The 144179-nt window shown below is 41.6% G+C and overlaps 1 protein-coding gene across 2 annotated transcripts; it reads left to right on the forward strand.

Annotated features, from left to right (window-relative positions):
- Positions 1-4167: 4167 nt before the first annotated feature.
- Positions 4168-121688, forward strand: ATP10A (ATPase phospholipid transporting 10A (putative)). Of its 2 annotated transcripts, XM_075737565.1 has the most exons (21): positions 4168-4746; positions 50093-50297; positions 70732-70817; positions 77376-77482; positions 77576-77707; positions 80223-80356; positions 81990-82242; positions 92513-92730; positions 94230-94424; positions 95833-96394; positions 101834-101937; positions 102109-102235; positions 104413-104597; positions 105930-106251; positions 108128-108204; positions 111992-112117; positions 116422-116622; positions 118893-118973; positions 119064-119168; positions 119503-119690; positions 120379-121688. In XM_075737565.1, the coding sequence occupies exons 1-21, from the start codon at positions 4304-4306 to the stop codon at positions 121082-121084; spliced, it is 4557 nt and encodes a 1518-aa protein (XP_075593680.1). In that variant the 5' UTR covers positions 4168-4303; the 3' UTR covers positions 121085-121688. The 2 variants fall into 2 exon arrangements, with proteins under 2 accessions (XP_075593680.1, XP_075593686.1); XM_075737571.1 differs by lacking the exons at positions 4168-4746; positions 50093-50297; positions 70732-70817 and adding an exon at positions 74665-74776.
- Positions 121689-144179: the final 22491 nt, after the last annotated feature.

Below are 144179 nucleotides of genomic sequence, written 5' to 3' on the forward strand. Positions count from 1 at the left end.
AATTCTCACATACCCAAATAACCCCAAACCATAGAAAAGACTTCAAATATAATCAGAGTTGATGACTCTGAGAAGAGGAAAAAAATGGATATCTCATCTCTAAGCAACCAGCCTGCTCACATAGTAAGAACTCGATAATGATTTCAAGCTGTAGGGTGTGTGGCATCTACAAGGCCAAGTTAATACAGTATTTGGGCCAGACAATCCTGTAGTTCCTTCTAACCTTAAAAGCAGTGTCATACCTGAAGACTCAGCTTTTAATGGCCTAGGCTATCAAAGATGAGCTCATTAGGCATATTATCAGCATAACCGCTGCTTAGAACCTCTCTTTGAATTTTATCTTGATCTGAAGAAAATCTGCACAGTCAAAAAAGAGTCAGTATTGGGAAAGACTTTGGGGAAAGCTTGAAATTCAAGAGATACTGGGCAGCAGAGGCTAGATTCAGTTTAATAGCAGGAGAAATCAGAGAGCAGATACCCAGCAAAAGGCAGAGAGGTCTGGCCAGTGAGATGGAGGACAGTCAGAAGCAGCTATGTGAAAACGAAGGAAGAGCTCTGCACAGGAAAAAGACATCTACAGATGGCAGGGATTGCTTCATCGGAGCATGGAGTAATTCTCAGGCTTTCCCCAGTTCTAGTGCTTTGCTCCAATGACCCTGAGAAATAGCAAAGGGCCCACATTTTAGTTTAGTAGATCTAGTCCTTGGCTCTTGGCTCCTGAGGCTTTTCCAGTGAGCTCACGTTTCTCGAGAGTGATACCTTGTAAGGACCATGCACCATATGGACTGATTTAAAGCCAAATTCCTTCTGGCCCCTTTCCTCCAGAAGACCACATAAAAAGGAGATGCAGGTATATCCCAATTAACAAAACCAACATACTTGTCATTTTGCAACCCAAAAGCTAGGGCCAGACTTGTGCATGTGTATTTTGTACAGGTTAAAGGCTGAATTTGCAACCTGTCTCTTATTTGCAACCTCACATACTTGGACCTGTGTAGGCAGGGAGAGCTCGAATATGAGTTCAGATACAAACATTTATGCTTTCTCAAACCTTAAGAGCACAGTTTTACTTAAAAAAAGGAAAGGAGAGACTAAATTCATGGGAGTGTCTACACTGCCAAAGTCTTTGGCTAGCAAAGCCTAGCAAACACTTTATTTTATAGGCTTTTTAAAATAAGACTAACTCTTGGTTTTATTTATCGTGGATTATATATCCTCAGGTTTTAATATAAATATCCAGGACTTTGGACTCCTTAGGTGACTGAGAGGTTGCTATAGTCAATGGAAAAATCTTCACTGCCTAGTGATATTCTAGGTTGATAATAATAATAATAATAATAAACCAGTTTATTAGCAATGAAGAGTGTCCCAGTCAATGATGCAAGAACAAGAGTTTTTCAGCTTTTCATGAGTGGGGTGTTCCATACTTTCTACTCTTTTTTTAGAGTGAAGCTTTGCAAGGGTGGCCCTTGACTGCCATGCTCAAATACAAAGGCTTTAAACTGTTTTGAAATTAAGGATTTAGCAAACAAACATAGGAGTCTTCAGAGGCTCCCACCCAATTGTTTATCTTTCTGCTGCTGTATGTATTTGTAAAACTCAGCTATGTGAGCTGGGGATTACATAAGAACTTTCAGCTTCTATTTAATACCTTTAAACTAAGTTTCTTTCCTGTTGATCCTTTATTTGTGGAAGAAAGCTTGTTAACGTGAACCCTGAGTGGTCCAATACAAAATGCAAGTAAACCAGGTTTTAAAATATGGCCCACTGACTTATAGACCATTTCTCATAGTTGTGGGGTTCTAACTGACAATTTTGGGATCTCTGGTGTCAAGTATTCAGCCAATATCACTAAGTCTAAGCACAATTCATCCCAGGTTAGGTTCTCCAAACTTGCCAATACACAGGTGTTTTCCCTAAACAAGTAGCTTAAGGGGTATGTCAGTATTTTTCTTTTCCTTCCGTGACGTGAGCACTGTGATTGAAAGTTTAATGTTACTACATATTAAAGCTAGAGGGACGTCCAGAGAAAAGATGAAGCCTGAATTGGGCTTGAGCTTCTGGGGGTGAACCAGAGCCCCACAAAACAGTGGGTTGCAGAGGTCAGCAGGTAAGCGGCCGAAAGGCCCAGGAACCTGCTTTTTGAAGTATCTGCAGGTGCCTGCCAGGAGCCCTCAAGTGGGTGAAGCTCAGTTTCTGGGAATATCGCAGAGTGATGCTGTGACCTCCTTATCCCATTTCAGCACTTCTGAAGAACAGGAAAAGGATTTTTGTTCACCCCAGCTTACCCATGAATTTAACTCCAAGTGTAAGCAAGTTGGGAACTGGTTAATCAAGGCAAAAAACGGACATAAAAAATTAAAATTGGGAGGTTTTTTGTCTCCTTTTTCTGTATGGGATAAGTAGTTTTCCCCTTATCAACAAAGGAACAGACTAAGGAAAGAAACCCAGGCCAATTCTCCCTTTTCCCCTTGCACAAACTAAAACCTTATTGTTTTCATATTCCAAGAGCTGGGGAACCCAGGATATCCCCGCTAGGTTTGCTCTATCATCAGAAGAGATGACAGCAGGACTGGTAAAGTGGCTTCACACAGTACCACTATGAGGCCATGTGCTGAATTAGCACTCACCTTGTGCCTCAGGGCCTGAAAGAAGTTCATAATTATCCACAAATATTTAAAGGCAATTGCAAACATATTGCAAATGGGGGAAGGGAGGAGGAAGATATAGCAGTGTGTTATAGCTACAGGCTGTGAGATTCAGAGGTAATGGCTTTCACTTGTTGGTTTTCAGGGATTTCCTCATGGCAGCATCTGAGCTGTGGGACTAGGCAGTCTCCCCAGAAGACGCCCCAGTCCTGTCCTGACCTCATATCAAGACTAGATGTGTAATACTTTATGCCTATTTTCCATGATAACAAGAAACCCACTGACACATATCAGGGGCTTGCTATTGTACTCCATATGATCCCACCTTGGGATATCACAGGATCAGGACCAAGGGTGTCACCATGCATCTGCGCTACAGTTCAGAAACAGCCTGAAGTGACCTGTGGTAGCCTTTTATGTTGCCTGAAGAATCCCACATTCAAAGGGTCTGCTCTTAAATCCCAACCTAAAATGATGCTGCAAAGTCTTATGTCAAGTCCAGTAGCAATAATGTTCATTATTCTCACATTATTTGGTCTTTAAACATCTATTTGCTTGTGACGCTAGGCTAAGTCTTTCTATCCGAATTATTCTCTTTTCTGTATTTGAAGTCTATCTATGAAGCTTTCCGCCTTCACCAGTAACTGCAACTCTCTCCAGAAAGTGCGGAGCGCAAACCTCAGAGCAAGAGGTAGGCGTTTTCCTTCCCTCACTTGAAAGGTCTACCGCAAGGGAATCGAAAAATACACACAAAACGGAACGCACGACACAGCACACGGCCGCCTGGACGGGCGGGCCGGCACTTTCCATCAGAATCTCAATTTTGGTTGCCACCTTGGGGGTCGTCCCAAGCGCCGCGTCGGCCGCTGACTGAACTGAACCGCCGCAGGGAGTCAGGAGGCGTCGCGCTGTGTCGTCCGTGTTAAAGGCGGCGACGGCTGCGGTCGTGGCACACGGTTTCAGTCAGAGCGGGGTACTTTGAAATGAGTCAGCTGATAAAAACTCCCGCCGGCCGCTGGACCTTGGATAAAGGCCGGTGCAGAGCCGCGAACGCTTCTCTGGAAATTTTTTTATTTCTTACCCCCAAACCTCCTGTCCCCACATGTAACGGAAAGTCAAAAGCAGACCATAAAATGTCACCCGCGGGTCTGCATCGTGGGGCCGAGGCCCCGTAGCCGAGGGTGCCGGCTGCCCGGCGGGGGCGGGGGGGGAGCGGCGCGGCGGCGCGGCCGTTGGGGCAGGCTGCGCGCGGAAGCGCCGCTCTCCGTTTCCCGCCGGCGGCCCCCGCGCGCCCCCTCCCCCGCGCGCCCCGCCAGCGGCCGCGCCATGGCGTACGGGACAGCGGCCGCCGCATCCCCCGCGCCCTGCGCCGGCCCGGGACCCGGCCAGCCAGCGGGACGGGGCGAGGCCCGCGGGAGGAGGGCTCGGCTCGCCGCCTGCCCACGTCTCCTCCCCGGCCGGGGAGGAGGAGGAGGAGAAAGCAAGGTCCCGGCTGAGCGGTTAAGAGAGGGTTTGAGAGAGCCCTCCTCCCCCCCCCGGAGGGGAAGAGGAAAGGAGAGCCGTGGCGGGCGGTGGAGGATGATAACTTAGGGCCGTGCCTGGCGGTGGGAGCTGCCCGCGCTGCTCGGGCGAGGGCGGCTGGGAGGGCAGCAGCGATGTCCCAGGGCACGGCAGGAGGAGAGGGAGCGCCCCAGGTGCTGCCGGAGGGGAAGGAGAGGCAGAGGAAGAGGAGGCGGAGGAAGAAGAAGGAGAGTAAGACGCGGCTGGTGCGCTCCAACTTGCTGTTACCTGAGGCCGAGGTGGAGAAGTCCAAGAGGACGGTCCTGGCCAGCAACCGCCTCAAGACCACCAAGTACACGGTGCTCTCCTTCCTGCCCAAGAACCTCTTCGAGCAGTTCCACCGCCTGGCCAACGTCTACTTTGTGTTCATCGCGCTGCTCAACTTCGTGCCGGCTGTCAACGCCTTCCAGCCAGAGCTGGCCTTGGCCCCCGTCCTCTTCATCTTGGCGGTCACTGCCATCAAGGACCTGTGGGAGGATTACAGCCGCTACCGCTCCGACAAGGAGATCAACCACATGGAGTGCCTGGTGTACAGCAGGTGAGGTGGGGTGGGTGGGTACCGGAGACAGGGAGCGCCGCCGCGGCAGCCGGTGGTGGGGGCTTGGGCGAGTCAAGGTGTGGAAGCCGGGCAGCGAGCAGGTCCATTGTGGAGGGCTTTCCTTTCCACTCCAAGCGCAAAGAAACTTCCAGTTGTCCCTGGAGCTAATGTCTCCCATCTCTTTACTCAGAGCTGCGGGAGTTCCTACAGTCCTGTACCTTCAGGTGAAAGCGAATCCGCTCTGATCGGTGGGGTCCTGCAGTAAATCACTGATTTATGAGTAAGCAACATTTTTTATAGGTCTACACATATGATCCGGGCTTGATAGTGTTCATGTTTTAAAGGAATGACAGTGCATGGCCAAGTGAATGTAAGCGGCACAAGCAGTGTTTGATTTGCAGGCGTTTATGTGAACACTTCCCAGTGTGCGCGGTCAATTATACCAGTGTATAGTTTCAGGCATTAATTTGGTTTTAGCAATATGAGACCTCACTCATGTAATCTGCTATTAAATCTTCACTGAGCAAAGGAAGGATAGAGGCCAGAGGCTTCTGCATTTGAGTTAGGACTGTGAGGTTTCATGACATGTGAATTAGCGAGCCTGAGCTATGTTTGCTTTTCTAAAGAATGAGGCAGTCTTTCCATTGAATGTTTACTTTTAAGTGAATGCTTTTTATTTATTGTCTGAAGTGTCATCACTCCCTGTGACTTCACTATTTCCCAGAGCTTGTGGATGGAGCGTTAGGTCATTTATCTCCTGTATATTTATTATTATTTTTTTAAATTATCTGGGCTATACATTTAGACCACGGCCTTGGTATCTGGAAATCAGACTGAAATTACTTTTGCGCCAACATTTTTGTGCTCAGAATCCAGCTTTACTGAATTTTTCGTTTGCTTTTCTCTCAGTACCAGAGAGTCATCTCATAGTAGCTAAGGCTAAGGTTTTCTGGGGACTGAGAGAAGAATGTATTTTCCAAGAGAGCAGATTTTAGTTCTCTTTCCGATGCTTCTAAGTCTTAACAGAAACGAAACACGTGCCAAGAAGCTTACGCTCTGATTCCACAGGCTGTCTGGGAGGGGTCCTCTAGGCTGACGCAAGCACTGAGACAGAGAGCAACTCTCCTATTGCAAGAAAGGCATGTGAAAAAAAAAATACAAAATGCTAAAAAGAACTCAGAGTAGGCTGCATTTTCAACATCAGCAGACTCATCTTGTTATTTCATATCACACAAGAAATCTCACCCTGGGATATCCCCCCACCAGGAGATATGTATGCATGGGAACACAAGTAAAATGGCCTTATTTCTGTAAACTAAATGGAAAATAACCTAGCCAAATCACACACGTAGGCATTGCTAACCTGAGGCTGTGCCTACCGCCTTGCTTGTCTGTAGTTGTCCCTAACTCTGAACACTTCTGGCATTGAGGGAGATGGGTGGCAGGAGGGCTGCTAAGGGCCTGTTCTTCCAGTTAGGTAAAACAGTGCTAATAAGGATGGTTAATCTAGCCTTTACCAAACAAAATCAGTTGATCAATAAGCTCCTGTGTCTCCTATGTTGAAGAGAAGCAAAAAGTACCTGTTGCACAAGCTCCTCAAAATACTAACAAATACTGGTACTGGGATATTAATTCTGGAATGTTTCTATCCCCTGCAATTTTCCATATCCCTCTCTGCTGCCAAAAAAGTAGATGTGACTATGAGAAAGGGTGTATCTTTGGTGTTAATATAACTTGTGGTCTTTTGGGAGTCCCTGCAATGTGCACTATTTGTACTGCTTTGTACCATTTGTATGCTGTGCCAGAGTAAAAGTCAGAATGGTTCCTTTTACTGCAGTTTGGATTACCATTGAGTGACACTTACACAGATTAATTTGGGAGTAGTTTGCCTTTGCATTTGCATCAAAGCCTAATCCCTGTGGGGCAGCGAACATGGAAGTTCAGGAACTCGGTCACCTGTTGCAGCACAGCTTTGTGGCTAGGAGCAGAACTGAACGATGCGCCCTTACAGCCCTCTGCAGAAGCCTAGTCCCCAGTAGCGGCTTACCCATCTTCCACCTTCCAGCAGTCCTAGGAAAAACTCCCCTCCCACAGATAAAAAAGAAAAAACAGGAGGCTAAAATAATTTGCTTATATGTTTTTAATCTGCCCAATTTTTCTTCTTTTTTAGCCTTTTTTAAACTTCAGCAAGTCACCTTTTTGAACATCCCCCAGCCCCAGTGAGTGAGATGAGACTACAAACTTGCTATTTTTGGAGATAAAAACTAAGATTCTCACGAACTTGAGTGACAGGGAACCAAGATTGAGAGATTTGTATTGAGGTCATGAAAGTCACTGGGCGTGAGTTCAGAAAAGCTGTTTTCTCAGAAAGGTGTCATGCCAGGAGAAACACAAGTGATTGGATGTGACTTTGTTTCCTTAGACTCTTTGTTTCTGGAAAAATATTGAAGTATATATGTCACATAAGGAAGTAATAATTGGCAGCTTTTCTCCCCACATCCGTTTCTGATCACTTTATCAGTTTTACTACTTTTTAACCAAGCTAGAGTGTCTCGCTCTCTTACCCGCTCTGCCACTTCCTTGTGGTGTCGTGGAGGCAGACTTTGATGTAAATGCTGTCCTCGATAGAGATGCTTCTGTAGGCAGGGCAGGTTAATGAACATAACTACAGTCGTGTGCTCCCCTAGGGCTGCCAGAGAGCAGTGACTCTTCTCTTGCTGGTCAGTATTTTGTAGCTCTGAAAGAGGCCTTCTGCAAGACGGGATGTATCCTAGTGCCAGGGTGGTCCTCTGTGCTGTGGTGGGCTTCCTTTCCTGCCAGCCTCCCACACAGCTGCAAGACAGCCACCTCAAACGTGGTCTACAGCATTCAAACACAGGCTACAGCAAATGAAAGCGAATTACATCAGTCAGCAACTTGAGACAGGGACTTTTGCTTCACAGGATCAGAGAAAAGCCCTTTATCGCATGTTATATACTGTTTAGTGACCAAGTAAAGATTCACATCAGGCCCTGTGTGTTCTGTCTTATGTCCTCCATGTGCTGCTTTCCTGGCTGCTGAAGAACATGTCCCCTGGTAGATACAGGCCACAATTAATGATGCAAGATCTACAGGACAGCAATAAAGCAGGGGTAGGCCAGCTCATCAGGAGAAGGTTCAAAAGCACGCAAGCACTGTCCACTGTGAGGTTCTCTGGAACAGCCTACACAGGCAGATCATGTTAGTAATCTGATGTGGGGGAAAATACTGTTCTGCTATGCTGACTGCTTGACAGCTGGTGCGCAGACTAGGCCTTCTTCCTCCTGCCTGCCCAGTGGTGTGGACTCAGATGACCCATTCCCATACAGCCACTGCTGAATCAATGACTCAGTGGCTCATAGTTGGCAACACTTATTGGATGATAGAACAGCAAAGGATGATGCAAACTAAAGTAAAAAGCTGAAGAGAGATGCAGCTTGTTTTTGCAGAAAGAAGACAGCTTTCATTTAGAAATTCTGGATGTTCTGGAGAGTTCCTCAAAAGATACTGCTTTCTAGAGTCAGATGGTAGAAAGGGAAAAGACCCAATTCTTTGAATAAATTGAAAGAAGTTGTTGAGTTTGAATTGGCAGTGTGTGTCGCAGAGTAAAACACACTGGAGAATTGCAGACTTGTGTTGCTCTGTGATGGAGTTTGCAGGTCCGCCTGTAAGAGCAGTCAGGGTCTTCATAGGTAAAGAGGGAAGGTTTCTTAGCAAAGAGAAGTTAATAGGGCGCCTCTCTGGAGGCCTTTAAGGGCATCTCTCCTGTTTCACAATACCGAGGAAATTAGGCACTTACTTTATGAGGACAGTTTCACAGGTCACCTAGAATTTAGATTCAGTGCAGGTGCTTATGTTAGGAATGCTGGATCACAGCCAAAACTGGTTCTTAGCTGGTTTAAATGCAGGAAAGTTACAAAGGCATTAGAGTCCTGCCTGCAGAAAATTGTTCAGTGTGCATAACCTTTGCAAACCTGTGATCATCTTAGTCTCCTTTCTTTGTTCCTCTTCCTCATTTCCATCACCCAGGGATGGAGGTTGAAGACTGGAGATTACAAATTCGCAATCTTAACGATGAAATCTTGTTTGGCTAGTTACTTTTCTGAGTTACTATCTTGGACTTAGAGGATGGGAGGGTGATTTTTTCTTTGCAGTTACTGTCCTCCAGTGCTCACTAGCTCTGGCTGGAGTTGTGGGTGCACATGTAAATGCTTGCTCCAGATAATTCCAGGATGCACACATTGCTGCCACTGTTAAATATTTGATAGAACTAAATTTGTCACTGGAGCAGATGTGTTAAAACTCTTCTAAGCAGGGTCTTTGTTTTCAGTGTGCTGTTACAAAGTATGGTATACATTTACATGGTATGTAAATAGAAGATGAATAGTGATAACTACAATCACAACAAATAATGGCACTCGTCCAGCGGGGAATTACATTTTGTTACTGACTCAGTGCTGCGTTGGTGAAATAATCTCTGCTAACATTTTTCTGGGAGCCTTATATTCAAAACCAAAGGGCTTTGCTTTTTAATTCCACTCTCTAACTCTTGCTGTGTCCATTGAAGAGTATTGCTAAAGAGTGTAATGGTCTCGCATACTGATCAGAGAGTGATAACAGCTTCTTCTGTCAACCTGTGACTTAGAAAATCCATGACAAATTGGTATTTACGACCAGATATTTGCCTATCCTGAGGTGTGGAAAATGTTTAATGGGGTACTCAGACAGCTATCAAAGCAGGCTGTTTTACATTAAATGTTAATTTCTTTCTGCAAAACCCAAGAGGAGGAGAGAAGAGAATTTGATGTGGGCAATGTGTTTCATACAATTTCCAAAATATGCTCCTTTCTTCCTCTCCTCTGTCAACCCGTCAGTGAAAGCAATTCCAGCCTTGGAGAAAAAAAGATACAGCAGCATTACCAAATCCTCACAAGGGCACAGCAGATCCCACTCATGGCCTCTAAAATAGCCACATGATGACTTGCCCTGCAACCACTTCACTTCCTAGGTGCCTTATTTTGCTGGCAACACCAGTCTTTGGGGAGTTTGACTGGGATTATCTCCCACTGCTACCCAAATAGACCGTAGTAGCTTCTTGTCCCAAAACATGCTGGCAGGCTAAGACACTTCTCACCAGAAGAAATAAGCTTGTCTCATCCCTTCCAGAACACAAATGTCACTAGATGTGACTCAAAAGGAAACTACCTGGGATTACTCAGTTTCCTCTGTGAGTGAGCTTGGTGCAAAGAAAGCCGAAAGCAAAAAGTAGCGGTCTGAATCTGTTGGTGAAGTCAGTGTTCCCTCCTTGAGTTTCAGAGAGGTGTGCCTCTGATCATGTTACTGTGTCTTTGTCCTTTGCTTCAGTTTGGGCCAGGCTGGCAGTGAGTAAAACTCACTGGGAGATGTAATAGAGGCTCTTCTGTTACACTGATAGGGAGCAATTTCATTCGGTAGTAGAGTTTATCATAGTAGCGAAGATTGTCTGTGCTAATCTTCTGAGATGTGGCCAGCTGCAATGAACAGGAGAACCCATCTGTCCAACTATACGTATGCAGTTTATTTGCTATTCAGTGCAGGGCAAATTTTCTAAGTGCCTGAGCTTCACTACTGGAAAAGAAAAATGCTCGCCTCTTATTACTAAGCTCTTTCATTTGTATAGGATGTCATGAGAGCAGTTGTAGGCTGTTTCACATGCCTCTGGCTAACTGCCAAAGAAGATACGGTTAATCACCATTGAAAGACCTAGCGATGTCTCCAAATTAATTTTTGCAGACACATGCTGCACTCTGGAGAGACCGCTCGTGTTAAGCAGACCCCAGCCCAGAACCATAGGGGGCCACCTTGTGCACAGATCTGTTTGCTCTCCTGTCTTGGTACTGAGACCAGGATTACTTCTACAAGTGGCCAAAAGAGGAATAATAGATCTTCTTGATTCTGTCAGAGTACATTTTCAAAGAAACTATACAAGAGGAAAGAATAGCATGTATTATTCAACTCTGCCTGATACTGTGATTCCAGATTCCACCTTCCACGTGTCATCTAGTCAGCAGAACTGAAAAGCAGAATTGAAAACCCTGACAACCGTGCTATAGGTGAATGTTTTATAGAACTGCTTATTAGCTAGCATGGCGTAACTTAGCCAGGACATTCCTCCCGCTAGCAGACCAGTGCTAGAGAAGTACTTATTAGAGTAGTGCTCTCAAGCTCTGTCTGGGAGGCCTTCATTTTACTATAGGAATGTCAGAGGACTCCAGGGAATGAAGAAGACTTAAACGGCTTCTTGTGGTTTTTCCTCCTCCTTCTGACTAATGTTGGCTGATAAGGAAGATGAAAATAGAGAAAGAAGGAGGCTCCCTGCCACTGGCCAGGACTTACTCTGATGCCTCATCCAGGTTTACAAAACCCTTATGGATGGGCAGGCTTCCTACCTCGATGCAGCAGTAGGAGAAGTCCAAGTGCCAGATCTCCCCTTGCTATGTAATTCAGCATGCTCACCATTTGCAGGTAGTTGCTCTGCCCAAGAGCAGTTTAAGAGGTGCCTCTCCACTCCTCCTGCAACACTAGGCCTTGTGGGTGTGTGGAGCCTTTGTGTATATACACAGTAAGGGCCATGCAGCTGGCAAGCCAAATGCACAGCATCAGGGTTATGCTCAATTTGCAGGATTTACGCTGTGCAGGCTTGGTTTTAGCAACCACATATATTGGGAGCAATTAAGTACATGAAAAGCAGAACAATTTGCTTCACTTCACATAGTTGGGGAGGCAAACTAGCTTCCACGGCTTACCTTCAGCCTCAGTGTTTTCACTTGGTAGTTGGCACTAATGCAACTATGTTAGTGGCCAGTTATGTTTGTTACTCAGAAAAGATCCACAGCAGAAACACGTTCCAAACCCTGCTGCTACCCTGCAGTAATACACTCTGCCTGACCTTGTCTTACCAGGATGTGGAGGCAAGACAGTGGGAGTCTCCACGCACTGGGCTAGGGAGACTGCATTTCAGTGAATGGCATAGCCATAAAGTGAGAAGTCAAGTCAATGCTAAAAGCCAGGACACTGACCTCTTACTGGTAAATTTGCGTAGGTATGGGCAGCAGCTTCCTATGATGTATGTCAAGTACAAAAGTTGGCCCACACGCAAAATACAGCCACAACACAAATGTGTGAAAGACACTAACTTACAGTTTTTCCTAGGTGCTTGTGGTGGTGCAGAGGGAAGAGGAGGTGCAAAGGGTGTGACAGTGACATCCTGTCCCAGGAGCTTGAATGGCGCTAATATTGAACTCAACTGAGGAAATGTACATTTACAAATATATCTTTGATTCTGAAGGATTTGATAAAGCAATCCTTAGATTTAGTTTGAGGAAGATGACCTGCATGTTTCGGAATGAGTTGGTTTAATCTTTACTGTGTGTCCGGGAAGTGGGAAGGATTTCAGACTAAGAGCTTACAGTGCCTGCGAGATGTGAACTGAGAGGAACAACTTTCTCTCTTTTACTATTTCTAGGATATAGCTACATAGCCTGTCCATAGAAAGCTGCTAGCCACCCACCTAATAGGGTGTTCTCTCCTGTGGACTGCTGAGCATATCTAATCCTTATGAGCTGGCAAACCACCACCTAGTTCTTTTCTGCAACAGGAGCAATGTTTTATTCAGTTTTGAGACTGTTGCAGGTAAAGATCTCTGCCATGGTCAGCCTACGTTGTTAAAGCCATGTTGGTCAAAGGACAGTCTTGAGCTGGCAAGGCATGCATTTTAGGGGTGAGAAACATCTGCCATCTCCTCTGCTATTTTATTACAATTTTATTCTTGTCTGATTACAATTTCTCTGGAGTGACAAATAGGCCAGTCTCTCTGGTGCAGCAGCCAACATTTGCATCATGCCCAGTCATTTCATAAACCCAGACTCTGCTGGAGATTTGTTACAATAGGCATGGAGGTCACTTGTTTTGTTTTTATGTTCTGGTTGCCTGGAAATACTGACCTACTTCAAGGAAGAGTTTAAATGTTTGACTGACAACTGCACTCCAGTTCTTATATATCTGTGCTATTATATTAACACTGAGGGTGTGAACACTGTTGCAGAATATTTGGTATTTCTGTAGTTTTGATGGACCTTTTGGAGAGAAAGTCTGTTATGAAGTGACAGCATTTGTAACCATAGCTCTTTACCTTTGTATGTTATCTTATGCGTCCTAGACTTTTCCTAGGTTGCACAGCTGTATGCCTATATGTTTGCCCCTTGTCTGTTCACCTTCCCACCTTCCAGTAACAACTTGAATATGCCTGTTTCGGCTAGGTTAGCCGATTTTGCTTGTTCACTAACAAGTTGTTGGGCAAGTTGTGAAATCTCCCAAAATACTGAGGCTAACACATAAAGTGCTGAACAGCAGTCACCTAAATACAACTGTGAGCATGTTCAGAATCTCTCACAATCCAGACATGGAGTAAGATGCCTCAGAAGAGATGCCAATGGACAAATTTTAGCAGGCAGATTTAGTAGCCAAACTTTGAAAGATGCACAAAGTTCAGTAAGTGCATTAGAAAGATGTAATCTATTTTGAGCAAAAGTAGATTATAAGAAATCAAATGTAATACACTTAAGTCTGATCTTGCAGTTGTAGTGCATTATTTTTGTGGGGGGCCATACTTATTTGGGGATTCAGATGCTTTCTGTATTTTCACCCTTTTTAGAATTCCCATGTTCTCATTGTCATTTCCCCTTGCTATACTTCCCTCTTTGCTGTCCACCTGCAAAACTGTGAAGCAAAAGCCTGATCTTACACAATTTACCAGAATAAAAATATATATTGTTTTTATCTACACTCTTGAGAGCATTTTGATCTTCCTTCCATCACTATCATATGTTCATATTTTATCAGACGCTTGGATAGCGGTGCCAGTCTCCTGATAGACAAGTTGATTTGCATCTTAACTTTTCTGCATATGCTATTAGTTATCTTCCCTGTGAACAGTAGTGAGCCGCTGATAGTAGCTGGCTGGCAGGAAGCCCTCTCAAGTGCTAATTAGGTTCTCTCTGACCTGACAAGCCTATTTCCTGAAGGAGTTTATCAAGTTTTTTTCTGGGACATGAGGTGAGATTGCTTTTAGCTAAAAGGTATGTATCTAGTCATCTATACTGCTGCCACAATCAGTGGAGAGCATTGAATGGTTTGTGCAGTTTATTTCAGACACTTAACCTTAGCTTAGTTTGAATCAGGAGTACCTCTCTCCAGTGATGATACAGGTGAAGCAGAACTAGATGACTTGCTTATACAGCTAAGTTCAGGTAAGATGAATCCCGTTAGTAAACTCAGAGGGGATAGATTTTAACTCCTGTCAATGCTTCATATGATTTTGGGGCTGTAGAAGAGTAGCCTGTCCTGCTCAATATATTTAATGACTTATTTAAGAACTACGCTTTGAAAATCACAGATGCAAGTATGTTCACCTATCGGGTGAAGGGGATAACCCAGGATTCACTGTTTCATCTCCTGCCACATTCTGCCTTCAGCATTAGCCATTAACATGTTGTTCATACTTGTGGAATTATTTATATCATTTATCTCAGTGTTGAGAAACAATGTAAGAGATGAGTTCTTCTCAATAAATAATTTTCCTCTTTGAATAACTGATTACATTTGCATTTCTGTGGAGTTTTTCAGGCTGCCCACATAATGTGAGGAATCTTGGTATTTTGAGATGTTATTTCCTCTTTAACCTCAGATGCAGCTTTTGGGGAGGAGTGTTGAAATATAAGGTAGGAGGTTCCTAATTCTGCTTTCTTCTGTTTGTCTGGATGTACCTAAATATTAAGTCAACTAAAACTACTTTTCAAGCTGTGTCTCTTAAAATGCAGACAGCAGTTGTGTGTTTGACATAATCATGGCTGTCACAAGAGTGAAAGCGCGGCTTCACTGTCAGGTGTCTCACAAATATCACATATAGCTATTGGGCTTATGTTTTATGTCCAGTAGGATAGATGTTAAAACCTGCAAGGGATATTGCTAGGTGATCAGGGATTGAATCAGAGGGATCAATGGTGAAATTATTCTGCTGATTTTGAGTATCATTGATTTACTCTTGGTTGCCAATTTCTATGCTGAAATTTTAGTTCCTGTCCGTACGGGACCACGGGCACTGCAGACGTACCATGTAGCCGTATAAGAGGTGCAGCACTGTAAGATGTCATGCCTCTGTTTGCTATCTGGAAAGTCCTGAGTTCTGTTCATCTGATTGCAGCATTTGACACTCTGCTCTTTCTGATTGTTTAGGCTTAAATATACTGTCTCCTATTGGGTTTTTCTTACATATGTGTCTCATTTATTTTCAGTGCAGTTCCCTGTGTCTGTCTGCTTTTTGTGACAGGATCATGGTTGTGTGTGGGACCTCCTATTTCTGTCAGATCCTGTGGGAGCTTTCCAAAATGCAAGTTCAACAGAAAAGCGGTACCATAGCTGAGCCAACCGTCAGTCTAGCGGTGCTGATGTTTAATCTGCCGCACCCATTTTCCAGGAGTTCAGTTGAAAGTCTGTTACAGCCCTTCTTATGGACTGAACAATCCATGATATCCCCTCAGTTTGAGGAATACCACAGTGGACTCCATTTTTTAAGTTCTACCATGTTATACAACTTGACTTATTAGCAGTGAATTAGCTTTTCTTCCTGGAGTGGGACATCTACCAGCTCATGCCAGAAAAATATGTGTAAAACCTGTAAGACCCATCTACCAAAGAATATTGCAGCACAGGATCCCCAGCCTGACAGTGTATTGCTATATGTAGAGCTAACAAAGCTAGCACTGAAATGTAGTCTAGGATGAAAAGTCAACAACCAGTGGATTTTGTGTATTTGCCAAGTGTTTGGTTGTTGATGTGTTTTTTTATTTTGGGGGTTTTTTGTGTTTGTTTTTTCTTCCAGTTAATAAGCCAGGTAGAAATTATCAGTTATTACTCCAGTTTCAAAACTGTTAAAGAATCAGTCTGATCATTACCGATCTCCCTAAAGATAAAACTTAGGAGAAAAATTAAGTCCAAAACATTTATTCCTTTTTCAGACAGAAGTACTGAAGAAGAATCTAGCATGATAAAGACAGACATAGTGTCTTTTAAGCACATACAGTGTCTCTACCTTTTATAGCCTTTGTTCAGCATTTTAGTTAAGATTTCTCTAAAATTCCCCATGGCTATTCTAAATTCAATCCTCCTTGGAATGCAGGGAGCAGAAGAGAAGGAGGAGAGTTCCTGAGTTTATTTTCAATGGCATTTGGTTTGGCTTGGAGGATTTTTATAATGCTAATTTGGTCCTTGCATATTAATTCATGTTCTTCCTCTGCTGCTCCTAAATTGGAAACTTTCCATTTTACATCTGGCAATCTTGTCCTCAGTTGTTTAACCTTTATGCTTTATCACTAGAAATAGCTGTTTTGTGCAATGAATCCAGCCTCCTAGTCATAATAACATTCCCTTCAGCAACTTCTAGAAAGGTTTTTGGGTTTGTTTTTTTTGTTTCGTTTTTTAACCACTATTCACATTTACAGAAAGCATGCCTGAGTTGACGGTGCTGCAGCTTACCAAAAAGTTTTAAGCAAGAAAAATACATGTTCTTTACTCTTTACCACTGGAAGAAAGTTTAGAAACACAACCACATCTACAGAAGTATTTTAAGACCAGTGGTGCATTGCCCCAGCTAGTTAAGTAGCATCCAAACTACATGCAAACCCAATTGCTGATCATTTGTGAGCAGAGTTCTTAGTTTTCCAGCTACTGAATATACATCCAGATGTCCAGCACTTCTGTGGGATGTCTCTTCATCCATGTCTAACTCTTTTCTGACCTGCTTTTGTAACTCATTAGTTCCAGTTAGATTCCACAGCCGTTCATTCCACAGAGGTCACACACAACAGGAAAATATCATCTGTAAAGGAAGGGTCCCTAGTCAGTGTTCCCTGTAACTTTATTACTGTGCTACACACCTGTACATATTTAGTGGGAGCTCTAAGGTGGAATGCAGTACACAGTGGGAAACTATGAGCCATGTGTTTAGACAGCTTAGTCTGTTCATCTTTTTACTCAAGTATAACTCAAATAAGAGGCAAAGCCCAGAAAAAGATTATTTTTTTTAAGTGTGACTTCCTATGCAGTTGGTTACATGAATGCCAGTCCTTAAAACTCTCTAGTTGTAAAAAGTGTGTTTGTACAGCACACATTCAGCATGAAGCAGGGCAATCCCAACTGGTGTATCTAAACACCTTCCGAGCACCACACAGAGGTGCTTGCTACTCTGGGAGCGATATGGGCCGTTACTGCTGTGCAGTCTCTTAGCATGGCTTTGTCGGTTCAAACACATCCACGTCCACATGACTAACAGTTTTCTGTTTGTGGATGGGGCACAGCTGGTGGGAGCTTGGGACCCTGCACCCTGCTCTAATTTATTGTCCTTAGACTGAAAAAAGCCAGTAAGAATGTTCAGTAAATGCAGATGCAAATTGCATGACTACGCTTGATTTTGGGGGGTTATTTATGTTTAACTGCGACCAAATGGATGGTAAACCATGATTCTCATTACTGGCAGTTAATGCAGCAGTGTTTCCTCAGTAATTTTGGATAAGGAAGTAAATTGTAAAAACTAGAACCCTGTCAAAACACTTTTTTTATTTTTTTTGAGACATGTATATAATAGGTGTGATTTACCACATCAGCACAGATCAAATTACCAGAAGACTCATGATTCAGGATTGAAAAGCAAATTAAACAAGCTGGATTTAGGCTTAAGATATTCAAGTGAAGCAGATGTAAACAAGTGCTACTGCAAGCTGTTATCCTTCTACCATATTTCTGCCATCTGAACCCATTTTTACTGAGAACTGAAATGTAGTGAAAAAGCTGATTTTTAGTTCTTAGGAAGGGAGCACAACATTCTTAGAAGTTTTCCAAAGCTTCGAAAAAGTAACCTGTCAGTGCCACAGCAACGCAGGCAGTTCATGTTTCAGAGTAATGTTTATCTTGCTTAAAGTCAGCAGGAGAACTCTCTCAGAGCCATGAGTTTTCCCCTGGCTCTCTAAAGCAAGACCCTTTTTGCAAGTGGGACCTTCCTTTGGTCAATCTGACACCCTCCATATGATGTACAGGATCACCTCCCATGGCCCTAAACTTCACTGGCTTTCATACTTGATGTCTGCCTGCATCTGTCCCTGTCGTAAGGGCAATCCCTAGTGATTTGTGTAGGGAACTCAAAAGCACATTTATGCCACCCAGCAAGGAGGTTTGTGTTGGCACTGCGGCAGGCTGGTTGGTGTGTCGGTATGAGCAGAGCCCAAGGCAGCATTACTCAGATTAGCGTCTCTGAGCTACTCAGCAAGGCATGTTAGCTGGTCTGCGTGAGGCACGTAGTGCTTCTCTGCAGTCATACTGCTTTGAGAGGAAAGCTGGCTGTACAGCAGTTGGTTCAAATGTCTCCAACTTGAGTTTCAAGATTATTTTGCGCCCCAGAGGACTCTGTGAGCCTTTTTTACATATGCATTCTAATGAAGAAGAAATACTGAGGTTAAAATGTTTACAGCTGTAGATAGCACCATCAAATGTTCAGTCCTTAGACTGGGAAAGTATTAAAAAGATGTTTGGGAGTTTAATAAGCCTTAAAATGTATACGAGTGGAGTCATAGCTGTTCCTCTGTAAGGAAGCAGAGGACATTTGTAAAGGTCAGTAAAAAGAGTGGGTACAAGGACAGTATGGTCAAGGGTGACAGTTTTGCTGTCTTGTCAAGAGAAGGTGTGACTTCACACTTAGCAAGTTAGTTTGTATGCAAGGACAGCTGTCTATTTTGTATAGCTGTGCTGTTTATCAATAAACCTCTGCATAATGGCCAGTGAACAGCCACGGAATGGGTAGCCATTCCAAAAGCAGAGGTAGGTCTTTTTCCACTGGCCTCTGAAGAGTCCATAAACTGATGGCCAGAACAACCACGGTGTTTTCATGGTACTGAAAGCACGTAACACACAATAGCCGAGAATGTGGAAATCCAGTCTTTTCACCATGATCTGGGATTATGCTTTGGCCAGCTCAAACTTTTGGTCCTGGTTTTACATTTTTGGGGGAGGTGCTTTACATCTGAAGTTGTGCTTTGAACTCTCGGGGCACAGAGAGGGCTGATGGTTGACAGGGATCAGACTGCAACGGTAGTACAGGCAGTCCTTAATTCAGCCTGCTAGGAGAGGGAAGAACAGAGACAGACTTCATGGATCAGTAGCGCTGACTCTGTCTCTTGTTTCAAGTTATTAAAATAACACTTCAGTGGTTTTTTAAAAGACATTTTTGTAAATGCTCTCTAATGCCCATAATAATTTTAGATGCTTGGAAGTAAATATTTTTCTTCTGCCACTGTGTTTTGGGTTTTTTTCCCACTTGGCAAGCAGTGATATTTGGGGGTTTTATGTTTTGTTCTCATTATTCTTCTACAATATTTAGGATCAAGTAGAAATTAGCTTTGCAACCAACACCTTGCAGATATACACAAAATACTTTAACTTGCCAAAACAAGTTATTTTTTGCATCAGCATTCTTAAGTTTATTTTCTGCTTGCATGTTTTCAGAAAAAGTGCTTCTTACCAGCTGCTGTGGACAAAACATTGTGTTTGCAAGATCAACAAACTGATGGTTTTTTAGTTAGTATTGTAGAGGTCAGCTATGGGAGAGACAGTTGGAGAAAAATAGGCAAAATTTTTTTGTTAGAAGGCCACTTAAGATAAGACCAATGTTAAGATAAATTAAAAAAATAGGGCAAAGGACGAATGTGGTACTGACCTCTAATGCCAGAAAAATGAACTGTTAGTGCTTGTAACTGGTCCTCGAAATGAGCCCTGGGAGGAGACTGGGGCTCTGTGATTGTTTTGATTTACATCCAGCCCTTGATTTCTTTTTTTTCATGGACAGTTTTCTATATCAGGACAGACTAATTTTGCTTCACAAGCACATGAAATCTCCCTGCAGCAAGATGGGAGCATCACCTGTAAGAGAAAGTCAGCAGTTCCAAGGGCTTTAAGGGTGCCAGTGAATGAAAAAGTGCTTACCGTATCCTTCCTGTTCATCCTGAGCACTGTTATATATCCCATCTACTCTAGATCCATGTTCCCTCCTCCCCCCTTTTTTCTTTTCTTGTTTGGTCTAGTGTCTTGTTGAATTGCTGAAAGGCCTTCAAGCATTTTGGGAAAAAGGACGGTGTTGCATCTTAAACATACTTATGCGGTGTCACTAGGGTCTTCAACAGGATCTTGAGCAAATGGCGTGGCCAGCAAGACTAGGGAAGTGATTGTCCCCCTGTACTCAGTGCTGGTAAGGCCACACCTTGAGTGCTGTGTTCAGGTTTGGGCCCTGCACTACAAGAAGAACATTAAGGTGCTGGAGCGTGTCCAGAGAAGGGCAATGAAGCTGGTGAAGGGTCTGGAGCACAAGTCTGATGAGGAGTGGCTGGGGTTGTTTAGCCTGGAGGAAAGAAGGCTGAGGGGAGACCTTATCGCTCTCTACAACTATCTGAAAGGAGGTTGTAGCCAGGTGGGTGTTGGTCTTTTCTTCCAAGTAACAAGTGATAGGACAGGAGGAAATGGCCTCAAGTTGTGCCAGGGGAGGTTTGGATTGGATATTAGGAAAAATTTCTTCACTGGCAGGGTTGTCAAGCATTGGAACGGGCTGCCCAGGGAAGCGGTTGAGTCACCATCCCTGGAAGTATTTAAAAGACGTGTAGACGTGGTGCTTAGGGACATGGTTTAGTGGTTGGAGTTGGCAGTCATAGGTTAATGGTTGGACTTGATGATCTAAAAGGTCTTTTCCAACCAAAACAATTTTATGATTCTATGATTCTTAAGTTGCATAACCCTTTCTGTGCGTCAAAGTCATAGTCTACAAAATGGGACCAGCATGATTTATCTCACAGAGTTTTTGAGGTTTGAACTGGGACTTTTAAAAGAGGTCTTTGTTGTGATTTGCTTCCCCTTAAAACTGAATGGGAGTTCAGTGTCTTGGCTTTCGCATTTCAGGGATTTTCAAACCAGCTATCTTACATGGAAAAGCTTGTTTGTTTGTTTTTTTCCCTAGGATTTTTGGGTTATTAGTGATCTGATTTCAAAATCTATTTAAATGAAGTAAAAAAAATAGGTTATGGAAAAACTACAGTCCCAGTTAGAAAGAAAACTGTATCTACCATCCGTAAGGACCTGATTAGTCCCAACACTACGGTGGTAAATGGTTTATAATTACTCTACTTGTCCCACGATTCTCAGGGAAACTCTGAAAAAAGGTCGACATTTAGTTAAGACAAAACAAAACCTTTGGAGGTACCATGTGCAGAAAAAAACACCTTCAGAAATGCCTCTTCACTGAAAAAATGTTACTGCATGATAACAGTTGCCAACTGGTAGAGGTGGAAAAATTTAGAAGTAAAGGAACAACGCATAATAAAAATGTATGTATGGTTACAAATTATGGGCAGAAAGAATATTCCAAGTTCTCCATTGTGTTCCTTAGCTACAAATAATCCTGTGAAATATTTGTTCCAAAGGTCAAATAAAAAAAGACTTCAAAGCAAAAATGGGTAATACTGAAACTGTCTCTAGCAGGTTTATTCTGAAAATATTTCAGAAGGTGAGAAACTTCTCTCATGCAACAGTCTCGTGGGTTTTTACTATAGGTAATGTTCTGCAAACACTAGGATCCTAATGTTCTGCAAACATTAGGATCACTTATGTCATCAGACTAAAAACAGGGTATGTGGTTTTGGAAAACTTGTTTGGAGGAAGTGCTGATAAGCGATGGAAACATTAAGCCCAATCTATGTTCACTTACTTTCCCTAGGACTGGACTGTACAACAGCTTTAAACTGAAAGAGGGCAGATTTAGATTGCATATTAAGAAGAAATTTGTTATGATGAGGGTGGTGAGGCAGTGGAACAGATTGCCCGGAGAAGTTGTAGATGCCCCATCCCTGGAAACGTTCAGTGTCAGGTTGGATGGGGCTTTGAGCAGCCTGATCTAATGAAAGATGTCCCTGCCAATGGCAGAGTGGGTTCAACTAGGTGATCTTTGAAGATCCTTTCCAACCTAAACCATCCTGTGATTCTGTAATTCTATTCAGCAGAATAAAGGACGTCCACATGAATATCTGATCAGAGGGAAAGCTGAGATTCCCAGAAACAATGAGCGTAAGGCATTAATTACCCTCTGTATCCACCAGTCAAACATCCTTTAAACTGCAGAAGTAGCTTGGTGTTCTCTGAAATCATCTAGAGCAGCATGAGATTTGTCTGGCTTGGCTTCAGCTATTTGGCTATTAGGCATTCAGTCCCACCAAACTCTTAGACCTCCTCACTAGCCTGGGCAGAAAGACAGGCATCTCCAGAGAGCTGTTTGTCCCATCCACCTTCTGCTGGGAAGAATCTCCCACCAGAAGTGCCCTCACCCCCCTTGTGATCTGCTGTGAAGACATCTAGGGGAGTAGAGCAGATGAGGTCCCTCGCATGAGGACAGCTGAAATGAGGTGAAATGAAAACGCTGTCTCACCAGGAGGGTGGATGTGCATAAAGGTGGTCTTTACAGGAAAGTATTTTACCTTGGTACTGTGGTGTGAAAATTGAATCATACTACCAGACCCCTCACCTGCTTGGTTGACTTTGTTGTAAATATGAAACTTTATTATGAATTTCAGCCTAAATGTTGTGGAGTTTTAGGCCTAATCACTGCTATTCTATTGCTTTATACAAACCAGGGATGTGCTCTCTCAGAAGCAGCTCTTCTCATCATGCTGTGGGTACCACCAGCTGCTCATCAGCACCAAATCCCGTGCTCTGTTATAAGCCAAATTTTGTCAAAACTCCTGTAATTTTTTTAGTGCATCTGCTGTTTTTCTAACAATTGTCATGCTTCATTTCTCACCGGAAAGACTTTGCTTTTCCTGTCAAGTGTGATTGAAGCTAGCAAACCCAGCAGCAAGCCAGAAGTCCAGACCCAGGCTGTCCTCAGCCCTGCACCAGCATGGTGCCAGGACAGCCTTCTAATGTCAACCTCGCGTTGCCAGTGGATGGAGCCTTTCTGCCCGTCTGCCTCTGCCACCACTCTCAACCAAGAGACGCAGGCTTTCAAAAGCTGTGCGCATATCTGAGTCCACTCAGATCTACTACGAAGAAAAAGATGTTAGATTAATGCTTTATGTTATCCTTTTTAAAAATTACTTTGGGAAAACTTCTTACATTTCCTGAACAGTGCTCGTGTTTTCTTATATAAAGTGGGATACTAAAATGCTATTTGTGGTCATCCATACTTAAGAAGTTGAAATTTATAAATAGTCAGTGCTAAAGTCTTTCTGGCAAAGACTGTGGTGATGCTACAGGAAGCATTCCCCTATCAGATATATAGGCATTTTAAATGCTTTTCCATTTTCCATAGCATTGACATCTCTGCAGAATGGTATCCTCCATAAGACGGGGGGAATGTCTGAAAATGTCACGTACTTCTAAGAGTCTGCCCATTGCCCATGCTGTCTTCTGTACCTCTATAATTTGTAAACATTAGGCCATTTCAAGCAATACAGATCTTCTGCTTTATGTAGAAGGGAAAGAGAAATTGCTGAAGAGCTGATAGAGATTTACTGTTTTGTGAAGAAATATAGAAATGGAAAATTTACATCCAGTATGACTTTCTCTAGATTCTTCTGGTGGTAATGGCACATCTTTTTGCCTCTCTCCAAGCCTTCAGTTTTCTTGTTCTGTTTTGCTGTTCACATGGTGGGGTCGGGCGGGGGGAAGGAGGGCAAGTTTATAAATAAGATGGGAAAAGAAGGAGCAGGGTGTGGGTTTTTTTAAGAACAGAACATGCATGTTACTCACTGACCCAGAAAAATGTGCCACATATACAAGATTTACACTTTAAAAATGAAGGAAATCTCTCCTGCCAGGCCTGTAGAAGAGCTTTGGACTATAGCAGTTCGGATATAGGAGTGAATGCTGGGACTCAGCAGTGTTGGAGTCTGTTCTCTTTCCCAGCTCTGACAATCTGCCTATGTGCTCTTGGACATTTTTTCCTGAAATGCACCCAGCAGTAGTTTTCCACCTGCATCAACAAATCCCAGGAGATGCGGGAGGCATTACGCATTGATTCTGTGAAAGGTAAAAACAAGCTTATTGTCAGTAGGCTTAAAATGCTGGATCTGTACTTCACTAGAAAAATGCTTGCATGTAAAAAACAAGACAAACCTCAACAACCTCTGCTATCACTTATGCAAAGTGAAATGATACATTTTCTGGTATCTAGAGTTTGGAACTGAAGCCTGCTTTAAGCTGCAAAGCCTATGAAACAGGCTGCTTATTTGAACCTATCCACTTCAGCTATTTTGATCCCTCCCAGCTGAGTTGTTGCCCCAGCACCTTTTTGTGCAATTTTGGAGTATTGCAAGTATAACAAGTGGACAAAATCTAAGTTAGTGTACTTTATTGAAAAAAAAAAAAGTACTCATTCTATTATGACACCTACTGCTGTCACCGCATTGTTTGTTTCCAGAGCGTGTGATGATGAACAAAAAAGGTTTTTGGTGTTTCTTCAGAGTGAGAAGCTGTAAGTTTATTCTATAAATACAACCTGAGTAGGCTTGTAAGAAGGGCTGAGGTGCGTGTTTTCTTTAAGGAGGGCTGTGCAACATGCCTCAAATAGAGAAAACCTTACTCATCAGGTAAGGATGATGAGTAAAGCTTCTTTCCTCCAGAGTACTTAATTGCTTTCTCTTGGGGGAAAAAAAAGACAACAAACAAACAGAAAATGGACGTGTTCCAGCTACCTGTAGAAGTTTTGTTTTCATACAGTGCTTCAATCTCATTACAGCTTTTGAGGAACAACAGTGATAGTCAGGCATTCCTCAGATGGGAAGTGATTAGGGTGTGAGTTGCTGTAGAAAAGCACTATTTCCAGTAATAACACGGCAGGTATTTTGAAAGAAAGCTACTGTAACCTTTCAGATTGCAGAGGCATCTCAGTAATTCTAAGAATCACAATCTACAAATGTGTATTTTCACTATTGCATTCCTAATTAAGAGGGGAAGAAAGGTGTGAGGAAGCTGAATCTTCTACAGATTAGCGGCTTCCAACTTCCGATATGTCACTAAGAAATAAGAAGGTCATCACATGTAGTTTCAGGACCTCCATGCCTGGACATATTGTTCCTAACATTGACGGGCACTCCAGTTACAAAATTTGTGCTTTGATCAAAGCCTACAAAATTTAAAGGCATTGCACCGTGGGAAATAGATTATGGTTGGTGATACCAAGGTAATTGTTGTCTGATAATTATGTTGTCTTAATGCCACAGGACACAACTTCTTTAAAAGAGTTCTGCATCAAATTGCTGTTCAATGCACAAAATCTTGTCTTAAAGATTTCATCTGAATACAAATCCACCACATCCCTTTTGAAATCATCCTGATGCTACAGTGAAAAACCTGAACATCATTTTTCATCTGAACTTTGTTTAGATTTAGTTCTTAGCCAGTGAATCTTGTTCTTTCCTTGACTGATCACCTCTCCCAGCCTTCCCTGAGCAGCCATTAACAAATTTTGATCAGGTCACTTCTCTTTCTTAACTAATTAAATCAACCCATGTTATAGAAACCCAGTATTATCCTTGTTATTCATGGTATACCACGAGCTCAAGATACATAGCTGTACATTACCTATTCAGTTTACCAGGCAAAGTTCTTCATTTAAATGTTAATCCATTTTTGACAACCCTAATTATGAATAGCATTAAAAGACTCTAGGGTCTTCTCCTACTAAAATAGCACAAGTCCCATTATTTCTAATGGATGCAAAATTAGTTCCCTCTTTTTGCATGGTAAAAGTGTAAGAATCAGAAGTGATGTGGACAGTTAGAGTAAATAAAATTAATGTATTTGTCATATTTTCAGACCATAGATTACATGTTGCTTTATTACTTCAGCACAGTATTCTGTTTTTCACTGCTCACTAAGGACTATATTTTGCCCTTAGTTTTCATGCAAATGATCTATTAATATAGGAGGAAATTTGCAGTATTTAACATTGTGCAAGATATTCTGAGCACAGTGAGAATCAAACCCATTCCTACCCATTTCACATAGGAGCGTAGGGGTTAGTCCAGAGCCTCTTGCTTGGCGGAAATCTGAATGCACCAGAGACCTGTTCCAAAGCACACGGAAATGACTGCAAAAAAACCTCTCAGTGACTTCAGTGAGTTTAGGATAAAGCTCTGGGACTTTCCTGAAAAGAAAAAAAATACAAATATTTCTAATTGTAAGTAATTTTAAAGCAGATCGCTTTGTTCTCCAAAATCACTTTTAAGGAGCTGCTAGAGACCAAAAACATGTATAATTTGATTATTTTGATGTCTAGGATATTTTTTTTCCTGCTTACTCCTTTTAGCTGATGGGAAAAAAAAAAAAAGTATTTTCTTACAAGCTTACCCTAGATTGATCACAGATAAATTAAAGAGCTTTGATGTGGCCAGCAAAGCATAGTTACTGATCTAATAACAAATACAAGTGTTCTTGGAAGAAAACTCTGGGGCGTATACTGAAATTTCATGTTTGTTTTTCTCCCCTTTTTCGAATAATAAAAAAATGAAACAAACACATTTATTATTTTTTTTAAGAATGTTTCCTCAAGCTGATTGTTCTGCTTCAACTAAGCACACACTCTATGGCAGAAAGGATAAACAAGTACAGCTTTGTACTTGGTCCAGAACAAGAAACCCTACATTCAAAACTGTCACCATGAAAGCCGCTGAGAACTTAACCTGACTTGTGTTGCTGTTGCTTGGCTTTTGTTGCATGTAAGGCTTACTGATACCAGGCCTATTTGCTCTTAGAGTTACCAACATGAAGAAAGAATATATAGAGATTAGAAAATTCTCTTGTTTGCGCTAAAATTCAAGGGGAAAAGGTCAACTTTCCATTCCTCTGTTTGTTGTTAGCCTTTCTGCTTTAGAGGGGGGAGCTGTGAATTACAGCAATGCATGATGATAAGCTCCTATGTGCTCTTTTAACTGACTGTGTATGATGGCGCATTTTCAAATCGCTGGTGATTAGCATATTGAAAATATGGACACTTAGGCACTGGAAAGACATAGGTGTCAGTGCCTTACTGAGCTCAGTGGGGACAGAAACTTGCCTGCCAGTAGAAGCACAGGGCTGCATGGGGTTCACAGTAGTGCCAGGGTCTTCGTTTTCAGAAACTGTGTTATTGCATGGCTGAGGTGGAACTGGCCCGTGATGCCCTGTCCCTGCTACCTGTTGAATAGTCTCCTTTGTGAGTGCATCACACTCTGCCTGAAAGTGCCTGCGCTGCTGGTCCAGGCTGCTGCTGAGAAGGCTGCCCTACTGTACCTGTCTCTGATCCTTCGGCATCCAATTCTTTCCAGCCTTAGTTTTTCATGGACAGTTTTATACCTACTTGGTGTTGTCCAAGGATTTCCCTGGTGATTAAATAGCCATTCTCTTCCTCTCATGTTTGCTGTCATGGAAGCAATCAAGCCACTCTTTGGGCTTTGTTTTGTATGTCAAGAAAACTAAGCAGAGCTAGGTGGAAAGGAGTTTTCCTTTGATTTACCTTTAGATCATTTTAAAAGCTCAAAATGAAATTAAAAGCTTTTTGATGGACACAGCATGATCTTTTTTTTTTTTTTCCCCACAGTTTGATCACTGAAAAGCTTGAAGCTGTTCTTCATTCTGGATGAAACAATTTTAAATTCTAAAGTCATTAGGAAATAACAGTTTGAAACAAAAGTTGTTCTAAACCAGAAAAACATCACACTTCTGAAAATGGCAATCTATCTGCCATCAGGCGTCTTTAAGATTCACTGCTTGCTGTGGGACAGCCCTCCCTTTAATTTTTCCTTCGAAGTTAATCCCTGTTGCCTGTCTCTAATAGTTTGACATCTGTTCTCTGGCCTCTGTCCTTGTGCCCTGGAAATAACGCTTCTCATCCTGCCTTTGACACACCAGTCTTTTGGAGCCCTGGGCTTTGGAAAGATAAGGCCTCTCTAATATTAAATTTCTAATAAATTATCAGTTGTTTTTGAAAATGCAAACTCCTGCCTTCCAGTGGTTAAGTTCATTTGGAGATTCTTGGTTTTAGTTTGTCCCAGTGGTTATTTTTGTTGGGGAAATAACTTACCTTAAACTGTGTGTTGTGCCTAGCTGCTGAGTTAACAGAGGCTGCTTCTACTGAAAACTAGAAGCCCAGGAGTTTTTTGGTTTGGTTTGGTTTTTTTTTTATTTTATTCTTTTGGTGTTTCTATCTTTTTAATCCACTGAAGCTATCTAGTAGATATCGGTCATGGCTGTCTCCAGAATTCCTAATGAAAAACAGAACAGAACAAAGTTGTTGGGAGACCCATAAACCTAATATTAGTTTGGAAGGAGTAAATATTTATCCAGGGAGAAGGAGATGACTTATTTAAAGACTTGCCTAATTTATTATTTAGGAAAACCACCTGTCAGTATCCACCCTGCAGGCAAGAATTGTCCTTCTTTTTCCTAGGGAATATTATAGTTTAAGAAATGAACCACACAACCCAGAATATGCTGTCTCCCAGAATGGAACTACTCATTAAACTAATTTGTCTTCCTAAGAGACCATTCTGAAGGTATTGCATCGCATTAGGGACAAAGCTGGATCTCTGAAAGGTCAGAGACAGTAGCTGTAGTGGGAGGCACTCCAGTCAGGTTTGCGTTTGTACTAGCAGTTTCACAGGATGCTTGTCCATGACAGACAGCTTCACTCAGCAGTTCTGTTTAATGCCTTGTTTTTAAGCCAAGTAAACCACCAGAAAAATAAGTCTTGGAGAGTGTGAAGGGGGCAGGGAAGTTCTTTTTGTTTTCCTGGTTTCATACTCCATTAAGGTAAAATACTGGATGAGGCAGGAGATCATAAACATGGTATTTTCTTATTTGAGTTTGATTCTTTATTTCTTTTTTTCTTAATCCTGTGCAGACTAGTAACAATAGGGAACACTTCATATTTGCTGATAGCGATTGGTGTCAGATAGTTTGTGGTCCTAGCTTAACGGACAGTGGACAGGCCACCACAATTATTGGCAACAGTGATACTTTCTCAGCTGAGAGGTCTTGAACAGGCTTGGAGAAAGATCTGCTTTTCTTCAGCAGAAACATCCTCTCCAACACAGAGCAGGGGACAGCAGTGTGGTTACACATCCTGTTCTAGCTGCAGCTGAGCCCTGCTGATGTGGTTACTCCAGGACCCTCTTCCACCCCCTCAGCTGCTCAGCTTAACTGCTTTTAAGGGCACTTCCTAGCTCAGTTTAGTCAAAATGATCCAGATGAGCTCCAGCACTTCTAATAGTAGGATGGGGGTTTTTGTTTGGTTTTGTTTGTTTGTTTTATTGGTTTGGTTTTTTGTTTAACTGACCTGACCTAAGAAGCAACCACCCCAGCAGTCGTGCCAGCAATTGCAGTGGTCAGTCACCTGCTACAGGAAGGCAGTGGTGAGCAGTCTGCGGTGAGCTGCCGAGGATAACCATTCAACTTGACCCAGCAGTACTGGGACGAAGCCATTGCAGTATCTTCCTAGAGCAGCACGAGGAAAACATGAAGTACCACTGCCTCTGCTGTGGTAGTGCTCGGGATGAGCCATGGGGCTCTCTAGCCTTTGCTTTCCTCGGATGTGAATAAAATACAAGTTTCTATCAACATGTGTTGATATTGTGCTGCTTGGGCACAACAGTAGTCCTGGTCTCATAGTCCCAGTCTAGTAGTCTACATTAGTGTATTTGCTGCCTGGATGTAAAACACTTGATGGATTTTCATTCTTTTGCTCTGTCTGTGCCCCTTTGTACCACACTAAATATGCTTTCCCTCTTTCACATAATAGCTCCCAGTATTTGTAAGGTTATCACATCTCTGCAGATGATTCGAATGCACTGTACAACATATTTAGTTATTTTTATGTTTCCTCATAAAGACCTTTCCATGTTTGTGTTCTCTGAACTCTGCCCAGATTCTCATCCCTTTCATTCCACTGTTGAGGTCCCTGGCAATATTTCAAACTGCAGAGCGGTAAGAGTAGTAGAAATCCCTGCTAGATGGTGGGATCATCTGTGTTTAGCTACAAATTGTGCTGACCTTCAACCGTTGTGTTTCAAGATAGCATTACCATGCCCACCCTCATCTAGCGTGAGTGGGACTTGTGTGCTTCAGTGTGTTCTCACGTCCTAATCTCTATGCCATCTAGACCTGTGACTTGACCAGAGGATATCACAGCCCTCTTCCACTCACAGTCTGCAAGCCCATGCTTATGTGCTGTATTTAGTAGTTCACTTTGTTTCTTTTTCATACACATAATTTCCAGAGGGTTTTCAGGAGAGGAGTTCTTCAGTGCTGCTTACAGTGATAAGAAGTCTGATACTTGAGTTTCTTGCGTCTTTCCGCAACCACTCAATTAGGAATCCCTCTCTGAAATGAGGAGCTGTCTTAAAAACTGACTGAATACAGCCTAGTGCTAATAAAACTACCAGTTTAACATGGCTATGCCTGTGTAATAAAGCAGATAGGAGATAACTTACCTCAGTAGGTCCTGTACTCTGTGCATTAGCTGTGTCTAGTTTACCATGGTGCATACCACTGCGTACAGATCATTAGCTTTGATGGTGACTAAAACTGGAGTTAATCAAGCACTCCTCTGTGTCTCTCTCTCTTGCTACTCCATATGCTGTCATTTATTATTAACCTATGTCAACAGCCCTTCCAGTAATTTATAAGCCATATTACATTGCTCTTTACACCTGATACTATTAAAAGTAACATTTCCAGAAAGCTTTTGTGAAATACTATATTGATGACAGCACTTACAGTCAGACTTTTATGTAGTCTCTTTTCTTCTTGTACTTTCAAGCTTTTGGAACTGTAATCACATTTAGAATTATGTCCTCGTAGGTGTTTTTCTGCAGCTGTTTATTGCCAGAGAGGCCAGCCAAAAATCTGCAATTGTCATCAGTGAAAATTTTGATACGTAACTCTTTGAGAGGTCTGTGATTCGTCATTGTTATTCATTCTGGCGCTTAATGTATTTCTTCATGTATTATACCATCACCCTAAAAATTTGATTGCAAGTTTTGAAACTCATAGTACCCAATTCTTTTTTAAAGTTAAAAAAACCCAAACAACTGAGAATTTTGAGTGTATCTGTATAATCCCCAGTTACACGGGTGGCAAAATCCAGAGTTATGTCTTTCATCATGTCACTTCAATTAAGAAACCACCGTAATAGTCCATATTTCCATAAACTCCAGAGTTTCTCATAGATTGCAAGAGAGTATTATTTTTAGTTAAAAATTGGCTAAATACTTTCAAATAATAATCAGTACAATACAATCAGTAGTTTTATTTACAGAGAGTTATTCCTCCATACAAAAAGGTATACAGTGGCCTTGGTAACTGATCTACTTTAGACATAGAGTTGAATGAGGCACATTAGCAGTTAAAATAGTCATGGTCCCCAGACAGTTATATATTTTCTCATTTTTCCACTAAGCTATTTTAGAAAAATATAAAATCATATGATTCTGCTTGAAGAAAGGAGTGCCTGTCTTTGTATAAAAAGGAGCCATAGGTTTTTACCATAAAGGAATTGGAGAATTCACCTCCATAGGTTGTAGGCAGTATTATTGGACTTTAACTTTGGCTAATTTCTTAGGTTTGAACAAAGTAATTGATTATTCTTAGAGAAACACCTTTTTGTATTTTCTGATCTATATGCAATAGGTTATGTAAGGCCAGAAATAATAGATTTAGTGATACGTATAGATGGTATTCCATCTGCTATTGAAATATGAGTATTCTTTCTATCCTGAGGCCTTAAGACAAGTTTCTGTTGAAAGCAAAATCACAGCAACATCATTAAAATATCCCAGCTTTTTTGAGATAGGGAGGTCTGACACTTGGGGAGAATATGCAAACCAACTACCTACTTCTGCAGATTTCTTAGAAGTGAAATTACATGATTTTAAATACTTTATTTCAGTGTTTTATGATCTGGGAACTTTGAATGTTTTGTACTATTTTATATTTTTTCCTTTTAGAAAACAAGGAGTCATCTTTGTTCGCTTTCTCTGGATTTCAGATGATGATGGTGTTGACCTCATGCCAAACACAACTTGCCTTGGTTTAGGCTGACTGGTCAGTTCTAACCAGCAGTCTGTCACTAGTTTGACACTTAGCATTTGTGTAAATTTGTAGCTCGTAGGTGCTGGAATTTGGCTAAGGCTTTCTCAGTTCCAGTGCCTTGCTGGACAGATTCAGAGTCTGTGGTAAACCTAGGATTGCCTAACTCCCACACCCGTATTTAAAACCTTTCATTTTGAAGCTGTACTGTGCATGCTAGCTCAAATAAATAATGTCTTGATATAAACAGGTTTTGAAGTCCAATCAGGGCTTCCGTGGCTTGAAATGTCTTGTAATGTTTTGCTGGGGAAATACTGAGTCTGGCCTGAGCCCCAGGCACCTGAGTCTAGGTAAATACTGGATAGATTTAGTGACAGCTGTCAGTAAATAGAGCTCTGCTGAGCTCAGCGTTGAAGTTTAAGGTCTTTAAGCTAAGTGTAGAATACTCAGTCCACTGCAAGATTAAATCATTTGAAGCTTTCTGACTCAAAGATGACTATCAGTATGTGCATGTGAAAAGACAAAATTTTTTCACGGAAAATTGGGATCCTGCTGGATTCCAGCTTTCCCACTGCTGCCATGCTTCACTTACCTCTCTGTTAAGGGTTGAAGGAGACACAAAGACTACTGTGTCTGGGTTGACCAGCTAGATATTTAGTTTTCAGTTGCTGGATTTCTTTGCATCCAATTCACTCTAATAAGAAATAGAAAGGGTCTACTGATAAACTGTACTAATCATAAAATCCTAGTCAATGGATTATATCATTTTACCTTTATCCTTCAGGAAGACTTTTCAGTCTCACCATCTTCAGTTTCCAGATTGATTTTAAAAAAAAAAAAAAAGTTCAAATGAATTCCAAATCAAAGCAGGAAAAATGGATCTATACAGTTTCTGTAATGTTTCCCAAATGAACTGGTGTGGAAGCAAAGTGTGATTGATAACAAAGTGTGATAGGATCTATTGTGTCCCCAGTACAAGAAAGACATGGACCAGTTGGAGTGAGTCCAGAGGAGGGCCACAAAGATGATCAGAGGGCTGGAGCACCTCTCCTATGAGGACAGGCTGAGAGAGTTGGGGTTGTTCAGCATGGAGAAGAGAAGGCTCCAGGGAGACCTAATTGCAGCCTTCCAGTACCTAATAGAGGCCTACAAGAAATCTGGAGAGGGACTGTTTACAAGGGCATGGAGTGACAGAACAAGGGGTAATGGGTTTAAACTAAAAGAGGGTAGCTTTATATTAGATGTTAAGAAGAAATTATTTACAGTGAGGGTGGTGAGGCACTGGCACAGGTTGCCCAGAGAAGCTGTGGATGCCCCATCCCTGGAAGTGTTCAAGGTCAGGTTGGATGGGGCTTTGGGCAACCTGGTCTAGTGGAGGGTGTCCCTGCCCACGGCAGGAAGGTTGGAACTAGATCATCTTTGAGGTCCCTTCCAACCCAAACCATTATGTGATTCTATGATATCATACATAATCAAAAATATACAAAATATACAAATATATTACTGATTCCTTTAGTTTTATATATCGTTAAATGTATAGAACTCAAGATGCTTTACCAAGTGAACTAAGACTAGCTGTGAAAGCCACAAATAAGGTAATTTGTTTTCCCTCCCTAGGTTTCTAGGGAGAAACTGAACAAGCTCTGAGGCGGATCTTTCCAGCACTGACAATAAAATACAACATTTTGCTGTAGCCTCTCTCTGAAAACTAGTATGCCCCATGTATGAAACTGAATGTGAATAGCCCATTGAGATTCTCCTTAATGTCTCCTGTGTTGCTAAAAGTCACTCCAAGAGTGCAACCTTCAATATATATTCAGCATGACCATTGTGGCCCGCAAACAGGTAGTCTGAAAACTAATGTGGCAGATCAGAAGACAGAGCTGCACAGTACTGCCCTGTTTTGCAGTCTTATCAATAAAGCTTAGGAGTCCCCAGGAAAAGTAGTGACAGAAGCAACACCCAGCCTTAGTTTCTCCCCTTTTTCAAATTTCTGATGGATTTTTTTCCAAAAACTGAACTTCTGCTTTCTTGCTTAAGTTAATGGACATTTTCCTTAATATCCCTTAGTCTATGTTTTCCAATGGCCATTAGTTCCCTTTCTCTGCTTTTGATCTTCTTTACAGGCTTTCCTCCGTGTATACCTCACACTTTCCTCTTCTGTATGTATGTATCACGTGTACCTCTTCTCATCTCTCTGTCCCCATCCAGCAGACTCTTCTGCTGTCTGTCTCTTCATCAGTGTCTGAGACATATGTGTAAAATCAGGGTTCTCCTAAAAGAATGTAAACCAAGCCTGGAAGGGATCTGCTTACTGACATAAAGATAGGAAGAAAGGAGAGAAATTTTTCCTATTCCTTGTTGAAAATGAATTTAAAGACTGCCAAATGCTTACGGTTAGAAGCTCTCTTTTAGTCTGATTTGAAAGTTAGTTGCATTGTAACTAAGTTGGTTTGATTCCACAGGTACCTTTCCCAAATGTATCTCCGTTGCACAGTGCCAAATGGAGTTTCTTGCGGGAGTCTCTTTTGGTGCTGCCTTAGAGCAAGGCACATGAACCATGTGTTGCAAACAGTGGCCTGGTCTTCTCCATTGGGTAGCCAGCTGGGATGGAGTAGTGTATGAGGTGCAGCATAGGCTGTAGAAACCTCTTTGCTAGAGAATGCCACCCTTTCTCATGGTTCATTTGACAGTCTCCAGAAACTAAATATTCACGTCATTAATATGTCATAGTAAACCATGTGTTAGACATTAATGTGTATGCGACAGACAGTTGTACCCTTGCAGAACACAGTGGTCTCCACTTATTTTTAGAATTTATCAGGTTGGATTCTTTGAAGGCATGCCCTGTAGTCACAGTAAGAATTTGCTGCGTACAGCAGTGCCTCTCAGATTAAGATCATGTCACTCTTTCTGCTTTGTTCTGTTGTTTGAAAAGATGAAGGAAAATGATGCTCTGTACATAGAGTTCTCAAACAAGGTTTTGGGCTAATAGCAATTTTTTTTTCTCATCTTAAACAAAAAATGACTGAAGATGCCTTCCTGTCCTCCGTAAAACATTCTGCTTATTTTTATGCAGAATAAATGAATATAAGTCTAAAAATGTCAAGGAAACATATTTGTTTCGATTACATACAAAAAAAAAAACACACCAATGTTTAGTTTAACCCTGAGGAATTTATACATCTTTCTCACACCACTCTTGCTCTAATGCCACAGCTCAATTAGCAGAGTCAGGGGTTTCTGAAGGTGCCAGTGGTGTATGGCTTTTGTCTCCACAGACAGCCTGAGCTGTAGGCAGCACACAAGCCAGCAGCATGCTGATGGAGTGACCTGCTGTATGTTGGAAGGCGTCTAGAGTGAATTTCTGTCCTGGTGACCAAGTAACTCTTGACATATGTTTACAGAAGAAATGAATTGTTTTGAGGATAGTCAGGAAAGCATTTTCAGAATTTGTACTATGCATTTACAAAGTAGCTTGGTCTGAATTAGGGCCTGAAGATGAAAGTATTTTGCTTTGATGACTAAGACCCACATCACAGGGGAATTGCAACTATGACTTTCAGTTTTAGGAGTTTTACAAGCTGGGGTGTCTTCCTTACAAGTAATTCTCCTTAGTTAACCTCAGTTATGGAACTAAATGCAATCCATTCAATGCCTGAAAAAGTATTTTATCCATAAGAGGAGTCATAAAAAAAAGATATCAATCATGAAGTGTCAACAAGAAAGATCACCAGAGGTACAGCAAAAGCTAGATAAAGAGGAGGAACATGCTTTGGAGAGAATTTAGCTTTCAATTGGATGTAGCAAAGAGGAGCCATTGAGTTCAAAGTCATTAATTGCTGAGGATAGAGAAGGAAAGTAATTGTAGCAAAACCATCATGGAAAAAGGATGGAGGCAAGACTGGAAGTGAATGCTTGAGAAGAGTTTGGTGTTAGGGAGAGATGGACAGACACACATTTAAAATGTGCTGGGTTTTTATGAGGGGGAGAGAAGGAATGAAAAATAACCCTCAGTTGTGGAGATGAAAATTGTGATGAACAAAGGAGAAAGAAAAGTCTGCAAAGGAATTTTAAGAATTGGACTTTGAATGTGTTAAATTGGAGACCTCTGTGCTGTCTAAAAAGCTGCGATTCATTTTTTTTAAATTTCTTTTTTGCTTTCTTACAGCCTTATGGGAGAAGAGTTCAGGGTAAAAAATTCTTTTGTTAGGTCTGTAACTATTGTCTGCAGGACTAGATTGGTTTAATTTGGAAGAGCACATTGAGAGATCAGGTTGAAGTTCAGTTTTAAAACTGATGTACCTGCCTTTCTAAGCTAGCTTCTGCTTAGAGGTTGTGACACAAATGTTTTGGTCTCAGTCTATGCCCGGCTGCTGAATGCTGCTTTTTCTACCCGTCACCAGGGTGGCCTGCCACCTGCTGATGTGTTTCACATCACACAAGCTCTTTTGGGCTGTTTGTTCTCCCTCCATGATTGAAACCCTTTCAATAAATAGTGTCTTTGTAATTCCTTGCTCTAAGCTCAGTTTCTGGGCGTTTCAAAAGTAGAGTTGTTTGCAGCCAGTCACTTTCTTCTTTCAGCTGCAGTAAAGACCTTGAAATTTAGTTTTTTCTAGGGTATTGAATTTCAGTGTTTTACCATTTTTCCCCCAAGGAAGGTATGAATGCGAACTACAGAGAAGTTTTTTTCTGGAGTTTGGCCAGAAAGAGTGCTTTTCCACCTGGGTTTAGACATATATTTAGGTACCTTGCTGTATTTGGGCCAAGTTTTGCAGCCTGGTTTTGGAGTTCAGTGAACAATAAGTGAAAATCATGCACGAGCAATTTTTTTCTAATTGTGAAAATACTATTTGCAAATAATTTGTTTAGGAATTACCAAGGAAGATTGAGGTTGATGAGGTAACCCTTTCATGTCGTATTGGGTCTGGCTGAGATTGAGTTAATTTTCCCCACAGCAGCCCTCATAGTGCTGTGCTTTGTAGAAAGGTGCTGGTAACACACCGACGATGTGGCTACTGCTGAGCAGCGCTGGCACAGCACCAAGGCTGTCTCTCCCCAACATTTCTCCCTAGCCCTCACCAGTAGACTGGAGGTGGGCAAGACCTTGGGAGAGGACACAGCCAGGACAGCTGACCCAAACTAACCAAAGGGATATTCCATACCATATGGCATCTGCTCAGCAACAAAAGCTGAGAGATAGGGGAAAGAAGGGGGGGCATTCATTACTTATGACATTTCTCTTCTCGAGCAACCACTACAGGCACTGAAGCCCTGCTTCCTGGGAAGTGGCTGGGCATTGCCTGCTGATGGGAAGTAGAGAATCAATCTTTTTGTTTTCCTTTGCTTCCGCATTCAGCCTTTTGCTTTTGCTTTATTAAACTGCCTTTATCTTGACCTATGAGGTTTCTTTCCATCTTATTTTCTCCCCCACTGTCCTGCTGAGGAGGGGAATGACAGAGCAGCTTGGTGGGCACTGGGTGTCGAGCCAAGGTCAACCCACCACACATGTAAAAAGAACCAAAGCACAATATCCATTCCTATTAGTTGGCCCACTTAGATTTTAAATTCTTGAAAATGAATTAAAAAAGAGTTTCCATGAAACAGTGTTCACAAATGACACTATTTATTTATAATAGGGCAATAGTGAAGAAGAGTGTACATTTGTAAGTGTGCATGGTTTTGTTTAAATATCTACAAATATGTACATGTCTGACAACCAACAAGTTCTTGAAAATATTCAGGTTATTATTGTCTCAATGACTTTTAAAAAGTGTGGATAGTTATGGAAATTATTATGGAAATATATACTTTGTTGTGAAAATGTATTGCCTAGTAAACTGATGGAAACAGGCTATCAAAATTTATGTAGATGGTGTATCATTCTTTATAAATTGCGCTTATTATTGATGATAGTTCAGTAGTTGTGGACAAGTGGCAAAGATGACTTGCTTCCCTGCAGGGCTCTTTAATTACAAGGTCTTTGAAATAACTATGTTAACAGGTTGAGATGTACTGTCTGCATTAGCTGACTGTATCTCATAATTCCATTGGGCTGAGTATAATTCATAGTCATTTTGATTGTAAATCAGTGGGACAGAAATGGAGTGCATTTATCTCTGTGAAAACAAAAGTATTTTTCTAGCTTGGTATTTCATATTCAACTACACTCATTGACTTGCTCCAGTAAGTTTGGAGTATTAATGAGACCAAGACCAACATCTTTAATTCAGGGGAAGCAACAGATAGTGTAAAAGCAAGGGCTCTCAGTATAGTCAAGTTCACATTGAAAACATTAAATAAATTCTTATCCTGAATTTTTTATATGTAGGTACCAACAGTAGTCAAGTTGTTGAATCTGAACTACTCAAATGTTACTAAAGGCATCCTACATTTCCTTTAAATAGTAGAATTTTGCATTTTATGGTTCTCACTTCTTCAGTATGGATCTTTATTATTTACTTTCACCAAGAATTTTGAATATAAAATTTGCATCTGTAGACATACTTGTTTTGACTTAAACCTTCAAAGATTCATATCTCTGCATATGATTTACGTGGAGTTTGGTCTTCCAATTCTTCTGTGATGGAAGTGAGGAACATTTTTATATTCTGTGAATTTCTGCATAACGGCCTTATATAAGGCTGAATTCAAACTTCATCAGGACCTAGAGCATAGCAAATTGAGGCTTACGCACACCCTGTTTTCAATCTGATGGAGGATCCGACTCATTGTGTGTGCTCAGTCATGAGTATTGAGACATGCTCCCAGGCCCCAGTTTTGATGTGGCCTTATCAATCTTCATTAAGAAAGCATTCTTGGGAAACACCTTGTTACTATTTTATACCAGCATTTTAGAGATTTTCAGATTTTTATTTTGTTTTGAGAACATGATGGTAATTTAAACATCTCTTCGTACTTAAGATACAGCCTGAGGTTTGCTTTTCCTCGCATTAGTATTCTTGTCTTGTTGGGGCAAGCAGTGATCCAAAAAAGTGAAGACAGGCTACATAACCTGTGAGAGCAGCTAAATATGGAGAAATTGGCTACATATAGCCTAAGATAAGTCACTATATTTAAAACTTCAGCTGTGCTTTTCAGATCAGCCCAGAGTACAAGTTACAGCCTATTCTCTTGCCAGCTACATGGAAGAATTAGGATTCTTCTGAGTTGTAATGCCTTTTACTGCTCCTTCACTCTTAGGAATGTACTGTTGCTGGAGATAGATGTTTGTGCTTCAGATCAGGGCTCCCCAGGGATTTATACTGATACTGCTTCTCACAAACTGACTTTGTAGATCTAAATTAAAAATGTCAGGCAGTTCTTCCACTCTGGCTACCAGTAAAAGCACTAATGTGAGCACTGCAGCAACCTCCAGCTTTTCTGTGTTTGGTTCAGTTACTCTGATAGAGATGCCTCATCTGAGAAGTCTGATAGCTCTTGTGTTTAAGAAACTGCATGGGGAAATAGCAACAAAGAAGAAATAATAATAGTAAATACTAAAAAAAGGCTTTAAATAAAAAGGTCCTTAGCTGACCCTTCTGTTCCTCCAGATTAGGAAGAAACTTCAGAGAACCCAGTTACCCCAAAATTGCTGTCCTCCTGTTGCTGAGCCATAGCCAGTTAGGAAGACATAAGCATGATGGGGCATGAGCAGTGGCTCACAAGTGAAGCGTTATCTCACCCCACTGGGAATTTGTATTGGGGTGTAGGGCAGCCAGTCATACCAGTGACGGGGCTCTAAAAGCAGTGTACAGCATCTGATCAGCAAAAAGTTTGACAGATGCTGCAGTGATACACATTTTGGCCAACTTTTGAATATTCTGGGGCCTCTTTTATTTGCAAGTTGGCCTTCAAGGTAAGGTCAATGTTTGCCTACAAATCCTGCCAAACCGTTCTTCCATCACCATCACAAAAGCACAGAGATGAGTCCAGTTTGCTTTTGCATGCTAGCCAGTAGACATCCACGACTGCCAGGTAAAACTACCCACTTTGCTGTACCTACCTGGAGATATTTGGTGCAGGTATCTAACTGAACAGATGTGGATTCAGGCCACAGTCTTAGCCAGGATAGCACCTTAAATCTCCCTTTGTACCGCTCACTGTCAACAGAGGTGTGCCTGACTGTGCCTGAGATTGAGGTTTCCCTGTTTATGCAGTCTCCATTGAAAGCATCTCCTCTGACAGAGAGAGGAAAGCAATTCCTTAGTAACTCTAGAGTTAAATAAAGTTCATAAGAATTGACAAATGAGTACTACAAAACATGCTTCCAGTATCCTTGCAAATTAATAACCTACATATTATACAGTTTCACACTTCAGTTTCAGAGTAGAAATAACTGTTAACATGTTCTGCAAATATATAGTAGCATACAACTTTTTTTTTCTTCTGCAAGATTCTTCCAATAATATTACAGCCAAACCGTTTTTTCCTAGTTTGTTTTTTTTTTTAATCATTATCAGTTCTTTAAGCAGTTTAGTTTTGTGTGGCACTGGAAGTAGCAAAGTTGGTGTATGGGCTAAAGCTAATTTCTGGTTCTGGAATTGCAACCAGAAGAAATTTAGAGGCAACAACATGCAAAGCATCACCTCAGTTGTTCTGAATGCGAGCATTGCACCCTGGGACCCACTGAGATCTCAACTGGTATTCAGATAGGTAAATGTTTTTCCTGTCCTCGGCCTGAACTTTAGATTGTCCAGATGAGAACAGATGAGACCATCCAGGTGAGATGGATGTCGTGGGTGGATGTTACCCAGACAAGAACAGAAATGGAAAGAAAATGTAAAACTGTAATTTTCAGGAGGAACTGGAGAAGATTGAACACTTATATTTCAGTCAGAGACATTGATTTTGCCTGTTAAATGTGAAAATGGTGAATTATGAACGTTCTTTTCACTAATTGTCTTGATAGCATAAAATAGCTGAACTATGTTAACTTCTACAGTGCTTTTGTGCACTGATTAGATAACTTGTGAACTTTAGAGCTTTAAAGGAGATGTGTTTGTATGGCACAGTTATGTGGAGAAAAATAGTGTCCCAAACTGACTATCAGTGAAATCTCCATCAGGGTTGTGCACGTAATTAGCAGGAAATACTTTTCCTGATAAAAATTCTTTCAACTGTTACATGTTTAGCTAAAAGAACTGGAATGATTTTTCAAATAAAACGTGTTGCACTTACGAATCACCTTTCTTTAGCAGTTCTTTCCAAATGGCTTTTTGTGTATATATAGTGAATATATTAATGCATTTTATGGCCTGGATCATGTTGTCCTGACATCTAATCAGGCAGGTGTGTAGAACCAGAGGAATGAGAGGAAAAAAAATTCCATTGAAGTGTCTGAATGTGTTAAAGACTGGGATTTCCCTCATTAACTCTGCAGAGCCATGCTAAATTTACCTTTTAAGATGTACTGTTCAGATACGAAGAGCTCCATTGGAATGGTCACCTGATTCCACTGGCTTAAATGTGGTGGGAGAGCACCGAATGAAGGATTTAGTCCACTGGATTTACGTATCTAGCTTGCACCTGAATTTTAAGCACTCAATTTTTCCTAAGTGTCCACATGTCATTTATTATTGGTTTAGGGGACAAGAACCCTGGAAGGCTTCTACGCAGAGCTTATGTCTTACCAAAATTTGGCACCTAAGATCTCCCTGGGAAGAGTTCCGCTTTTTCTTTAATTGTTTAGGAAGCAGGCACAGATACAGGAGATTTGTGTCATTAGGTATCTGTAATTGAGTGGGTTCCCTTCAGGCAGGGGATTGTTTCTCCCTCCATGTTTGCACGATACCAAGCTCAGCTGAATCTTTTTGCAGTGGCTTGGGACACCACTGTAATGTAAATATTCAATCTTAATATCTGTTATGGCCCTGAAATTCTGGATGAGAACCTTACCTGGCTGTGGGCTCACTGCTGAGGTAGCCATCTACTTTGCGCCTGTGTTTTTTTACTCTAGGTACCAGCAAGCAATGTTGTCAATTGCAAGGGTTGCATTTCGTGATGCTCAGAAGGAAGACATCTGAAAACAAGCATTTGTTACATTACTTTGATCAGAAGAGAAGTTCTCATATATCAAACTAAAAAAAACCTTTGTGGCTTTAGTATGGAGGTGCCTGACTCGTGGGTTTTAATGTCTGTAGGACTGGATGCAAGTTATAACCAGGCCGTTCTTCCACTTCTTCCACCCTTGGTATGATATCCATTTAGGAAGCCTCAATATGACAATTACCTATCCATCCTGCTATGTATAAGTGATTGATAGTCTTCTCTCCCAATATATCCATTTACTGGAAGAGTGATAGGAGTTTGTTAGCATTTTTGGCAGTAAACATAGGAGTATTGAGAATCATACCACTTGAAATTAATACTAGGTGTCTCTCCGAAACAGTCTTGGAGTTCCAGACTCAAGTTCTGGAAGACAGCTTTTTCTTCAGTTTGTATAAAGTTTCATTACATGTTCTGCTTTTATGTTTCATGTTGTTATCACAACAACAAGTTTCTTGGCTGAATAATCATTTATTCCGGGTAGTAAATGTTTCATTGTAGTGAACAATAGTGAGGTTTCTTTCAACATGGGGTATAATGGAGATAACATTGCCAAGAGAAGTTAAATTATTACTTCCACATTATAAACCTGAATCACTGAGGTTTCTTGGGTACATTTTTTTTCATAGCAAGTTTGACTTGTAACAGAAAAATTTGCAGTTTTCAGAAAGTGTGAATTTAATAAAAGGCACCTTTATGCCTCATCACTGCACATACATTTGCTTCTAGCAACTGTAACATACATTCGCACTAGATAATCCAAGAAAAAAAAAAAGAATATTTGAAATCTGTGAAAACAAGAAAACTTTTAAGTGCTCATAAAATAATGTGAAGATTAGGGGGTCTATTTAGAAACTTTGGTCATGGAGAGACTTTGTTCTCCAACATTTCTCAAGAACACACTCTGTTAATCTGTTGGGTTTTTCTTATTAATGTCAGATTCAGACCCTCTGCATGATTTATTTTCATAGAAACAGATGTTATCGTTTGTGGTGGAATGGAGACATATTCTGGGCATTATGTAACCTGCTTTGGCATTAACTTATGCTACATGTTTTTCCTTCATTCTGCCACAACATTGTAATTGTACCCAAATGGTTCTCAACACGTTTCCATAGATACTTAGCATGTTCAGACTTTGTGTAATATATGCCTTGGTCTCATAGAGAGCTCTTGTTTTTAAACTCTGAGATCTGCTACACCTGTAGTTTTCAAATCATAATTGTTACTATTTATAACACAGGAGTTTCATGCATGTATTTCAGTGTTGTCCACCAGCTCTGCTTTTGTAGCCTGTGAGAGTTATGCAAAATCTCTGCTTCCCACTGAGGTGTCCATAGAGCGCTATGGGCTCAGTTAGTGTGAACCCTCTCCACATCTGCAGGAGTGTCAGGAGAAGAGGTGGAGGGTTGAAGGCAAGGGCTCCAGCCCAGGCCAGGGAAGGAACAAAGAATTTGAGAAAACTATATGACTGTGAAGGACCCATTGAAAAACAGCTAGATGCTGGAGCCTCCATCAAGATACTTTGGCCAGAGGGACTTCAGTGCTTGCATTATAGTTTTAGGATCCCCTTCTTGTTTTGTAATATTGGAATTGCTGCTGTGCTTGGCTCCTGCCAATTAGCCTCAAACTCTCTTTAGTTACCTTGGTCCTAACCAGAACACTTGTCATGGCACTTCTAACCAACTGATTTTAACATGTTTTCAGTCAATGAGGGCAGAGATCATAGAATCATAGACTGGTTTAAGGAACCTTAAAGATCATCTAGTTCCAACCCCCCTGCCATGGGCAGGGACACCCTCCACTAGACCAGGTTGCCCAAAGCCCCATCCAACCTGGCCTTGAACACTTCCAGGGAGGGGGCATCCACAACCTCTCTGGGCAACCTGTTCCAGTGCCTCACCACTCTAACAGGAAAGAATTTCTGTCCAACATCTAATCTAAATCGACCCCCCTTCAGCTGAAACCCATTACCCCTCATCCTGTCACTACACTCCCTGATAAACAGTCCCTGACCATCTTTCCTGTAGGCCCCTTCAGGTACTGGAAGGCTGCTCTAAGGTCTCCCTGGAGCCTTCTCTTCTCCAGGCTGAACAACCCCAACTCTCTCAGCCTGTCCTCATAGGAGAGGTGCTCCAGTCCTTGGATCATTTTGATGGCCCTCCTCTGGACCTGGTCCAACAGGTCCATGTCTTTCTTGTGGTGTAAACCCCAGAGCAGGACACAGCACTCCAGGTGGGGTCTGATACATTCTTTAGTGCTACCTCACTCTATTTCTGCCTCTTGAGATGGAAAGGAACGACCTGGCTGACTTTAAGAACAGCTCCAAAGTATACCTTGTACACAACTCTTTGACCTATCTTTTGTGCACGGTTTTTCCTCTTCCGCAGACTTAATTTCTTGCTATGTTTCTTTTAAAGTCTACTGGTTCAATGGCCAACCTCAGCTGGCAGGCAAGGCAAAGGATTCTGATTTCTTTTGAAGTGAAGACAATTGTTACTTCAAAAGCAGGTCAGCGGATGGGCTTGGACTGGGAAACAACACTTCATTTGGATGTTTTGAGAGGCTTTAAAACCTCTGGGCTGCAGCCACAACCTGTGTAGGGTATGCTGTGTAAACCAGATTGAGCACCCCAAAAGGTACAAGAGAACATCCTCTGTCTTTTGCTAAATGTCTTTTACAAGTCCTGCTGAGATTAGTATAGGAGCCTGTGCTGTCACTAAGGTAGGGCAGTGTTACACAAAAGCAAGCACGGGTGCCCCAGCCACTCACAGGAATTAATTGGTGGAGCAAATCTGCATCAGCCATTCCCACTCATTAACTGTAATTTTTGTCAGTGGAGAAGTATAGGAAGCAAGAAATGATCGCCTAGTAGTCCCATCTTCTTAATTTAACATATAAAACTTCTAGTATGCAGGCCTTGCACAAGTGGAACAGATTACAGCTTCATGGTCTTCACTTTTCCTACCAAGTACTGCTTGTGATATTCTCCCCAGACTTAAAAAAAAAAAACAAAACAAAGAAAAGGGAAGATTCCTCTTAATTTGTGTATGTGTAGTTTTGTTACCTCCCTTTAGGTAAGGTAATTTTGAATAACTCCTTATTATACTAAAACAGTTAAAAGCTATTAATAAGTAAACAATTTTGTAACGTTTAAATAGAGACAGTTTGAAATCTTCAGCCTTTTGTAGATAAAAACTGATGTCTGCATGGCCAGAAAAGCAAAATTATGGCATGATCTCTATCAGCTTATGTCGCAAAGGAGAGCAGAAGAAAGAAAAGCATGGTTAATAGGAAAAGAAAATGTAATTTCTGAGTTTCTGTGTTTCTAAATTTAAAATTGAAATGTAAAGAAAAAAATCGTCAATATTTCTTGTTTAGTTTTTGTTGTTAACCAAAGCCAATCTCAAATTTGGCACAAACCCGCAGGCTATTCTGCTTCAAAACAGAGCATAGGCCAAATATATGCAGTAGGTAGAGTAATACAAATTTTTAATATTAATTAAAGTGATTTTCTCTATGTTCATGCACTTGAAAGGATGTTGCAGACTCTCCCGTGTACGTTTGAAAGCGGATATGCTGGGATAATTGCTCTTCATTGCTGCAAAAGAACATCAGCCTCTAAAGAAGTTTGACTCCTGCCAGGGGGCCGCACTTGCTGCTGGCTAACAACAGTGTTGATGTCAATGCAGCTGTGCCGGCAGACTTTTTAGCCATCCGTCTTTAGATTTCAGTCCATGTCTACCTGTAAAGATATGCTTACAAAAGTGAAAGTACTAGCAAGTTCTGCTTCCATTTGTGGCAGAGAGGAGCATGAAGATATACGTGACTGTGGGTTAAAACCACAGCTGACGAGTACATTCGTTGCATGCAAATGTGTTGATCAAGATTAGGTTGTGTGCAGGAAGCTAGACATCTTTAATACGTGACCACCACATGTTACAGTAACTGGGCATAGATGTCTGAAATTAATAGTTCATCATTGTGATGTAATTGGAGACTACCAACAGTATCTATTCTTTTTGCAGAATAGAAGTGTTTGTTGGCAGCACATTGATTTGGAAGACTTTTGTCTAACTCTCCAGGTTTGAAAGATAAGAATTAGTATCTCTGACCTCTTCCTGCGGTTCGTTGTAGTTTGCAGCTTTGGCTTCTCGTAGGATCAACCTTAAGTTTGTCATAGGTACTAAAACGTATCTTCAGGTTTGTGATAAGCAAGTGCAGGTAGAATGGGAGTTGTGGCGTATTAGCTTCTGGCCTAAATGTCCATGGCAGGGTTTCCTCAGACTGTGGGAGGGGGCTGCACCCACTAAATGAGATGCTGCCTCCCAGTCCTGTGTTCCTGCCAGAATTCTTTGAGCCCTTCGACAAAATATTCCAGGAGGTCATATGATGTTTACTTAAACTTGCCAAAAGCTTTTTTTGAAGAGTCCCTTGCGAGCAGTGCCTGAAGCCCTGTGCTGAGACTGCAGAGGACCGTCACCAACCACACAGTAGCGATAGCGTCAGGACAAAGCAAGAATAAATGGCAAGGTCCCAGAGAAATAGACCAAGGCATCTGTGTGTGAAACATTCATTTATCAGCTGGGTAATTATAAAAGGAAAGACAGCAAAATCTGCAGATGATTTTAGGATACTAAAGACCAGAGACAGGAAGGCCTTTCAGAAGCACCTACCAGGTAAATGGATAGACAGGACCTGCCAGGAAAAATCATGCTGACTGTTGGATGAGTAAAGAGCACCCACATTATTGCATTTTGTTCATGTTCTGTAAGAGTGCATAGGGAGTGGTCTCCATTACCTCAGTGCCTGCAGGTGCAGGGAGGTGGTCCCTGGGATCTGGTATTCATTCCAGTACTGTCTGTCCAACTGTTGGTGTCCTCCAAACCTGGCCACTACTGTGAAGAGCTCAGCGGAAGCGTCTCCTTAGATGTTATGTTTGCTCTGAAGTTGAAAAGTGTACTGAACCGTTTGAAAACACCACCAAACACGTAATGATGCACATATGTATTTATTTCAGGTTTACTATCACAGCAGGCCAATGCAATGTACATCGTTAGAGATGTACATCGTCAGAGACATGGAAGGGGCTCCTTCTGAAGAGGGACTGGAAGAATAATGTCTGTGAGGACACACTGAGGCAAAACTGCTCAAATCCCTGAACTTCAAATAAAATTTAAATCAAGCATGTCTGTATGCCACACCTTACAGCACAAAAGAGAGCTTAAATTTTAAAGAGTCTTTCTCTTCTAGGAAGTGTGGCATTCCTAACTCTCTATATCATAAAACTTCTGCAATTTACTGGCACAATATAACAGCAAGAATAAACATTTATTAGGTGGTATAAAACTTGGATGACAAAGTCTCTGCAGAAGTCAATGGCAAAATTGTAACTGTATCAATGGGGTCGCTTGGTGTGTTTGTCCTGTCTCGAGGTGAGCTAACCTGTGTGTTCAGAAGAGTAGGCTGAGCATGTTAAAGGAATGCTCCTAAAGGACTGATGTATTTATAGTTCATCTAGTATGTGAACCGCCACGTCTGAAGACAGTATCATGCCGTACTCTGCAGAGAATACTTGTAGTGACCACTCACTGGCGGCAGTGAGACAAGACGGAGTTCAGAGCTGTGCTAGAGGACATACAGCAACCCTGGCTGAGGAGGATTAGGAAGTAATTTTCCATGCAGACAGTAACTTTCCATCCACAACTGGCCCTTGTTAGCAGGGAGCTGATCAAGTGGAATACTGGGCCAAATTGTTCCTGTGTGTCTGATGAAGGAGGCTCTGCCCTGGGGCCCTGGTGTGTGTGCAGGAGGTCTTGCATTCATAGATTCACTGAATCATGGAATGGTTTGGGTTGCAAGGGACCTAATCCAACCCCCCTGCCATGGGCAGGGACACCCTCCACTAGACCAGATTGCCCAAAGCCTCCTCCAGCCTGGCCTTGGACACTTCCAATGAAGGGTCATCCACAGCTTCTCTGGGCAACCTGATCTGGTGTCCCACCACCCTCATCACCAAAAATTTCTTCCTTATGTCTCTTTCAGTTTAAAGCCATTATCCCTTGTCCTGTCATTACAGGCCCTGGTAGAAAGTCTCTCTCTGTCTTTCTTATAAGCCTCCTTTATATATTGAAAGGCCACAATAAGGTCTCCCCAGAGCCTTCTCTTCTCCAGGCTGAGCAACTTCATTTATCCCAGCAGAGCAATTTGGCCTTGTGTTGCTCAATATCCACCCTTCCTGCCACAGTGTATATAATTGTGGCAGTTGCTAAGCATGCGAGAGATGAGGAAATGCTAAAATAGCAATGATTTTCAAACAATAGAAGTTAAATAAAAAAAATTAAGTGCTTATAGTATAGTATGGGACTACTTGTTATTTTTAGCCTGATGATACTTCTATACTGCTACTCATTGGACATGCATTTGAACATCACCCAGTTTCACAGTTAAATTAAAAAGGATGAAGAGCAACGGCCTCATGTGAAGGGATTTGGAGTTACAGACTGCATGTCTAACAAACCCTTCAGATCTGCGGTGCAGTGATTTGTACTGTTATGGCACACTGGGTTTCAAAGCAATTCATACTCATTAGCAGGAAAAGTTAAATGTTGATTTTGGCCTGAGTGTGAAGGGAATGGGTAATTTCAGCACCTAGTATGTTCATTACCTGCCGTTGTTAGACTATCATGTTTTACACCTGACTCATTAATCTTTTTCAGGTTTTATCAAAATAGAAATCCCAACCATAATTTTCATTCCTCCCTTTATAAACTGGATGTTAGGAAAGGACAATGAAGAAATTCTAGGAGGTAAAACCTGATCTGATACATCCTTGTTGTGCTGCCGGACGCATTATTGTTCAGGATTTAGGCTAAATACATGAATAAAAGTCAAGTTACTAATTCTTGTAACACCAGTGAAGGCATTGCCCCACCACCACCAGAATCCCATTCTACCAGTTGAAGTGCCATCACAGGAGGCTGTCACTGGTGCCAGTGCCAGCACTGAGAGCCATCTCGGGGCTCACATGGCAAAAGAGCTTCAGACAGCTTAACAAAGTGTCAGAATAGCAGCTTCCCAATTTCAGGAGGTATTTTACCACGTGAATATTGTGGCTGGTTTTTTTCTTTCAGAAACACAACAGAAGAAAGTAATTTGCACAAATGCCAAGAAAGCACATGAGTCTGTGCCTGTCATGGAACTAAAACCTTGAATTGTAGCTAGCATTAATTAAGCAATCACCTGTTCCTTTTCCCTCTTTTTCTCAAGAAAAAGTTAAAAAATAAATAGCAAACTAGTGGCTGTATCTAAATAAACAACACACACATCAGTGTTTCAGGTGGGTAAGTCTTTGAACTGACAAAGAAATTACACTGCAAAATAAAAGGTTCAGTGTAACTAAACAGAAATTAGCTATGCAACAGACGGCACTATGGCTAAAATGGAGATACTGCAGAAATATTTAAAAGAAATTACAGTGTCCTTTCCCAGTAGAACAGTTGGGACTGAATTTTTCCACGTGATGTCCTTGTAATTCTAGGTTTAGTGATAAATAATGGAAATTCCTTTCAGTTAGGGATTTTTGGCTCCCTCATCCAAATATCATGTGCAGCACCATACAAAGTTTGTCACTGTTGGAAAAAGGGAACAAGGGGAAGCTATCAGAAGATGGTGCATGATGGAGGATATTCAGGTGTCCTGCACCCAAGCCTGTTCCTCCATGCCCTGAAAGTGATTCCTTTTCACCCTGTATGCACAGCAGCCCCCCCATCTTCATGGGGGCAGAGGACTCAGTGCAGGGAGGGAGAGAAAGGACAGTGTGAAGCTCCCGCTGACCCTGCTTAGCCAGGTCTAACATCCACCTGTGGTCCTCTGGGCCTTAAAAGAGTGTCTTGGGAACTCAGACCTGATTCTGAGTCAGTGGGAAGTGGCCTCCTGGCAGTCTGCATGACCTCTTCCCAGCCTAACTTGAGAGTACCTGAGGACCTTCCGAAGGAACTGTTCTGTTACAAATCACACCAGATCTTATGGGAAGCATCCCAGCCTGTGCATTTTTTTTTAATATATGTCCTTTAAATGTCTTTTTTTTTCCCAGAAATGAGAAGAAATACATAAGCAGATACTGGAAAGAAGTGAAAGTTGGAGACTTTGTGCAGCTTCGTTGTAATGAAATTATACCTGCTGACATATTGCTGCTCTCCTCAAGTGATCCCGATGGGCTGTGCCATATAGAAACAGCAAACCTGGATGGTGAAACTAACTTAAAGCAAAGACAGGTGGTGAGGAAGTTCCTAGAGCTGGTAAGTCACCATTCCTAACTCATTTAAGATGAGAATTTGTTTCAGGTAAGTAAACTGTTCACCAATCCACTCCACACAAGCTAAATTCTGCTTGTTCTAGTAGTGCTAATGAATTACTGTTGTGGTTGTCATTAAAATACTAGCACTTGCCAACAGCTGACCTCATCATAGTATCAGTTTTTACCATAATTTTTCTCTGAATTTGAATAGGAATTATTTGGGGCAATTGTGTGCGGTTGGAAAATGTTAGGGTGTTTTAATGGCTTCTATTGTAGCTTGATTTTTGAAAACACATTTTAACTGCCCAGTGAGAAGATACTTAAATATAAACAACTACTTTTCCTGCCTGCAAACGAGATCAGTTTCAATTAGGAATTTTGCCTGAAACTCAGTGTTGCAGAATACCCCTCCAGCACTTGGAGCATTAAAGCTTGTAAGATTTAAAGGGGCAGCATGCATGCATTCTGGAGGTGTCTGTGCTGAAAAACTGTTTTACTGCTCTCTCACTGTGCTTATCTCTCCCCAACAGCACTATTTTGAAACAAAACAAAATCCAGATCAGTTACTGTCAGCAGAATTAGAGGAAATTACCTGAAGTTTTACTTGCTTTAATAATCTTCTTGAAATAGTATTTATTTGTATGCCTCCTCTCCCATCCCTCTTGCCAACTAATCCCAGTTTCCTGTATTTTCTGAGGAAAAAAATAAAATATTTTCTAGAACTCAGCTACATCTTTTTTCCTAGTAGCTCTTCTCATTTGAGAGATTTTGCAAACAATGAGAGCTGCTGCCCTTTCCACTGTAACTACAGAAGCCTTTAGTTGTACTGAGGTAGATCAGCATTAAGGAAGCTGCAATACAACTAACAGGATGAAAATCAATGTGCCTTCCAAATAATTCTTTATGGTAGATAGAGCCTTTCTCTGAATAGCTTGTAAAAACATGAGATGAAGACTTGTTTAATCATCAGTGATTTCCACATAGGATTTAGACATAACACAGCAGCTACTACCACAGTGAGAAGTTTAATCAGCTACAGGCCAAATGTTTCAAAAACTCTGATTGTTTCAAAGAAGCTAATGAAATTGCTTCTCAAACATCCCATCCTGTTCTCACTGAGTGGAAATTTCTCCTAGTGAGTAGAGTTCCACGGAGGTACTCAGATGATGCATCCCAGTTCTCTGCCAACGTAGACTTCCATAGGACAAAGACTACAGATTGCGTACCCACATTGTTTGTGGGTACAGTTATATGTGGCATGGCTTGCTCAGCATACCCTGCTTTACTGAGGAAATCAGTTATCATATAGATACTTTCAGTCAGCTTTGTAGACACCTAGCGCACTTTGCATTTCCAGCCCATCCTCCTGCTGCATCTGTATTATAACATAATTATGGAACTTTTCTATCTTGGAAGTATGCTGCACAATATGTAGATAAATAATTTTTTAAAATATATTTTAAATCACAAGATGCCTAGCAACAATAGCAGTGGGTCAATAATAAATTGTCAGGGTTTAAACTGGGGTCAATGACAGAAAGCTCATTCATTCCAATGAAAACACGACTGGGCCCCAAGAAGTCAAGTATTGAAAGAGAGCTTGTAAGAAAACCACATGTGACTACCTCCCCTGTCTTAAAATAGCTGAGAAAGCAGGAAATATCCAAGCCCAGGTTCCTGCGTCAACTAGGTTGTAGGCAAAGTGCACACCTGCAAGTACCAAGTCCTCAGCAGCTGTAGCATCACAGAGCCTCTCTGTAACAGTTATCCAGCAGAACACTTGCCATCCTCATTAAAGTCCTGGCCAAACACTTCTGAGCACACTGTTAATTCATGCAGCAGCATTAGGTTCTTCACCCCATACTAGTAGGGATAGAACTTTTACTCGTTCTTGAAGGTGTTGCCCTGCTGAGAGACACTCAGCAGTGGGATAGAGGGAGCTGCTTGGGAAATGTTGGATGAATAGTAGGCCCACAGCCAAGTAGCATGGAATATCAAGGTGATGCCCGTTTGTTGCAGTGAAGTTCAGTTCCTATCGGGGTATGTCTTAAGCTGCCACAAACAGAGAGAGCTTATTGTTAGGTCTCATAAAATACTTCAGAAGACCAGAATTTTCTTGCACCAGATGCTGACCATCCTTTTACCAAACCTCAGAGAAGTTCGTTCCCAAATCTTTTATGGGACCTGCATCCCAAACTGTTCATGCATTGGACAAGAATTGCTTTTACATTTTTATATTACCAGTGTACTCAGCAGAATAACTCTTAGTTATGTTCATAGCTGTTTGGTTCTGTGTCATTCTGCAACCCTGTTGTTCAAACAGGAAAACAAACAAATAGATTATGTAGTCTTGACCCTCTCTTTCCCACACTGCTAAACTCTTCCCCCACCCCCCCTTTCAGAATGATGTGCCTAGTCATGTGGCTTATCATGGGACAAGAAACACAGAATTTTTGGAAGCTTCTTCTTAAAATATCAGCTATCCATAGCTGACTTTGAATAATCTCTCTGTATGTCAAGCATTTAAAAGAAGCTGTGTTACAAAGCTTGGCCTTTCTGTGTTTCTTATATGAACTAACTGATAGCTTCCAAGCACGTGCCTGTGAAGCAGGTCGATGAAGGATAGCTATTTCTATACCTGTCACTGCTGGGCATGGGAAAGGAGCAGGAGTGGGGGTAGGAACAGTTGTTTTAAGCTACTTTTATGCTTTCCTTATTCTATCCCTGCCCTGTGCCCACCCATGCAATTTACAGTCCCACAGGTCTATGGAGAGCTACTTGCCATAGAGCGTGGAGTCGCTGAAGTGGGGCGTGTGCTGGGCAGTCCTCTTACAACAACAGCACTCTCTCCAAATGCCCTCTCCAGAGGCCAGCAAGCCCAGTACTGCTGCATAGGGTAGAGCTGTCCTCTGGAAGGGCAGCCTTTCTGCCAGCAAGCTCTGAAGGATCTTTGTGTGTCTCTCTTCAGCATAAACAGCATACAAGGTCCATAGTCTCAGAGAATAAAAGGTCCTACAGTTTTCCAAACCTTTGTTCAGAAAAGTACCATTCTGATCTCTTTTTAGCCCGACTCTTGAAGCAGCAATAAGCAGTTATAGAAGCAGTTCTGTATCCTTGTCTCCAGTGCTTTGCAGGCATTATTATACTCTAAACATATGCTCAGAAGATCCAAGATCAGCATTTGTGGGCTTGGATTGGACCTCTCCACTTCTGAATTCCAAGAAACTGTTTTCCTTTATAGTGCAAGTGACCAGAAATATTGCTTATTTTAGTGCTGCTTTGATTTGTCTGAGTAATTTATAGTAGACTGGGAACATACTGCTTGTTAGCTTTGCATGTTTGTTAACGAATGTGATCTGTCTGACACAAACCTGTACTTTCTGTACTTGATTCTACACACTATCAATACACAAGCTGGGAGAAGAGTCACTGACGCATTCCTCTGTGGCCTGTATGTCTGAAGATATCAGTTCGAGTGCATACCTTGTTGTACGCTCAAAATAGTCAAGAAAAAAGAAAATCACTCAGTGAGTAGGTTAAAAAAGAAAAAAAGGAAACAGCAGATTTCTCAAAGGCCTTGACATTTTTTCCTCCAAGACTTTAAATACTGTGGTCTCATTATCTAGCTACTACGGCAACAGGATGTGTTAGAAATGTTTAATATAGTCAGAAATGTACTTCTGCATGCTCTGTTTTTAAAACCAAAAAGATTGCGGACTGTCTTCACACTGAAACATGGATCAGATCTGTGCGTGAAGCATGGCATGCTGCCAAGTGCAGCTAGGAGAAAGCACTGTGCTAAATCCCACTGTGAGTGATCTAATGGTGTTAGCAGTGACCAGTAAGCATCTCTTGGAAAAAACGAGTGTTTCTTGGTATTCCACCAGTTTCCTTCTCATTTCTAACCCACCCTCACGGCTGCCTAGTCACAGCAGCCATTTCTGTTACGCTGGATCCAGTAGAAGACACAGTAGGCAGGAGGAATCAATGTGTTTTCTGTGCTACTCTGCAGGCTGCTGTGCCACCACACCCTCCGCAGTTGCTTATGGAATGTTTTCCGTCCATCTGAGACATCGTGTCAGCCGCTCTTCAGAGAGCGGATAAGCAGATACAGCCTGGGCTGCGAAAGCTCAAAACTGCCTTTCAGGTTTCATGAACTTGATTTAGGATATTTTGATAGTCTGAATCTAGACTCATGAAAAACATTTACATTTTCTTGCTGCCTTGTAGTACGAAACAAACAAAATACTCCACTGTTTTTACTCAGTATGCCTTTTAACAAAATCCACAAAGACTCACTGTGGATTCTGGAGCAGCTTATGGTTTATTAACCACTGGCCATGTCCTGGATGTTTATGTGGAAAGCTTCAGTTCAGCTGAAAGCTAAGCTAAATCTAGCAGCTGTCATTCCCTGTGAGAAGGTGCATGTAGCTGGTGAGGATAGGGAATGGATTTTTTCCCCTCTCATTTTCTCCTAAGAGTAGACCTTTGTTCAAAACAAGCTTGTACTAGCATGATTAATCAGGTTTAGATAAGCCTTGCAAATGACTTTGTGGCTGCTTATTTACTTTTTCTAAAAAACACATCTGAATTTGGTGTCTGCTTGTTTGGGAGAGTTCATTTGCATGCAGACTAGCACCAAAATAGCTCATCAGTCTGATTTCCTCACAAGTCAGTATGTGAACCCTTCTGGAATATGTATAAACTCAGAGCCTATGCTTATTCCAGGCACATTTGCTCTTCTGTCCCAGCCTGGAAGCTGGGCTGAATTGACAGATCCAGCTTTTTTTCCAGCCCTACCTGTTTTTGCAGAGTCCTGGAAGCATACTGGGTACAGCTGGACTTAGAGAAACAGTCCCACAGCTCCCTGTTCCAAGCATCAAGCCATTTATACCAGCTTGTGAGTCCTAGTCAGAAACTGGTCCAGAATAGAAGACAAGACTGCTTTCCAGAAGGGCTGCACTGTAACCCTGACTGTTAGTGACTGCAGGCTGCTCTGTGTACAAGGTACTTTGGGAAGGGCAACCCATGCTAATTGCATGAAAACAACTCACAGGGCAGCCTTGGTATCTCAGTGTAGATGTTCGTTTTGCATTCAGTTTTTCTCCCTTAAAAAAAAACAAAAAAAACAACCAGATGAAAGAAAGCAATTTTCAAATTTTGGTTTAGCCTAAACTGAGCTAAGATTTCTCGTGCAGCTATCTGCATTGGTTAAACTAGCTCAGTTTGAGAGAACAGCTAAAGTTAAACCAGCACAACTCCTGGGCAGATTAGTTTTCAACTCACCTGCTGATGTGAGCTTCTTATCTCAAAGAGTCTGACTGAGTCTTCCAAAGCAACACAAGACTGGGCATAGCTATGCTCTCCCTATTGCTCCTAGCCATGCTAATACCCTCAGGCTATCATCCACTTGAAATTAGTGGGAATAGTACACTATCTAATAGTAACCAATCAGTATGCTCATTGTTATTCAGACTGTAAATACTTTAACAGGGTAGAATCAGGCCACAAGAACAACAGGCAGCTTCGGCTGCAGTGACCACGAAATGGTAGAGTTCAAGATCCTCAGGGCAGCGAGGAGGGCACACACCAAGCTCCCTACCCTGGACTTCAGAAGAGTAGACTTTGGCCTCTTCAGGGACCTGCTTGGTAGAACACCATGGGACAAAGCCCTGGAGGAAAAACGAGCCCAAGACAGCTGGCCAATATTCAAGGGTCACCTCCTCCTTCAGAAGAGTAGACTTTGGCCTCTTCAGGGACCTGCTTGGTAGAACACCACGGGACAAAGCCCTGGAGGAAAAACGAGCCCAAGACAGCTGGCCAATATTCAAGGGTCACCTCCTCCAAGCTCAGGAGCAATGCATCCTAAGAAAGAAGTTGTCAAGCAAAAAGACCAAGAGGCCCCCATAGATGAGCAAGGAGCTCCTGGGCAAAGTCAAACAAAAAAAGGAAGCCTACAGAGGTTGGAAGCAAGGGCAGGTAGCCTGGGAAGAATACAGAGAAACTGTCTGAGCAGCCAGGGATCAGGTTAGGAAAGCCAAAGCCCTGATAGAAATAAATCTGGCCAGGGGTGTCAAGGACAAGAAGAAAAGCTTCTATAGGTATGTTAGTGAGAAAAGGAGGACGAGGGAAAACGTGGGTCCCCTCCAGAGTGAAACGGGTGACCTGGTTACCCAGGATATGGAGAAGGCTGAGGTACTCAACGACTTCTTTGCCTCAGTCTTCACTGGCAAATGCTTGAGCCACACTGCCCAGGTCACAGAAGGCAAAGGCAGGGACTGGGAGAATGCAGAACCACCCACTGTAGGAGAAGATCAGGTTCGAGAATATCTAAGGAACCTGAAGGTGCACAAGTCCATGGGACCTGATGAGTTGCATCCACGGGTCTTGAGGGAACAGGCGGATGAAGTGGCCAGGCCACTCTCCATCATATTTGAGAAATCCTGGCAGTCCGGCGAAGTTCCCGCTGACTGGAAAAGGGGAAACATAACCCCCATTTTTAAGAAGGGTAAAAAGGAAGACCCAGGGAACTACAGGACGGTCAGTCTCACCTCTGTGCCTGGCAAGATCATGGAGCAGACCCTCCTGGAGACTATGCTCAGGCACATGGAAAATAAGGAGGTGATTGGTGACAGCCAACATGGCTTCACTAGGGGCAAATTGTGCCTGACAAACTTGGTGGCCTTCTATGATGGGGTTACAGCGTCGGTGGATAAGGGAAAGGCAACTGATGTCATCTACCTGGACTTGTGCAAGGCATTTGACACTGTCCCACACGACATCCTTGTCTCTAAATTGGAGAGACATGGATTTGATGGATGGACCACTCGGTGGATAAGGAATTGGCTGGATGGTCGCACTCAAAGAGTTGTGGTCAATGGCTCAATGTCCAGGCAGAGAACAGTGACAAGTGGTGTTCCTCAGGGGTCGGTACTGGGACCGGCACTGTTCAACATCTTTGTCGGCGACATGGACAGTGGGATCGAGTGCACCCTCAGCAAGTTTGCCGATGACACCAAGCTGTGTGGTGTGGTCGACATGCTGGAGGGAAGGGATGCCATCCAGAGGGACCTTGACAGGCTGGAGAGGTGGGCCCATGCAAACCGCATGAAGTTCAACAAGGCCAAGTCCAAGGTCCTGCACGTGGGTCGGCGCAATCCCAAGCATGACTATAGGCTGGGCGAGGAATGGATTGAAAGCAGCCCCGAGGAGAAGGATTTGGGGGTACTGATTGATGAGAAGCTCAACATGAGCCGGCAGTGTGCGCTTGCTGCCCAGAAAGCCAACTGTGTCCTGGGCTGCATCAAAAGAGGTGTGACCAGCAGGTCGAGGGAGGTGATCCTGCCCCTCTACTCGGCTCTTGTGAGACCCCACCTGCAGTACTGCATCGAGATCTGGGGGCCCCAGTACAAGAGAGACATTGAGCAAGTCCAGAGGAGGGCCATGAAGCTGATCAGAGGGCTGGAGCACCTCTCCTATGAGGACAGGCTGAGAGGTTGGGGTTGCTCAGCCTGGAGAAGAGAAGGCTCCAGGGAGATCTAATTGTGGCTTACCAGTACCTGAAGGGGCCTACAGGAAAGATGGAGAGGGACTGTTTCTCAGGGAGTGTAGTGACAGGACAAGGGGTAATGGGTTTAAGCTGAAGGAGGGTCGATTTAGATTAGATGTTGGAAAGAAATTCTTTACTGTGAGGGTGGTGAGGCCCTGGAACAGGTTTCCCAGAGAAGCTGTGGATGCCCCCTCCCTGGAAGTGTTCAAGGTCAGGTTGGATGGGGCTTTGGGCAACCTGGTCTAGTGGAGGGTGTCCCTGCCCATGGCAGGGGGGGTTGGAACTAGATGATCTTTGAGGTCCCTTCCAACCCAAACCATTCTATGATTCTATGATTCTAACAATGAATGTCTCTCTAGCATCTTTTGGGAGTTATCCCTTGTGCCTTTCTTTTCTGCAGTATTTTGAGAAGGTTCACAAGGCTAGGAAAAGTGGCTTGAAAATTCCAGATAAACACATGTTAAAAGAGCAGATTAGTGCTCCATCCCACATATGTTGCCAAAATTAGATTTCCCTGAAGAAAAAGAGAGTTAAAAAAAACCCAAATAAGCAAAATAAAACATTTTTCCCTATGCACTACCAGAATATTAAAGACTATTTTTTTTAGTTTTACATTTTAGCTGAAGATTTTAGTGAAAAAAGTCTTGTAAGAAGACTTGTGTTTGTCAGTGCAAAATGTGTAGTACGAGCATGCAGTAAATTTCATCGTTGGGGGTTGAATTGCTATGAAAAGCTCTACACTTACACTGTTGTATCATTTTTTGGATAGTAGCATGTTCAGAGATTACTTCTGTGGAAATCATGGCCATGTCTAGTTAATGAGGAAGCAACTACTGTCTCTCTTTACAGAGAAACGAACATAGAGCAGCTGCATGCAGAATGGCCTTGTGCAGAGCAGGACTGAAGTCAGTGCTGTGGCAAATTCTTTTGCAAATTAGAAGTCCTAAAAGAGGGCTGAGGAACAAATTTTCACTCTATCATTTTACTGTGGTGTTTAGTCAGCAGTCTAACACTGGGAGGCACAGGGAAATAAAAAACTCAAGAATGATGGTTCACTTCCTCCTTGGTCAGCTTTGAGCAATGTTATTGTCTCTTTCTAGTTTCCATTGTGCAGATGTCCAGGCCGCAAGTTTGACTGTCGAGAGAGCTTCATTAGAGAGACAAAGAATTTAAATAACTGTAAGAGAAAATTTTGGATATCTTAATCTAAGCATTTGGGGGAAGGGAGGGGGGAGAAGAGTCCATTTCTAAAGCGTGCTGACTACTTGGCTTTTACCATTGGCATTGGCTGTTTTGTGTGTTTAAATATAGGTTAAAGGGCCCAAATTGATGTATTTAAGTTTGAATGTCTTGGCTGTGAAGGACCTCCCATCCCTAGGGTAATTCTTCCAGCACTGGTGGAACAGTGGTAAAACCATGTAAGGAAATGTATTATGCCAGTGCTTGTGCTGCATCTGACCTCTAGAGAGGTGGGACATTTCATTCACTGTATCAGTAGTCCAGCATCTCTCCGTTCTGCTGTTTCTCTGAAAAAGCATTAAAAAACAAGAGAACATTTCAGTTCTGTAGAGAAAATAAAATGCTATACTGCTTTCCTGTTGCAGAGAAGTAAACATTTACATTTAAAGCAAGTTCAGAAGAGATTTTCCAATTACTATTTTTTTTGTCATAACTTTTCTGATCTCCTAGCCTAACTCACTTTTACTAAACAAAAGTTTATTTCTGGAACTGTTTGTTCCTTAGCCATACGTTGGTCTGTCAGCTGGGAACCAGGAAATATCTGGAATATCTGTTCTCAGAGATGAGATTTTGTAATATAATGCTGAGAACTCCTGATTTTAGGGTCAGGATTTTTGAACTGGAAATACATCACACTGCACTTGTCTCTGATACCACAACCCAGTTGGTAGTATCAGTGGTTAGGAAAGGATGGAAGCACCTTCTTTTCCAGAGCAGGCAGGTTCACAGTATTAAGCCACATGTAACCCCAGCAATGATGGTATGTTCTCACTTTCCTTTGCAAGCACTGGAAGGAATCTACTTTTCTGCCAGAAAAGGCAGAGTAACAGAATGAGGAACTCCTGTATTTATTTCAGCATCCAGGATGCAAACCCTCATCCCACTTCTCTTTTCTCCACCTGCTACCCTCTAAGTCTTTTATGCATTTTAGTACTGATAAGGTCACAGAGACCAGTAGAAACTTGCATTCTAATATTATTTACATGGGAAGTGGCTGGCAATATGTCTCAAAACTGTTCTTTCAATAAACTCATGAAAATTTCCATTAACTGATTATACTCGGGTTCATAGTTTCAAGCTCTGCTGTGACTCTGTGATGGTCAGACACTTTACATATGTGTAAGTCCTTATAAGAGAGAAAGCCATGATTGTCCTCCGTTGACTGGAGAAGATACTGTTCACACATAACTCTAGTGCTTATACTTCCATTTGGGTTTGAATTGAAAACATCAGCAGTGAATAGAGATTTATAGACAACAGTGCTAATTCAGCTTTCTTAATGAATGGTTTTACATCAAAGAAGGGAACACAGCCTTTTGGATTCTAAGAGGAAGAGAATTTGATGTTTAACATGCAGCATGGTTAGAAAGTGCATATAAGTTGTCATGAGTGTTTACCAGCCTCTACTTAACTTTTCCAAGCTTGTTTGCTGTTGGAGCAGGTCCAGAGGAAGGCCACGAAGATGATCAGAGGACTGGAGCACCTGTTCCAGTGTCTTAGCACCCTCATAGTAAAAAATTAATCCTTAGATCCAATCTAAATCTACGCTGTTTCAGTTTAAACCCATTGCCCCTTGTCCTGTCACTGCAGGCCTTGATAAAAAGTCTCTCTCTTTCTTTCTTATAAGCCCCCTTTATGTATTGAAAGGCTGCAATGAGGTCTCCCTAGAGCCTTCTCTTCTCCAGGCTGAACCCCAACTCTGCCAGCCTTTCTTCACAGGAGGGGTGCTCCATCCCTCTGATCATTTTCATGGCCCTCCTCTGGATCCACTCTAACAAGTCCATGTCTTTCTTGTACTGGAGACCCCAGACCTGGACACAGTACTCCAGGTGGGATCTCATCAGAGCGGAGTAGAGGGGGAGAGTTTCCTCCCCCAACCTGCTGGCCATGCTTCTTGTTATGCACCCCAGGATATGGTTGGCTTTCTGTGCTGCAAGCACACATTGCTGGTAGATACCCATTTTTTCATCCACCAGTATCCCCAAGCCTGTCAATGTCCCTCTGGTTGGCATCCCTTCCCTCAAGTGTATGAACTGTACCACACAGCTTGGTGTCATTGGCAAACTTGCTGAGGGTGCACTCCATCCCTCTGCCTGCATCATTGGTGAAGACATTAAATAGTATTGGTCCCAGTATGGACCCTTGTGGGACACCACTCGTTACTGGTTTCCACTTCCCCATCAAACCTTTGACTGTAACTCTTTTGACATCCAGCCAATTCCTTATCCATCTAACAGTCCATTCTTCAAACCCAGATCTCTCCTATTTAGTGGCAAGAATGTTGTGGAGAAATGTAAAAAAGGCCCTGCAGAAGTCCAGGTAGATGACATCTGGACTGCTACCTGGTGAGGAAAGGCTGCGCAAGAGTAAGAGACTCTGCTGTTCTGCTGTGCTCTGGTTCAACAGCTCATATTTGTGTATGTTTTAACTCCACACTTAATTGAACAAGGCATACGTATTACTGAAGACGCCACCATGCAGGAACTTTGTAACCATTGTGTGTGCCTGAAGCATGAGGCTGGCTAGAGTGCTGAACGGGGGAGCCAACCTCAATCCTTACCCCAGCGATACATGTTCGTGCCCCTCAGCTCATTTCCCAGCTCTGCTGTCCAGTTTTGGAACTGGCAAGGCTGTCATGAATTTCTTTTCATAAGATCTATGCTATCAGCTGGTGTCTGAAAAAAAATCACTTTTGAATCCCTTGAGTTTTTGAAAAGGTGTTTTTCACTTTACTACTGGAGTCTTTAGCATGTTGATCGAAAAGGAACTTGTTCAGTAAAATAAATAGTAGATGAAAATAGACCAGAGGGTGAATTCTTACCCAAAGTGTTCTGGAGCCATCCTAACTCTCCCCATGTACCGTGCATGCCAACCACAGCCCCGTTGCCCTCAGACTGACTGTTGATCTTCGCAGCTGCCTCTCCACCCTCTCTGTAGGGCTGTAAGAGAAGTGCAGAACCAGCTGGGATTAAGTGGAGAAGGTGCACTCTGAATGCCATGTTTGCCTTAGGACCATTAGTAGGGCAGGTGTGTGATGATGAATGTTGATACAGGATACAATTCCAAGTGAAGACCGTGTGCCAGTGTCCTGCTTGGGGAGTTTTTTCTTGTTTATGTAGCCTTCTTGCACTGGAGCTGCTCGTGGAAAAGCTGACAAACCTGTGATAGTGCTGATATGAATGCTACCCTGTAGTACTTGGTATAAATGGTCTCTTTTCATTAGGACTGCTTCTTTCCCTCTCTGCTCTTCTGCAGCTGGCAGGGACTGGAGTTTCTCAGTTCCTTGGGTGGTTGCTGTATGTTACAAGTTTTCCTCACAACCTAGGACCATTTTTTTAAACATAATACCTTGCAAGATAAAGCTTCTTTTATCCAGATTCTCTGTCTTCAGGGTGAGATGGGCATATCAGGCTTTGATGTGTTTAACTGCGTCCTGACGATACAGCTGCTACTGTTAGGTTTTACCATTCATAAGGAAACCCCTTCATTACCAGCCACTCTCTCTCCGGTCAGGACTGTGGTGTTCTGGTTTTTATTTGTGAAATTATGTAAGAGAGGTGCTTGGCATTTCCCTCTTCTTGTGGAAAGGGTCTTAGTCCTTCCCATTCCCATTTCTTCTGGCAGAACTTCATCCCACAAGAAGTCAGACTGGCCAGCAGCCCAGACTAGAGCAAGAGTAGGCCAAGGTATATTCGGAAGCTGAGCTGAGATTTTTTGCTACTAAATTAAAAGGACTGTGCAGTGCTTCTGCCACTAATCAAGTGAAATTTTCTTCCAGCAGTTAGCAATGCAGCAGAAAGACTGCTAGAAATCTCTGCAGAAAGGGGAAAGCACTGGAGAGTGGGAGGGTTGCATCTCACTGAGTCTGTGAGCATGCAGCAAAAAGCCCCTGGAGGAGCAGCATGGGTTGTATGCAGAGTTTTGTGAACCCTTGAGAGGCTTGGTCAGTGGTTTAGTTGAAGCACTGAGCTAATGCTGAGGTCAGTTCTTACAGACTATGAACTCATTCATTTATTTCAGTTGCTGCCTTTTGGAACAGGCAGATACCACTTTCTTATTGTCCAGGTCTGGGTCCATATTTCAGCCTTGACATACTCTGTTCCCTTACTGCTCTCCAGCACTACTACAGTCCATGAACAGATTCATTCACACCACTGTAATTTTCAGTGCGTTGCTAAGAATGGCCATCATCCCAAGGGATGTTAGAACTTGCATGTGTGTATTTTTGGCATTGTTGGCATTTTTTTTGCTACTTTTGTCCCATGATCGACTAACAGCAGTTTCTTCAGCTGGCTGTCATGGAATTATTGAAGTCTTCCTAGGCCTTGCAAGCAACACGTTTCTTTTCCTGCAGGCTGGATATTGCACTGTTCCCTCATGTTATTTTCTACAAAGAGGAAAACTTTTACTTAGGTCAGCCAGAGGAAGATCAGCCCCTGAACATATATTTGGCTTGCTCAGCTGTTCCAGTCTTTCTGACTACTGAACATCTCTGTTCCATTTAAACAAACAGTACTCAAAAAAATCCAATTATAGTAGTAGTTGTCAGTGTGGAAAACAAAGCTATTAAATTCTGATGTACGGCTGGATCTGTTTAGTTCCTAAATAGCATAGATCAAACTGTTTCTTCCTTTTCTCATGAATTAGTGGCACAGATAAATTCTGCCAGAGAGACTAATGCAGTTTACACACTAAAACATTTCACTCTTTTAGTATATAAACAGTCTGCATGCTTTGGATACATAAAATCAATATGTAATTCCAGTTGCACATTAATAAAAGGTCAGATTAATTTTATATGGTACATGCAGGGTACTGCTATATAAAGCAATAATAGGGTGGACAGATGCATTAGGAGGATGCGTTCTTATTGCACTTAAAAGCTTTTAAACTGGAAAGCTATTTTTCTGGCTGAGGCAGATTTTCGTCTATTAAATATTTCCTTTCAGTTGTCCCCATGACTCCATTTCTCCCTTCTTGTTTCCTCCAGACACAGACGCCAAAACAAATCCCAGAGCCCTCATCTAGCAGTTGTACTGCAGGGACAAGCCTGGATAAGATCCCCAGCATAGCCAGTAAACACAATGTGATAAGCGGGTAACTGTCACTGTCACCCAAGGGCATCCTGGTGTACTCCTGCTGTCCTATTGGAAGGAAGGACTGAACATTAAACTCTGGTTTGTGCAGCAGTACAGCAGGGCAGATGAATAAAGGAAAACATTTTAATAACTATGCACTATTAATATCACTAGCAGGCCATTAAATCACCCATACAACATGCATTTAATGAAGGGGAATATGTTGTTTGAACACTGTGTAATTGTCAGACTAACTCGTTTGGCAGAGCAGCATGTTTTGCTTCTTGAGCTATGACAGTTTCGTGAGGTTGCCAACAGAGTCGGAAAGGTTGGCATTTCACTGCAGAGATTCAGAATGATCTTACGGCTGAAGCTCCAAAGTCACATTGGAGAGAGCTAAATTCAGTCTCTTTTTTTGTGACAGATCTCTATAGTTCCTTCATCTGTCTACCTGTTGTTTTCCCACTCTGTAAAAGAGGCATTGTAAGATTTTCTTCCCCTCAACACTTTGGCTTTTTAGGATGCTAGTTTTTCAGAGGTAGATACATCAATAGTCACCTGAGAGATAAGGGACGGTGGTGAATTTTAAGGAAAACTTTAAAGAAAACACCTCTCCGTTATGTTTTCCTCACCTGTGTACGTTTGTGCTTCCCCCAAAGACACAGCCCAATTATTGCAGACCTAATTTATTGTTTTAAATGGAACTCTTTATCAGGTTTAATACGTAGAGCATTGTTAAAGCCTAGTCACAAAACCCTTTACATCTGCAATTTAACTTTAATTTGAAATTCAGTTTTGAAGGAATCAATATTTAGCAGATTTTTGCAATCTGACTAAGTCTGCTTACTTAAGGAAAATAAGTCTTTCCATTGCTGCATGTACAGTAAGAATGAATTTCCCTAATTTTTAAAGAAATTGGAAGAAATTGGATTTATGGAAAGAGTGTTAAACATTTTCCTAGCAAGAAGAGTCCTGAAGAAATGAAATATATTCTGCAGAATCCCTGAGTATATAAAATACCTAATATCAGTATCACTGTGTGTCTTTTTGACAAGTTTCAGCCTTTCAGAAATACTTACAAGTTCCTAAAAAGTCAGCACTTTTTCAGAGGAAGGCAGTGAACTAAGGCTGTTTTGGCAAAATCAAAATGTGAAGTCAGGTATTTGAGGAAAGTCAGTCTCTTATTATTTAATTCAATCCCTTCTTTTTTTTTCCTCTATTTTTTTTCCTTTTTTCCATTTTGACATCACATAGTATGGCAGAATAGTTAAGCAAGAAGTGGTCTTCACTCCTACAATGTATCTTGTGCATCATTTCATACTGCAGAAACCTTCAAGACCTGTTTTTAAAATTATATTGGTAAGAAAGAATTCTTACCACTACGGTAAAGCAGACAACGTTTAGTCACTGAAGGCTTCTAAAAGCAGGGTATGAACAACCACAATATAGGGATATACATGGATGTTTCTATGCATTCATTGTTGACAAAATGATGTATGTATTTATTTCTGTCTTTCCGAAACTCTCAAACTGTGTGGGATGAAATGATTGAAACCCCTGTTTCACATCTATCAAGACCTTGTTATGACTTGCCCGCAGAAAAAGAATTGTGTTGTGCCATGGTGGTCAGAGCAGCAGGTTCCTGGTGTTTGGCTAGGGCACGCACTAAGGTCAAGGCACGTCGCGAGTTTTACCTTCTCGTCCCCTGTGTGCAGGCCTGCGGTCATTCAGTTTTTCAGACAGCATTTACCAACCAGCCACACACTCCCTACATTCTCCAGAGCAATGGCAACCAGACACATTTTGTGTTTTTACTCTCGGAAGTAGCTTGCATCCTGGTGCCAATGTGCAGGCAGCACAGCTTGGGAGCCCTGCTGTAGAGTGTGACAGTGCTGTGATACCGTGATGGTGATGGGAAATTCAAACCCAACAGGAGGAGCAGCATCCGTCTGAAAGACCAGCAGAGGACTAAATTGGAGCCCATATGAATGAGCTTATGTCTGTGCACACTGTGTCAAAAAAACAGAGCTAATACCTAACATTTGGAAAAGACTGGAGCTACTCATTTTTTAGAGCCTACAAGTGCTAAGATAGTGTGAATAACATGGGCAGAGAGGTTTACACTAGTCTCATTTGCTCAATACAAAGGGAAACAAGGGTTCAGTTCCCTTTTCAGCTTCATGAAAGCCAAATTTGTGTTTCTTGACTCCTAAATATCATCCATCTCTCATACTGTTGCTCTTTCACCGTTTCAGAGAATTTGAGATTGATTGGCCAGGAGGGAGAGAGCACAAGTGGGAATATGATTGTGTGCAGCCGTAAAGTGTTTGTGCAGGAGTAAAAACTTCTGAGTTCAGGTTGCTGTTTCTTTTTTTCTGTTAAAGGAATTTGATGTGCTTGACTTTGCTTAAACTTTGGCATATGTGGTGCTTATATTGGTTTTTTTCAAAGTTGGCACTCACTGAAACTAGTATTATAATTTCTGGCCCTTTGTTTAGATTTCTCGTTTCTCCAAGTGACCTTCATGTATCCTTTCAAGCACAGTTTTTCTGTAACATCTTAACAATGACCAATCTTCGCTCTGAATTAAGCCCTACCTAGTAGTAAGAACTCTGCCTTAAGCATAAGCAAGGTATTTTGCTTTACTACTTATATTTTATGGGCACTCATCCTTAGAATTAGTGATGGCACTTAAAATTTACATTGTAGCAAAGGGAGAACAGGTTGTTTAACAGAAAAATCTAACTGACATTAACAGGATTTAGCCCTGGCCTTTGCTATCCAACAGTTTTGTGAAATAATCTAGGGGACTTATTTTATCAGTGAATCTCTCTCAGGTTTGTATCAACTACAAAGTTGTTTTTTCAAATCAGCAGTGCACAAGGCACAAGTGTGGGAGACATGCAGAGATACCATATAATAAATATGACACCATTACATACCTTCAGAAAAGAAAAGAAATGGCTCCAGCTGCTTTTTGTGAGTGACGTGGTCTTGTTGATGTGCACTGGGAGATCACAAGAACACCAAATATGTCAAGTTCTTAGGGAAATTAGGCACTGGAAAGCCTCAATTCAGATTGCAGTCTGTCTAGGCATGGAGCTTTTCATCCCTCTTGAGGCTGGGACAGCTTTAATGCCTAACCGTTCTGTAAGTGGGAAGTAAGACACTGAAAATCTTCAGCACATCAGATAACTTTTGGACAAAGGTCTGGGAAAGTGCTAATTTTGACCATATTTTGATCTTGTTTTCTATGTCTTAACAGTGATGCAGAAATTCACTGTAAGAGAAAAATTAATAGTAGTGGTGGAGAATTTAATTTTTTCATGGACTTTTACCCAGAAAACAGCACAAATGATTTGTGCACTGTAAAAGCAACACTTTTGGCTTTGAGTTCTGTCTAGCTGCAGCTTCTCTTAGCTGTTAATACATGAGAACATCATCACAGTTTATATTTCGTGCTGCTGAAGTGTAGGTATCAGCATAAAAAGGAATAAAACTTTGATCATTGTGAAATCTTATGTTAACTTTCTGCTTCTTTATAACCACTGAAAGCAGTCACACGCAGGCGGTGTTTAGCATATTTGTTCATTCGTTTACCAAAAGTCATTTTCACATCAAAACAGTGTCATCAGCTGTAATATACAGTGTCTATCTACACTTCCATTTCACAGGGAAGAGATGGAACTATTTGATTTATTAATAAAACAAAGAGCTTTTGCCATAAATCAGAATTCAGCAGCTTTGTTCCCTTACGTAAACTACTATTCTAGTTGGATTTTCTCCCCTCCCAGATATTATCTGGTTAAAGCCCATAATCACATATTTCAAGTTAATTGTAACAGAACACAAATACACAGACGGTTAGATTTAATGATAAAGGACTTTTAGTTCCAAAACTGAGTCATAAATGAAAAGAATCCAACAAACAGAGGAGGGAGAAAGACTGTTGCATGGTGGTGATGGTGAAGTCGGGCAGGGTTGGTCCTCTGATCTTGACAAGATCTTTCTTTTTTGTGAAGACTTTAGCTCTAGGTTTTAAGTAGATTTTTTTATTCTTATTTGTGAAGTCACTGGCTTTGCTGGCAGGTTTTCTTAGCAGAAAGGGAATTCAGTCTGCAAACTTCCAGTTGCTCTAGAAGTTACTGTGTCTGTACAGCACTGAAACCATGCTCTCTCTGCTGAGTTCAGCAGCCACAGAAAACCTGCATTTGATTACGTTGGGTTTTGTTATTAGGTGTCTCTAGGGATGTTATGATTGATTGATTGATTGATTGATTGATTTCTTTCTTTCTTTCTTTCTTTCTTCCTTTTTTTAAGACCACTGAATGAAAATTTGTGCTAAAGTAACTGTATTATATGTAGTATGTTATAATAAAAAGAAATGTTTCCTTTTCCAGTCTTTTCCCTCCAATTTACAAATGCAAGTTAAACTACAGTGGTAACTCTTCTTTTACACAATACTTAGGCAGGCAGGCAGTGTATTATTGAAACACCTTGAGCAATGTTTGTAGAATATTTTTCCTGTGCAGTTTTTTTTTTTTTTTTTTTCTCCTGCCAAGGAACATACCAGGGCAAGGAAGGAAAAGGTGATGTTCTGGAGCAGCAGAGCAGGCGTTACATAGACAACACAGGCTTTCCCAGCACAAGCTTTGGTGTGACTTGGGAGAACTTCACCTTCTCCAACAAGGTCACGTAAAGACAGCTGCCAGGAGCACTGGCTGCCAGTATAGTGTCTCTGTAAGGGGAACCTTTGACTGCTGGAGGCAGAAACACAGAGTGTACAGTGTAGGAGCTGTGGTAACAGATTCCAGATGTCAAGGCCTGAAAGCTTTGTGATGTCTGTTCTAGCCAGTGATTCCTTCCTTGTGACTGCTGGTGTCTGTGCCTATCTGAAGTGAGCAGCTGAGGAACAAGGGTCAAAGGGGGTGAATGTGTGGCTTTACAGTATCTGCCCCTCCCTACAGCCTCTGTAGAACCTAATGCTGAGCGTTCCCAGCATCAAACTTCAGTCATCTAGAGAAATTTAAGGCTTACCAGGAGAAGTATCTAATGAGCTTAAATACCAACGGTATGTGGTGCTGAGAAGATCATCTGAATTTCTTGGTAAGGCTCAGGTACTTGACTGCCAGCTTTGACGTAATTTAGAGAGTCTGATTGTTAGCATAGCAATCTTCTTTGCTCAGAGCTGTCCTTTGTTTTTACTCCTTTTTTCCCCCCCTTGTTTACAAGCTGAATTCTGCATATAAAAGCGATTCTTTCCTCCAGTGGGCTGTAGCTGTCTCTAAGTGACAGCCCATCTTCATGGTTCTCTTTATTATCTCTTGTTTCTTGAAAATACAGGAAAGGTTTCCAGAAGTGTCAGGCGTGGGTGGTTTGAATTGTCCTCTATATACTGTAAGTCTGTCTTTCTTTCAGGCGTAACTGGTAGAAAAATGAAGGAGGGCGTTGATGGTGATGCTGACATATCCTCTAGCTTCTTTTATCTCTTATTTAAAATCTAGTTTCTTCTACCTCTTCTGAGTAGAGTCAATATCAAAAAACAGAGACACCTGTATGCTTCAGAGAAGCTGGCAATGAGATCGTGTCTGTCCTTTGGTTGCTGATTCTCAGTCAGCTATTCCCATGGTGTGTTCTAAAAAGTAGTGGTTGGGGTCTGCAGCTGCTCAGCAAAAACATTATAAAACATCACATTTGCAGTGTTAGCACTGTTGCAAGCTTAATAATATGATAATTCACAATTGGTTCTTTCATTCAAATGGTGTGCAAAGCAGTTTTCTAAAGGTAGTCCTCACTGATGGAGACAAACAGCCTTCTCAGCAGCACCAGGACCGGATGTCTCTGATTTCACTGTGTAGTCTGTTTGATCTGGCAAAGAAGGGAAAACCTTGATTTTTATTTAACAAAATCAAGTAATTATGCTGTGATAGGATGTTTTTCCTCAGACACAACAAGGTGCTAACTACAGGTAAACATATATAGTCAGCAAAAATACCAGCTTCAGATTAATGAGCTAGAGAATCAAGAAGGTTTTTAAGTGTTAATTAGGAAAAAGTTACTCTGCTATATGTAATTTACTGTAGTAGATTAATTTATCTGTTTTGGCATAAAGCAATTAAGTAGTCTTGCTAATATTTCAAAAGCTCATATTAGCTTTTTCATAATTGGCAGTATATTGACTTATGTTGTCCTAGATTTTCAGTAGCTTCACTGAATGTGAAGTATAATGATACTATTGAATATTTTGAGCCTTCCGAGATAAATTTCATTTTTCCACTCCAGACCAAATTCATTTGACTTCTCGGCTTCGCATCTTTTACCTAACACTTTTAGAAACTCATGTTCTTCCACTCGCAGAACAAAAAAGTCAGCCTGGTTTTGGAAGGCATCTAAGGAATTTTGGTGCCCAGGTCCCTTTGATTTTCAGTGCCAGTGCTCAGTGTCATTAATTTGATTGCTTTTTAAAAAAACCCTGGATTTTAATATATTACGAAAGCTAGAAAAGAAAGTGATTTTGACTATAATTTGCAAGTTTTTGCCCTAAGTAATTAACACTTTTGTTATTCCAGGACTCAGAATTTGACCCCTTGAAGTTCACCAGTATCATTGAATGCGAGAAGCCAAACAATGACTTAAGTAGGTTTCGAGGTTACATGTGAGTATTTCATATAATATCCTTCAGTATACATTCCCTTTCTCTAATATGGAATAACATAAATGCTGGTTTGGCTTAGGTTGTGTTCTGTAAGTTGCATCATCATCACATCTAAATAAGGCTGCATATTTAAGGCTCTCTTAGAGGATCCTCACTTCAGGGTGAGATGGGAGCCTCACGTTTCCATTCCATAGGATGGATTTACTTTTTAGCTTTGATCAGTTTGCACTCTAGAAATGAATGCATGAAGCAGTGCAGTTACAGACACTCTTCTCCCTTTCCTTCCCTCCATGGATCAAAAAAAGCTAATCTGGAAATGGGAAGAAATAGAAAACTAGTCCAAGAGAGCCAACAAAACAAACACAATCTGTTGTACACTGCTTTTATGAAGATGGGTCTATTAGATGTTTCTTTTAATATAAGCATCATTGAGGAAAATCAGAAGGCAAAACTGATATTTCTCCAGCTATGGCAGTATTCCTTCCCTCTCATTCAGACAAAATACAATTGTCTCACACAAGGTGCTTGTACATTACCATGCAGAATCACCTATGACCACTTGACTTAATTCTAAACAAACAGAACGGCATTAACAGGGTGCTCATCTCTGGCCAATCAGTCCTGCTCAGAAACAAATGTTTTAGTATGTGTAAAGCACTTTGCTTCTAGCATAGCCAGGACTGTAGTGCGCAGGCATGCCAACAGGGGTGACTTAGGACATGCACTCTTGCATGACTTATTTATCAAATATCTGTAAACACATAGAGAGTGAGAGCCTGGGATATTTAATTTTTGTCTAAATTTTAATGAAGAGAGTCAAACAGGCCCTAACCCTGTTTAGAATACAATGATTTATTACCCATATTGATTAGGAGTGATAAGCAGTATTGAATTGCGTAAATGGCACAAGGTAAATTGCTGGAGCTTGGGGAGTTTTTTATAGTGATGCTATTTACCACTTCAGTTACTACTCTCAGATGTCACAGATTGTGTGGGATGTACTGTCAACTGGTGTAAATCAGGATAGCTTTTTTGAAACTACATCAAGTTGTAGTGTGGGAAAATGTGTTCCTTTATTTAGCAGTACAAAGCCCTACAGTTCATTTAAAAATAAAAGTTTAGTATTAGACATTACTGCATGAGGGTGTAAAACTGTCTACATTAATAGAGAGCCTGATCTACTGCACAAATGACATTTCCAGATATGGAAATGCAAAGTTTGGCAGCTTTTCTAGCACACTTCATGTGTGTGAATCTTAGTCCCCAAAATATTGAGCAGAGGTTGAATACTGTAGGAGATATGCATAAATTTGTCTTTTATTTTATATATATATATTTCCGTGTGGAAAATGTCTGTAGCATGTAAGTTACAGAACCATTTGAATTATGTAGCAGAAAACATGGTAGTACCATTTAGAAGACTGTTGTTCAATATTGATTCTATTTAATCTTCTTTATATTTTAATGTTTCATAAATGATGTGAATGTATTTTGACACAGCAAAAAGCCAAGACATCAGTTTTGAATCTGGCAGAAAGCATCAGGTGATTTATAGGTCTCATCAGCTATGCTGCAAGAGATTTACAATTAAAGGACTGTGGCGCATTTGAAGTAAAGGGAGGGGACCAACCACTCAACAAATAAACTCTCAGTCTTCTAATTTATCATGGAAGAAGACTTCCCCCCTCAACTTTTTAGATTTCCTTCATTAGTATCATGAAATCATGGGTCCATTTGAAATCATATAGTAGCAAGATGAATAGTAATTAGCACATCTGAATTGAAACATGTCATTGCCATGTCAAACTCAGATCTTAACTCTTGTTCAAAATCTTACCGGTAGTCACTGCTTGAAAGAAAGGTTCAGATAGCTCCCATCTGATAATACCTCAATGGAAAAGAAACGTTACTGAGATACTTAAATAGGGATGCTATGAAACAGTAGACATCCAGAGATCTATATGTAAAAGCTGTGCTGAGACATTAATGTCAAAGTTTGCTTGATGTTTTGACCTCTTAGTAGGTTTCCAGTTTTGATTAAGACTGTTCTTTTCTGTTTAAAATACAAAGAGCTCCTTTGGTTCTAATGTTTGTGCTGACAAATACTTCAGGGAATAGAAATATTTTTGTGTGTGTGTGTACATGTAAAAATTCTGTTCCCCACAGTTATTCTGAAATGTGATCACTATAGGTAACCGATGTAGAACAGGCAGGCCAGGGTAAAGGGAGACATGATATTAAAAAAAACACAAAAATATTGCAAAATACATTGAAATGGGCCTGGCTCTATATTATATCTGCAAAAGTGTAGTATGCACATTACTACATATGACTTCTTCAGTTATATTGGCACAATCTGCATTGAATGCAGTCTGGATGTGCAGACAGACAGGCAGACTACCACTTCTGTTCAGGTACTTGCTTTAATACTGTTTTGCAGTTTTTGCACTCTCAGATATCCCAAGCATATTTCTTCATTTTTATTTCTCCTATAAGAAGTCTTCTGTGTAAAAACAATAGAATGAAATCTTACATGCCTCCTGCCTGTATGTGTCTAGCCAGATTATGTAAAGTATGCATGGCAAACATTCAAAAATCCCATGCCAGGTTCCAAAAATAACAAAATTTACTTTAAAATTTTGTTTCTAGCTTTTTGTGTGTATATGGGCAAGGGAAAAGGAGAAGTAGTATTTGGCATTCTGGCTTTTCAGCTTTTCTCTGAAAGTAAAAATTTTATTATTAGACAAGAACGGAAAACTTTATCTGATCAAACAAAAATTAGTATAGCAAGGAATTATAATAATAATAATACAAATACATGTGTGTATTTCTATTTCAAATCTTGTCATAAGATAACAAAACCCAATTAATAAGAAAACTTGTTAATTTTTTTTTTAAGAAAAAAGTATAAATCTATACAGTGATGTCTCTTTAATGTGCTATAATGACAGCACCTCTCCTGGGAAAAAAACAACCTAGACTTTTTCATCAGAATTGAGAGTCAGGAAGATTCTGACTGATGACGTGCACTGAGACTATGTTTACGATTGTGGAATATTTTCTTTGGGAGTGGCAAGCCTTGGAAGGTAATGCCAGCTCTACCATTTGCTTTGTAACACACTTGAGAATCCAGAGAGTGAAAGAAAATACTCTCTTCTGAATACAGTTTTGATACGTCACCTTGTTACTTAATGCTGGTAAACATGCAACAAGGAAAAATATAATAGAAGGATGAAGTGAGCTACCATCGGACATTTTTTTGCATTGCTCTATTAAACTAGGATGCTTATTTCTACAAAAACACTTTCAGAGTGCTGTAGAGAAGAGGTAGCTAACTGCATCTGGTCTGCCCATTTCCCCTAATTCATGGTGTGTGTGTTTTTTAGATGTTTAGATACTGCATATTTGCGGTGTCATCTCTGTGAGAAATTGCAGAGAAAAAGCGCATTGCACCTGCACTCGCCAGTGCGTTTCCTCGTGGGCTAGCCGTTGCGTTCCAAGTGTCTGAGTGGCTTCAGCCGGCTCCTGTTTTACATACTGACAGAGAAAAGTTTCCTCCTTTGCCTCCAAAGTTATACTGGCCTGAATCCAGAAAGGGGAGAAGCAGACTGTTCAGCCTCTGCAACGAGCTTGAGGTTTGTAACTCTGCAGGGCTAGAACTGAGATCTAAGCCATCTCTCCACAGGACAGAAAGTTGTAGCCTTGGCAGGTTTGTTTACAAAGTGAGCAGTTGTATCTAACTCCAATTTTCATTATTTTTTAAGCCAGACCTTTATGTCTCTAATTTTTTCTTCCTTTTATCATCAGTGCCCAATTACCTTATATGTATGTTCTGTTAGTGAGTCACTGGGAGTGAGTGCAGACAAGAAGGAAGCAATGAGTTTCCTCCAGCCCCTGCCAGCTTCTTTCTCCCAGATTTTTATTTCATCCATGTTTTCTAGAGGTCTGGTGAGCAACAGGTGAGTTGATTGACTTCATTTGGATATGGAAAAGTAAACAAGCAGTACCAAATGCTTGTAAGGATAAGATGAGTTGTGGTGGGAAGGCTCAGTCTGTGTGTGAGGGCAGTACGTTGGGGTCTTGGCACCTACAGGTTAACTTCAGATGTATCACCATTGCTATGCATCAGGTTCAAATATTGTGTAAGCTAAGATAGTAAGAACAAATGTATAATTGTGTAGAACACGTACACAACTAATTGTATATAAACATTGCCATGTACAATATACCTGTCAGAGTCCACTGTTACTGTCAAGTGTAAAGAACTGATGAAGGCTATAAAATCATAAGCCAGATAAATTCCTTTTTAAGTAGATTTATCTTTAAAAAGTCCCATTTATTAACAGGAATCAACTATTGTTTGGAGACTTTATTGGAAATTCAGACTAACATCCTCATGATTTATGAGCAAGGCTAATGTAGAATTCAGCCTTAAGAAGCAGAGGAATGGCAGAATCCTGGTCATAGTGTAATTTCTGCAGTATGGAATCATTAAGAAATTATTTCCCGTAGTTTAAGCCCAGCCACATTTGGGTAATTCTGCAGCTGGCAGTCAGTGCTTACACCTATTGGCATACTGCAAGAGGGTTGTTGGACAACCCCTGATTTTTGAAGCTCCTTTGGCAAAAGGGGGGAGGCAGTGGGTTAAGGAGGTTTGCTGGAGACGACAGAAGCAAAACATCTGTTCTTGTATCTAAGGCCGGCAGGTAGGATGGGCTGAGCAGGGGAGGTTCTCTCCTGATGAAAAAAAAAAACAAACTGCTTTTCATTTTTTATCAGAATCACAAACTTGATATTGTCTACTTCTTTCCTTCTCTGTTTCTGGTCTCTAGTCCGATGTATCACTGCTACAGCTACCTCAGCTGTCAAACCCACCACTTTTTCTCCACCCCTACAATGAAAAGCTAAGCATACCTGTTGAAACACCAGTGCTTTTAATTTATAATTTTGAGCAGGGAGTGGGTATAATACATTATACTGAATGAAAAAGGACTGTGTATATGTGTCTGTATATATATACATATGTATGAATGTGTATATAAGTGTTATTTATGGGTATATAACTCACTAAGAATGTTATCTAGAGGCTACAAAGCATAACCAGGATAACAGCATAATCTGCGAGTAGTCCTACTAGCCTGAGGAAGAGTACAAAGGATTCACCAATGTGAACCTTTTCTTCTTGCAGATCTCAGGATATCTGATATGGTTCTTCAGGCCTGAGATCCTGGGAGCATGTGCTGAAGTTAGAATTTTCATCCTTGTTTAGAGAAAAGAAATGATTCCAACAATCAGAGAAAAGCATGAAGATATAGCCCAGGTGTGAAGGCTTAGAAAATAGGAATCAAATTAAAAGAACTCCACCTTTTTATAAAAGGCACAGTTTTATGCTAGTTTGCAGATTTCGGGGGACACGGGATTTTAAATGCTCAAAGTAGCCACAAAATTTGCAACAGCACAATGTTAATTTTAGTATAGCACATGTGCTTTTCCAGGATTTCTCCTGAACTTGCAGCTTTCACTGCACCCCATTTTTTTTAGACTGTGGAAGTGTGGTGATTTTGATGCTCTGAAAGTGAAGGCAGAACATTTAACCAGACTTTGCTTTAATCTTCTCTGAGGCAATGGGATAGTGCAGTTGATTAAATTAAACTTTATTCATTTAGAAAAGGTTTGAAATTATTATTTGGTTTGTCTTTTTTACCTAATAAAACATTATAATGCTATTTTTAATTGTTGTTGTTATTGTTTAGCATTTCCCTGGTGACCGTTCATTCTCATAGGGCTGTTTTCTGTCAACTGAAATTTGAGTCCGTCCATACACAGCAGACACTAAGTTGTAGCGGAAACGTTAATTTGTTCCATTTTTCTCATGTGTTTTGCTGCTAGTCAACAAGAATCATCAGGGCATAGGCCATTTCGTCTTTCTTAGAGAGTCAGTGAGACACTTCTGAAAGAAATTTCTCTTGTTCTCACTGATGAACACATGGAATTTTTTCCCTTTCTCTTTCGTTGAACTGATGCATGTTATCCCTGGCACATCTTCCTCAGTATCACTGCTTCTGAAACACAGTCCTTTCCCAATTTCACCATGTTTATTTCTAGGATTTCTTTGATAAGGACATGTGAATAGTGGATTAATCATATGCAGTACACAGCTGCTCTTAGGTGACCTGGATTAACTGTGATTGCACAGTCAATTTGCACATGCACAGAAAGTCAATGCATTTTCAAAGCATTAGATAGGCTGCACACATGCTGTAGATTTGGCCTGCGTATCTCTAGTGAGCATTTGTCCAGGACATTTGTATGTCCCAACAGCAGCTGGTACTGCTCCAGCTGGGCTGCTGCATGTCTGGGATTCCTGGGTAGGTATTCTCAGTTTTTAAAGTCTGCCAAGAAATCTTCCCAGGAGGAAGATCTAAGGAAATACTTCACCATGAGGTTCACAAAACTTTGAAGGTGTTTCCTGGGCTTGTTATATTACAGAGTAGTGTGATTTAACAAGCTTAATGTTTTGACATGCTGTGCTTTGTTCTGTTCTTAAATTTTCCACAGTGTACATAAAAGTGGAAAAAGAGATGGACTGTTCAAAGAAAATCTTTTGTTACGTGGATGTACCATTAGAAATACTGAAGAGGTTGCAGGAATAGTAATCTATGCAGGTAAAAGTCTGACGAGGCATACCATCTTTTATAGCTTCCTTAAAATAATAAGAAAAATCCATATGACATCATTTGATGTAATTGCTTCTGCAGGGCATGAGACCAAAGCTTTGTTAAATAATAATGGACCCCGTTACAAACGCAGTAAGCTTGAAAGACAGATGAATGCTGATGTCCTTTGGTGTGTCATCATACTTGTAATCATGTGTCTGTTTTCTGCCATCGGTAAGTGCTCTTTAAAAGTATAAACTGAAGTATCAGACTCTTGGGATTCATGCACTTAGCTTTATTAAAAACATATGTATCTGCCAAAACATGAAATCCATAAAACTGCCTCCATACAGTCTAATTTTTGTTGTGTTTTCTTCTTTGAAATCAAGATGTCTTGATATATAAGCTCATCTAAATAGCTTCTTAGTGTCAATCAAATATATGCTATTAGTACCAGAGATCTGAAAGCTGTGATTCCACTACCCTTCATACCATCCAAAAATGTCAAGTCCAAAAGAAACTTTGTATGTAGTCCCTTCAAAATTACAGGTGGTACAGTGTAACATGCCATTAGCAGTCGACAAAGTAATTTATGAGCAGAGAATAAACATCATTAGCACAGTGCTGTTCCCTAGTACTATTTATTAAATGAATACAACATTGACACACTGTCCCTAAGGCTGCAGCTTTAACATTGAAGAAGTAAATAAAGGTCTAAGTCTGCATAAATCCAAGTAGAAGACTTTCTAGACTTCATGGAGTATTTAAGGAAATGTTGAGGTTCAGGTTAATACTCTTGAGGCCATTTTTCTGTTCACTTGTGAGAAAGAATTGAGTTTTACGTTTGGCACCCAAAATGATTCTTTATATATGGCATATAAATTCTGTATCCTTAATGTTTGTGTGTTCTGTAATGTTTGTGTGTGAGTCATATGGCATAAACACCAGAATGTTTCTTAACAACCGTGGTGTAGTTTAATCTTATGCCATTTTAATACATCTCTGTGTGCCTTTTTCCAGGTATTGTTAAATGCTGCTTAAAGATGAGTTTTTCCAGCTGTGAATCAGCCAGCATATTTGTTTCCACTGAGTTCATGACGCTCTGTTGTAGTGTCTCAGTGTTGGGGAGCCCGTCCTCAGAACTGAAGTGCCATGGTAGGCTTAATTGCGGGGAGGCACTGCGTGCAGCTGTCCCCGATGCCACTCCACCTGAGGGGTTGCCCCCCCCCCACCCCGTGAGCGGCGGCAGCGGGGTGTGTGCTGCTGTGGCTTCGGTTCAGCCAAAACTCCTCTGAGATGTGTGAACGCGAGTGGCAGGAGGTGGCACACAGTAGGTGACACGTAGGCCTTCCCTTCTGTCACTTCTGCTACGAGGGTAGAAACCACCAGCAGAGGGCCAGAGCAAACTGCTGGAGGTGGGAACAACCAAAAACAGCTGGAAAGAAATTCCACAGAATCACAGAATCACAGAACGGTTTGGGTTGGAAAGGACCTTTAAAGATCATCTAGTTCCAACCCCCCTAACATTTGCTTAAGCCTTTGAAAACCAGAGGTGCCTTCAAGACATGCAAAGCTACGTTCTGTAAGAGTCAGGCAATTTTTGTACCTTCTGACAATAAAGTAGAAGTGGAGGTACAACACTTAAGTAATTCTTTTGAAAATCTGAGTCAGGATATTTATAAAACAAGTGTTGAGGTAGGTAATTCTCAGTGTGGGGCTTTTTGCTCTCAAGAATAGAAACATAGACATCAATAAAGACATCAGTGTGGTGATATGCTCATATTGCTAGTACAGGGACAAAATCATTTGCTTACTTGGCTTAAATATTTTTATTTTTCAAGAGTTCAATGCTGAGTTTATGTATCAAGAGGTAAAGGACTTTGTTAGGTGTAGCTTACAAAAGATTACTTTTAAAGTAGGCCTTTGTCCTTTTTTTCTGCTTTCTGACATATAGTGAAGATAGTTTGAATGCTTCATATCGTGGGGGAATTCTTCCTTAGTTTTAACCTTAAAAACATCAGGCATACCATTTTAGGTGGTTTAGGACTGCAGATCCTAGTGCTCTACTTTAAAAGGCAACTTTCTGTCTCTTTAACAAGAATGTAATTTTCCCAAAATAATAATAATAGCCTTATCTTTATTTAGTTATGAGCACAATCAATTAAAAAAAAAATAATTCCACAAGGCTTAGAATTTCTTCTGTTCTTAGTTCCTCAGCTTCCATGCTCTTGACTCTGCTGATACTGTTATTTCATTAGTTCTGTAGAACTAACTAATTCTGTTAGTTAGAATCTGATGGGTAAGATTCACACAGTAAGATTACAGTCTCTTCTGAGTTTATCCAGCTGAAACTAGTTTAGTGATAGCTGGCTGGTGATATACCTAGTGTAGTCAATGGACTTCTTTCATTTTAACACAATAAATATCACTGAAATGAATCACTTTCTGAAGTCTTTTTTTCTCTGCTGATTACAGAAAGAGCCTAAACTGCTAATTTAAACTAGCCAGCTCTTTATTTGGATAAAGTTATGTGAAATGACTCTTGCATGTGGTCCTTAAGCTCCTTCTCAAACCCCAAATCCCAAGAAAGAAAAAAACCATGGTTTTGGGGCCTTTTTCAGAAGTCATGCAGAATAGTTGAAAACAGATATCACTTTCCCATGTAACTCAACTCTAAGAACAAATTCATACCATAAGCTTTTTTCCTTGGAGTTAATTTGCATTTTTCTCTCTTCCAACTCTTCTGCAGGTCATGGCCTATGGGTATGGCAATATGGTGAGAAGAAGAAACCAATTTTTGATGTTCCAGGGCCCGATGGCAAATATTTGTCTCCTGTTTTAGCTTCAGTATATTTATTTCTGACAGTGATAATAGTTTTCCAGGTAATGAAGTTGTACCTGCTGTCACCTGTGTTCATAGTTTGCTGTAATAAAGTATAAATGTGCAGTATGTGTAGTACCCCTTCGTCCACTAGGGAATGTAAGAACCTAATCAAGCATTATAAAGAAGTACATTTAGTCACTTTAAAATTAAATTTTAACTATAGACAATGTGCTAATATATAACCAAAAAGCTAAATTAAATAAAGTGGTCTACCCAGTGGTAAAAAGACAGTAACTTCTCTGAAAAATAAAGAAGCTGATGCACACAATAAGCTGTCACAGCTCTATTGCCATTGGAGAAGAAAATAATTTGAGAACCTTCCCCAAAAGACTCAAGTATTTTATTTTATTTTTTTTAGTTTAGTTTAGTTTAGTTTAATTATTTTTATTTTCATTTCATTTCATTTCATTTCATTTCATTTTAAACAAGGAGGAAAAGATAGGATGCAATGGGCCCTGCTGGGAGAAAGCAAGCTTTATGCTTCATATCCACTCACTGTGGAACAACACCTCAAAGACTGTGGGTGCCACTTTGGGTTCTGGTGTGAACATAAGTTGTATACTTTTTTAACTGCTTTCCAAAGATATGGCTCTTAACAACTCCATATCTCAGCTGGATAACAAACTCTGTTAAAAATTTTTTGGTCATTGAGAGAAATGTATTGAATGGTGAAGGTGGCGGTAAGTTAAGAGAAGTAACAGAGACTGATGTCACTGGAATGTGTGGAAATATGCCCAGGGGAACACTAGAGGAGGTGGCGTTACTGGAGACAGCAACTCCTTTATAAAAAGGAATATAAAAGGATGAGTTAATTTACTTTTTGCTCTAAGTTATTAGGTTATGGTATTGGTTAAAAAAATTCACCACAGAATTCTTTAAACACCAACCTTTAACTGTAGGTTTTGTTTAAGTAACCACATTTGCCACTTACATACATGCTATAATTTATCCCTTGTATCTAATTCAGCAAGCTACATAATGTATGCAGTCAGGAATTCCTCTCCTGAAAAACACCTACAGGGAAAAACTCAGGTACAAATTAGGAGTTTTGACAATCCTCAAGAAACAGGTGAAAATCTTTTCTGGAGAAACAACTTCTCATATATCTTTCTTCAGCAATAAAGTATGTTCTTCATTTAAATAACCTGCAGTGCAAAAGCCAAGGCTAAAAAGATTGTTCCTGTGGCGAGGTTTACACTTCTCATTTTGTTTCTCGTATTCCTGCAAAGTGAATTTGTAAACAGTCTATTATTTGTGGAGAATACATTTATCCCATTCTTTCACATTTACAGGATTCTGACTGTATTGTCTGATTGGGGTTGTTTTTTTTCTTTTTCTTTCCCAGCTAGTTTCCCAGCTCACCTTATTAGCCCAAAAAAGATTTGCTTCTATCCAAGTTTTGATAATCACCCTTCTAGACATAATAATGCTTTTCAGCTCTGCAATTCATCATGGGTTTTCCTTATCTAACACAGTAAATAAACTCTTTTCAAACATGCCAGTAACTTTACAGTACATGCTTAAAGTACATAGCCTCTTTATGTTCTGGTCTAGTACCAAGTTAAGTAGATTTTACTAATTCATAGTATCCTTGCTTCTGTTTTGTCCTAATTCTCTTTTTGTGTATTCTAGGTTATGATTCCAATTTCTTTGTATGTATCCATTGAAATAGTTAAAATCTGCCAAGTATACTTCATTCATCAAGATAAAGATTTATATGATGAAGAAACAGACTCTCAACTGCAGTGCCGAGCTTTAAATATCACAGAAGACTTAGGTCAAGTGCAGTTTATCTTTTCAGACAAGACTGGGACACTTACTGAAAACAAGATGGTTTTCCGAAGATGCACTGTTTCTGGAATAGAGTATTCCCACGATGATAACGGTGAGCTCATGGTTGTGTTTTCTATCTAACAGTTGTACTTTGGGCAATCTGAAGTAGATATAAAAGTTACTGTAACCTTAAATGAAAAAGCAAACCAAAAGGAAATGCATGCAGCCACTCAGTAAACTCCATAATAGCTGTTTTCAGATTAGTATAATTTGGTGTCAATGTTCATCTAGCGACAATCTTATCAAAGTGTTCTGTAACATCATCTACAGTATGTTGTCAAGACAGTTAAAGCTTCTGGCTTTAGTTCCTGATCTAGTAAAGCACTTGAACACATGGCTAATTTAAGCAAATTGAACACTGCCGCTGGTATCACAATTGTTTTGTGTGTTTGAAGTATACTATGTAAAATATCAGTTTTAAGCATACAGCCAGATTAGTGTCTGATTGAATACCTGGAATGAGATTATCCTTTTGTGCTGAGAAATAAATGTAAACAGAGCTGCTAGTTTTCATATTAACAAGAAACAGAATCTGATCTAATAGCACATTTTATGTTACCTTTGTCAGATGCTTTTCAATTCTCCTGTGTGACAGGTGTCTGCATTAAGGTATCTTCACTGCTGTATGAATGCTGCAGTTGAGAGAATGTCCCCGTGTATCAGGTTCTTGAACCGCTAAAAAGTCACTCTTTGTCACAAGGGAATGTGAGGGTTGCCATCCCTGTGTCATCTCAGAACCCTTTTAAAATTAAGATTTTGTGTTTTGTGATTTGTTTGTAATTTGTGTTATTTTCCTCTAACATTTTGTTGTTATCATTTTTAACATAACAGATCTTAACTCTTCAAATCATACTCGTGTCTGTATGCAGGAAAATATTGATAGCTACAGTATTGCATTCCTATTTGCAAAAAAATAAGTTTCTTAATCTACGTAAGATATAAAGGTCACTGATTAGAAAGTTTTCTCAGACCATTACAGAAGTTTGGCTTACAAATAAGATACAGAATAAGAGAAATAATCAAAATAGACTGGAAAATCTAAAACATGCTTTAGAGAGTTCATAAGATTCCAAATTGGAAAAAGGTATTTTGAAGTTTTGGATTTTGCAAGGATTGTTCTTTTTTCTCCTACTTTAAAGTAGTACTGAGACCTTACATTTAAGGCACTTTTCTTCAAGAAACTAGGTGTTTGGGTAGTGTTATTATCCCAGTGGTACAGAAAGAAGAACTTAAACAGGAGGGGCTGTGACTTCTTACCTCTGTACTGTAGGTAAAAAAGCAGAATTAGAATTAAGAGTGTGTTTCTGAACTCTTAATTGACCTTGTGACACTCTGAATATTCATTCTTTTTTAATTCTTCCTTGCCATTGATCTTTGGGTTTTTATACTAATTTCAGAGTGTACTCTATTCCTTTCAGGAATTTATACTGCCAACTAAAACAGGGCAGAAAGGGTATTTTTATGAGCTTGATATCATCAGCTGATATGTAGGCTGAACTCAGGCTCCTGAGTTTAAGTATTGAGTTTCAGATCTTTTTTCTTCAAATGTAATGTATTTAACAGAAATCTAAGTTTCTGCATGCTTTTCTTCTATCATTTCAGCTTACAATGTAAATGTTAATGGAAGCAGAGTGAATTTCACTGCAGACAGACGTGTCAAATACATAAAATAAAGTGATTCTTTTTGTGGTCGTTCTTTTAACATACAGCTATGTTTGGGCTTTCTTATAACTCCAGTCAGTGTAAAATTTCTGAAAAATATAATTTTTATGTTGACACAGAATTTATACACAATATTTTATACACAGTAATTTATTCGGGTGTTTTTCTCCTCTACAGAAAATAGATCTTTCTCTGTCATTCTATGTGTAAATGGTGATAATTCCTATTGATTTTGTTTCCTATAATCAGAAGTAACAGCACGATAAAAACTATTCTTCATTTAAGTCTTTTGTTAGCTCTATTCTCCAAACTGTTTTCCTAACTATCTCTTACCTTTTCTGCTGCTGAAACCTTCCTGTTTAGATATGGTAAAATGTCTATCATAGCTCTTTCTGGTTTTAGGAAGTGCACAAACAACATTTCATTACTGTGCTTGCAAATGATTTTTCAGCTGATCTGAGGTTTTGGGGCATATATTATAACTGATGCCATCCAGCTCTGCACCTCTGGTTTTACTGAAGATTTCATGAATCAGAAAATTCTTTCACTTCACAAGTGATCTGAGGCTGCCATATATGCAAGAAAACCAAGTACAATGCAGTAAATCTGCCTTTTCTTATCCATTTCAGAGATGATCTGTGTCTGTCTTCATTTATCTGAGTAATTTTTCAGGCATAGTGGTTTGTTACTTGGAATCAAACACTGAATAGCACTTCAGATGAAGAAATGAATTTAAAATTGTTGTACACAGGTTAAGATTCAAAAGCTGAAACAAGTCATTTTCTATTGTAAAAGCAGATAGCTCGGGATGGAAATATTCTTGTTCTCAGCTCTGGCTTAAGTTTGTTATTCTGCTGTAGCAGTGCCTGTTATTCCAGTTACTAGACCCTTCTCATGATAAGATCCTGTTTTCAGTTATAGATAGTTTTACAGAACTTTAACAGTTTGGTTCAAGTTTTCCGTGCCAGATGTTTGCCTCAGGCATGAATTCTGGGGGAGAAATTTCAGTCAGAATAGCTCCGTTCAGCCATTTCCAAGAACAAGGCTAAGATGTAACGCACTTTTTTCCCATGCTAAGTTCTGGCAGATCTTCCTCTGAAGTCATCTAGAGGCCCTATATTCTGGGGTTCAGCCATGCACACACATAGAGGGGGAAAGTTCTGCCTACAGTGGCAAACTGAGGTCTGAAATTTCCTCAGTTTGGAACTTTAATTCTCTGTTGAAGTATTTTTTTCTGCATAATCTACGACTGCACATATCCGTTAATTACTCAATCAACAGATGGTGCAGAGCCGTCACAAATTTTCTCTATAAGCTTTTCTCCCTAAAATTTGTTCAATTATGAGCAGTTACCCATTCTTTTCTGTTCTACAGGGATTGTTATAATGCATTTGTCATCATCATATCTGAGTTCCTTCCACTAGCGCATTAAGCAATGCATGTGACTTTCCTCATGTGTAGCTTGTCCTTTCCCCTTCTTCTTCTCCCTATGTGTGTAGTGCACATTTTGTTTGGGTTTGGGGGCTACTTAGAGGCATATGCTAGACTCTGTCCAGTTTGGCATGTTTGAGGCAGCATGTCTTTTTCTCAAGTGGTGGGAGTGTCCTTATTTTCTTTGGAAATTTGTTCCACGAAGCCATGTAAATTCCCTATGTGAAAGGTGAGCTTTATAATTACAAGAGAGAGTTCTGTTTTGCATCAGATGTGGACATGTTAATCATGGTTTTCATCACAGAGGCTTATGTGAACCTTGCACAGGGTTGAAGCAATTAAATGCTAAAATAGAAACTGAAACCCTGAACAAAATATAATACTTTTTTTAGGTAGTATAGGGAGCGAGGGGCAGTTTTTATTAATTTGCTGGAGAAAACATTTTCCTGTAGAATTCTGTATTAGCTCTAAGTTGCTTATGAGGCTGGTGAGGCTACGCCCAGGAGTATTGCATTGTTTTAGTCTAGACAAGAGGTGACAAAAACATGAATAATAGAGGACAATAAATTGTACCAGCATGGGACAGAATCTCTTAGCCAGCTGGAGGTAGTACAAAATATTACTCATGGGTTCTGCTATGCGAGAGCTTAGCACTGAAGGGGAATCCAGGAACGCTTGTGAAGCCTGTGAGGAAAGGTGTGAGTATGCTCAGCAACAGTTCCACGTTCTGTCAAATATTCATCATTGTTTAGGTCACCTATAATATTTTGGTGATGGATTAGGCACTGATAGGAATCAAACTATGGGAATTCACACTGCCAGTTTGGGCCCTGTGGAGGCTATGTTGATAGGGATGGGATTCTTGTTACCTGATTTTACATATTTGAATGAAAGATATAGTGACTTTACAGTTAATGGAGAAAAGTAAGTATTTGTAGGATCTGACTCATTGGACCTGTTTTAGACATTAACGTTTGTTGTCTATGAAACATGCCTGTTTCTCTGTGGTTTAGAATTCTAAATACAGGTGAAGAGAATTCCCACCTCACGTCTGTGTGACCTGCATTCTTTAAATCTGTTCTGTTGTCTCCTTCAAAGATTCTGCCTGATTTGCAGAGTGTTAATTCGGGAGCAGGGTATGTCACGGACCACTCCAAGTGGAAGAATGATTGTCCAGTTCATAAATGTCCTGGCCATTTATAGAATACCCATGGGCACTATAGTCTGGTTAAATCCCAGAAATGGATGGAGTTGTATCTACCTGTTACTTATTAAAGCTAACACCTTGCTATGTGTTGCTTCCACAGGAAGATGATACTGCAAAGGAAGGCTACACACCACAAAAAAAAAGAAAAAAAATCCTTCTAATCGGTATTTCCTCCTAGCCCAGAAGAATGTTAGCACTGAAAAAAAGGAGACTGTTTCCGTATATGTAAAATCCCATTGCCAGATCACAGCTCTTCCCTTCAGGCTAGTAGCCAGCTTCTAACAATTCTTGGAACTGGCCATGCCCCAAGTCTGTCTGCTAATCCCAGAGATAGTAGGTGCCCAAAAGCTGACTGTGCTTCTGAAAGTCGACATATGATTTAGCTACAACCAGATGCTCTTGGCCTGACATTTGTCCTAGTTGTTTTCCAAATGTTGAATTAATCGCACTCTTCCCTGTGGGGTGTGATCTCTGTTTTTCTAGTTTTAGCCACTCATTGTATGGAACTTTTGACAAAACGCGAGTTGAATTTCCTTGAATGCAATGACACAAATCTGAAAAACCTGAATTTTTCATTCTTTGCATTCCTTCCCCTTCCTTCCAATAGCTGTGAAAAAACCTCTAGACACCATAAGAAAAAGAGAAGTTTATGGGGGCGAAGGCAGATGATGAAAACCTCGGTGATTTTCTCTTGCCTAGCGAAGTTTCTTAATCACTGAGAAAGAAGGAGTTTATTTCTGCCTCTATTTTTTCTTGCTGAAGATTGACCAACAGCACATTTTATATTGAGAAAAAGTCTTTCTTAGTTTGGGGGGTTTTTTTGTAGTGGAACTTTCCTACTCTTTTTGTATGTAGTCAAGAGAGCATAACCTGCACATTCCAGCCACTTTGGAGAATTATATTTATTTAAAATAAAAATAAAAATCAGTAAAACCTTTTCCGTAAATGTAGCTATTGCTTACAAAGGGACTTCTCATCTGCCACCTTTACAACTTAACAATCTTTAGAAATCAGGATAGTCCATTTAGGCTTTCCCCAGAAAGTTCAAAACCTTTATCATGACTGGGTGCTTCAGGCACTCTGTGTAGCTTGTTTGTAGGTTCCCTATTTAAAATCCTATAGAAGACAATAACCCATATTTAGAGACTATTAATACTTTTTTCTAAGCATATACCTACACTCAAAATTGCTCTGGAAAATCTCCAGAAAAGTAGGAATGATCTTCATTTTTAAGTAAAGAGTTCTTAATGAAGGACTTAAAAGTTACTCATTTTAAGCCCCTAGGGATGCCAGCAGGTTAGAGGAAGAAAAATCTTTGTGTTTTCTAATCTCAAGACTTGCTTTTATGGGGAAGTTCTTGCAAAGTAAATTAAGTTAGATTATGTTAGCACGCTTGTACAAATTTATAGCATGCTAGCTGCTCGACTGACTCTTTATGTAGACACTAGAGTGCACTTCAAAGTGAAATAAGTTTTCACTCAAAATAATAAGGAAATATGGTGGTGTGGTGGTTTGAGTATGTACTGCACATCTAGATTTACTTCATGATAGTTCAGTAACAGCCTTATTCAAATTGTTTGGGGCAAAATGGAATAATCCCATGGCAAAATTAGGGCCCACACACTGACAGCTGAATTATTCTGGTTTAGGGAGTCTGCAGTTTTATTATGCTTGAAGGGAAATCCTTTAGAGTATCCTGATCCCACTTTCCTAGTTAGTGGAACGTCGGGCTGTATGGCAACAGTGTCTCCGTCAGCCTGCAAAATGGATGCCCCATCGCAGAACATAGCGTGGAAGGTAGAACAAAAAGGGGTGTCCCTGCCCATGGCAGGGCAGTTGGAATTAGATGATCTTTGAGGTCCCTTCCAACACAAACCATTCTGTGATTCTATGAAAGACAAGCAAAACCAAAAAATAATGAAATAAAAGGGTTTTTTAAATAAAAGAACGTCTCTTCAAATACTTAGAAGCTACTACAGGAGTTTTATTTATAGCTTACTGTTGTCTTCTGAAAGATGGAAGAGAGTTCATGGAATAAGTATTAATTATTGTTTCTTCTTTGTGCTGTAAATATAAAATGAACTAGAGGATGGTGAAATTTGACTTTCATGAATTGCATTGCTGTGTTTCTCAAAGGTGTTTGTGTCTTTGCCCTTAAAAAAAACCTCTCTAGCAGACAGAAGATCAAGGCCATCAATTTTCAATGCTGAAACTGAAAAGCATCCCACAACAATGTCTTTCAGGTTATAATGTTCACAGGAAAAGGTTCTGAATCGGAGAGGGCTGAGTGGGTGGAGAGAACAGCATGTTCCCAAAGAAGCACGCTTTGCACAGCTGAAGCATTGTGAACCTTAGCCATAACACAATGATTGAACTGGGTTTCATTATTTCTTCGGACTTCTTAATTCTTACTGCATAATATGTAAGACTGCACTTGAGAAAATGTTGAAGGGTGCTAAGGCCTGGTTTTTTATTATCAAGCTTACCTTGGTATAAAACTGAAATAACACCGTTTGTATCAAAAGAATTACATTTGACTTGGTTAAATGAGATTCTAGTCTTGTATTTACTTTCCCTTTTTCTCTTTCTTTCTCAGTGGCAGGAACAATTAAATGAATGTGCTACAGTGAAAACCTGTATAGAGAGCAAGAGATAGCTAAATTACATAGACTAGAAAGGACTGCCTTATTGGTATAAAACCAATAAATGAGTGCTGCATTAGGAAACAACTTTTGCTATGCTGAATAAACAAAATATTTGTAGATGTAATGTAAGAAAGAAGAAAGAGCAATGAAGAATACAGAGATACGGTATGCAAGCATAACTTGCCTGAAATGCATTCTCTGCTTAACTATAGAGAATAAAATGACATTCAGTTCACGATCTTTGGAATCATGTATTTCAGGATGTATTTTCAGAGCAGAAGCTTAAATTAGGTATGAATATTAAAGAAAACATATGTCCTTTTTTAAAAAAACTCTGCTCAGAAGGGAGTTGGACCAACTGGGTAGCACACTTTGCAAAGCTATAAAGAATAATTGTAGCCTGTCCTTTCCCCATCAAGGAATATAACCTGTTAGGAGAAGAAGTGCAGCATTCTGTCAGTCTACCATTCAAATGCCTGGCATCCACAGTGAGGAATATTATCCCTGGGGCAAATCCAAGCTTTTCCTGAGAGAGGCTGAGTGTCCACATGCTTTACTAACTCTCCTTGAGACTGGGTTTGCTGCTAAGAGCCTTAGTGAAGATAAGGCACAAAAATGTGCTTCCTATGATTGATTTAAGTCATAAACATTGGTAAAGTGCAGAAAACGTTACTGGCGTGTCATCTTGAGCAATGCTTTTTCAACCTGGGGTTTGCAGCACTCAGCTAGGAGCCTGCAGAAGATAATTAAGGCAGAGCTTGCACTGTCAGACTAGACACAACCCTCCACAGGCCTCATCCCAGGATGTGCACTCCATCATACCTCCCCCGATGTGCACTCCGTCATACCTCACCAGATGTGCACTCCATCAAACTTCCCCAGCGCAGAGAAGGACAGAAGTCCTTCAGTGTGCCACTCCATTCTGGTACTTGAGGCATCCTTTTAAAGTGATACACTACGATGTCCACATGGCTCCTTCCTTCCTCACATGCCTGGGTTTCCTTTGGAAGGCAACGGGGATGCTGGGGGGGAATGGTGAGCAGCCTGGCTCACATCTTGATTGAGGGCCTGGATCAGTGTTTATGGTGCACTGCAGATCACTTTGGGCCCTCGGTGTAAACTCCTTCTGATACAGACAAACCTATGTTCAGTTGAATTAAATTCACAGTATAGGGATCTGCACTTCCACTAGGAAAATGCGTAGAGGTCTACAGAGCAGAAGAAAGTGGGAATTAGTGGACAAGAGTGATGGGACAGGTTAGAACTGTGCTACCCCAAAACACGTGCAACAAGTTGGAGGAAGCAGCCTGTGCAGGTGAAGTGAACTTTATTTCCTTGCAACTCATTACCATGCAACAGAAGGGCCAAGGAGACCGGTGACCTCCCTAATTTTTTGAGCTGTCTTCTAGGTTCTGTCATACGAATCAAAGGACAAGGTAGGGTGCTGTGCTCTTCTGTTTGTAGCTCTGTGGCTCAGTGAGTAGCTTCCCCTCACAGCGCTGAACGCGCTGTTGCTGTACCTCTTTCCCGCTATATCACACAGAAGAGCCTGAATCACACCAAATAGTGCTAATGAAGGAAACTCCTCAGTCATCCCCCGTTAGTGTACACCAGCCTCAGGGCCTGGGCTGCCGGGCTGTATTCGAGCTATGGGGCAGAAGTGATCTGCAGCATGCCCTGCAGTCCCTTCTCCATGTCCCTGAACGCACTATGACCCTTTCTGCCTCCATGGCCTAAATTTTGTCCCAGCAGGAGCCAGAGTGCAGCACAGAATGTTGCATACCTGGGCATGCAGTTAGAGCAACAGCGGGGTGCGTATCCAGAGCCAGGACTGGGAAGCTCTCCCAGCTCCCACATTTCAGACAGAGCCTATACATGTTCCAAACAGAGATGAAAAAACCTCTGATGTACGATACTGTACTGATAGAGCTATCGCCATGTACTGTGTGTGGTCTGATTTCAACTCCTCCAACTGCTTTCTGACAGCTAAAACATGTTTGCAAATTGCAGCGGATGGCGGGGATGGGTTTTTCTTTGATCGTAAAGCTAGCTACGTTACAAGTGATCCCATGCCAAACTCACTATATGTAATGCAGGATTTTTCTCAGGAAATATTTTGGAAGAAATTTTAATTTTTTTAAATGCCTGAATAATTAACTTACATGCTAGTAATTTATTGTTTGACATTAGGAAAATCTAATTTTTTACACCAGAGAACCAAAACAAAGGTGAGCCACAAGTATGTAACTTGTACTGTTTATCTGGATAGCGTGGATTATTTTGAGAGTGTAATGAAAAGCCTTTCAAAGAATGTCTAATGAAGGAATAAAGAGATAACCTGTTAAAGTGACATGTGCCTGCCTAATGAATAATCCAGACTGTTAAATGCCCACGGACTTTAGGAATGGAAAAATATGTTATACATCAGTTAGAGCTAAATGGAGCCTGTCATGAGAGGGGATGGATTCCACGGCTGTTTCACACCTCTTCTTTCTGTTTCCTTTTTAACTTCTGTATATCAAACTGCCAGGATTGGTTTGTAACATGAATTGTGGTAGTTGGATACTTGACTGGAGAAGCGTTGGTCTAAAATGTATCATTTGGAAAAACTCCTTGGTTCTGTGTACACTAGGTATTGCTCACTGCAGCAAATTGTGATAGAAACAAGTGTTGCAGCCAGTGAGGGTACCCTGGTTTCGATACTACATGCTGCATTGTCCTGCCTATCGTGCTGTTCAGAGCAGAAGGGATGGACTCCAGGGTGGTTTTAGCACTAGGCTAGGAGTCAAGAATCTGAGTTCCTGTCTGCACTCTGCAGCAGATGGCCCTGACCTTGAGCAAGGCTTTTACACTGTCTGTACCTCATCTCTGTATATAAAATAAGGGCATTGTTGTTCTGAGGACATTTCAGGTGTCAGTTAACTGGTACTGAGTAGATGCAACATTTTTGCTGGAAAATACTGTCTGTGAAATTTCTATATTCTGTTGGAAAGGACAAGAAAATTTTCTGGATTGTTTATTTCCTTCTCAGACTGCAAGTGAAGACCAAATTATTTAGTGGATTTCATCAAGCTGAGCTGTGGAATAGTCTTCAGGAATGCAGTGAGTTACCACAGTCTAACTGCCTTTCAGAGACTGCAATGATGAGGGAGGCAGTGTATTGCATTTCTAATTACGTTAACGGCATCCTCCATTAGATACGACCATTCAATTAAGACTAGACTTCGTTAGCCCCTGATAATGGAATCATTCTTACCGTGAAAGCACAGTATAATATTAAAACCAGATCACTTGAACAAAGTCACTGTGTCCCTCTCCCTCTTTCTCAGCCATGTTTAACATACGCGACATTTCTCTCTCTCTGTTTTTACTGATAGCTAAACGCTTAGCGATGTACCAAGAACCTGATTCTGAGGAAGACGAGGCAGCCCCAAAAGGAGGAACTTTATCCCAGCGTGATAGTATCTGCAGCCACCAGAGCATCAAAGTCATCCACAGAAGCCAGAGCACCAAAACCCACCGGCGCACGGGTAGCAGAGCTGAAGCAAAAAGAGCAAGCATACTCTCGAAGCATACTGCATTCAGTAGCCCAATGGTAAGTCATGAGAACTAAATGCACAGAGTCCTGTATCTTTTAATAAACAATGTCCTGAAAAGGGAAAGGTAAAGAAATCTGTAGCACATTGTATACCTCTTACAGACTTCATCTTGGCATTTTTTCTTCTGTAGTCACAGCTGTTTGTACAAAAACAATCAAGTGTTGGCACAGATCTTATCTAAATACCTTCTCTGTAGGAACAAGCTAAAGGTAAAGACAAGCTGAAACCTTTGTTTTAGTTATACCTTGATTTTGAAAAGAAAATGTATGCCTTCCCTTTATCTACAGAAGCTGAGAGTAGCGTAAGGTTTGAGGTCAAGGATTCTAATTGCTCTGCGTATGCCTGTTCTTTTCTCTTTTGTCAGAGGATCTTAAAACTCACAAGTGCTGGGCTGGACACTGTGCATTCCAATTCTTAGACACTGTTGACATACACCATAGCATAATTATTAGTGTGATGCAACGTTATCAGTGGATTGCATGTGTTGTCTTTTTAAAAAATAAAAAATGTTACATTTCAAAATGTTAGTGAATTTATGTCCTTACAACTTTGTTTATTTTATGCTATTGTAATTTGAGGAAGTTTTACATGAGCTGAATGGTAATCAGAGAAGCCAAGTCTTGTCTGTCTAGGGATTTTGCATTGTTGACACGAATTCACCCTTAAAACAAATTACAAATATAGACACTGAAAAATGCTGTTTGCACTGGTGGAACTTCTTGATTTCAGTCAAGAGTAAGCTCTTTTGGTACAATTCCAAGCTGCAAGGATGAACCCTACACACAGGGTTCTGTGGTTGCTCAGATTCATTAGGTGCTGAGCATCAGCAAATAAAATTCTACTGAAGAAAGAGCCTTAGATCAGTTTATCTTTTAATCTTCTGTATGCTTGCATAGTAAGAAATACCAGTTTACTCTGACAAGAAATAGATTAAGTAAGTGGAAAGTGCTGATGAAATAGAGTAGAAAGTGCTCTGTGTTTCAATGTAAAAAAAATACATGAAATACCTTCCAGTGCGTTGATGGTGGTTATTCTCTAACAAACAATCCAACATGGTTTCATTTTACTGTGCTGATGTAAGGCCGAGGTTTGAATGTCATTGCTGTCTAATTTTTCCACTCTTTTGGTCTCTGTAGTGTACTATCCTTTAGTAATATATAATAAATGTCTTGAATTAGACAGGAGAGAGGGAGGAATATTAGTATGTAACTCTTCTCCTATCCACTACCCCCAAAAGAGATGAATATTGCCGCTATAATTATCTGTAGTGAAAAAGTTGGTAACAGTTACTCCCATTTCCATTTCTATGGGAAGGCTCATTGTTAACTGTTTCTTGTCTAGAATGGGTGTCTTACAGCCCTCTCCACCTCCACTCTATGGTGTAAGGCCACCATAAAACTTTTGATAGTGACACTGCTTTGGATGCTTTGATTGCTTGTTGCTGCCTTGGAAATTTGTTGAATCACAGATATTAATCACTGCTATTTATGACTAGGAGAAGGACATCACACCTGATCCGAGCTTGTTAGAAAAGGTGAATGAATGTGCAAAGCATCTGGAGGTCATGAGGAACCACGAACAGCCATTATCCCATCTGAGTCCAGAACTATGTGACATTTTTGACTTCTTCGTTGCTTTGACTATATGTAATACAGTCGTGGTTACTGCACCAAATCAGCCCCGACAGAAGGTGGGTTAAAGAAACAGCAAAAGAGAGTTTAAGCCTCTTTTGTATTGATACTGATTTATCTTGTAAATTGGGGAAATGAAAAACTCCTTTTCTAGTGAGAAACAGCTAGAATGAGTTGTGAGACAACTCTTAGAACCGCTGTGTGATTGAGCAGGTTTTGTTAAGCATTAGTTAAATGGAGTATGTCAGCTATTTCACTTACCTTCAAGGTAAGATATGCTTTTATTGACAATTTCAAAATACTTCTGAAACTTTCATGATTTCTTGTACTGTGACTTGTTCATTTAATAGATGCAAGTATGTGTGGAAGATAATTTGTAAATGTGCAAGACTTCCCAGAAAAGAATATAAGCTGTCTGTGAATATTTTGTACATATGGATTAAATTAAGAAAAGGCTGAGACATTTTTTAGATGTTTAAAAAGAGAATATACTTGAAAAACAGTGGTTAAAACTTTCAGATTATGTAAAAGGTGCATCTTAAGCTCATTATGAAAAATAATGATCATTACTGCTTGAATTGGCCTAAACCAGTGTCATTGATGAATGAGAATTTCAAAAACACAATCCCAAGATGATCTGTAAGACAAATATATAATGGAATGAAGTATTAAAGCTATCCAGCAGCTGGAATTTCCATTCTGGAGAAAATTCTGAGAGTTATTTCTGTTCCAGATTGGAATGAAAAGTGAACTAGTCTGCAAAATGACATGGTTTTGTGCCAGGGAAACATTTGGAGAATGCTCAGTTCTGCTGTTTCAGGAATGCTACGCTGTTATACAATAATTTAATATATATTACTATAAATACACTGTTACTATTTATAACATTGTATCCATACAAAAGATTGAAGTAAACAGAGATAAGTGATAAAAAACTGAAGCAAAATGCTTTGATGCTGAAGGAGAAGATAGCAGAAATTATTTATTTCAACATGTTCCTATTGAGAATGTTGTCGACATTGGCATATTCTCCTACAACTTTTCTGATACCACACTTCTCAATAGAAAACTCTCATTAACTTTTTTTTGCTACCTTCACTCAATGTGGACAAAGAACGCCAACGTTTCCTACTAACAGTAGGTTTTAGTGTGCACTACTGATGGTGGCACCACATTGATAGTCTATCCATTAGTCATATCTGAGGAGATGAAAGAAGAAAAAATGTTTTTAATACAAATACACGTGCTTTCACAGAGAGGCACAGTTCTGAAGTTCTAGTAAGTTTTTTGCTGTTGAGTCAGTTTTGTCCATTTACTTTCCTTTCTCAAAATACAAATGCCATTATTTTTTGTTCTCAAAGAAATTCTCCTCTTTAGTTGGAGCTGCTTAGACTGAATATCAGTATCAGAATTCTCGTACAGCTTTTCTTTGGCTTCTGTTCATTGGTTTGTTTTTAACTTCTCAAGGTTAGAGATCGATTTGAACTAAAATCTCCGGTAAAAACCATAGAAGACTTCATACGAAGATTCACTCCAAGTCGCCTGACCTCTGGATCTAACAGCAGCAGTTCATCTAGTCTAGCTACAAGCAAATCAATGCACAGATTTGGTTTAAGTGTGCTTTCGTCTACATCTACTGATAGCACTTTATTAAAACTGGAAGAGAAGCTGGCATACTCTGCGCAGATGAATAACAACGGCTACAGCTCCCAGCAAGGTCGGTCAGCTGTGGGGAGTGGACCTGAGGAAGGAGAACTGCGTTATGAAGCGGAGAGTCCAGACGAAGCTGCTCTCGTCTATGCAGCAAGGGCATATAACTGTTCTCTGGTTGGAAGGCTGTCTGACCAGGTATCAGTGGAGCTACCTCACCTGGGAACATTAAGCTTTGAAGTATTACATACATTGGGCTTTGATTCCGTCAGGAAGAGGATGTCAGTAGTGGTCAGGCATCCTCTCACAGATGAAATAAATGTTTACACTAAAGGAGCAGATTCAGTTATTATGGATCTTCTTCTACCCTGCTCTTCAGGTACACTTCTTCCTTACCTTTGTGGGAGTAGGGGTGGGAGGGAGGCAGTTCTGGTTAACTGCTGAAAAACTCATCGTATCTTACTGCCTTCTCTAGCAAGCAGACCTGCCTGCTTTTGTTGTGAATGTAGGGAATGGTAGAGTGGCAGCCGTCTCTCTTCTTTTATAATACTTTGTTATTATAGCAAATTTTCTGTAACAAATTACTGGTTCCTCACCTTACAAAAATGAGTTAAATTAATTTCTGTACAGGATATTCTACTAGCAAACTTTATTTTGAAGGAATGTCTTGAAACTCTGCCAAAGCAATTTACATTTTTTCAGGAAAACCTGCCTGGCAGTGCTTCGCTATTTGAGTATTTTATGTGAAATCCAAGCACCTCCTGTTGCAGGTCCCCTCTGTGTTTCATTTGTGAATCTTTACATCCTTTTGCTGCAATGTTTGCATAAATCAATGCATTTATGCTGGTTTGACTATGACGCTAAAGGGCACTGCGAATCAATCAGGCACCAAAACAGAAAGGTTGTGGCAAAGAAGGAGAGATGCTGTTCAGATGAGAAATCTTGGCTTCAAATATGTAGTTGACTAGTAGGGAATGGACACGTAGCTGTGAACACAGAGTACTTCCCTAAAGCATGGAATACTTCTCCAGCACCCAGAGCGCGCATAAAACAGGGACAACTTTACATAGCTGCTAATTGTAATCAGTTGGATTCAAGAAGAACCCTTTAAGCTTTCAGAAGTTAGAGGAGACACACAGGTTTCAGTTTGCATGAATCAGTTTGCATCTAATTTACTGTAGTTTCAACACTGAATTTAATCCAGTGTTTAAAGGTTATCCTAGTATGAATGGACAGAGCCTGAAAGTGCTAGAGGTACTTCCCATGTTTCAGTAATGCATTGACTTTGTGGTTACTTTGACATTAGTTGGAGTAAACAATTGTGAAAGGCTTATACTGTGTAATTTCAGTTTAATGGAATACAGAAAAATGTTGGCATTAGTTTTCTGTTTACAGCCGTATAAATCAAAGCTGAGCCAAAGAAATTAAGAACAACTTGTCCTTAACTAACAACAAAGTATTCATGAATAATTTTCTAGTAAAGATCTGATATCACAGAAGGTACATAGAGCATCTGTGGAAACTTTTTTCCCTCTGAAGTACTAACAGAGAATTTGTAGTACTGAGAATTTCTAATAACATATCTAGAAAATAATGTTTGGAAATGAGTTCTCAGAATGAGAACTGAGCATTAAAAAGAAAAGAAAAGATTATTTTATGCCAAGTCTCAAATATTTTGTCACTGTATAACGGACTATGTTTGAAGCTGCTGTATCCATTCACAGTAGACTCAACAGATCAAGGAATTTTCAGGCAAATTTCAGGCAGATCTAGGACCCACTTTGGTAAAATCAGCAAGGCCAGATGGAAACCAAACAGCAACATTATCAAAGGTAGTGTATGTCAGAGAAGGGGGAACCGAATTCCAAGATCAGTGCTGGCAGTGAACAGATTCTGTAGCCAGACAAATACAGCAATTCCACTGTCTTTACAGGCAAGTGAATTGAATGTTGCTTTGAAATTGTGCCTTTTTTTCTTTTTTTCTTTTAGTTTTTTAGCCCAAATCAAACTATGAGGTTTAATATATTTTGCTTTTGCAAGCAATGTAAAGTGCAACCACTAGAACCTCATAAGCAATTTCCGTTGTTTTCTAGCCCTCTAAGCCACTGCTGGCTTCAGTAATTCTGTACATTTCAGCAGATCTGTCTGAAAAACATTTGACATTTCTCTTGAGCAGCTTCACTCCTGGAACTGAAATCACAGTCTCTGCCTGCAGTATCCTAATGTCAGTGGATATTAGTTCAGTTCCTGAGGGAACGTCATCTTTTTCCCATTACAGGGAGGTATTCCCCAGGTAGAGGGAGCCTCAGAAGATTTACGCTGTGGCTATTATCTATATTGTGGGATGTGCTGGTGGTTTTATCTTGTTCTCTGGTGATGGTGGAATGTGTGAGAGGAGATGTGACAAGAATTCAGGAATTTATCATTTCAAGGAATTGACCAATAAGTGAATTGACATGACAGCTAATCCCAGTGCTCATCTTTGCTATCTTAGTGCCTCAGGGACATGTAATTTGTACCCCAGCCAAGCATGCATCATGGGACCTTGTGGTACTTGTGCTCTTAGACCAAAAGACCAAGGCAACAGTGTGTCCCTGATCTCCCAACTCTAACATCCCATTGCATGACTGGGTCCTATCAGTCACAAAGGTCCTGTTTGTTTGGGAGGAAAGGAATTTTAAAATATGACATGAGGAACAGCCAGAAGCAAATGTATTATGTTGTAGCTTCAGTTGTGTCTTACAGAAAATCAGAAATCACCATAAGTTTCAAAACTTAAGAAGTTTCTGAATTGACTCCATTTGTTCTGCCTGTATACCTGGATGAGGCTGTGAAACCTGATGTTTTCTGCTAGCATACAGATATTTCCAAAAGCCTTGAAATGATTCCCAAGAGTGTATTGTTTTTACTTTATCTCAAGAGTCACCATGTTCATAAATAAGAAAGTTACTGTTTGAGTCAATAACCAACTCGCATAGGATCTGTGAACATAAGTCATTGAGACAACAATGACTGGGCTGCCTTTCTGCAGCTTGTGATTATGGAGGGAACTGAAGCAAGCAGAACACCACTAGCTCTCTATCATTCTTCTGTAGAAGACTTATTTGCTGGTTTTCATTTCTGTGGTGCATGTGGTCATGCTGCTTAGCATAGACCCTGCATCCCAGTTAAAAAGAACCTCCACAACTGAATTTTGTCTGCAAGAGATTCCTTTCCTCCTTTTAACTTCTGAGTACAAGATGAATCTCAGGGTAAGACTGGTGAGGCACGTGAAGAGCTAGAAGAGGTTTAGCTCTCATTGATATGCTGGTGGAGGAGGAAGGGAGATCCAGTCTTCCATGCATGGAAAATGGTGTGCACATCTCTACTTGCAGAGAATTACTGTCTTTGTTCATTGAAAGTGGTATAAGCATTTGACATTGTGATCACTGCATTAGTGCCCGAGGTACTCAGACAGATCTGAAGTGATTAACACCACCTACAGTGATAGGAACAACTTTTGGTGTGTTTAAGCACCTATTCAAGTTTGCACCATTTGAAATCAGTGAGTGACTGAAATAGGTGCTCCCATAAGACAGTTTTGTGTGGGATGTGCAAGAAATATGGCATTTCTCTCTAGGATAGTAATGTATCACAATAAATTAGGAAGAGTGCTTGCCTACTTTATTCTTCTAAAGTTAAAAAAGGTGACTCACTAATAAAAGCCTACAAGAAGGTTTGCTGCAGTACTTCTCCCAGAAAAAAAGTGTTACATTGCACAGCCAAGTCACATATGCCAAAAAAAGATTATCATGCACAAATAGAAAAGAAGCTAAATGAAACTGTGTCAGCTTGCCAGTTTAGTACATGAACATTTCCACTTTATGTTGCAGCTGCATCTAGTTGTGAGTTGGTTTAATAGCTTCTGAAGGAACCTTGTGGGGTGTGTGTGTTGGAGCCGCAAGCTTTGAGAAAATCTATATTGATAGCATAGGTAGCATTAATAAATACATGAACAGGCCCATCAGAATATCCCTGTCAGTATTCACCACATGACCTTAATCAGAGATAAAACTAAAATGAAGGAATGCTTGAAATACCACAGTCTTTATGGAGTCCCTTAGGAACAGCTGGATATGTACACTCCCAGCATTACAGACCTAGAGAGGATAGGAAACTCTTTAAAGGTGACAAAATAGCTATACAGTGAGTAAAATGTGCTGATACATGGTTGAGATAACAGTAACAAAACCCAAAATATTGGGATTCCAAGCTCCCAGCTCCTTCCTTCCTACAATGTCAATACTTGTACGTGTTTGTGCTGGAGCCTCTGAACGCCCAGTTAGACACTACTGCTGTATAAATATGAAAGTGCTGAATGCTGCGTAAGTTTATAGACAGGCAGATAGATGTGTATGTACGTGGTCACACATAGCAAGATCAAATTGAGTATGAATGCAAACTGGGAAAATGGGCACCAAAAAGTATGAAGAGTAAGATATTTGTGTCATCTAATTTAGATACCTGTATTAAGTGCTTAATATAAGGGTATAGTGCCTGTAGGTTCTCAGTATGGTCAGTTGAGAGAGGTGAGCACATCCAATGGTGAACTGAGATCATACGTAGTAGGTCTCTTCAGGTGCTCAGACTTCTGGGGATGAGTGGCATTCACCTGACTCTGTGACTGGTTACTGTGCAAGTACCAGTAACACAAATACTGCATTAAGGAACAGCTCCAATTACAAATTTATAATCCTGAAGTCATTTTACACCCCCCCAAAAAAATGCAGACTTTAGAAAAAAAAAGTTATATGACATGAGGGAATAGGAAAACCTGCCATAAGGTACCAGTCATTCTCACTCAATGCTTCTGATCTAAAAACTTACCAGCTTGTACATTTACTTTAGTACTAACCCTGCAATTCATATTATTTAAGATTGCTACTACAGTACATTGTACATGAACCTGTCTTGATCGTAGATGATAAAAAAGATGCATATCACCTGGTTTTAACTTTTGAAGACATCATTTCAGGTAATGAGATGGAACAAAATGTGTTACAACCGTATTCATTACTCTTTTGTGATGACAGTGTGAGCACATTGAACCAATCCCAGTTAAAGAGAGAAAAGGAACAGATGCTCAGTCCTGATTTTGAGTTCTTACACATGACTTTAAGTGGAGAGTAAAGCTAAAGACGCGCTGCTGCATTCAAGGTAGAAGCTAGCTGTGAGGTCTGCACAAGTGTAAATTCTCTCCTAAATGAAATCACAGTCACACCCAGAGCTTCTGGCATTGACTCAGGCCAATAGGTAGTATCAGTACAGCAGTAACAAGTACCTTCATACACTTAGATGTACAAAACAGAGTACTGTTTCTGGTTCTTTTGAGATATTAACCTTGGTGGAAAATGAAGTGCTATTTTTAAGTGTCATTTTTCTGCACGTGGTGAGAGATGGAGAAGCATTTGCTAGTAGTGTATCTGAAATCAGACTTCTCTTTCTGACATTACTGTTTGCTGTGAAGATTATCATGACTTCTTGAAGTATTCAGGCCAAACAGATACTTAAGGAGTAAGAAAAAGAAGGTCTGTCTAACATACCTTCACAATTACTTTTGAAAAGAGAAGACAGAAAAGATAGAACAAAAAGACAAGATTTTTTTTTTTTCTAAATGGAATGTTTTACTTGAGTTTCCCAGGAGACATCAGCAGCTCTTTAAGAGTATCAGTTATAAAGTGCCGGTACAGTGAGTACTGTAGACAAGTTTATATTTTCTGAGGCCATTCAGCTGCTGTTATTTTTCAATAACTAATTTCCTTTTTTTATTCTTACCTAGATGACCCTCGGGGCAAACATCAAAAAAAAATCCAAAGCAAAACCCAGAATTACCTTAATCTGTATGCTGTAGATGGGCTGCGGACCCTGTGTATTGCAAAAAGAGTAAGTAAATGCAGACTTTTAGTTTGCTTTTAAGGAGAGTCTTGACAAAGATTACTGAAGGCATTTATTAATTTATTGTTCTTGATTCATAACTTCTTTTTCATTTTATTCAGTAAAGTATAAATACCTCTGCATCATATTGATTGTGCCCTCACATACTCTTTTTAATAGGTTCTCAGCAAGGAAGAGTATGCCTGTTGGTTAAAAAGTCATCTAGAAGCAGAATCCTCTATTGAAAATCGTGAAGAACTTCTGTTTCAGTCAGCACTGCGGATAGAGAAGAATCTGCATCTGCTGGGTAATGAAATGAGAGCTGGACATGAATTTAAAATGTGTTAAATATTCTGAAATCTTGGCTATGAAATCCATTCTTTCCCTTAAATGGTTTCTGACAGTACAGAAATTGGCTTCTTTTGGACTTTGTCATGGCTGTCATGTGCAGCACCACAAAGGAATGGGATATAATTAACATAACAGACATACCCTGTTTTCCTTGCTCCTGCCATCATTTTATTACTAGTGAAACGAGTGGAGCAATACCAGGGATGAATTTGACACAGTATCATAAATGGGAACTGCTGCTCTAGACAGGAGGAGGACTTGGCCCAAACTGTCTACAGAATTTCGTCAGCTTAGTGCCACATCAACATGTCAGAGGCTTGCATGACTCCAGGGGCACCAGAGACACTGGCTCATAGACTGCATTTGTGAGAGGCATCAACTCTCATATACATCAGGTTCAGCACATGTGCTCAGGGCCTGTGTATGCTGTGGAAGGGGATTGCAGGACTTCATAATGATGCAGTTAAAATCATTGAATGTAAAATGTATTCCAAGAACTAAGTCATACTCTTCCTATGCTGAGTTGAGATGTTGAAAGCACTGAGATTCTCAAATGTGTATATATTCAGTATTACTCCAAGCATCCAACTGCTTTCTCTGGCGAAGAAACTGGGACAGCCATAACACTGTTGGAGATAACATCCTTCACTAATTGCCAACTAAATGCCTGTCTCTGAGAGATGAGATCCACCTCACAAAGCTTCTGATGTATCTACTACAGATCTCTAAGTGTCCCCATATAACCAAGGGAGAGAGAAACAAAGAAAGTGCAATTCACTTGGTCTTTCTTAGATACCCGCTTTAGGATTAGATGAATCATGCCCTTGAAATGTCTCCTCTGACTTAAAGGGGAGCATGAGGTGACTAATTTGGACCACATTGATCAGGAAGATCCCACCATGGTTGTGCCTGTTGGCTCTGGCTGCACTCTGGGGGAAAAAAAATTGGAATTGAACTGCCAGACAAATAGGTGAGCTCTAGGCAGAAGTAAACTACCCATTCATTCATTCCCCAAGAATCTCACGCCGTGGTTTGTATCTTGCAATGATCAGTTATGGTTGTAGGAATAAAAAAGTGAGTCCGGAAAAAGAAGTATCTTTTCGTTTGGATAATAATAGCTTTCCTGACATTGCCCTAAGAATGTGTTTCCATCTACAAGACTGGTGCTCAGACTTCGGGTGGACTTCTATTACTAAAATGTTTTTTTTAAGGAATAACCATAGGAATAACAAATAGCTGAGAAAAGTTTACTTTTCTTGTCCTGTTGTTCCAAATAACTTGCATGTCTGTCACCTCCTCATTCTCTAATAGTGAGGGCTTACATTTCCTCACATTGAAGCCTCTCTGATACTCAGTGGAGCACTGATGTCAGTGGTGACACTGAACTTGGTCCTGAGTGGCTTTTGCTACAATATTTGAAAATCTTGTCTCTGTCAATTAATTTATGAAAGCAGAGGAAAGATACTCGGTCTCTTATAAACAGGGAGAAAGATACATTGAAAGCATGAAAAAGCCACGTTTTACTTTCACATCATGGCCAATAGAGTTATGATTTATTCTTTGCTATATCAAATTTGGCAACCACTGTCTTTCTGAAAGAGCAAAAAGCAACAACAAGGCAGGAAAAGATTTATGTCTGCAACCTTATGTGCTGTTGCCAAGCTGCAGTCCTGCTGCCATTCCCTTCAAAAGGGAGAAATGTCAAGTGTCCCAGCCTCTTCTAGTTGAGCAAAGGCAGTTAAGACCCTTAAGAACTGAAATGATCTCTGTAAGCAATAATATCTTCTGTAGCAACATGCAGAAGAAATGGCGAAGATACAGAGCAGAGAGACAATAAGCAAAGATACATCAGCCTTGTGAACCTCTGAGACTGGAAGTGACATCGGATTGCTTTTGAAGCTTTGAATTCTGGATTTGTTGTTGACTGCTGATGCGCATGTTTACCCCAGCTACTTTCCACTCCTCTTTCTCAATACCCCAAAAAAGCTGCCCAAATCTTGCAACTGTTGGTAGTTTAGCTATTTCCCAATAGAAGTGACTGCTGGGTTTTTTTTAAAAATCCAAGCTTACAATTTCAGGTGAAGCCCAAGTGTTCATTTAATGTGGAATATTTCGCTTTTTCTATGTGCTTAGGTGCAACTGGCATTGAAGACCGTTTACAGGATGGTGTTCCAGAAACCATTGCAAACTTGCGCAAAGCTGGGTTGCAGATTTGGGTTCTTACTGGAGACAAGCAAGAAACAGCTGTTAATATTGCATATGCCTGCAAGCTATTAGATCACGATGAAGAAATCATCACTTTAAATGCCGAATCGCCAGTAAGCAGATCCAATACACAAGTTTACTTGTGAACTAGCTTTGCTTATTTTCAACTTGTACAATTAAAAGTTTGATGGCTTTTTTTTCTTTTCCCTCTTTTTTTTTTCTTCTTTTCCTGCTTCATCCATAATTTTCAGGTAGGACATGTCTTTGAATACTTTTCAGTGAATCGTGCTTCTAAGTCATAGTGTCATGTATCATAAACTTACTGAAGACATGTAACTGTGTGTAGTGGGCTCCACCATGAATGAAAATATGCCATAGCAGCATAAATGCCTTTCTTTGATACGCATCCTCAAAACATCCCTAGTTTTGCTTATTGGCAACCTGTTATCAAACATGTGTTCAGGAAGAAAACAACTGATTACCTATTGAGAATTTGTGCTTTATTTTACACCACTGAAATGTAGTATTTAGATAACTCAGTCATTCATGTTTTCTCAGGTGGCTTTTTCTCTGGAGATAGAAGCAATACTTAAATTTCGATGCTAACACTGAGAGTCAGAAAACCACATCTGCAGTAATGTCTTGCTTCCTAACAGACCTTTTCTAATTCTTCTGAATTACTGATCTTTCCTGTGCTGAACTTGTTGCAAGCAGGCAGTCACAAAGAGTTTACTGATATGGTCTAACATACAAGGAACCAGACTGATAGTGCTATAGTCCTTTAATGGGGTGATAAAATTGGACTTCAGATCAGCAGAGGAGAGGTAGGCCAGCAGTATCCCGCTCCAATTTGTTTCGAAAAGGAAGAAAAGATAACAGCATTTTCCATTCTTGAGTGTATCAACTGAACTGGTAAATTGATTTTCCATGATCTTTCTTTTTTGTCATACTTTGCTGTAAGACCAATAGCATTTTGTTTTAAATGTTCATATATTCTCAATAACATCTTTAGCTGAGTATGGCTAGGAGAGAGAATTCAGATTAAATAACCTTTAATTGGCCTTTAACAATGCATAACTATTAGATCTGAGTTGTAGGCGTATATCTGGTGTTCATCACCGTACTTAACTTGGTACTGATCCTGATTATATCATTTCCCACCACTGTTATTCTGAGAAGGAGCTAAAAGAAATTAGTTTAGCATACAATACTGCATGTTAAATAGGAATTAGATTTTAAGCCTTTCGAGTCCTCATAGCTGTGATATCTTCTGCAAGAATTAAGTGTGTTTAGAGTGAATAGAAGATTATTAGAAATTAAAACTTTAACAGTGCAGCAAATATAACACATGCCCCATATTCCTTATGCCTAAATATATAGCAAACACAAATGTTTGAATACATGTTCTTTTCTCTCAAGCATATTTATTTTGAATTTTTTTTCAGGAGACATGTGCTGTCTTGCTGGAACAGTGTCTGCAATGCGTAGAGTCCAAATTTTCAAACAACACAATAGACGAAGCTACTGGAAACATGACTCTTGGGTTCACCCCTCTCTATCCACCTTCTTCCTCTGTGCTTTCCAGCTTGGGCCTAGTGATTGATGGAAGAACTCTAGCTTATGCCCTGGAACCTACACTAGAAGATAAATTTCTTGCATTAGCCAAGCAATGCCGTTCAGTACTGTGTTGTCGCTCTACCCCACTCCAAAAGAGCATGGTAGTGAAACTAGTCAGAGACAAACTCAAAGCAATGACCTTGGCAATAGGTAAATATCTCAGTTTAAACTAGCCTGCCTTGATGTATTCTGTGCCTTGAGAATTTTGAGGTTTTGACTCGAGGTAGGACCCTTCCAGCTGCCTCGCAACTCAAATAGCCTTCCAGTTTTGTCTGAAAATGTGTCTACTCTAACATATTTACTCTAACAGATTTATTCGAAACCAAGATAGAACTCTGGAACAGTCTTTGAGATTTCTTCCTACAGAAGTTAGGTAATTGGGACCCAGGTATGCTGTGAGGTTTTGGCATGTCCAAACACAACTGTGAAGAATTGGGTTTGCTGATGCTATGCGGAACACCATTTTGCAATCACTGTATTACGTGGAACAAAATTGTGCTCAGTGTTGTTTCATTCAATCGTGTTTAAACTCAAGGTTCTGCGTTTTTCATCACAAGTTGGCCATACAGCATAGGATATGACTTGGCCTTGTCAGTACAGAGAATGGATTTACAACTGGCATCATGCCAGCGCTTACACTTCTTCCCAGGTAATTGCTTGGTTGGCAGAGGGGAGATTTTGTCAATCACCCTGTCTTACATCTGGCAGCGTCTTCCATGTTTCCCTGATTTTTACATAATAAAAGTCAACCAGCTCTTCTTTCCCTATCTCAAGTTTAGGCTCATGTTGCATTAGAAGATATGATTGCAGCATATATTGTCACAAACACACTTAGCTTTTATCTACCTGTCTTGTTTAATCATAGCAGGAACACATGTGGGTTGGACCTATTCATGAGAAACCCTAAGTACCTATAGTAATCGCCAGACTCCTGTAACATCTGCATCACCAAATGTGTGCCGATTATAATAATCCTCATGCTCATTATATTATATCTAGCTTAAATATGCCTCCCTCTTTGGCTAACTGACTCTGGACATTATCATTGGCATATGTTGTCACAAACATCTAGCTAGTTAACTTGAATTATCCAGAATGGTTAAAAACTCTAGTGGAGACTGGGCAGCTTGTGTTTTCATTCTTTCTGAGCATCTTGAGCCTGTGAGTTGAACTCAAGTTGCTGCACTGGCTTAAAAGCCCAGCTGCATACATCCTTCCTTTTAACCAACGTGAGCTAACTTGGGATGTCACAAAGACATCAGCTTTGTCAGGTGAGCAGATACCACTCTTATACATGCCAACAGCAGGGAAACTGGAGTGAGATGTGAATGTACGCCTTAGCCACTGAACTTTAAAACCAAGTGTTTTCTCATCAGTTAATACAGTTTCATTTTCCACTAGCACACTGGCTGTAAATTTAAGAGGTTAAAAAGTAGATACATGTCTCATTCTGGTATCCTTTCTATAGCATCTATCACTTGTGGTATCATGATTGGAAGCAAAGCAAGGGATGATGACTGTGCAAGCACTGCAGTTAAATCTACCGGTGATGGGTGTATTAAAGATCTCAGACTGGTCAACCCAAGTCAAGAATTCATCTACTTTTTAACTTTACTATATTATTTACTGCATAGACATTCTCATTGGCTTTAGGCCTCCTTGCACATTTCATTCTTAGTCATGTCTGGTTGCAGGCAGACAGTTAATCAGGAATCAGAAGTATTGGGAAGCTCATGCTCAGCTTTCCAGTGTTTTAGTATTTGTGCAGTTCAGGACAGATACTTGAATTTTAGGTCTTACTAAAAAGAGAGGCATTTGGTTTATTTTTACTTTTCCATGATAAAAAAAGTCTACAAAACTTTGCCAAGCTTTGAACTTTATATTCCAAAGATGGATCCTTTCCTACCCCACATCTCCCTTACTATACTCACCCAACACTCAGTAACAACTGTTTTTCCTTTGCTTTGCTGCTGCTGACTGTTCCTGGTCTAATAGTGACAACAAAACTGTATCTTGTCATCGTTAGGTGATGGTGCTAATGATGTCAGCATGATCCAAGTGGCAGATGTTGGCGTGGGGATCTCTGGTCAAGAAGGCATGCAGGTAATATTACTCATTCCCTGAAAAGCACTCCCATGAAAGGGTGAAATAGACATTTCCCATATGTCAGCTTGGCCAAGCTGCCTTTGGATAGCTAGTACAAATAAAGGAGAAGTGGCAAGTCATGCTCAGGAGTGCCAGTTGTGCATCGTAAGGATGCTTTCAGCTTGAGTTTGAGCTTGTGTTTGTTCTCAGATCTGTGGTGAGTTTAAACATGCTACCTTCTCAGAAAATTCAACTTATCAGATCCCTCTAAGTAATATGTTTTAAGAAATCATTTATTAAATACTGTTTTAAAGGAGGAAAAAAGCTCAGCTATGCATTACTTAGGAAATAAACGTTCACCTTATTCTGGCTTTTATTCTCCTCTCTCCTGTATTGCTTGGGTATACCTCTCCTGTGGAGTAGCTGCACAAGCTCATCCAGCTGATGCAGCTTATTTGCATGGTGTGGTGGTGACCCTTAGCCCAGCCACCCACACATCTTGCTCACTCAGCCTATTCAGACAGCAGAACAGTGAAGAAAGAGAAAATTGCAGCCCTTTGCAGAACCACTGCTCCTTACACACTATTCCAAGTCTTGGTTTTCTCCCCATTTCCTGCCACAGGGAACAAGATAAGGGGACTTGCCCTGTAGTCTTTTGGATGTGTTCAGCCTGTGATTACTGTATTTACCACTGTATAAGAGGCACTTCCCCCAACCCCAGAAGAAAGGATGTATATGTATAGGATGTATTTATTACCTACAGTATATTACCTCTGTATTATCTCTGCCTCCTCTACTGCTAGTGCAGTTGAGTTGCCTTGTTAGCACCAGACATAGCAGTAAGATGCAGAGAATGAGGAAGATGCCTCATTTCCACAACCTACCTTGTATTTGGGCAGAGTGTATGACAAAGAGCTCTTCAGAGAAAATGGGAAGTATTTCCATCCTGAGGACCTGAGCAGATGAGCTTGCTCCTTAACTTAGTTACCGGTGGGTGGTTCTCTGACCCACATGGCATTTTTTTCAACACTGGCTGGATGTTTTGCTCGAAAGGGAAGAAGGGCCTCCTTCACACAGTGCACAAGTCAGCTATAGAATTTTCTTCCATTGGCTTTCTGTAATTTAATTGGGTCAACACACAAATTTGTGTAACAGACATGTAACTGACAACTTTGTGCATTTTCTGACGTGCAGATCACTGGAAGCTAGGGCAGTACTCTGGAGAAAAGTCAGTAGATGTTTTTCTTATTTATTCATACACGCTTCCAAAGATATCCTCTCTTGGCCATTGTTGGAGGCTGGTTACTAGGGAAGATGGCTTCAGCCTGACCCAGCAGACCTATTACATTTGTTCTCCTTGTAATCATCCAGTGGGTTCAAAGTAGTCTCCAGGGCAAATGGGTGTCCATCAGTGCTCTTCAAACAGACGGATTTCAGGCCTGCAATCCATTAAAAATGCTTCTCCAAACATGTTAGGAGCTGTAAATTAGACTGGAAAGAAGCTACCACAAAAATATTCAGATATTGATTGTGCATATGGCATCCCAGCCATAGACCCTATGAGTCTGACTTTGATGGCCGGAGAGGGCAGGAGAAAAGAAAGTTTTGGATTAAGCTGATACCAAGTGTATTTGTTGTATTTGTTGTTCCACAGTCTTCACCAGGCTCCGAGAGCTTTCCATAACTTCTGCAGTATCACTGCAGGCAGACCAGGCTCCAGAGAGCCTGGAGGAGACTGGTTTTGTGGAGTCCCCTCCAAACCTATCAATTCAGAAAAGTCTGCCCCAAACTTCTTGAGTCTTATCATCTCTTATGAGCTTATCAGGTCCTATCATCTATGTATTAATTCAGATCACTTTTTTTCCTAATGCAGACGTATAGTGCTTGTAGCATTTTTTTTTTTTTTACTCTTCTCCCCATTATGCCACTTCCAGTTGAGCTCATACACTTAAAATAACCAATCCTCAAATGCCCCTGGCTTTTGTGATGTATTCAAATCTGAAAGCTATTTGCTCATTAACCCATTAAATTACCTGTTTTTTTCCTAAATGAAAGTTCAACAGAGTGGAAAATGCTTATAGATCCCTTCCTTTACTGCAAGGTCCTAAGGAACCACGCAGGCCTCTGCTATAAATAACTGTCAGAATCTTACGCATGCAGGTAATCAGAATGCATTGAGCATTTAGACATTTAGGTGTCTAAACCAGCAATACTCTGATTTATTTTCTTTCTACATTCTTTGGAAGCATGTGGAGCATGAATCATTTCTTCCCGTGAAAAAGCTGGAAGAAAAAATAAAAATGTGAAAAATCAAGGGGATGTTTTGAGATTAAATAAACATGCAAATGTAATTGGATAACACTATCTTCCTCACTACCTACCTCACTGTAATCAAAATGGAACAAAAAAGAAAAAAAACCCGACGCTTCTCACAATGTGTTGTGAAGTGCTATGTTAGAAGCACAAATGGAAAGAAGTTAACGGTTTTGTTTTAACATTGGAATAGGCTGAGATGGGGTAAGGACAAGGAAGCAGACATAGCACAGCTCTGTTTTCCTCAAACTTCAAGACAGCTGTATGTCTGCACAACAAATCAGCCTATTCTGTGCAGGGAGGTTATAACAACCATCTCGGTACCTGGGAAATCCCAGAATGTGTCAACATAAAACATATCCCAGTGCTTATATACATCTACTGCTTAAATTACATTGCATTATTACACCTTCTTTTGCATACCATCTTATTTTAATAGCTTCTACAAGCACTTACTTGGGTAAACTGAGCCCAGTTGATGATTTACTGAGAAAGGGAATTAGGTAAAATTAAAAGGAAAAGTGTCTCTTATTTAAAAACACAGCCAAAATATACCCTGCGGAGTGTGAAGAAGACATTGCTCCTTTGGAGATTTTCACTTTTCCTCATATTTTTGCTGAACTGTGAGAAGAAAGGTGATACCAAAATAGAAGATGAAATGTAAAATGATATTAAATGAAATCTTAATGTGATCCCAGGGATAAGGAAAATCGTAAAACAACTGTGGTAACACCATCATCTTCAGGAAGGTCTCATCTAGATGTAGAGTACTCTGAGTTTTAGTCAGAAGTAGAGATAAACTGGGTGATTCATTTTGTCAATGTGATTTGGCAGTCTGCACAGTCCCAGAGGAGTCTCATCTAGTGTGATTTTTTTCATACAGTTTTAGAAAACATGCGATTTTAAAAATCCTTAAAAATACTGATACCTCAGGACAGGTGAGTAAACTTTATAAGCTAGAGTTGCAAATGTAATTAAAACTAATATTTGTATTGTTTTGTCTTTTAAAGTCCAGTAGTTATGATGCAACCACTTAATTGTGCTTTTCTCATTTTATTCTCTGGAAATTCATTTTGCCCTGTAAGTACCCTGTAGTTTTTACAGAGAAAGATGTTACAGCCCCCAAGATGTTCACACGCGGCCCCTGAGCCTTCATGCCATGAGCAGTTGCAATTGCCATGAGCAACTGCAACTGCCAGCCATTCTCCCACCTCTTGCTTTTTGCTGCTGCTTGTCACCATCTGGAACGTAGACTCTAATCTCCTTTGGGCAAGGACTGGATCCCCTTGCATGTTCTGCCAAGCCGCTGGGTTTGCTCACGGGTATTCCAAACCAATGCAGCAGTAAATGCGTTTCAGATGCACTGTGATGGTTTTCATTCTTCATCAGCACAATTTCCATCGATTGTACGAGTTAAGAAGATGATTAGATTCACTGTTGGTGTTGAAAGTGAGGCTTTACAATAATGATTCCAACTTCTCTTTCATTAAAGGCGGTGATGGCAAGCGACTTTGCAATCCCAAGGTTCCGGCATTTGGAGAAGCTCTTGCTTGTTCATGGCCACTGGTGTTATTCCCGACTCGCCAACATGGTGCTGTATTTCTTCTACAAAAATGCAGTAAGTGTTTGACTTGGCAGCTTTATGGCACCACATGTTTCCAGGGTTTATTTTGTGCTAAGTGAGCATTAGGTCAGCCTTCAAATGGTTTATAAATAAGCTGCAAAGAAATGTGCAGAGTTGAAAGACAGCTGGCTGCCATTTGCAGAAACACAGGACCCACTCCATAACAGCTACAGTGTGCTGCTGAATGTGCAAATTAGGTAACAGAAATAACAAGCACTGCTTAAGAAAAGTTTCTTTATAGAGCAGTTTTGCAGAATTTAGCTGGCTAGACACAGGAGTCTTTAATGCCAAGGCCATCCAGCATTGGTCCAAAGTAGCAGTTGGATGTGTTTTCTCTTCCTGACCCTATCTCATAGTTGCTTATGAATCATTGTATAGATTCCCTAGTGACTTGAGATAATTTGAGTCCTCTCTGTGTCTCAGGTACAGAGACTGGGAAGGTTTTTTCTTGATTTATCTTACTCCCAACTAACCAAAAGAGCTCATTAGAAAGGAAGCACACCGTGGTAAAGAACAGACTCCCTGGTGTATGAAATGGGAGCTAGTCGAGTACTGGGCACTGAGCCAGTAGCAGCTCGACTCCTTGGCCCTAACAACGGCCCTTTGCATTGATCGTGGAGTACAAAGATGATTGATTGAAAACTGCCTAACGAGACAACGAACAATTCCATCAGCTGTATGGGAGTCACTGGCAGGCACACAGATCCGCTCACTTGCAACACCTAGCAAAGGGCATGAAGCAGCAGGAAAAAGAGGTGAGCCAGAGCTCTCACACCGCTCTTTGCTCCACGGGGCAATGTGTGAACTGCCAGTGGGAGACTGGATTTTGTCCTCAATATCAGAAAAAAAGTAGCTCTCAATTTTCTAAAAGTTGCTTTCCAAATTTAATCTAATCCTCATTTTTTAATCAGTGGCAACTTCTAAATGCCAGTTCCTCTTGGCCTCACTAATCCCCGTCTGAAGGTAGTTATTTTATCAGGAGAAGACTATCATTTGCTCCAAATTTGTAACATCATAGGAATACCTAAGGGAGCTAAAGATATAAGAAAGCGTCTTTATGTTAACACAAGTGTATTAATACCTTCTGAGGTCTGATAAGAAACTGCATGCAAGCACCCTTCCAGACACAAAAGAAAGAAGGGATTCGTACGGTCTGAACTGCTGCCTGAGCCTGAAATAGCAAGCAGATTTAAATAATGCTGCGCTGAGTGGAGAGCCACCTGTTGAAGCACAACAGTGAAATATGTGCTGGTGTTCAAATGCCTGAGTTTTAAGGCTTGATCCCAGATGATGATGCTGAATGTCTACGCTCCCACCCCCAGTGCTGTATGTTTCCAGGATAGTCTTATGCTTGGCAGTATCGAATCTGAACTTCCAAGAAGTGTATGCAGAGCCTTCTTACATTAAAATAAAATTTAAAAAAAAGTAATACACATAAGACATTCCAACAATCAGCAGCCAGAGATGTTGTTTATACATCCACATTTTTGTTCAGCTCTTGTAAAATCTTCCATTTCCTTTGGTACAGCTCCCCTTGATTACGAGTATTATTTCTTAGGCCATTTTTAGTAAGACATTTTCAGAAGCTGCTGCCTCAAGGCTAGAATATGACTGAAGAATATCTCTTTGTGTTGGCTCTGTTCTGGCAGCCTGGAGAGCTTTTTGAGCAATACTTGTTGCTACTGACAGTAAAACTGTGGTGGGGTATCCAGCATATAGACGTGAATGTGTCTGACACAGTGCCTGCCCTTAAGGAAAGAATATTCAAAAATGAAAGATGTGAGCACCTGATCCTTTTGCAAGGAGACTATTCTGGATAATTCTCCGCAGAGAGTCAAGATAGCTACACTGCAAATCTTCTGCAAGTTTTCTGTTTCCTCGAGTGTTTTTTCCCCCATTTGCTCATAGTATGAGATTTTCCATTCCCCACTAGAACCTATCTAACTCAAAGTTTAAACTCCAAATTGCTGCAAAAGCCATTTGGAAACTCAGATGACTTATCCAAAAAGATGTTTGGCTTGGTGGAGATAATAAAAATACAAGTAAAATATAAAGTAAAACATAGCATGACTGGAAATATCTGAGCTTGATGAAAAGGGATTTCATGTAAACCAAATTCTACCTGCACAAGCATGCGCTGCTTCTTCCCCTTTATACATTACCTCTGCAAGACAGCACTGGACATTTTTTGACATATACTTAATTCACTGAGAAATTCTGTCTGGGGCCACATTCATAAAACAGTCCCATCTGGGGGGAAAAAAGGAAACTTTTTTTAGTTAAAATCTAATTTGTTTTTTATGTCAGTTAGTTTTGACTTTTTCAGGGGGGTAATGCACAGAAGCAAGAGGGAACATCATATTTGAAATTCAATTAAACACTTGTTTCATCCAAAATAAAATTTCAGGGGAAAAAATCTGATTTAAGCTTGGTTACTGAAATGTCATTTATTTGCACAGCTTTCTTTGACAGCACTGGTGAGACCCATGCTAGAGGTGGTAGGGAAATTTTCACCTGACTGTATTTTCATCAAACTACTCATCTTTGTCAATGCCAAACTGTTTCCAAGGCAGGTTAATTTTAGCAAGGCTCTAGGGAGGAAAATTTCTTAGGTCGAAGATTAGCTGGATTTTGTTTATTTCAAATGAGTGAAAAAAAGTATCTAAATCCATGTATTTATTGCAATTCCATTTTGAGAAAAGACTCAGGAAGTTTTGTTGGGTTTTGTGTGTGGAAAGGAAATAAATTTCAAAATCTGTTCAATTTTGAAATGAAATTGCCGTCTCCGAGCCAACTGTACTGAAGAGGGTAAGCTCTGGTAAGTCAATCTTGGTTTGGCCGGAGGAAGATATTTTTCCTGAAATGTATTTACGGAAACATTTCTAGAGGCCATCCTTAAAAAAACCCTACCATTTTAATAGGTTAGTTTGTAGTATGGGCTCATAAACAGTGAGAGGTATGTTGCTGATGATATATAAGCCACTTCAATGTAGTATGCAAACATTGCCTCAACATATATATACAATATATCTAAATATATACATATGTATACATATTTACATATGGCAGCATTGATCCTCTTATTCTGTGGCAATTCCCCTTCACAAGACAGGCTAACTCTCCTTATAGCACTTTTCACTGACTAAGGAGACCATAGGTTTTTTTCCTCCTATGTTTAAATTGCAACATTTACATTTTGGTGTACAGATAGAACAGATCCATATTTTCCTCTGTATATCTAAAAATGATGAAGGGTTAACATACTGCAGCTGGCTGAAAGCTTTTGAGAACAGAATACAAAAAGAAGAGGAAGTGAAAGGAGAGGTCACGTCATTTCCCTTCTTCATGGTTAGAATGGGAAAAACCCTCGAGGGACAGTTGCCGAGGTTTTTCTGGTTGCCTTCCGTTTAGTGTTAGTTACTTTAGAAAGAAGAATAAAAATTGCTGTTGTAGGAGGACCAAGCCTAGGAATTTATTTTCTTCCCTCGGAAGCTGCCCGTCTTTTTTCTGACCCTCAAATTCCCCCTCACAGGTGAGATCAGCACCTCTCCTGAGCCCTAAAAACCTCTGGATTCTCTATGCTGCAGAGATTGTAGAAGAAACAAGTTGCGTGGTTTGTCCCCTTTTGGGTGATTCCAACCCAACTACATGAACAATCCCACTGCAGCTGTGTACTCAACTGACTTCTTTATACAGATGAAGAGTAAGGGAGACTGAGGAATCTTTACAGCGCTACTAATTTGCTGAATTTCAAAGCACAGAGATAGACTACGTAAGATAACTTTGCTAGACAGTTTCACCTCCCTTGCTGCTGCTAGTCTCATGTTGGTCTTGCAGAAAAGCTCTGCGTTTACCTATTACAGACCAGAAGCAAACATCTGGGACAAAACGTCTCAAGCCAGCAGAGGTTATTATTATGAAAAAGCTTATTCTTCCAAATCAGATCAGTACTCATGTACCTAGAGGTCAGTAATGGTTGGGAGAGCTTTTCATGGTTAATTAAGTTGCACCTCAGAGTTTCACTTGAACTGAAAGTTAATTTTGTGTGAAGTCATCCCTGACACCTGAGATCTGAGGTTCCAACAGCACAAAGACTTGCAGGTGTGCCAGATGTTTGTAGCTTAGCTAAATGGTCCAGGCATCAGGAATAGCAAGTTAAAGACTAGGTATCCATAGAAGGGTTGCTCTTGGGGTTAGGTAAGTCCTTGCAGAACTGGAATCAGAATGCTTTGAGAACACAATGGGATGATGACGATCCTTATCTCGTCATATTAATAGCGTTTCTCATTCTGTTTCAGATGTTTGTGGCCCTTCTCTTCTGGTACCAGTTCTACTGCGGCTTCTCTGGCTCATCAATGGTTGATCAGTGGTATCTCATCTTCTTTAATTTACTCTTCTCTTCTCTTCCACAACTGATTACTGGCGTGCTGGATAAGGACGTGCCAGCTGAACTGTTAATTGCTGTACCTCAGCTTTATAAAAGTGGCCAGAATATGGAGGTAAAAACTTCTTGCTTTTTGTAATTTTTTTCCTAGATGTCTTTAGTTTCAACTGAAAACCAACCCTGTTCCCCAGGGTGGATGACTGATAAAAACAGTCTAGGAAGTTGCTATTATTATTTCATGATATTTCTCATCTGAGTCAAAGTATCTAAATGCCAAAAGTGCATTTAAAACAAACAAACAAACAAACCAAACCAACCCAGCTATATTTTGAAATATGAAACAGGAGAGAAGCTGGATGCTTTAAGTCAGCCTAAGCTGAACAGCTCCCTCATGGTCCAGGCTCACAAACAACCACAAAAGTAAAGCAGATTATACCTTGTAGACTAGTGTGGACTTTCACAGAATAACCTCACAGTACTTAATCAAAACTTCAGTCCCCAGCCCTTCACCAACAGTCAGAAGAGGCAGATATCTTTAGGAGTAAGAACGGAGGCCGATATACTTAGACTGTGAGGGAAGTAGTCACCAGCAGATGACAGATTCAGCTGAAATGTCTGTTGAAAACACCTTGTCCCCATCTGCTTGAATTGTACAATGAAAACAGAAAGAATTGCAGGAGGGATTCGAGCCAAACCATTTCTGGTAATTACAGCTACTGTGTACTGTGGGAAAATCTTTCTGCTTGGCAAAACTATCCTTATGGAGACATTGCTTCCAAGGCAAAAGCCTTTCTTAAAAGTATCTGACATTGTGCTCTCTGAGAGGAGACAGTGAATGTCTTTTGCCTCTAACTGTACATCTGCATTTGGTACCCTACACATCCAGTGACATTGCTAGACACTGTCCTGGAAAGATGAAAGGAGAATTTTAGCATAACTTACTTCTAGTGCTTTAGTCCAAATTCTCTCTTTTTCACCCAGCTGCTGTTTTCCATTTTCTACATTTCTTCTGTTCCAGTGCATTGCACTTTAAAGATCTGTAACATTAATGCCTTCCTTTCTTGCACATTTTTAAGGTGATACAAATCTGGTGATGGCTTAAGTTTGATGGGAAGTTGTGTCTGCCTGTCCTCAGCTGGCAAACTGAGGAGAGAAGTCTCCCAGGTTCACAGTACAAATATTTCTCATAGGCAAGCCCAAGGACCATTCTAAGTTTGTTTGAAATCCAGTGAGCATTTTCTTTCAATAGTTACCTAAAAAAGGCAGTTTTAAAACTTGCCAAAAATCCTGCTTCTGGGAGGGTCTCTTTCAAAAAGATATCACCTATTCAAAGCTTATGGTATTATAGAGTAATTTAGGTTGGAAGGGACCTCTGGAGACCATCAGATCCAACCTCCTGCTCAAAACAGTTTCAAAGCTAAATAAGGTTGCTCAGGTCTTTATCTAGTCCAGTTTTGAATGTCTCCAAGAACGGAGATTCCGCACTCCCTCTGAGCAGCCTATTCCAGTGCTTAACCGCATCTTATTTCAGTAGGCCAGAGAACACCAGAATTGTTTCTAAGAATCTCTCAATTCTTATTTTTAGGCTGCAATTACATTCTTCATAGAGGTAAAAATCCCTGATGAGCCCAGTGGTTGCAGATGTAGCCTATATCCCAGAATTAAATAAATAAATACTTTGTCATTTACAAACTATTTTTCCTTATATCCAGGTCTTTTATATGACCATCCATACCCCTGCAATTGTATATTTCTTTAAACCACCATGTTAGTTTAATATTGTTTCTTAGCGAGCAATTTTGTTCCCAGACACACAGATATGTGTGTGTGTGTATACATATGTTTCTTTTTGTATTTATAACATAGCATACATTGCTTGCTAAAGATTATTGTTGTACATCTTTGCTAACTATGTGTGCATTTTTTGTTTTGTCTCTTGTGAATAAATACTCTGTGCTTCTATTTAACCATCGGACTTGCTGATCCTAGAGGTCTTTTCCAACCAAAACAATTCCCTGATTCTATGATGTAAAGCACATTTACTCATGTGCTTACACCTCAGATAGCCCCTCCTGAAATGAGTGGTCTAACCGTAGTGCATAAAGTTGGGCACCTTTATAAATGTTTGCTGGCCTGAATGTCAGATTCAAATTGCACCCTCTGCCAGGGAAAAAAAAAAAAAGAAGTGTGTCCTCCCAGAACAGACCAACTTGCTGGTTGACTCTTCATACTTCATTCCCGAGGGTATCTAACTGATCGGCAAAGTTGTGACGTTATTTGCCCAAGCTTTTAAAAGTGCCCATTGGAATATCCCCCTCAAAATACCTATCCCAGCGAACAGCATTTGTATTAGACTCTGATTTTCTTAACTTTTTTCTGCCACAGGAGTACCAACCGCACATGTTTTGGATGAACATGATTGATGCTATGTATCAAAGCCTGGTTTGCTTCTTCATCCCCTATTTCGTAAGTGTTTGGTGTAAGCCATTCTATTTCAAGCATTTTGAAGAGAACTGATAACACCGGTTGGGCTAAATTCTGTCTCCTTCTTTACAGACTTACTATGATTCGGAGGTGGATATCTTCTCCTGGGGAACTCCCATCATCACGATAGCTCTTTTTACCATCATACTACATTTGGCTATAGAAACCAAAACTTGGGTAAGGTACCCAGAGCCTACATAGAAACTCACTGGCATATGCGTAATTCTTTTCTTAGTGCCATTCTTCAAAAACAGAACACGGTCCTTTCATCCACTCGACATACTCTATTTTTAGCAAGCATTTTAAGGAAACATGAAAAAGGTTTTAAACTGTGATCTGCGAACAGCTTTGTAGTGTTGTATCTATAATAAGATTTTTTGAAAATGCAACGCTCTAAACTCTTTGCTGTGCATGGATTTGGTTCCAGAAATTAAGAACTATTAATTCAGAATCACGGCAAATTTCTCAGAATGTGAAGAATCATTATTCTTTCATTGTTTTTTTCTTCTAGACTTTTCTCCACTGGTCATCATGCATCTTCAGTATCCTTTTATTTTTCTTTGTGGCTCTGGTTTACAATGCTTCCTGCCCAGTATGCCATCCTCCATCTAATCCCTACTGGACTATGGAAAGGCTGATGGGAGACCCCATGTTCTATTTCACTTGCATTATATCACCAGTCGTTGCATTACTGCCCAGGTATTGTATCTTCTCTCGTATCTTTTCTCACGTATGAAAGCTCTTTAGGCATATGGCTGGGAGGGCAAGAAACATTTCTTTTTCCACTCCCTCTCTTTTTGCCTTACCAGCCAAGTCAGTATTTTTCAGCAGCTGATTATACGAAGTCAGGTTGTCTAACCTTTTCTGTGCTCCTGACCGGAGGAACAGACCACAGCTCCTGGCCATTGACCACAGGAGTGGGGTAATTGTAGACTTTTGGTCAAATCTCCTGACCAAGCAAAGATGTGCTGCCTTGTGAGGTTTTTCCATGGCGCTTCAACACATCCTCCCATAACATGAACAGCACAGAAATTCTGATAGTATGCTGTGACCATACTTGCCTTCTTCTGGATGTAGGAGGCCTGCCCTGCAGGCTGATCCCCATTGCCTTTGATTCCTCATCAGGAAAGATGAAAGACCGTGTGTGATCACAAGGTGGACCGCTGGCTGAAGGCGCAGATTTATTACACTGCTTGTTATTAATCAAAATATTAGCACAGCATTCAGAGCTCTTCATCTGCAAGCTTTCTTGTGTCAAACATAAGGAAGGCACATAAAACTCTCTTATTTCTCTGTGTTGTACTTTTGTCTTGGGTATTTTCTCCTCATAATATCTTGGGTACTTCCTTCATTCAGTTCTTTTCACGTGCACATTCTCCTCTTGCAGATTTCTGTACAGAACCCTTCAGGGAACACTGTTCCCAACCCAGCTTCAGCTTGGACGCCAGTTGAGTAAACTATCCCCAGAGATTCGCACCCAGCTTCTGACCAAGTTGAATGTAAAGGAAACAATGCGTCAGACACAACCCTTTGCAGACAGCTTCTCACCAAGCCTTGGCTCAAATGCTAGTGACTGTTACAAGGCTTACAACCAAAGCACGCCTTTGCCAACATCTCCTCAAACAAGCGAGTCACTTTTCCAAGAGCACACAAAGGCAGAATATGCAACAGATCAGACTGTGGCTGCCTCTCCCCAGGGTGCCCTGTTGTATGGGGAGAACAAACTCCCCTCACCAGCAAGTAGTCTGGAAGGGTCCATGGGATTTCATGAAGTTCGACACAGTACTTCAGAGATGGAGTTGTTGCCTGTGGAAGCAACATTCCCGTGGAGCTCGGCAGTCGGCGAAGCAGACTTCAGTTTGTTGAAGTGGATCACGTCAACTCCGCTGTTCAGTCACATTGGGACTGCTTTACAGGTGTCATCAAGCAGTTTACAAACTGAAACACAGGACGGTATGTGTGTGCTTGGCTCTTCTTTGCATGTGGACTTCAAAGGCTTAAAAGAAGAGAGCTCAAATAACTTGCAGGACAAAATGAAAGGGACCCCACCTGATCATTGTAAAAGTGAAAATTCTGAGACCACCTTTTTATGACATGGGCCTTAAATATATTTATATATTTTCTATTTGCACACATTTATAGTGAGATTACTCTATTTGTTTCCAAAGATGAAACAGAAAATCAAAGGTACAGAATGATTATTTAAGAATGTTTAAATACAATATATTGAAATAAGAGCTTTAAATATAAAAAGAAACACTTGAAAGTTCCATTTATATTGTTTTATTTTTTCATCTCATTTTGTAAGGAAATGCCGTCTCTTTATTTTTCAGATGCTTCTCTTTTATTCTGACACATACTGTAAAAGCAAAGGACCTATCTACCATATTCAAAAGGATTAGATACAGCAACAATTACTGATATCATTATAGGCCATTCAGTAATCAAGGAGGAAAAACCATGATAATAGGCACTGTATTCCATCCATCATCTGCTTGCCAGGGTGTTTTGTCACAGGAGCAAACCATTAGGCAAGACTATCAAATTATTATACACCTCTCTGTAAATGTTAACAGTATCTTACCACTGCATTAATAATACTGGCATTTTATAAGTGACACCGTATTTTGATATTGCAACCATAGCATTTTATGTGTCATGATAAAACAATAAATAAATGACCATCCATATTGCAAAGTGACTTCCCAGTCTGACATTAATAGTAATTCAGCCCTTCCCTTGGAGTAGCTAGCCTTTGGCCGGTCATCGCCTTATATCGGGCTGCTCAACTTCTGAAGAAAAGCTCCTGCTTGTTTGTGAGGAATGATTTGGTGGCAAAGAGCTGGTGCGTTGCGTCCGCTCTAGAGTTTGTCTGGGGAGTGTCGTTGATCTCTGTGCTGCAGCACTGCCACGAGTAGGCTGGTTTTGCTGAAGACCTCAGTCCCGCTAGGTAGCGGAGGCGGAGTTTTCCTCGGCACCTTCAGCATTGTTACAGCCAGGTTAAATCAAGTCTGTGGTGGTCGGGAAGGGGCACGGCCAGCTGCGAGGGTGCAGTGCTGTGCAGAGGTACCTGAGCCTGGTCTACGACAGCTCCAGTCCCGAGAGCGGGGAGCTGCGCTGCTTTCTGAGGTTATGCCTGAGCCGACCTTGTCGGGTTGTACGTCACAAATTGCCACTGGTGCATGGGCGTGCGGCTGCGCTCTGCCAGCCTGACGCATCCCGGGGGGGGGGGTTAGCCTCAGAGGGCTGCTTGGTTCTTTCATATCTCGTCACCATGCCCATCTACGAACTAGCTGCTGCACTTGTTCGTTTCCTCGTCGTGGGGTTTCAGATGGCCTTTGCCTTGCTTGCCATCAGTTGTGTACAGCCAGAACTTAGTGCCACGCTCTGTGCAGGTGACCCGGCTCCCGCGTGGATTGCCTCAACCCACAGTGTCTACCTTGTGCCACTTGCTAATCCATTCGGGATCTTTTTTTCCAAAGATTTGTACACTGGCCTCTTCCCCAAAGGCAGAACTGGCAATAGGAAACTGTAAAATGCCAATGAAAGCAAGAGATGTAAGCAATCTCAGTAAGAGCTGTCAGCCTGTAAATACGTTACCCTCATGAAACATGACACAGCCACATGTAGCTTAAACTATGTTTTGGGATTAGAATTGACTAGCGACGGGGCAGAGATGCTAAGGGACTCACAGGATATTCAGTCTCCTGTAACAGCTTTAAGCATGTGATTAATTAAAAAAAAAAATGTACCTGAAGCACAACTGCTTCTTTTGAGTCTCTAGTTAACAGGGAACAAGGGTTTATGTATGTAGATCTTAGCGGAGGAAAGTACACCTATTGACGCGTTTGTTACTGGCTGACAAAGTTAAGCCATTTTTCTGGTTATTATTATTACAATAGAAGAGGGGCTGTGAGAGTGGGCACTGGGTTCCCATGAAGGCAGGTGTGCACCTGCGCAGCCAGCGCCCACGCGAGCTGGGAGCCGCTGGGGTGCGCGTCCTGGCCGCACACCTCTAACGCGGGGCAGAGCCCCGCACCCTCGGAGCACTTGTTTGTCAGGGGAGCCTGCAGGACTCAGCACCAGTGGAGAAACCTCCTTTGCACGGTGTCTCTCGTTGAGTGAGACAGTTCCTGTCTTAGACATCTCTACTTGCTCTCCCAGCCTCCTCAGTCTTGACAGTAACGCTGTTGGGATGACTTTGCAGGTAATTTTTTGTGAGGTTAGCTGGCTGTATTTAACCCAAACCGTGCAGTGATTGCCATTATAAATAACTCATCTGTGTGGAGCTGCAGTGTCTTTTAACGTCAGAGGGGAAATCAAATGACACTTTGAAATGTGCAAGTATTGCCATCTGGTTAGCAAAGTTCTGCTTGTAAAACAAGGTCTCATAGAAGGGCATGGTGTCAGATACCAGGCAGGCAGAGTTCATAGGTTTGGAAGACGTTAAAGTCAGTCTAAGAGTGTGGTGGGGTCAGCGCAGCAGCTTGCCACGGATGCTACGCGTGCGTGTGCCCTCTCTCACTTACCGCAGCAGCCCCAGCAGGACAGTGAGGGTCTGTTGAGCTAATCGACTCATCCGCATCTTTCCACAGCGTGTCTGCTGTCCCGCAGGCCTTCGTGGCACTTGCCTGGTGCTGGCAGCAGAAGGGGCTGGGACATGGCTGGGCTTTGGCTCAGAGCTGTATTTGATGATATTCTCATCAAAAAGAATCTGAATTCCTCGCTAGCCGTGCCTTGGTGATACAGCGTTTGGTTTAGCTGCTGTGTTTCAAAGGCTGTTTGTGTCCGTAAGGGATGAAAGGGTTCCTTTGGGACTCTGAGATGCTCGTGCGCTGCCAGATGAGCAGTGTTATGTTGCCACTGTGTGTGTGAGAGAGTGTGAGAGTAGTACATCTGTGTCATATATTTAGGGAAACTGTACATCTAGATCCTCAGCTGCTACAACCATTGTAGCTCCTGCAATTTCTGCAAGCTGACTTACCCCAGCTGGGAATCAGACCTCAATCATGGTTGTATTTTGTTGGAAAAAAAAAAAAAAAAAAATCCTTAGCAATACTATTTTTAAATGCATAATGTGTAAATGCTCCCTTCGTACTAAAAGCTAAAATACCTTTTTATGGCAGCAATCCTGCAAACATGTATGAGTTTGATCTTAAATAAACCAAATAATCCTGCTGCCCTTAATGGTGCAGTGACCTCAGCAGGATTGCTTGGGTGCTTACAGAGAGAGAGGAAGATGTGCCACGCTGAGGCCTCCGTGCGCCAAAACTACGCGGCGAGATACAGAGGGGCACGGAATCAGGGCAGTAGAATGTCAGTAAGCAAGAGGTCTCCATTTTCCTTTGGGAAATAAATTGTAAAATAATATAAATAAAAATTAATTTAAACCACAGTTTGTAGGAAAAAAAAACCCAAACAAGCAGATTTCACATTTGGGAAGAAAATACTAAGCAAACTAATTCTTTTCATTTTAAATCAGAAGTTCTCTCTTCAGCTGCCAGAAGACAAACACATCAAAGCATGTTACTTGCTGGGCTTTAGGGCTTGTCAACATTTTGGAGCTGCTGTTAATATTTGAAACACTTTAACTAAACAAATACTACTGGTTTTTTGAATACATTGATTTTAATAAAATAGAAATAAACTTGTAAACTTACGCCTGTCAGCGCAGTTGAGCAGCTGTCGTACCAGGCAAAACAAAGCTTTAAATCAATGAGGCCAATCCTCAAATGCATGCAACTGTTTAGTAAAAGATTCCACGCAGCGATTAAAACACTACCCGGGTTCAGTCTATTACCAACAACACTCCCACCCCCCCACACACCCCCCATACGCCGTTTCAAATGTTTGTACTGAACTCTGCAAGCACTTCTACATCTACTCGCCCTTGCCAGCTGAAGCAGTCTGGCTGAAATTAATGACTGAGAAGAAGAGAGTTGTGAATTAAGTAAGCATCACAGCATTCCACATTTCTTACTCTTATTTATGTGAACTAACTTCTCAGTGATTTATCCATTTTATAAATATCTCTTGGATGTGTAAAGGTCTTTGAGAAACAGCCAGACCTCTTCTATCAGGTTGGCACTCTAATCTCAGAAATTGTATCTTCCACCTATGCCAGTGCACTGGAACTGGGCATATAAATGTCAAAACAGGAACAAAACAACACTCTGGTATATTTTTCCAAGATCTTCCAGCTATACATCACTGCTCTGTGTGCCCAGACACTCATGCACCTGTTTGCCATCCTCCTCCACCAGGTGTGGAACCAGGGTCCTACCCCTGATGGCCATTCAGTGATCTTCTGTGCTTTTCAAAAGCTGATGGCAGTGCTGACTTCGCACTGTGGCCAAATCCAGTGGCACCCTGTATTGATTTCAGTCCTTTATTGATGGGGAGAGCTCATCCTGCAGCTAGTAAAATTTCCTCAGAACCTTCCACATTATTCAACCATAATCTGCTCTTGCTTCCACGATACGACTTTCCCATCCACCCAGCACTGAACCTTGACTTGTCATTTATTCACACGCGATTCTGCTTAGGGCGGCAGTCCGTGCTTGCTCCCATTATGTTTCCTGCAGGCTCTACCTGCTTAATTAATGAGTGCCACTTCGTTACGTCTTGGCCCAGCTTTCTAGTGTCGTACTCACATTTGGCTCCACTCCAGGCTTATGAATCCCAAATCTTGTAAGCTGATCACCCGATCCACATACAGTAGGTATGGAGGATTTGGGGAGGTTTATCCATTAAAGGATAAACTAGAGCTACACCATGAGTTAATTTGGCTCATTGGGGCAGCTGAGCACGGATAACGGGGTCAGATGCCTGGCTGACATCAAGCAACGCAGCTGTACTGACTCCCATGGAGGGCAGGTTGGCGTTTGCATTGCAAACAGGAACGCTGTGGCTGTGCCCTGGTCAGGAGTGCCTCCTAGCCAGAACCTGGGACCAGGGCAGGTCCCAGTACCAGTCCCAGAGATCCTCTCCATGTCAAAAACCAGGGCAGGAGCCAGAACAGGGAGGACCTCAATATCTTGCCACGCACACAGGGCAAGAGCAGCCCTCCGCTGCTGACCAGACTTAGACCACACATTTGTTTGCAATGTCCAGGAAAACTTTAGGCTAGTTGTTAGTGACCTGGAAAAGAAGCAGCAGAGAACATGGCAGGGAAACCCTTCCTGCTCCATCAGGAATCTCCTACACCATTGCATAAATGCCTCCATTTTTTCTCCCATGCTTTCCAGTATGAATCCTGGCCATTGGAAAGCCCCTGGGATGGCTGCTCTTCTGGTTGTTGAAGACGCTACAGGGAGACCCTTTTCAGACTCTTCTCAATGGTGCCCAGCGACAGGACAAAGGGCAACAGGCACAAACTGGAACACAGGAAGTTCCATCTCAACATGAGGAAAAACAACTTCACCGTGAGGGTGACCGAGCACTGGAACAGGCTGCCCAGAGAGGCTGTGGAGTCTCCTTCTCTGGAGATACTCAAAACCCGCCTGGACGCGATCCTGTGCAACCTGCTCCAGGTGATCCTGCTTTAGCAGGTGGTTGGACTAGATGGTCTCCAGAGGTCCTTTCCAGCCCCTACCAATCTGTGATGCTGTGAGATCGCTGCTGCCGTCAGAAGCAGCCCCTTGAAGCAGCTGTGCCCAGGGCTGCTGCACCCGGGGGTGATGGGCACCTCTGCTATTAGCAATGTCTCCATCAGTCACCACGTGTGCTGCTCACTGAGGCTCCTTCATGCTGAAGAAGACACTGCATGGTCACAGCCCATGTATCTTCACTTGAAAAAACCCCACAAAAACAACAGCAAAATGCTTTTGCCCTGACTTAAGAGGTTTATAATAGGGAAAGATTCACAAATGCCTCTAGTTCTGGACACCCAGATCGAGATGAGTTTTTTCCAGCTGTCCTGGGCTGTGAAATCCTGTAGTGCATCACACATTCAGCAGCTCTCGTGGTTTGTGTGCTTCAAGATTTCCTGGGGTTTCCTGGGGGGCTGGCCACCCCCAAATCCCAAAATCTAGAATTAGAAGCCGCTGTTGAAAATCATAACTGTGCCAAAAGGACTGTGTTTTATTTACGTGGGAAAAAACAGTTAAAAGAAAGGACTAACCTTTAAGGAAGATTTTTCTGTATAGCTGCATGAGAAATTATCACTAGTTTGAGCAGCAGCTTCCACGTGGTTTGAAGTACGGCTGTTTGCTCTGTGCAGTAACGTCTCCCTTGATACATGAAGTGCAGCACTACGTAAATCCTTCCAAGAGGTGGTTTAGCATCTCCTAGCCAGGGTGGGAAAAGACAGCCAGGTCCTGCAGCCAGTTCTGCTGCTGGAAGGACTTTAGCTAGGTCAGCCATCAAAGTCCTGTTTCATCAGCTTGTCTTGCATAATGCCTGCCTGCGATGCAGTCTCGTGAGAGGTATGACTAAACAAGAACCTAGTTAAAAGCAGACTAAAGACTTCAGTGTGGTCACTGGTGTTGCTGCAGCATGTATAGTGCATGCATAGAAATAGTCTCTTAGTGAACACAAAACACTTGAAAGAGCCTTTTGAGAGACTGGAAGAAGTGTCGATGAAGATCTGGCACCCGGTGAATAGAAGCTGCTCGGCCCAGGTGGAGTGCTTGGTTCCCTCTGCAGGGAGATGGCCCCGGCACTTCAACTCCTGGTTATTACCTGGGCAGTTTCCCCAAACCGGCTGGGGCAGGTGGGGGTTTCCAGAGGCGATGTTCGCTCAGATCTGGAGCCAAGGGGCCTCTCACTCCAGCCCCGCAGCCTTTCGGGTGCTAACACCCAACACAGCACTGCTGTAGCTAAGGTTAGAAGTTCCTGGCCTGAAATTCCCAGTGTTGCATTGCTTGTGCTTGTTCATCGCGTTTTCCAAAAGCTGCAGGTTTTAAAGTCTCCAGTTTATTCCCGGATGGCCCGTTCCATGTGCATGAAGGCACCAAACCGTCCCCACAGTCGGGCGTGTGTGGATGTGGTTCCCGCCTCTCTGCCCTTCCCCACTTTCCTCCCCAAAACGTGAAGGCCACAAAGAGCCGCATGGACCTTCTGAAACCCAAGCCATGACAGACATACTGCTCACCATTTACCTGCCTGGCCTCCAGGCCCCTGCTGTTGATGAACACACAGAGACACCTCTGGTTTACGTAGCGTCCCAGCGGCCACGTCCTTCGCATCCCGCACCACTGCCCGCCAAAGGGGCATCAGCGACAGCTGGTGCGGCCCTTGTCCTATTCTTTATGTGCAAAGGCTCCAAAACTTGGGAGCAAGAAGGGGGATATTGAGCTTTTCACTGTAAAAAACAGAAGAAATCAAAGCTCTTTTTTATTTTTAAATCAAATTGATGATGAAAACGTGGGGGGTTATATTTACTAAAAACCTACATTTCCAACACACTCTTTCAATCAGCCGTGTGTACTGTTAGAGCTGCGTCAACCAATTTTATCCCGAGTGGGCTGGGTGTTTGCAGTTTGTAGCATCCCTGTCACTTTGCAGACACAATTAACTTCATAGCTGGTTTGTTTTGCTAAACCCCCAAGAACTCAATAAAACTGTTATAGCTGAAAGATTAAATATTCAGCTCCACGTAAGATGATGGAAATAGAAAGTTTGGGTTGGTGTCATCTGGAAACCGAGGGCAAACGATGACACCATGGGAGGCATTGCAGGCAAAGGCTCCTCTCCCCTGGCCACCTATGGAAATGATCATGACCAACGAAGGTACCAAGAGCTGCAGTTCATCTGAGGTTGTCTGATTTTTGAGGCTTAAAAGTGAATTAATTCATTTATATCTGATCATATTGGTGGAGGGTGCGCAACTGTCAAATCCGGGCGGCAGCATTTTCTGCCCATTGAGTGTTTCTTTAAGTGGCAGCCCAAGGTCCACGGTGGAAGCAAGCCGGACCCTCGGATTATTCAATGCTACAGAAAGAAAGAGAGAAACAGCGGCTTTTCTAAAGCAATACCTGGCGTGGTTTTGTGTGTTCAGTTTGCTGCCGCTGTAGCCCACCAGTGACGGCCCCCTTGCCAGATGGCTTCCACTCGCCCAGGACTGAAGTCAAGAGGTGTTTCCTACCACAAAGCTTTGGGGGCACATCAAATACAGAGAGGTATCAGTGAACACCTCTGCTCCACAGAAAAGGGGTGATGGGGGGTTCCAAGCCCTCTCCCAGCCTCTGGCAAATCTGCGCCTTCCCCACAGCTCAGGGCACTTCCAGGGTGTGGCAGCGCAAGTGGAGGAAATGCATTTCCATACGTATTTCCAAACAAGCACCCATGGACCCTCCTCTGCCCTCCAGCCCCCTGCTCCCCACTCAGTCTGATATAACCATTCCCTGGGATCTCGCTCCAGCCAATTTTACTTGTCTGCATAGAAATACCACAATTTCATCTCATGTACTGCTGCCAGGGTTCATTCTTTGTCCCAGAGGTCCATTATAAAAATAATATCTAAAATATCACATTTTTGTAAGCAGGAGGGTGGCTGACAAGGCACAGCTCTGGGACACGAGTCCTCCTAAGGCTGTGTGCTCCAGGAGGTGCTTTACCACATAAATAATTTTACAGATGTAGGTGCACCACCAGTATTTTCCATCCCCTGGCACCACAGGGTGGAGGGAAATGCTGCTTAAAAAAAAAAAAAAAAATTAAAATTAAACCTGTCCCTTTCCCTCCTCCACTTCTGCTCTCTGAGTGTGGGGTTTCTCCTGCCGGGGATAGCTATCCCACTCATCGTCCTCGTCCATCCTCAGGGACGGGCCTGCGGTCGGCACCTCCAGCGCAGCCCAGAGGTCACCGCCTGTGGCCAGGCAAGCCCAGGGGCAGCTCTGCTCCAGGAGCCGTCGGAGTCCAGCAGCTGGGTTTTGAAGAGCAGAAAGCTTTTAGTTTTCAAAGCAAGCAGAAGGAAGCATGCAGACTTCTTCAGGTTTAAATAATAGGCTCTTGAACATTTCTTAGAGGTAATTTAGTGTTGTCTGAAGAGAGAAGCAATTTACATTTTCTGTTGTTTGTTGAGAACAGGAAAAAAAAGAGAAATATAAGTGGCTGTATTACCGCAGTGTGGACTTTTTTTTTTAATCAACTGCTTGAAGTCCAACAAAGCCTTTGTATCCCTTTGTTTTCCCAGCTTAAAGAAGCCCATTGCATTTTAACTCTCCAAGCCTTTGTCTGTCTGTTGCCTCATGTCTCACTCCAGAGAAACAGCTGAGGCGTGGGGGCAAATGGGAGAGAAGAAAAAAAGGAGGGGAAAATAGGAAATTCCTTTAAATGCCTTTCACCAGCCCTCATCCCACTGGTAGCATTGAGATGCTGGATGTTGGCATTGAATCTACTGTCCTCTTCATAATCACTTGGCTGTGCGCTGACATCTGTATGTCTTCAGATACATGCTTCGGTATTTTGTACTACGGTGGCTGCAGGGTGCCTGGGGCCGTGGAGCCATTGCTACAGCATCGGCAGGGCCGGGAACGCAGCTGATGATTGAAATTGCCTCTACTCACCGGCACTGGCCTTCATATTCAGCCACTTGTTACCAAGGCTGGCTATGAACAGAAAGTGCTTCTGCAGAGGGGAAAAAAAATTAATTAAAAGCAAAACCTATCATTTATTTAGGAATAGAATAGAATAGAATAGAATAGAATAGAATAGAATAGAATAGAATAGCATAGCATATTTCAGTTGGAAGGGACCTCCAATGATCATCTAGTCCAACTGCCTGACCACTCAGGGCTGACCAAAAGTTGCAGCATGTTATTAAGGGCATTGTCCACATGCCTCTTAAACGCTGATGGGTTTGGGGCATGGACCACCTCTCTAGGAAGCCTGTGCCAGGGTTTGTCCACCCTCTCGGTGAAGAAATGCTTCCTAATGCCCAGTCTGAACCTCCGCTGGTGCAGCTTTGAGCCGTTCCCACACGTCCTGTCCCTGGATCCCAGGGAGAAGAGCTCAGCACCTCCCGCTGCACTTCCCCTCCTCAGGAAGCTGTAGGGAGCGGTGAGGTTGCCCTCAGCCTCCTTCTCTCCAAACTAGACAAGCCCAAAGTCCTCAGCCGCTCCTCGGGGGACATTCCTTCCAGCCCTTTCACCAGCTCTGTTGTCCTCCTCAGGATGCATTCAAGTACCTTTAACATCCTCCTTAAATGGTGGGGCCCAGAACTGCACACAGTACTCAAGGTGAGGCTGCACCAACGCTGAATGCAGCGGGATAATCATCTCTTTTGAGGGGCTGGTTATGCTGTGCTTGATGCACCCCAGGACAGGGTTTGCCCTCTGGGCTGCCAGGGCACGCTGTCTGAAAACAACAAGGATTTTTTAAACCTGTAACAAGGTGCCTTGAGATGAAAGCTCAGCTTCAGCGATCTCCAAGTGGGAGAACCACATTTTACTCCTTGCAAAACTGAAAAAGAAAGTGTGAATGAAAATCTGGAATATTTTCAATTATATTTGCTTCAGATTTATGTTCGGCTTATCCTTAAGTAACCCATTTGAGACAGGTTTATGAAGACATTTTAAAAGGTCAGGATATTTCTAAACCACCATTAATCTGGAAAACCGCCCCTACCATAGTGAAAATTATTTTTCATGTGCACACTGCTGCCTAACCCTACACCTAACTATTACTTCCCCCCCCAACCAATTTTCAAGGCGGTGTGTTTCTGGGAAAGCTGTCCCCACCCCGAAGGCACTGAGGGTCCCCGCAGGGCACACGAGTAGTGCCTGGTCACGACGGGTGCTCGTGTGTGTCAGGCTGTGATGAACCTCCAGAACAAACCATCGAACAAAGGCAAAGTTGTCCGCTCCCTCCCTCCTGTGATTAACAGTTTCCCACGCAGGGCTGGTCTTTTCCAGAGCTTTTCCCAGGCGGTTGCAGGGTAAGCAGCTGAGCTTTACACCCCACAAAGAAATAACACACAAGCCAGCAGAGAAAGACTGGGGCGGAGGGATTAATTTTGTTTCTAGTATTAAAAAATAAAAAGATGCCACAATGCTGCTTAGTTTTAGTAAGGTGTTTTCTTTCTTTTCCTCTCCTTGATAACACGTGTGTCTCCATAAATGTTGGAGCCCCAGGCTCACCAGGCTGCTGGCAGGGACAGGAGGTCACCTGTGCGGAGGCAGCTGCTGGCTTCCCCGTGTAAATTCCCGGTGTGCAGATAAAAGCCTGATGTACGCGCGGAGGAGCTGGGCATGCCCGTGTCTGAGTCTGCTCGGTGCACAGCCATCAGGTTTATTCCCCCATGGGAAAACCCGGGGGATTTGCAGGCAGGCCTCCGAGATGAATGCGATAATGTCCAAGGCGTATTTCTCATCTCACTCAGAAGGGCAAAGCAACTTGACATCTCATTTTGGCACCAAGCATGGCTGTATCTTATATTTGCAGGCTGGAGCAAATTGCCTCAAGGGCCATGTAAGAATTACAGACTGAACTGATCATCTATCAGACTACCAGGACACAGGCTCCCTGCTTGTTTCTGCCACTGGCCAGGGAGGAAAACCAGCCGACAGTTCTTGTTCAAACCCAGTGAGCACAGAACGGCTGTCCCAGCTCTCCTGACACATCCCACCCCACCACCAAAAAGCCCCAACCACCTCTGCAGCCAGAATTTCCCCCTCGGGATGTGCCGGCACCATCTTCTTTCTTCCACACATGCTTGCTCCGAGAAGGTGATGAGGTTGGTATCAAAGCAGGTCTTGGGCCCACCACTCACCGTTGTCTTGGGATTTGGCACAGGTAAAAAAAAAAGAAAGACTGGACTAAACACACAGACTGAGACTACCCAAAAATTGAAGTTTTTACACTCAACATCCACCCTCTGCATCTCTGGAGACACTCACTCCACCTCTTTTCTACATGCCTGTTTTCACCCTGTTTCCACAACCATCAGTCTCCTTCCACCAGCCTGAGCAAGGCTGTTGCTTAAATGACACCGCTAAGGCTACAGATACCTGGGAAAAGCTCAGTCCTTCATTTTCCTGTCACTCCACAGGCTGCCTTCACCTGGGGGCGTGCCACGAGTTTCTTCCACAATTGCTGTGATTTAACTGCAGCCGGTAACCGAGCACCATGCAGCCGCTCACCCCTTCCCCCCAAAGGGATGGGGAGGAGAACGGAAAAAAAACAAATTCATGGGTTGAGATAAAGACCGTTTAATAGGATAACAAAAGAAGAGAATAAGAATAATAATAACAACAGTAATAACAGTAATAACAATAATAACAATAACAATAATACAAGTGATGCACAAATGCCATTGCTCACCACATGCAAAAGGAAAATAAAACAATCTGATGCCCAGTCTGTTTCCGAGCAGCGATCCCACCTCCCAGCAGCTTCCCCAGTTCTATCCAGAGCATGATATTACATGGCAGGGAATATCCCTCTGACCAGTCTGGGCCAGCTGTCCTGGCTGTGCTCTCCCAGCTTCTGGTGCACCTGGCAGGGGGTGAGAAGCTGAAAAGTCTTTGACTGCTCAGCAACAACTAAAAACATCAGTGTGTTATCAACATTATTCTCATACTAAATCCAAAACACAGCACTATACTGGCTACTGGAAAGAAAAATTAACTCTATCTCATCTGAAACCAGGACAACTCATAAAAAGTTGTATAACTTTTATTATTAAACTACCAGTACTTTAATTTGCTTCTCCTCAAGTGCATTGATTAATTTGCGAATGCAGCCTGTTTGACTAGGAACAAGCCAGGTTTCTTTTTTATTTATTCATTTACTCAGTAAAAGACCATCAAGTTTTTAAAGTATTTGTTTCCCTAAAAAAAAAAGTCTAAAAAGCAATTAAAATCAAGTACTTTCTCTTTCTCATAATGTGATTGCTGTCAGCTATATTGATTAGGAAGGCTCTAGCTGATTTCTGTGCATTATTATTATTATTATTATTATTTTCTAGCTGAGGTACTTCTAGAGTTACTGACCATAAACCACCTGGGATGCAGATCAAGACCCCAGAATATGGCTGTGCATGACTGCAAGGCAGCCTACCCTGAATATTGCTTTTAAGTCTGGCCAGTCCCTTCTTTTTTCCCTTTTTTATTTTGCTTTGGGTCTGTTCTCAGACTCAGTTATTGAAGGAAAACCTCTGCCTGAGGAGTGGGTCCTTCCTCATGCTGTCAAACAGTTAGGGCCCTGTTTTATTCTCTTCTCTCATGGTAGGAAGCTGTAGTCCAAGGCTTGCTCCACAGGGAAATTCCTGTCCCTCTGGGCAGCACTCCACATTTCTGGGAAAGTATTTACTAATACTTGGGATGGGTTTTGCATTCCCTCACCAGACTTGCCATTACTCTTATGCACCTCACATTGTCCCGGGCACCGTCACTATTTGGGGATGCCCTGGCAGCATGACAAAGGCCAGCATCACCTGATGCCAAGTAGATGCCAAAGAGGTATTTTGCTATCAGTAATTTTGACAAGAAGGGTTTCTCAGAGTATGGTCACCTGTGGCAGGTGGACCATCCAAGTAACAACTGATAAAGGATTTACGATGCTCAAGCTGAAGCGCTGCCACTCCTGATTTCTGGATTTGTCCTATTTCCTCCAGCCACTGCCAGAGGAGGGTCCTTTGTGCCAAGAAAAATCCTTTAATTAGCCCAAGTGCTTACTGGAAGCTCTGAAAGCACTGCCTTGGGTATTTTCATCACAAGTACGTCATGCAGCTGGGGAAATCTGTGGGAAACACTGATTTTGCTTTTTTTTTTGCTTTTTTTTTTTTCCCTTTTTTTTTTTTTTTTACAGTACACTGGTGACACAATAGAGACAGGAATTCCGCTTGCCGGGAGGGTGGGATGCCGGGATGGGCTGAGAAGTGTTCCCATCCTGTGGGCAGCCAGACCAGATGCAGCTCCAGGGTGCAGGAGCGGACAGAGCCCCTGGTCTTTGCCCCCTGCAAAGCCACTGTGGGCCATCAGAGCAGAGGAGCTGCACAGCCTTGGAGAAACTCACCAAAAAAAAAAATCTCATTCCTGGGGAAAGGGCAGGGTCTGCACCCACCCTCGGAAGGTGAAGGGCAGCAGGACTCCCATGTCCGGACTGAGAAGCCTCTTTCCTCACCTTCTCCTGAACCTGAAGTGCCTCAAAAAAACATCTCCACCAGCTGAGCATAACGTGTGTTGCTTTTTTTCCACGTGACTAGCAGCCTGAGATGCAGCGGGGCTTTGGGGAGCCTGGAAAGGCAGGGGATGCACCAGGTTGTCACAGTGAAAAAGCACAACCTGTGTTAGGAAACCTGGGAGGACATCTGCTCTGCACCCGAGGGAAAGTCCTGCAGTGAACAGCAATGTCCAAGGGCCTGGACCCATGCCTGCTTGTACCACCATCAACTTGCCACAAAGGCCTGGGGGTCAGCAGAGATCTGGGATCTCAGTTTTCTGTGCTTTTTGAAGAAGGAGAACTACTTGGTTTGGATGAAGATAAGGCCAGCAGTGGGGAACTTGCTGGTCCCCTAGGCTTCAGCTAAGTTAGTCCTGACCTGGAGGCTTAGGTCATGCCTTGGCAAAGAGCCAGCTGCTGAGGAGACCGATGATGGTACTGGAAATTTTTACATATAGTTGTCCAGAAACTGTATACAGTCATTTCCCTCTTCACCTCCCTATACTCCCACACCCTCCCAGTCTCACCCTGGGAAAAGACCTCCACCAACAGGGCTTTAGTCTCTTATCTTTCCTGAATCATAGAATCATAGATTCACAGAATAGTTTGGGTTGGAAGGGACCTTTAAAGGCCACCTAGTCCAACATCCCTGCAGTGAGCAGGGACATCTTCAACAAGATCAGGTCGCTCCGAGCCCCATCCAACCTGACCTTGAATGTTTCCAGGGATGGGGCATCCACCACCTCTCTGGGTAACATGGTGCAGTGTCTCACCACCCTCATCGCAAAAAAATTCCTTATATCTAGTCTGAATCTACCCTCACAGTTTAAAACCATTACCCCTTGTCCTATCGCAACAGGCCCTACTAAAAAGTCTGTCCCCATCTTTCTTACAAGCCCCCTTCAGGTACTGGAAGGCTGCTATAAGGTCTCCCTGGAGCCTTCTCTTCTCCAGGCTGAACACTGAACACCCCAACTCTTTCAGCCTTTATTTAATGTATTTTCTTTTTGCATCCAGATTTAATTTGTCTTCATCTAGCTATAAAGATTACTGGAGGGATTAAGTGCATCTAGAGACAGCGATCAGATACATCCTTGGTATCAATAGGGACTGTGAGAAGTTTTACACTCTGCCTTTTGAAAAAGTCTAGTGGAAAGCGCAGTGAGGAGAAAGAGGAAAATTAACCCTACTGCTGCTTACAGTATTTCTGAAGCTTTCCAAGGGATTTGGCTTCCCTGCAGCATCCACCCAGCTGCAGCCTGTGCCCACCACCCTCCAGCGAGAGTGGGGACCCCGCTGTCCCCATGCAGCACCAGGAATTACTTGGGGTGCCATCGGAGTCATTCTGGGAATTGCTGTCTTTTTGCTGGCAAAAGGTGGGAAAACGGAGCTGCCCTTCCTGACAGCAGAGGGTTTTAAAGCCCCAAAACATCGCACCAGCAATGTTTCAGCAGCCGTGCCTGAATGGAGGGCCTGAGGGTGCTCCCCACCGCGCTGTGCGAATGGGGCGGTCTCTGCTCAGCCCATGGCAGAAGTGCAGGATGAGGCCAGAGGCTGTACGCCCTGCAGAAAGCCTGTGGCTGAACCAAGAGAGGAAGCTGTGCTTTCTGTAGGCCAGCACCTCATCCCCCCCAAATGACCCTCTTTTTCTGACAGAAATTGCCCTGGATTTCTTTTCATGAAGCGGTACAGAAAGGGCTTATTAAGCCATTTATTCTGCAGGTAGGTTAGGAATCCAAACAATCCTGTGCTTGTGTTTGGGCTGAAAAAGCAGATTTTTTCCAAGTTTCAGAACTTTCTAGTTGAGGTTTTGGACTGAGCCCATCGCTTAGGTGTGAGGAGACCCAGCTCTACCCGTACTGCTGCTGTCAGTGGTACCAGGTAGCAATTTCCCTGTAAGCTTGTTGCCATAGCCTGAAATGGCTGGAGTGCTTGTGAAACGCCAAAAAGCTCAACCCCTTTGCTGTTTGTGTTCAGTGGAAGCACAAATTCCCCTTCCACACGTGGAGCCAGGCAGAGCTCCACTCCTCAACTTCGTATCTCATCCCTGCTCGTCTGAAGTGCGTCCCCCAGCTTTGCCACCTCGACCACAGCAGCAATAGCGCGTTTCCCATGCTTTCACATCTCAGCCATCCTCAAAAAGCTGCTAAGGCGATGACAGTAGAAAACCTCTGCATTTCCTATTTTCTTTTTTTTTTTTTTCCCCTTTTGCATTAAATTGTACACAAACAAGAAAACAGATTAAATAACATGCCTTTCGGGGCATATGTTTCATAATACTATAGAAAGTATAAGCTTTTAAAGCAATTCTCTTCACTAAAATTAAAACAAACTGCTCTGAATAGCATTTTCTAGGCTCAGTGGGGGCAGGGGATGCTGATTTTCATGCTACTCCTCTACAGCTCATTAGCAGGCATGGGGAAATATATACACTTCCCTTAAAAATGCAGTTCGGAAGTTATTATCCATCCTTCAAATTATTTAACAGCGTGTGCACTTGAATCACTGCAACAAGGAAGTTCCGCTGCCAGTTGTGTGCAGGTGTATAGAAAACCAATAAATCGAGGTCCGTCGGGGAATCGTCCCGTCTCCCAGCACCTGGCCCTTGGCCCAAGGTACAGATGGGGAGGTTGGTCCAGATGCTGCACTTTTGTGGTACATACAGTTATTTATCAGTGGGGCTTGTTTTCATCCCTGCGGGGACCATAATGTAAAAAGCCATATCAAGTCTGAGATAAGATAAGAAACTGCAGAGAGCCTCAGGTCTTAGGGAGGCAGATGGGATATTAACAGTTGGAAATGGCATGGGTTTTTTCCAATATCCACATGTTCCTACTAGATTTTTGCAAACCATGCACATCTGTCAGAAGAACCCTCCCCTCTCAAAAAAATAAAAGATCTGAAAAGTTTACAGTGTTAAAGCACTATTAAACACTTCCTTCCACTTTTTGCTTTCTGAAGAGTTGATATCATGGTACCACGAATCCAAATGCATGTATGCCAAGGAGAGAAGAAAATCATAATTAATAAATGTTATTTCCAGAAAAAAAATGCTTTTAGGACTCAGTAACATCTTGACTTTATAATCCTGTGTCTTGAGACTTAGCAGGACCTGAAGCAAACACTATGCGTGACTTCCATTGCCTTATATCCCTGGGCCAGCAAACACCAAAGAAAGGCTGAAGGCCTTCCAATGGTAGCCCAGTACCCTCAGCATCAGCATTTCTCCAACCTCTCTCGCAGTTAGAGAGCAAACAAAGCCCAACGTGAAATCCTAGACAGAGTAATTTTCATTACAGCCCTCTTCCAGCAGAGACCCCATGTGATTTCAAAGAGCAATATTGATCTAGATATATTTTGATAACAAAAGTATGCATTATGTTTGCCCAACTAAAGCACTTTTGAAACCTGTCTGCTTTAAATAGTGTTTTGGCTGCATGGAGAGACCCACGTTTTCTGCATTTAACTACTATATTTTCACCCAGGGGGCGTTTTGTTCTACAGCAATCCTTTAACATCGTTAGTAACGTTTAACTCAGCATGGAGCATAATCATAACAGCCATCTATTTATTTGATGGAGCTGGTAAACTGAAAGAAACATGTACACAAAAGAAAGGAGAAGAAAGGGGCTGAGCCCAGAGAAGTACAGGGGCTACCAGTTGTGGTAGTTTGAAATCACAGATTTTTGCTGGTAAAAGGTAAAAAGCAGGATACTGGGTTTCAGTAGTGAACACTTTCAGGGACAAAAATATGACTAAGAGATTTTTTTTTAATTTTTTTTGAGCTTTGATGTTACAAGTCCTGCAAAGCCAGAGAGTTGATTGCCTTTAGCAATGAGCAGCAGAAAGCTTTCATGTAAAAGCCCAGCAGGAATTCCTTTTGATACCTGTTCAGTTTGTACACATAATTCAGGTGCTTTTTACATGGTTTAACTAGAGACACTTGCTCTTGCAGATTAAAAATAATTAAAACCGGACCTGATTATCATGTGATGCTCTGGGGACCGGCCAGACCTCCCCAGCCTGCTCTGTTTGCAGATCAAGATCTGTTAGACAGATTTTAATTCACTGCAGCTTTCATAGTACCATAGTCTTTAAGGCAGACAAGAGGAGACTTGAGAAGGCAGCCTGCTCTCGAGGGGCAAGGGCGAGTGGTCAGGTTCTCAGCCCTGGGAGTCTCCTGAAGGGCTCCAAATGTCCAGCCTCCAGAAATCTGCTGGCTGGACCTCTTGGCCAAGCAACCAAGACCAGAGCCAAGGCAGACAATAGGACCAGGGTTTCTCACTGAAGGTGCACCCATCCCAGTCCCACAGAGTTTTTCATCCAAGATCTACATGATGAGTATTACTCCCCACCATGAGATCAGAAGTTTTCCTGGAGAGAGTTTCCTCCTTAGGGAAACGAGGTGGTCACAGGCTTCACTCTGACACTGAAGGACGTCCCTTGGGCTGGCTGTGAGGTGCTTTCAGGCACTGCCCCCGAGGGCTACTGAGAGTCCTTGAAGGGCTCTCAAGGAAAATGCTGCACCCCCGGGAGATCTCCACAGCAGCAGTTTGGCTCCCACCCGCTTTTAGATGTGCAAATTGCTCCACAGGACTACTTCCAACAGAGGAGTCTTAGGCTGTTGTCAGGCGGTATAGATACTGGAAAGAGGTGGGCACTTCTCCCTTCGTTATAGAATAAATCCTCACTATAGGATAAAGTGAGGCTTTGAGGAAAACTCCATATTTTCCAAAGATTTTTCCCATCATTTGAGAAGTTGATAACACAGGCACAACTGCCCAGAGCAATTCAGCTGTGCTCGGGAATTGCAGAGGTCAGCAGTGTCTATACTGGAGCGTCTGAATGTACTGGAGCATCTGTGTATATCACACGGCCAGTGATAGACTTGGAAAAAAGATAATCAGAAATGCCTATATTTTTGAGGTAGCTGCATGTGCCCCAGTGTAATGGCTGCCATACTTTACCCAGGTCCCGCTTGGCTGTAGTTAATAACGGCAAGAGCTCAGCTCTCCAGCCAGAAGCCACAACGTGGGCTTCGACCCCGCAGCTTACCCTCTTGGGAAGTGCTTCATTGCCTCGTAAAACACAACAGCGAGAGTTTGACTCCTGGGGCAAATGTGCTGCGGCGCCGCGCTCACGGTCACCATGCAAGTGACACGAGCAGTTCCTCCTCTTGCAGGGCATGCGCTTGGCATTTTGCTTTGCCCCCTGCAGCCTTGGGCATTTTGGTGGCTTTTTTGCATTCATGGTGCAGAGCTGTTTCGAGAGCAAAGGATGGATTTTAGGTTTGTTTATTTTGCTTGTTGCTTCTGCCTTACTTTTTTCTTTTTCTTTTTGGTTGCCAGTGAACACGAACAGGGGAACAAATGACGAAAGGAGAACTGAAATGCTCCTCCTTCTCCACGGGGCTAATTTCAAAATGTGATCAGCTTTGCAACTACTATCCCAGGAGTACGTGCATGAGAGGCTCTAATTAAAATGAGAAAGCGATAGCGGACGCTGCCCTTGCTGTGGCGACAGGTAGCAGGCAGTCCAAGGAGCTATGAGTGGTGGCAGCAGCTCTTCCCTCGCAGCTTTGCTTGGCCCCAGCCCAGGCAATGCAAGGACGCGGTGGCCGTGCAGGGGAGACCCATGCAAGGGGGTCTGACAGCTCTGCCATTAGGGGCCTTCCACTGTTTTTCCCCAACGCCTGGCACATGAAAGCACAACCAGCAGAGCTAATGGTTGCACAGGAGGTACGATGTACTTTTCCTGTGGCCGACACAGTTAAGCCGGAGGAGCAATATAGCAGTGTTGCTGCTGTACATCCCTCCACCCAACAGCAGCTTAGTGTTTTATTAACCAAAAAAAAACCCAAACCAAACCTCCATCACGAGGACTTTTTTATACCAGCACCACTACATCACCACTGGAGGAGCTCTCCCGCTTTACCCGTGTGGAGTTCAGCAGCAAAACACATAGGTATCAATATGGCCTCTGGGTCATTTATGCAGGAGGGAGGTTTGGAGGCAGGGGCAGCCCGAGCGTAGGTGTGAGGGAGCAGCCGCCCCAGTCGAGCAGGTGAGTGGCAGCTCCCTTAGGGAGTGATGGCTCCCACAGCTCCATTACATGGCCCCTGGCTGCAGACATAAGGACTTGAGCTGTGACAACAACCTCCAGGGATGTGTTTTTTAAGCTTCCTTGAACTCATTCTTGGTTTTGGCCTGCCGCAGCCTTTGCTGAGAGATGATACTCTGCCACTGTTGTTGATGTTGCTGCTGTCACCAGACCCAGGCTGTCCATCCATCCATACCGTCACGTGAGCCCCTGTTTCCTGGCTCTAATACAGATTTTCAAAGCACTGAAGAGGGTTATTACTATATAATGCACTCAGGCTAATCATAGGAACATGGTAGAGCTGAAGAGGGGTTGACAGAGCTTCCCCAGGGGAAAGTCACCTACTTGGACCCGGCCTCACAAGCAAGGAGTGATATTTATTCACTCTATTACAAGCCAAGAATAAGCTGTCTGGAGCAGATCCAAGATGACCTGCTTCACTACTGAAGAAAATGCATCAAATCAAACTGATGCTCGTGCCTCTGCTCTCGACCATTAGAGAGAATTAGTATTTTTCATGCAACCTCCTCCTGGCATTTTATCTTCATACACCTGTGCTGGCTGGTGAGCTAATCCTGCTAGCTGGGCTGGAGGTTGCATCCCCTGGCTTGTTATACACTGGAGAGTGCTCTGCTGCAAACGTGGGAAGCAGGGACTGCTTCCTAATGGCAGAGCAAACTAGGCAAAGCAGGAGGATAGAAAGTGCACCACTATGCCTGCTCTTTGCCTTTCCCTCACTTTTCATAACCACCGTTGCAACACTTTTCCTCCCCAAACGTCCCGTGTTGCATCCAGCTGAGCAGCCCCAGAGGTGAGCCCCACATATTGGAGGAAAGCAGGTGGTACGCTTTGTAACTTACACCCCTGGTTTTGCTACAGGAGAGAAAACTGCTTTCATTTGCCCTACTCTCAGTAGTCTGGCACCTGGCTTTCTTGCCAGTGGTTTTCACCAAACACATTTTGTGCTGGGTCTCACTCACATCAAAGCATAAAGACTGTTAAACTGTGTTTCACTAAATATGCTTTCCCTACTCCTTGCAAAAAATGGGAAGGGGTTAGTGTTGTCCTGGCACATAATAAAAATGTCTTTTTTTCCCCCAAAAAAAAAACCCAAAACAAACTTGTTTTCCAGTCGACCCTCCTTTCTGGAGATCAAAAGGCTTCCTCTTTCCAAAAGAAATTCAAGGCCACTAAATTCTAGTATATTTTAAGTTGACAATAATCTTTCCCTTAAGGACTGGAAAGCTAGTCACAAGGCATACATCCCTTCTTCCTTCTGGGGTACTTAGAGACTTATGTACAACGTACATTTTAGGTACAGGTAACCAGAAGGCTACACTGCGTAGCACACCTTCATGGACACGTCTGTGACAACGGGGTAGGCTGGGCACGCAGTCTCCCTCTGAGCATTTCTAAGTTGCAGCAGGCTTGAGTCCACGTAAGAGTGCCTGAGGTAAGGATCTCACCAATGCATTGCATGCGCGAAGCAGAACCCTTAATACGTGATTTAATTTTAAATCCAGGATTAAATATTTTCTTTCTATCCCTTTCACACAAGCATATTTTTATTTTTCTGTTTGTGTGGAGATATAAATATATATAAAAACCCACAAGGCTGCCTTTTCTTATAGTAAGATACACTATTCAACTTAGGGCATATATAAATGTATCCAGGGATGCCTGACTGTACCAGCCTCCAGAGAAACAGATATGTATTCACACATAAACACATACACTCACACATGTCAGCTATGTGTAATACTATAGGAAGCTTAGTTTCAAACTTCCTCTGCTTGTTTCATAAGTGCCTCAGCAGAATTGCATAAACAAGCACAATACAAGGATATAAAGGGTGGGGGAGTCGTTTTTTATAACATACGGTAGTACAAGTAGCTGATAACAGCAAAAATAAGTGATTGCCTCAGAAGCTGGAAATCTCTATAGCTGAATGGTGCATTTTCTCCCTTTTGACCTCAAGAGCATTCAGGAGTAAAAGGTGATTGTCCTACTTTGCTGTCTCATTCAAATCTGGTGCTACAGCTGAATTTGAGCACCGAACGTGCGCTCAAGGACGCATTTTTCTCCCATTTCTGCTCTTGTTGCAGAGTACCAAATATTACACACACACACACACACCAAAAAAAAAAAAAAAAAAAGGACACCAAAATTAAATTCCCAGAGGAAGGCATTCTTCAAAGATTTCTCATCATTGACAATCATTTTGTCTAGTAATATCCAGGAAAAAAAATTCTGAAGCCTTTCAGCTGGTACCTGATTGCCATGAATGCTCAAATTAAGGAAGCTTGGAACTGAAGGGACCATTATCGATAGTAATCGTGTTAATAGATATGATTGCTGAGGGATGTGGCTGATAGCTTTGCAAATACTGAGTACAATCGCTTGTCTTTTTTTTACATATCACTTGGCACAGCTATCACTCCAATGTTTCTGAACAGATTTCAGAGCAACGTGGTCTCTATGACATTGCCGTGGTGTAATGAGGCCAATGTAGCTTTAACAGATCAAGCCGCCGCTCAGTAAAACACCTCCCAGAGCACATCTTGCTTTCCTGCACCTAATACCCCTTAGTAATGCCTGACCCTCCACAGAAGAGGTGCCCACCAGCCTGGTATCTGTTATAAATGCTGCTACCAGCCCATGTTAAGCCTGATAGAGGATTTGGATCTCTCTTCCCACTTCACAACATCATGACATGGTACATAATGAATGTGGAAGGGACGGGAAAGTGCCTCTTGGCCTGTGTGAAAGGGTAATGCAAACAGCAGTACTCGGATAACTAGGAACGAAAAGCAAGGTCAGCTTCACATTTTGGTGGACATGCAGTGACCTCAGTCCGTTCGTGTCGTGGTTTAACCCCAGCCAGCAGCTAAGCCGCAGCCGCTCACTCCCCCTCCAGCGGGATGGGGGAGAGAATCAGAATCGTGGGTTGAGATAAAGACAGTTTAATGGGTAAAGCAAAAG

This window comes from Balearica regulorum, chromosome 1, assembly GCF_011004875.1.
Source record: "Balearica regulorum gibbericeps isolate bBalReg1 chromosome 1, bBalReg1.pri, whole genome shotgun sequence".
In the NCBI taxonomy this organism is placed as follows: Eukaryota; Metazoa; Chordata; class Aves; order Gruiformes; family Gruidae; genus Balearica; species Balearica regulorum.

What these genes read in the sequence shown, in the direction of transcription:
- ATP10A (XM_075737565.1), top strand. Translation starts at nt 4,304, where the DNA reads ATGTCCCAGGGCACGGCAGGAGGAGAGGGAGCGCCCCAGGTGCTGCCG. An exon ending in CAAATCAGCCCCGACAGAAG is followed by an intron (nt 94,425 to 95,832) that starts GTGGGTTAAAGA and finishes TAACTTCTCAAG; the next exon opens with GTTAGAGATCGATTTGAACT. An exon ending in CTGGTCAAGAAGGCATGCAG is followed by an intron (nt 108,205 to 111,991) that starts GTAATATTACTC and finishes CTTTCATTAAAG; the next exon opens with GCGGTGATGGCAAGCGACTT.